Below are 108,332 nucleotides of genomic sequence, written 5' to 3' on the forward strand. Positions count from 1 at the left end.
AAATAAAGAAAAATGTCCCTATTTGAGCTTTATCTTAATCATAATAAATTCTGTGGTTGGCTGGACCGCAAAAGACAGCACTGTGACTGTAGCGGTGTCCCCGCTGGGGAGTGAGTGTGTGTATCATGGAGACTAAGGCCTAATGCTGGTTTCAAAAGCATCACTTCCCCAAATCCCCATAATCTGGTGCCTCTTTAATACAAACGCTCTGAGATTTACCCTTTAATACACTTTAGAGAGGGATACCTCGCGTTTACCATGGCTAAACCTGTCATGAAAATAGCAATGAAAAGCACAGCTTAGAACCACAATAGGCTTTCCCTTAAGTCTCTTCGAAAATGTATGGTGGAATGAGTGGGGTTTTCCCTGCAATACTGTAATTAATATAAAGGCATTAGGTGACAACAGGACTTAATGGATAAAGCTTTGGGATAAAGACAAAATTAGGGACATGACATTATCCCTCTCTTGTAGGATCAATCTCACTTTGTTGTTGACGGGTGTCATTTAAAATTACACATAGCTTTCATCTTCCTGCGTCAGATTAAAAACTGTGTGCTAAATGTGTCTGTAATGAATATTGAGATAAAGGGCATGACACCGGCCTGGTTGTTGAGGTGTGAAAAGCCTTGACCCTCGAGCCCTGAGTTATAAGGGACAGGTCCACGGGAGGTCCACAGGGGCCAGAGGAGGTTTACAGGAGCCAGATGGAGAGCTGTGTCCTGGTGCTGAATCCATGTCTTGAAAGGTCTAGCAGCAAAAACACTGGTTATGGTAAATATTGAATAAAATAAGTGTACAAGTAAACAAGAAAAACATACACTGTATCCTCCTTCACTGGTGCTGACTGTTTCCAGGCTGCTACTGGCTACAGTCTGGGAGGTAGCCATGTTGAGCATTTCGTCACCCACGGGGGAGTCACAATGTGTCGCGGCCGGCCGGAACCCTCCCAAAATACGAATCCATCCGTAATCTCCATGGTGACAGAAGACTATTTGTCAAAAAGAAATTATAATAAAAAATAAAAGTCTTACCCACATCCTCTGTGCATCTGGAAATCTGGGGTGGGCGTACAGGGAAGTAAGGGGCCCTGGTCAGAAGTAGTGCACTATACAGGGAAGTAAGGGGCCCTGGTCAGAAGTAGTGCACTATACAGGGAAGTAAGGGGCCCTGGTCAGAAGTAGTGCACTATACAGGGAAGTAAGGGGCCCTGGTCAGAAGTAGTGCACTATACAGGGAAGTAAGGGGCCCTGGTCAGAAGTAGGGCACTATACAGGGAAGTAAGGGGCCCTGGTCAGAAGTAGTGCACTATACAGGGAAGTAAGGGGCCCTGGTCAGAAGTAGTGCACTATACAGGGAAGTAAGGGGCCCTGGTCAGAAGTAGTGCACTGTACAGGGAAGTAAGGGGCCCTGGTCAGAAGTAGTGCACTGTACAGGGAAGTAAGGGGCCCTGGTCAGAAGTAGTGCACTATACAGGGAAGTAAGGGGCCCTGGTCAGAAGTAGTGCACTATACAGGGAATAGAGTGCCATTTGCAATACAACAAAAAGTGATAACAAAAGCACGTTTCTTCTTCCCTGCTGAACTTTCACCCTGGGAGTGTATGTATGCTCCCACTCCTAAAAACACCAACAAACAGTTAGCATGCCTCCACCTTCCACCCCCTGCCTCTGTGATTTGCATTCATTGACAAAGAGCAGTCTTAAAATGTTCTGAATGTTAATACCTGCGGACCTAATTAAAATGAAAGAAAATAATAACAACGACTAGCAGCAGCAGGGGCTGGAAACACAAATCCTTTCCAGATACTATGTGAGGAGGAGGCAGACCAGAGCCCAAGGGCTGCCACAGGATGGCACACAGGCATTCTTTACTAATTCCCCCACTGGCGCAGAGCGTGAAGGGACACATATGTACTTTGCCGTCAGGAAAATCACTCGATCTATAAATTGTTTTGGCTTAACGCATAATCCTTTCCATTGATAAAATTATGTTGAGTGCGCCTGGCTAGAAGTTCACAAATACAAGGATAGGCACAGATGCTTTTTGACTTTCTAGTTTTCCTTTAATTTGCAAATCTTGTAATCTAAGCCTAGAGCTGACTGAACCAACTTCAAAACCAGCGCTGCTCTCGCGGCCAAGACTCCAATCTGTTTTCCATTTAAGTGTCAAGCCGGCATCCTTTTTGCTGGTTGACAAAAGCTGTTATTTAAAATGATTATATGCTAAAAACTGTGTGAGGACCTTAGTAAGTTTACGAACGGCCCGAACGGAAAAACTGTGCTGCGGCCATAGGGGAGTTTCTCTCATCTTTTAATGTAGTGTTATTTACCAAACACTTCTGTCGGTCGGGGGTCAGGACGGCCCCAGTCTGGATGTGCCATTCAGCCAGATGTCAGGGTTTGGGCTTTTCAGCAGCAAGCATGTTTTCAGAATTAGTGCTGAGCGTCAGTCACTGGGCGAAGTAGCCAAACCCTCCCTGTTTGTATTCCTCTCTCCGTGTCAGCCAGGACACATTCAGAAGACTAAAAGAGGCAGTACAGAGGCCGAGGAGGGGCCAGGCAGAGCCAGAATCGGTGGCAGAGGCAGAAGGAGAGAGAGAGGCAGCAGAGGGGGAGAGAGGTAAAGGAAGCAGAGGAGCAGGCAGTGTTCCTTTAAAAACATGGGGAAGGTGGTCTCCATCAAAGCCCAGCCGAAGACAGACTTCCTTATTTCATTTCCTGGGGAGGAAATATCGAGTTATGTTTTCGCTGTTCTGGAAGAGGGGAAAGGGGGAGTTCACAGCAGCCTTTGCAGGGTATGGAGAGAAGAGCGCAGAGCAGTCGTCTGTGGTTCTCTCTTACCTTTACTCTTCTCCACCAGCCAGCCATTCCCCACTCCTCCGACTTCCCAAGGTGCCACATAACTTCTTAACCTCCTCTCTCCTTGCCTTCCTCCCTCTCTATGTATGTATTTGGGGGGGCTTGTGGTGCTGTTACTACCCAGCTTTCAAATGTACTTAAGATTTCTACCTCGTAACATCAATGTGAGGCAGTACAACCAAGGGCCCGAGCCGGTCTCCCCCTTCCTTTCCACACATTTTAAATGGGAAAACGTCATAAAGATTGACACCCTGGCGAAAGAGACAGGACATTCCATTAGCACATGGAAGTTTCAAATCTCTTCTCCTCCCCGCTCATCTCCTCTCTTCTTTTACCTGCTCCCTTCCCTTCCTCTCCTCTACCCTCCTCTACCCTACTCTACCCTCTTTCTAGCGAAAGATCAAAACAACTACTTGACCTGTTTCCTTGTTAAATCAGGCATTTGAGGAAGGATGGATGGGAAAGGGAACTCATGTTAAGGCTTCGTCTGAAATGAGAGTCAATCCCTATACAGGGCACTACTAAATTGGGTGTCATTGCAGACGTAGTCCGAGTATGCAAGTCACGTTGACATGTTGTGCAATCCGGTTCCACTGTGGGTCTGTCTGTGACCAATCAGTGAGAGGGAGGCCAGAGAAATACAACGACTAGACCAGACATGAGTCTATTATCATACATATACTAACTTCTTAGAAGCATCGAAAACAGGCGAGCCGTATAAAATAAAACTATGCCTTGTTGCCAACTGACGCACATCACACCTACCAGTGGTCATGGTTACCAGCAGCCATGGTTAGCACATGTGGAAACTGGAGAAAGGCTATTGATTTGGCTTGAGAGCTAATGGACTGTAACGCTATTTGATGTCATCAGGAACAGCAACTTTCTTTCAATATTGGAAGGCCCTGTGCTTGCACATAGAATTACATATAAACTCACATTATCGGATCTGTATGGGTTTGTAGTGTAAAAAGCCCCGCAGCGGTCTAAGGCACTGCATCGCAGCGCTAGAGGCGTCACAACAGACCCGGGTTCGAACACAGGCTGTATCACAAACGACCATCATCGGGAGTCCCATAGGGCGGCACACAATTGGCCCAGCGTCGTCCGGGTTAAGGGAGGGTTTGGCCGGGGGTGCATTACTTGGCTCACCGCGCTCTAGCGACTCCTTGTGGCAGGCTGGGTGCCTGCAGGCTGACGAGGTCATCAGTTGAACGATGTTTCCTCCGACACATTGGTGCAGCTGGCTTCCGGGTTAAGCGTGTGGGTGTTAAGAAGTTGGGCGTGTAAAATTATTCACCCCCTTTACTTTCAGTGCAGCAAACTCTCTTTTTTTTTCATCAGACGAGAGGACATTTCTCCAAAAAGTATGATCTTTGTCCCCATGTGCAGTTGCAAACCGAAGTATTTCTTTTTATGGCGGTTTTGGAGCAGTGGCTTCTTCCTTACTGAGCGGCCTTTCAGGTTATGTCGATATAGGACTCGTTTTACTGTGGATATACACACTTTTATACCGGTTTCCTCCAGCATCTTTACACGGTCCTTTGCTGTTGTTCTGGGATTGATTCGCATTTTTCGCACCAAAGTACGTTCATCTCTAGGAGTCAGAACGCGTCTCCTTCCTGAGCGGTATGATGGCTGCGTGGTCTCATGGTGTTTATACTTGTGTACTATTGTTTGTACAGATGAACATGGTACCTTCAGCCGTTTGGAACTTGCTCCCAAGGATTAACCAAACTTGTGGAGGTCTACAATTTTTTTTCTGAGGTCTTGGCTGATTTCTTTTGATTTTCCAATGATGTCAAGTAAAGAGGCACTGAGTTTGAAGGTAGGCCCTGAAATACATCCACAGGTACAACTCCAATTGACTCATTATGTCAATTAGCCAATCAGAAGCTTCTAAAGCCATGGCATCATTTTGGGGGATTTTCCAAGCTGTTTAGAGGCAGTCAACTTAGTGTATGTAAACTTCTGACCCACTGGAATTAGTGAATCAAAATTAATGATAAGTGAAATAATCTGTCTGTAATCAACTGTTGGAAAAGTTACTTGTCATGCACAAAGTAGATGTCCTCACCGACTTGCCAAAACTATAGTTTGTTAACAAGTAATTTGTGGAGTGGTTGAAAAATGAGTTTTAATGACTCCAACCTAAGTGTATGTAAACTTCTGACTTCAACTGTATATATACACATATATACCCACACACTTTTGTGGATTCAGTCAAGTCAGTCGCTGATATCAGACACCACCCTCCAAACTGCATCTCCCAGCATAACCCATCCCATATCCCAGGAAGCGATGTGATGAGGGATGTGTACTGTACTCACCCCAAGGACCCAGTGCTCTTGCACACCCCCAGGAGAGGCCTCTTGTCCGCAAAACCATCAATCATCAGCGGACCTAGGGGGAGAAGAGAGAAGGATGATGAGGGACTGACCGAGAGCAGTGAAACAACTGACCAACACAAAGAGGAACATTCATCATTAGCGGGCCATATGCATGCGAGACAGGCCTGTTGTGAAGTGGGCCCGGCCCAGCCTGCCAGAGCCACCCACTCCACTTAACCAACACTACCGCAGCAGGATGCGTGTTGATTACATTACAACAGCAGCTCTGTAATCAAGTTATACCCCCAAAAAACTCTGGAAGAGGAAATGGAGACAAAATATAAAATAAAACAAGAGACCCTCTCATTCCTGTCAACTTGGGAGGACTCATCCCCACCAACCACAAAATAATGCCCAGGTTCACATGAAGACCTATGGGGATCAAATATATTAACATACCAGCATGGAAGACATTAAGAGGAGAGAGACAGAGGACCAGAAATAGCACTCTGCGCAACATGTTGAACTCAAACCATCTTTCCCCTCGGTATGGAGGAGAGGAACAAGAGGGGGGAAAAGAAAGAGAACGCCTTCAAAGCTGAGGAGGGTTTTGTCTCCCTCTGTGTTTAATTCTTTTGGTTTTGGAGGGGAAATTACAGTATGGTAAAAGCCAAGTGGGCATATTTAGATTCAGTCAAAAATGGCACCCTATTCCCTATATAGAGCACTACTTTTGACCAGGTCCCATAGGGCTCTGGCCAAAGTGCCATTTGGGACACAAATTTAGGGCGGAGGAGAAAACATGTTGCATTAAGTCTACAGAGCCCATATTTCCCTTAATTGACACATTCTTAAAGATGGTGTTGGGAGGGAGGGAGTGGAGGGATGCGGTGTGTGTGTGTGTGTGCGTGTAGTGGGAGTCCAGATTGAAGAAGATGTTAGGCCTGTGGAGGGGAGTCATTTAGCCCTGACAGTAATCACTGTGAGTTCCTGTGGTGTGACCGTGCAGTGTGGGAGAGCCAACATGCCGTCCTCAAACCCCTAACACTCCCAAACACAGCCTTTCTTCTGCACTCATATTTCTGTCATCAAACATTACAACGGGGTCACCATACTGAGCTGTAGGCAAATATGATTACCCCGAAAGACCAAAGGGTTTCATTTGAACAATGCATTTAGGAAAATAAACAGTTTCTGTAAATACAGTCAGGAGAAAAAGATCTAAGATCTCATTACTAGTGTTGACTGCGCTTTGATTATGAATGGACTGTCATTTCAGAGTTATAGTTTAGCTCATTCGACATACAAATTCGACAATTGTATGTTTGAGCGTTGACTGTGTGCGCATCTACATTTGCCCATTCGACATTCGTATGTTTGAGTGTTGAGTGCGTGTTTATCTCATTTATAGAGAAAGGCAAGTCTAAAGTTAACATGTTTGCCGTTATAAATTATAGAATTTCCAGAGCTGTTTCAGTAATTAGGGCTTTAATATGGAGGCTGGACCTCTGGGTCATAGGAGTTCAGGTCCAGCACAGAAACAAAAACACAGCACAAAAACACAATACTATTACTGACATCCACTCTACTGTTCAAGAGATCAACAAAGGACTCATACATATTAGGATCACTTGTCATCAATGCTCATCTATTGTATTGTGAATCATTTTGGTAGGCGTATGTATGGTCTATACCAGAGGACGGAAGAAAAGAGCATAAGTTACAAACTCTGGGATGCTGGACTGATAAACGGAACGCTCTCTTCGGAAAACTGCAACTTCCGCCTCTATTCCGGGAAGGGGCCTTTTGCCTTTTTTGAACCGACACCTATTTTCAGGACTTTCCAAACCCGCCCACCCAGGATCCCGACTAAAACAATTGGTCTTTTAACAGCTCACCACAGAGCAACAGTGTTTGCGCCCGGCTGGGTATAACAGATTGCAATCAGTGTCTCTCTCTCCCCCGCTAGTACAATTCATTTTTATTTTAGCGGTCAGAGAATCACTCTTCTCATGTGTTGGGTATCTGCTGCTTCTTATTACTGTCTGTGGCTTTCATCCCCGTCCAGGGCCCTTTCAATGCTGTCATTGTGCATTGTTGAAATCTGCCAAAGGACCGGAACACAGAGCAAGAACAAAAAGCTGATTTTCTCACCAGAACGCCACATGCTAGAGTTTTGTGCTTTTCACTTCATTTCTGAATTATACCTGCAGTGACAGAAAATTCTAACTTCATGCCTGGAGAATAACTCATTGGCGGAACGAGGGAAATCAAATTGTGTACCGGCTTTAGAGGATGTGAATGCTTATGCTTCTATATTAGATAAAACTGTGTCTGTCTGTGAGAGCAGTCCATAGGCAACCTTGAGGTGATATTTCCCCTCTGCTTTCCTTTTGAAGTCTCTGGTTGAACATGATTAGATCAAAACCTTGGACATGTTTTTCCCTGGCCTGCTTCTCTTCCATACCTAACCTTTAGAAATGCTATTACCCCTGTAATACAATGCGGCCAATGAGTTACTTGTACGAGAAATGCTGGTGGGGGGGGGGGGCTCTGGCACTTCATTCTGAGCCAGCTGAGGCCAACAGTAATCATTCTTACAGGACTGCCTTTAATATTAGGATAGGAACAGGAAGAGAGGGGCTCCTGACTATTGACAAACCGGGGAGTCTTTAATTAATGCATGGTATATCACTGCAAACACAAACAGCATCAATTGTGACACACTTAACTTAGTTTCAAGAGCGGTCCTTGAGCGCTGGCGAGAACAGATTTGAGTTTAAGCGATTACATTTTTTACGGAGGAGTAGAGATTCATGGCCGTGTTGAAACCCACATCAGAGGAAAAACAAGACCAGTATCCTTCAAAACGCATCAATTCAACTGCAGAGCGTTTTTCTTCCACTTTGCAGATTGGGTGGACAAATATTGTCTAACGTGGATAGACAGAAGGTTCATGTGGCATGACAAGCTGAAAACAGCTCAGCTTTTCTACTGATTTCTAGAACGACAGCATCTTGGGGACTTGAGTCGCTGGGAACGACGTCGCTTACAATGTGCATCACATTCGAAGACAGTCCGATGTGAACCCGTAGAACGACATAAAAACGAAATGTTGGGGTACACCAAAAAGACGGCAGAGGTAAGCAATACTCACTGATATGGGGCGCCGGCAGGATGTGGGCAGCTCTCACAGGTCCGTGGCGCACAGAGAAAAGCTCCTGGGCCTCCCCACCCAGCTACAACAGAGAGGGGAAAAAAAGAATAGAGCAAGTTCAACAACAATATAACAAGTAAATGTAAGTGTAATGTAAGTGTAATGTAAGTCAAAAGCTTTGAGACTATTTTACAGTGGCTGGTCAGCTTTTTCTCCCGGCCTTCTGATATACATGCATACAATGAACGCTCAGTCTAAAACCATTCATTTACTCTGATTGCTTTTAAATAAAGGAAAGGAAATTTAACAAATGTATATATATTTTTTAAAGGCTTTAGTTGGTGTGCAAAAGACGACATTGTTATTTTACTGTGGTTGCGGTGTCGTTTCGTCAAAGACACTTGGACAAGCGAACACCAGCTGAACAGAGGGAATAGAGCTCGGCAGGGGGGAAGCCCGCCTATACAATGTTAGGGGAAACACTTGATAAGAAACGGTTAACAGTTGGCCATAGTCAGCAGGGCTGGAGTTGTTCTTTCTGATGATACTAAACTCCATGCGCTCGGTGGGGTGACCACTAGTTAAGAGAGATAGTATCTTTATTAAGAGGTCACTCCGATAATTCATACGGCCATACTTCCAATTAAGCCTCAGTGTCCTGAGGAGCCAAGTCAGCTCCATATACCTACAGTACTGATAGAATTATCAACGCCACACAACCACAAACTTACAGCTCCAGTTTGGATGGAGGCTAAAGGGTTAAGAAGTCGGCAGCAGGGCAAAGTCAAAAGACAATGTGGGGGCCCCTGACCGGAACAGAGAGAGATTTGTTCACACTGTAAGCAAAATAATCTATTCCAACTGCGTGGAAAGGGGCTTGTCGAGGAGGGGGGGCTGGTGGTTGAAGTGCCAGCCAAACCGCACATTAATAGCCACCAAGAAAGGTCCCCAAAGCATTGCGATGCAAACAAGCTGCCTACTCTTTCTGTGACCGAGCCAACAGAACAGAACGGGCTGCAGAGTCTGATAACCAGTCAGTCAGCTCAGCTGATGGCTTCCAAAAGAGCTATGATGACTGACATCTAAAATGCTTTAAACAGAACTGAGATCAAACATAGCCCAACATATAGTAACTCAAGAATAATAGGTTAGAAGATAGATACTGTTCTGGAAATAGTGTTGACACATTGACATTTTGAACATGTCCACCACATCTGCTGTGTAGGCCTATATCCCGTCGTTCTGGGACGCTACAGTATCTATAGCTGGAGGACACCAATATATTTTAGGTTATTGTAGGTTGCTTCCCATCTTTACTTATGTGTCAGATGCAAGGAGAACTGTTAATGGAAATACATCTGGTAGCTGTGTCCCTGCTCTATGCCATGGAGATGCAAGGTTATCCCCTGCATTAGGCCCCAGAGAGAGGCTTGTATAGTCAGGTCAGAACACTTGCGTGGTCTGAAGTGGCTCTGACGTGTGTAATGGTGCATTGTTTTAAGCACTAAACCCCATTTTTTTTTCTTTTTTTTTTTTGCAATAAATTAGTGAAATGTGCATTATCACAATACTGCTGCCCTAATCCGCGTGTCTTAAGTAGATAAGCACATCCGAGGATGAACGCTCTTTTCGCAATTAGTAGCCTCTTTTCGAAGTGGTGAATCAGGCCATTGTTTTTATTAAAAGTGCAGCTCGGCCCAGTGACAATCGACAGATTAGACTAGAGCACAGATAGAGGGAATAACTGGGACTACGGTGGGATTCCTATGGCAAATGGAGAATAATGGAATTTGCCGGATTGTGTGTTGTGGAGGGGGTTTGGATAATAATACGGCGGGCATTGAGCATTACCCCACAGCTCATCCTTGCCTTACACGGCTCTGTGTGACATGACAGCCAGGCATCAACATCTATCTCTGTTCTCCGCCATTACATTGGCCGCCTGCCTACACAGCAATATGCCAAATTGCTTTTTCGTGTTTACATTTTTTTTTCTTTCATTTTATTCATTTCATTTGTTGGTCTGGGTGGGATGTTTTCAAATGGAAACCAGTGTGTTGTACACTGTTCTAATCTGTAATACCCCTCAGTTGTGACTCACAATATCTGGGCCATATTCACAAGTGAACATAGACAGGACACAATGCATGACATATTGGTGGGGGATGAATATGATCAGTGAATAATGATGAATACTTTCAAACAAAAATTAAGTGGTTTTGGGATCCTAAAATAACTGCAATTGATTTAAATGTTAGTTTCCATCATGAGGGACACACGACAAGCAAAATGGGACACACACAAAGAGCAACGTCTGGTACTAAGGACACAAGCAGGGGCCGTTTTCACTGTTGAGCTACAAAGCAGACTGCAGACCAGCAGTGATAACTTTACACCCTTTTGGAAACCGATGAAGCTCATAGCCAGGCAGCCAGTGGAGACAGGGGAAAATATCAGTGTATCTGGGACTGTACTCAGGCTAGTTTTAATAATAACAGCACCCACACAGACACCTCTCTTCAAAGCTGGTCATTTCGCCCAACACCTACTCAGTCCAACAACTTGCCCACGCTAGTCTTGGACTTATCTGCCTGGGGCCTGGCAAGCGACACCTTTTCAGTCAAAGATCCCTGGCTATCTAACAGGACAGTAATACACAAACAAACTCCCTCTGTCAGCCCGTGTTTGTGTGTTGTGTGTTGTGTGTGTGTGTGTGTGTGTGTGTGTGTGTGTGTCTATGCAGTCAGTGCCATTACAGAGGGTGTTGGTTTAGCGACTGTCACAAACACTTCATAGCCACTCACGGTTAGAGACCGAGGAGCTTTCATCACTTAATATGAACCCAGTGAAAAAACTTGTCCCGGAAACATGCCAAAACCACAGAAAAAGAGGGGAAGATGAAGAGGAAAAACACCTTAACAGTGAATCGACCAGTTGGGGTCAATTCCAATCCTTGAGCAACTGGTTTTGAAAAGGAACTATACCCAACTCAAGATGGTAATACACTATAAACTCAACAAAAGAAACGTCCATTTTTCAGGACCCTGTCTGTCAAAGATCATTCGTAAAAATCCAAATAACTTCACAGATCTTCATTGTAAGGGTTTAAACACTGTTTCCCATGCTTATTCAATGAAAAACAAACAATTAACGAACATGCACCTGTGGAACGGTCGTTAAGACACTAACAGCTTACAGACAATAGACAATTAAGGTCACAGTTATGAAAACTTAGGACACTAAAGAGGCCTTTCTACTGACTCTGAAAAATACCAAAAGAAAGATGCCCAAGGTCCCTGCTCATCTGCGTGAACGTGCCTTAGGCATGCTGCAAGGAGGCATGAGGACTGCAGATGTGGCCAGGGCAATAAATTGCAATGTCCGTACTGTGAGATGTCGAAGACAGAGCTACAGGGAGACAGGACGGACAGCTGATCGTCCTCGCAGTGGCAGACCACGTGTAACAACACCTGCCCAGGATCGGTACATCCAAACATCACACCTGCGGGACAGGTACAGGATGGCAACAACAACTGCCCGAGTTACACAAGGAACTGAGACAGGCTGGACTGAGGGCTTGTAGGCCTGTTGTAAGGCAGGTCCTCACCAGAAATCACCGGCAACAACGTCGCCTATGGGCACAAACCCACAGTCGCTGGACCAGACAGGACTGGTAGCTAGCTGCCTATAGTCTCTCTCCTCAATTCTCGGAAGAGGTGCGTTAACAACACACACACAATGAACAACGTGTCTATGTCAGACAGCCTCCTGTGTTAGTGTGCGGAGGGAAAGAGTGTGTCATTTCCCTCGTGGCCTGTGGATGTTTAGAAAGGACTGATTAAGGAATTAGTCTGTTCAGAGCTCATAGGATGTACAGTTGAAGTCGGAGGTTTACATACACTTAGGTTGGAGTCATTAAAACTAGTTTTTCAACCACTCCACAAATTTCTTGTTAACAAACTATAGTTTTGGCAAGTCGGTTAGGACATCTACTTTGTGCATGACACAAGTCATTTTTTCCAACAGTTGTTTACAGACAGATTATTTCACTTATAATTCACTGTATCACAATTCCAGTGGGTCAGAAGTTTACATACACTAAGTTGACTGTGCCTTTAAACATCTGGAAAATTACAGAAAATTATGCTATGGCTTTACAAGCTTCAGATAGGCTAATTTACATAATTTGAGTCAATTGGAGGTGTACACGTGGACGTATTTCAAGTCATACCTTCAATCTCAGTGCCTCTTTGCTTGACATCGTGGGAAAAATCTAAAGAAATCAGCCAAGACCTCAAATGAACCAAACATGAACCAGGATGAACCAAACATCTGAAGGTACCACGTATATTGTGGATATATTGAAGCAACATCTCAAGACATCAGTCAGGAAGTTAAACCTTGGTGGGTCTTCCAAATGAACAATGACCCCAAGCATACTTCCAAAGTTGTGGCAAAATGGCTTAAGGACAACAAAGTCAAGGCTACCTAAAATGTTTGACCCAAGTTAAACAATTTAAAGGCAATGCTACCAAATACTAATTGAGTGTATGTAAACTTCTGACCCACTGGGAATGTGATGAAAGAAATAAAAGCTGAAATAAATCACTCTCCACTATTATTCTGATATTTCACATTCTTAAAATAAAGTGGTGATCCTAACTGACCTAAGACAGGGAATTTGTACTACTATTAAATGTCAGGAATTGTGAAAAGCTGAGTTTAAATGTATTTGGCTAAGGTATATGTAAACTTCTGACTTAAACTGTATGTTAAGTTTGCATGTTTCTGTGACAGCTTGTACCTGAAACTTGATAGTCCTAAATGGAGGCTGTTGCAGAGCTGCGGGTTATTAAGTTGAGCTGACAAATTCCTCTAATGATTTTCCAAGAGAATTTCTCAATATTCCTGGAAACAAATTTACTGTGGTTGAAAAAATGGTTGTTTCAAAACAGATCTTTCAAATAGCCAATACATTTCCTCCTTGTTGGGCTTTGATATTAACTCTAAAGAATAGAAAATCTGGGTGAAAAGAAATTGCAGGAAAAAGTTTAATGCCATTACCACTACTACGTTTCTCAGTAAGTGGTTTCTTACTTTACTTCAATCCATATTCATCCTCATAAATATTTGACCCTGGGGAAGAGACATGTCACATCAAAACAAACCACCTAAGAATATCAAATGTCCTCCATCTTGTTGGCTAAGTCTACCTCCTCAGTGACAGGTGAGGAGGAGAGGAGGAAATGAGTGGCCAGTATCTCGCCATGATTTTCCTCACCTTGTGGAGGCCTGTGCATGTCTCTACTGCGGAAGTCTGCTCCATGTGGGTTCAAAATAGTGATGTGGGGGGGGTGATAGTTACATATTGGGATATTATTTTTTACAATATATCGTTTTGACAATATCGCCATTTAACTTTTGTGCTAGTTGGCTGTACCTGCACCAAAACTCAAGTATTTAATTTCATAGCCTGTTCTCCATCTTCTTTTTAAAATAGGGAGCTACTTTTTCAACACTTTTATTTCCATGACGATCAAAACTTGTTTTCTCATGGCTCTCTCTTGTCCCTTTGCAGCAGACATATGGTGAGCAATACGTTTGGAACAACAAATTGCAATAAAAATCACAATACATATCATAGCGGCACCTAAGTATCGTGATAATTCTGTATCTTGAGGTCCCTGGCAATTCCCAGCCCTAGTGCACAAAAGGTGCTATGTGTCCTGTAATTGTGGGACCTGGAGAGAGTAGTGTCCTGTGGGAAGCACCCACCCTGCTCATCAAATGTAAACATCTCTACACTTGAAATATTTCATTTGAACACCCACAACACAAAGACCCGCATCTCATATTTCAACACCCACAACACAGATCCTAGAGAGACCATTTGTGCAGAAGTTGTCAGGACTTGGAATTGCCTGGAGCGTTTTAAGAAGAGAATAGCTGTAACATCCTGGTATATCCTGACATCTAGTGGGGGACAAGGAGTACTGGAAGTCAGATACGATAACGTCTCTATGGTCTGTTGTCGTTGTATGAACATCTTTCTATTGACTTCAACACCAACACCAGTTGGTTGTGTTACTGGTGGTCTTTATGTTACAGGTGGTCTTTATGTTGTAGGTGGTCTTTACTCACAGATATGCTCCAGATTTGCATCCCGTCGGCGTAACCAATCATGAGAAGGAGAGGAGGGTCACTGCTGCCACTGTGCATCTCCAGGAACTCTGGGGAGCGGGACGTATCTGATGGACACACAGCAAAACACACAGGGATGTTATACATTTATATACGGGGAAAAAACAAGAGCTGGCGCACACCCAGAAAAATGTGTTTGTGTGGAGGTGCTGACTAATGGCGAATAAACTATTAAAACGACCAAAATAAGATATTTTTATTATCACCTGTTCATGTGGAAAAGCCTACGTAGGACTAACGAAAAGACAAGTAAAACGCATAGCTGAACACCGCAGCTCAATCAGGTGTAAGAACACTGACTACCCAGTAGCAGCTCACTTTGTTGAAGCTAACCATTCCATCTCCTCCCTCAAATACACAGGCACTGAGCATGTTGCTCTACCAAGGAGAGGAGGTAACGTCGAGATCCGACTACTACAAAGGGAGGCTTACCTATCTAAAAACATTGACCCCTAGTGGTCTCAATACTGAGTTTGATCTCAGGCAATTCTTATGAACAAGTCTTATAATTGTATATATTCTTTCTACAGCTTATTAGCGTACACCTAATATGTTCCTCCTGTTGATGTTAATATTATGTACAATATTCAATTATGTTTCTATATGATTACAATAGCCTAATATATTTAATGTCATAAAAACAATAGTTGAACAGTTTCACAAATTAATTTGAATTAACTTAATCATTATGACACACCCCTCACTATTGTCTTTGGTAGCACTAATTGCACTATTTGTCTACATAACCTGGTACAAGTATTCATGACATTACCCTGAAGAAGGCACATGATGCCGAAACATTGGTAAAAACCCAATAAATTACTGGGAGTTTATATATGGACTGTGCGACTCTATTTTGATAGTTTATACATTTCTATTCAGTTAACTCTGTAGACTGATTAAAACTTATTTTGATTTGAATTGACTACTTCAAACCAGGGCATTTCTGTAGCAGGCTGCATCCCAGAGACCCAGACATCATAACTGTTGTATGTGCATGTTTCGTGTATGCATCTGTGTCGGTGTCTCTCCCCACAAACATACATTGAGATTACAAAACAGTAGGAACACCTTCCTAACATTGAGTTGCACAACCCCCCCAGCACCTACAACCATATCCCTTTCAAAAGGCAGACATCTTTCGTCTTGCCCATTCGCCCTCTGAATGGCACACACACAATCCATGTCTCAATTGTTCCAAGGTGTAAAAATCCTTATTTTAACCCATCTCCTCCCCTTCATATACACTGATTGAAGTGGATTTAACAAGTGACATCAATAAGGGAGCATAGCTTTCACCTGGATTCACCTGGTCAGTCTGTAATGGAAAGAGCAGGTGTTCTTAATGTTTTGTATATTATGTGTATAATCAGTTTATAAAATACATTTTACTGCTATGTTTGTTGCTGCTATCTAAAATGATGAATCCTGGTCCAAAGAAACATGACAATTTGTCTTTGTCAAGTTCAAAAATATTTTTGAATGAACTGTTTCACATTGTAGAACAATGTTTGGGTTTTAAGTGTTCCAGTGCATTCATTTAAATCATATTCAACCCTAGCTACTTTGAATGTGTGTCAACTCTAGCCGCTTTTAATGTATTTCAACTATTCCTTCCGTATGGAACCATTTGCTTTACATTGACCATGCAAAGCAGGAACAGTGGAGTTCTAATTGAGTCCTCTTCAAAGCGGTAGAATGTTTTATAAACACAGCCAATGATGCTGTGTCTAATCAACACATCTGCTGTCAGATTGAGGGAGAGATCTGGTGTGCGCGCACACAAACACACGTGCCGTTGAGATCCATCAGGCCTGTCACTCAAAGTCCTTACAAGAAATGAACCATCAAATGGTTGACAAACAACGCCTGCCAAAGGAACTATTCATGTGTCACATTTAAACTATTTTCTTCCCAGGCATTGTAAGAAGAGGCCACTTATCAGCATATTTCAGTCCACTACAAATATTCTAGAACTTGTTATTTATATATATATATATATATGGTTTAACCTAATCTGTAGATTTAAAATACCAGATAATAATGATGCAAGATATCACTTGTTATCAAAATGTGTGTCCACCTCAAGAGTGAACAAAAGACAGTCAAGGGGGAAGCTATGAAACTGTTCTTAGACTTACCATTGAGGTCAGCTTTCTCAAATCTGACCCAAACTATTTTCTCTTTTTCATCAGTTGGGGGTGCACCTGTGTATGCCTTGAATAGACAAAATTAAATCAGATGAAATTATTACTGAGTCTGTTCATGTTATAGAATTAAATCTAGGAACTTCAATAGGATCTCTGTGGATAATGTGTGATTTAGTTAATATTGTAGTTATTACGCCCTATAAAAATACCATTGACAGCCTGAGTAAACTAGTCAATCTGGTTAATGGTAACGTTTAAATGTAATATACATTGATGTTACTGGCGAAAAGACGACAATCAATTAAAACAGTCTTACCTGAGGGACCACATCTTGGAGGAAGGTCACAACACTCTCCATATACGACTGCTCACTGTAATAACATAAGAGTTTTACCTTGCTGAATGTGTACAGTACCAGTCAAAAGACTGGACACACTGACTGCACTTGAAGAAATGCTCAAAGTTCTTGAAACGTACCTCTGCATGGACTGACCTTCATGTCTTAAAGTCATGATGGACTGTCATTTCTCTTTGCTTATTTGAGCTGCTCTTGCCATAATTTAGACTTGGTCTTTCACCAAATAAAGATAGCTTCTGTATTAGAAGTCGACCGATTATGATTTTAACGCCGATACCGATTAATCGGCCAAATTTTTTGTTTTTGTTTTTGTAAGAATGACAATTACTAACAATACTGAATGAACACTTATTTTAACTTAATATAATACATCAATAGCCTCAAGTAAATAATGAAACATGTTCAATTTGGTTTAAATAATGCAAAAACAAAGTGTTGGAGAAGAAAGTAAAAGTGCAATATGTGCCATGTAAGAAAGCTTACGTTTCAGTTCCTGGCTCAGAACATGAGAACATATGAAAGCTGGTGGTTCCTTTTAACATGAGTCTTCAATATTCCCAGGTAAGAAGTTTTAGGTTGTAGTTATTATAGGAATTATAGGACTATTTCCCTCTATACCATTTGTATTTCATTAACCTTTGACTATTGGATGTTCTTATAGGCACTTTAGTATTGCCAGTGAAACAGTATAGCTTCCGTCCCTCTCCTCGCTCCATGTGGACTTCAGGAAACAGCAGAGGGAGCACCCCCCTATCCACATCGATGGGACAGTAGTGGAGAGGGTAGTAAGTTAAGTTCCTCGGCGTACACATCACAGACAAACTGAATTGGTCCACCCACACAGACAGCGTTGTGAAGAAGGCGCAGCAGCGCCTCTTCAACCTCAGGAGGCTGAAGAAATTTGGCTTGTCACCAAAAGCACTCACAAACTTCTACAGATGCACAATCGAGAGCATCCTGTCGGGCTGTATCACCGCCTGGTACGGCAACTGCTCCGCCCACAACCGTAAGGCTCTCCAGAGGGTAGTGAGGTCTGCACAACGCATCACCGGGGGCAAACTACCTGCCCTCCAGGACACCTACACCACCCGATGTCACAGGAAGGCCATAAAGATCATCAAGGACAACAACCACCCGAGCCACTGCCTGTTCACCCCGCTATCATCCAGAAGGTGAGGTCAGTACAGGTGCATCAAAGCAGGGACCGAGAGACTGAAAAACAGCTTCTATCTCAAGACCATCAGACTGTTAAACAGCCACCACTAACATTGAGTGGCTGCTGCCAACACACTGACTCAACTCCAGCCACTTTAATAATGGGAATTGATGGAAATTGATGTAAAATATATCACTAGCCACTTTAAACAATGCTACTTAATATAATGTTTACATACCCTACATTACACATCTCATATGTATATACTGTACTCGATACCATCTACTGCATCTTGCCTATGCCGTTCTGTACCATCACTCATTCATATATCTTTATGTACATATTCTTTATCCCTTTACACGTGTGTGTATAAGGTAGTAGTTTTGGAATTGTTAGGTTAGATTACTCGCTGGTTATTACTGCATTGTCGGAACTAGAAGCACAAGCATTTCGCTACACTCGCATTAACATCTGCTAACCATGTGTATGTGACAAATAAATTTGATTTGATTCCCTGGGCTCGAACCAGCAACACAATGACAACAGCCATCATCGAAGCAGCGTTACCCATGCAGAGCAAGGGGAACAACTACTCAAAGGCTCAGAGCGAGTGACGTTTGAAACGCTATTAGCGGCGCGCTAACTAGCTAGCCATTTCACTTCGGTTACACCAGCCTCATCTCGGGAGTTGATAGGCTTGAAGTCATAAACAGCGCAATGCTTGAGGCACAACGAAGAGTTGCTGTCAAAGCGCACTAAAGTGCTGTTTGAATTCATGTTTACGCGCCTGCTTCTGCCTACCACCGCTCAGTCAGATACTTAGATACTTGTATGCTCAGTCAGATTATATGCAACGCAGGACACACTAGATAATATCTAGTAATAACATCAACCATGTGTAGTTAACTAGTGATTATGATTGATTGTATTTTATAAGATAAGTTTAATGCTAGCTAGCAACTTAACTAGGCTTAATGCATTCGCGTAACAGGCAGTCTCCTTGTGGAGTGCAACGAGAGAGAGGCAGGTCGTTATTGCGTTGGACAAGTTAACTGTACGGTTGCAAGATTGGATCCCCCAAGCTGACAAGGTGAAAATCTGTCGTTCTGCCCCTGAACGAGGCAGTTAACCCACCGTTCCTAGGCCGTCATTGAAAATAAGAATGTGTTCTTAACTGACTTGCATAGTTAAATAAAGGTATAAAAAAATATAAAACTCAGCAAATCGGCGCCCAAAAATACAGATTTGCAATTGTGAAAACTTGAAATCGGGCCGAATGAATCGGCCATTCCGATTAATTGGTCGACCTCTATTCTGTATACCACCCCTACCTTGTCACAACACAACTGATATGCTCAAACACATTAAGTAAGAAAGAAATTCCACAAATTAACTTATAACAATTTAAAATTAAATGCATTCCATGTGACTACCTCATGAAGCTGGTTGAGAGAATGCCAAGAGTGTGCAAAGCTGTTATCAAGGCAAAGGGTGGCTACTTTGAAGAATCTTAAATACATTTACATTTGTTACCACATGCTTCCATGTGTTATTTCATAGTTTTGATGTCTTCACTATTATTTTGCAATGTAGAATATAATATAAATAAAGAAAACCCCTTGAATGAGTAGGTGTGTTCAAACTTTTGACTGGTACTGTATACATACCAATAAGTATAAGATTAAAATTATTGAAGGTAGTGTATGCATAGATATAAGTATTATCTTGGCACTTTATTCAGTCAAATTGGTTGCAGATAACACTCTGTAACGCCATCTCTACCTCAGAAAAGTGGTAAGGAAATATATTGAACCAGACCATATCAATCCATAGCACTGAAGCATGTCTGAAACCGATGGTTAATAACAACCATCATGTGATGTTAGGTAATATGTCTTTGCAAGGGGAAACTTGTATTAGTTGGCTGCCCAGACCCATCCGGTGGAATAGCTGAAAACCTATTATTGTGTGTGTGTGTTTATTGTGTGTGTGCGTGTCCTTACGTGGCAGCTTGTGCTCGTACCACAACCCCTCCAGCACAGCGGCTTGGTCTGCGCGGGGAGTCTGATGCCATTTCAGCTCCAAGTCTTTATCCTACAGAGGAAAGAACAAGACCATTAAACCCTGCTATTAGCTGATTGTAATTCATTGTAATCTCTATATAAAATGTAGGCCTGATCACCGATGACAATGAGACAGCCTATAAGGAGGAAGTCAGAGACCTGGAAGTGTGGTGCCAAGACAACAACCTCTCTCAACATAAGCATGAAAAAGGAGCTGATCGTGGACTACATTCACATCAACAAGGCTATATTGGAGCGAGTTGAGAGCTTCAAATTCCTGTGTCCACATCACTTATGATCTATCATGGTCCACACAACAACACAGTCATGAAGAGGTCTCGACAACGCCTCGACAACACCCCCTCCTGTGGATGAAAATATAAGGCATCACCTCACAGATCTTCAAAAAGGTATACAGCTGCACCATTGAGAGAATCTTGACTGGCTGCATCACTGCTTAGTACGGCAACTGCTTGGCATCTGACCAGAAGATGCTACAGAGGGTAGTGCGTACGGCACAGTAAATCCTTGGGGCAGAGCTCCCTGCCATCCAGGACCTCTATACCACGCGGTGTCAGAGGAAGGCCCTAAAAATTGTCCAGCTACCCAAGTCATAGACTGTTCTCTCTGCTACTGCACGGTAAGCGATACCAATGCACCAAATCTGGAACTTTGTTATGCGACTACAATGATCTCCCTTTTGTGTCTAATTTGAAACTTGTGTAGTGTTGTTAGCCAGCTGTCAGTCTGTGAAAGCACTTGTTAACCAGTAGGAGAGTGGGGTAAGTTGAATTTTTTACATTCAGCATCACTCCGTCAAGGGAAATATAGAATTGTTTCTAACAAAGATATCTAGGCTACATATATTTCAGGATGTTGTGTATCCCTGGAAATAATCTGAAATCAAGTAAACATTACAGTTTTGCCCAAAAAAGTGGTCTCCTGGCACAACTTACCTTGGGTATGGGATAAGTTGAGCTGCACGACAGTATACATTATGCCGCCTAAATATGTCTGTACTGAATTAAAGATTACCATAACCTTTTTAAAACCATGTTCATCTTTATTTCCCAAACACAATTCAACACACCCACTTTTTGTCTTAATTTGAACCCTGTTGTTACCTCATATCCCAGTGATAATGCCTTGCGTCATGCCTGGGAAGAAACACTTCAATTTGTTCAACTTGCCATTGGCAAGACTTACCCCATGCGTGCGTGCATATATATATATATATATATATGCACACACAGCTACAAGGATGCACTTTCATGCTAGGTTTAGGACTTTATATTGAAGCTTATAGGAGACCCCAATTGATGTATAGAAATTATCTACTTTGGTTTTGATAAAAGTATTATGAAACCTCTAACAATAAATTAATTTGACTTGGTGAAAATCTTTGTTTTTTACTTGCTGAGCACCATTCCATGTATTTTTTTCCTTCACAGACTCCATGAAATGATGACCTCGAAGCTAAATATTTGGTCAAATTACACATTTTGTGTATGGTTTCCTAGAAGAGTGGCTCAACGTACCTCTTTAGCTCAATTTACGCCACTCTCCCCTAGTAACGTTAGCTAACTTAGAGCCCTCTTGCGGTTTGGTTTTATGTTTGTAGCTAATAAGTTTCCCGACAAATGGTTATCGGAACTTGGGTTAAACTAACAAACTAATAATGAAGAGGTAACGTTACACGAACTACTGTTAGCCTTGCTATTTGCCAAGGATTGCAACATTTGCTAACTAACGTTATCTAGTTCAAGTTGGTTCCTCCAGCTAGATGGCCAGCCTCAAATCACCAACTGAAGACGACTTAGTTAGCTAACAAGCAAATACCTGCTGATATGAATAGTTTGAGGGGGAAAATGCCAACATTGTTTGATAAATGTAGCTATAGTAGCTTGCTAGCTGTGTCAAGAACAAGAGTCAGAGTCCTGTGTCTGAGTCTAGCTAACCACCACCACACAACATAAATTGTCAAACACCAGAAGCTACATCTATTTATTAAATATCATTCGCTTAACCAATTAATTTATATGGTATTCAATACGTACCTAGTCTAGTGTTGTTTTCTAGCTAACGTTAGCTTCGTTAGTTCAACGGAGCTCCTTAGCAAATGCCACAAAACAGTGGGAAAACCGTAGAGGTGTTGAGACCAATGGCAGCATTCCTGTGCATTCATCAAGCCAATCAGGGTACGACAAAGGCGGTGTTGTAGGTCCTCGACCAATCAGAGTGAACAATAATACCGTATATTGTGGTCTGTAAGCGTGGTCGCAATATTGGGGATAGTTTAGTGAGATCTGACCTGAGCCCACTCAAACACTCTTGACACCCATTCCAAACGGGACATACAAATATGGCGCATGCGCACAGTGCAACAGCACTACAAAAACATACGGGTCGAAAAGTCCCTGGGAGGGGGTATCAGCTCATGCAAGACAAAAGGGAGTAATCTATCTCATCACCTGTTCATGTGGGAAAGTCTACGTAGGAAAAACGAAAAAACAATTAAAATATCGCATAGCTGAACACCGCAGCTCAATCAGGTGTAAGAACATTGACTACCCAGTAGCAGCTCACTTTGTTGAAGCTAACCATTCCATCTCCTCCCTCAAATACACAGGCATTAAGCATGTTACTCTACCAAGGAGATGAGATAAGTGGAGATCCGCCTACCACAGAGGGAGGCATATTGGACATCCCATCTAAAACCATTGACCCCTAGTGCTCTGAATATTAACTTTGATATCAGGCTCTTATGACATTTTTTTCTTCTCGATTATTTTTTATGAACAAGTCTTATAAATTAACATATTCTTAAAGATATTGGAAATAATTACATATGTGAAATTAATTTAATAATGTATGTTGATGCTAATAGTATGTACAATATCTAATTGTGTTTCCATATAATAGACTAATACAGTTTAAGTCAGAAGTTCACATACACCTTAGCCAAATACATTTAAACTCAGTTTTTCACAATTCCTTTAAATCCTAGTAAAAAAATCCCTATCTTAGGTCAGTCAGAATCAACACTTTATTTTAAGAATGAATTGTCAGAATAATAGTAGAGAGAATGATTCATTTCAGCTTTTTCATCATTTCTTTCATCACATTCCCAGTGGGTCAGAAGTTTACATACACTCAATTAGTATTTAGTAGCATTGCCATTAAAAATTGTTTAACTTTGTTCAAACGTTTCGGGTAGCCTTCCACAAGCTTCCCACAATAAGTTGGGTGCATTTTGGCCCATTCCTCCTGACAGAGTTGGTGTAACTGAGTCAGGTTTGTAGGCCTCCTTGCTCAAACACGCTTTTTCAGTTCTGCCCACAAATGTTCTATAGGGTTGAGGTCAGGGCTTTGTGATGGCCACTCCAATACCTTGACTTTGTTGTCCTTAAGCCATTTTGACACAACTTTGGAAGTATGCTTAGGGTCATTGTCCATTTGGAAGACCCATTTGCAACCTCCTGGCTGATGTCTTGAGATGTTGCTTCAATATATCCACATATATCCACATAAGAAGTGCACCAGTCCCTCCTGCAGCAAAGGACCACCACAACATGATGCTGCCACCCTCGTGCTACACGGTTGGGATGGTGTTCTTCGGCTTGCAAGCCTCCCCCTTTTCCTCCAAAAATAACTATGGTCATTATGGCCAAACAGTTCTATTTTTGTTTCATCAGACATTTCTCCAAAAAGTAAAATTTTTGTCTCCATGTGCAGTTGCAAACTGTAGTATTGCTTTTTTATGACGGTTTTGGAGCAGTGGCTTCTTCCTTATTGAGCAGCCTTTCAGGTTATGTCGATTTTGGACTCATTTTACTGTGGATATAGATACTTTTGTACCTGTTTCCTCCAGAATCTTCAGAAGGTCCTTTGCTGTTGTTCTGGGATTGATTTTTCGCACCAAAGTGCGTTCATCTTTAGGAGACAGAACGCATCTCCTTCCTGAGCGGTATGACGGCTGTGTGGTCCCATGGTGTTTATACTTGCATACTATTGTTTGTACAGATGAACGTGGTAACTTCAGGCATTTGGAAATTGCTCCCAAGGATGAACCAGACTTGTGGAGGTCTACAATTATTTTTCTGAGGTCTTGGATGATTTCTGTTGATTTTCCCATGATGTCAAGCAAAGAGGCACTGCGCTTGAAGGTAGGCCTTGAAATACATCCACAGGTACACCTCCAATTGACTCAAATGTTGTCAATTAGCCTTTCAGAAGCTTCTAAAGCCATGACATAATTTTCTGGAATTCTCCAAGCTGTTTAAAGGCACAGTCAACTTAGTGTATGTAAACTTCTGACCCACTGGAATTGTGATACAGTGAATTATAAGTGAAATAATATGTCTGTAAACAATTTTTTGAAAAATTACTTGTGTCATGCACAAAGTAGATGCCCTTACCGACTTGCCAAAACTATAGTTTGTTAACAAGAAATTTGTGGAGTGTTTGAAAAACACGTTTGAATGACTCCGACATAAGTGTATGTAAACTTCTGATTGCAACTGTATATTCCATGTGCTGTAAACTATTGTCTTTTAACAGTTTCACTCAATTCATTCTAATCAACCTAATAATTATGACACACCCCTCACTATTGTCATTGGTTGATCTAATTGCACTGTTTGTCTATATAACCTGTTTCAAGTATGCATGACATTACCCTGAAGGCAGTGATGCCAAAACATGGGTGTTTTACCCAATAAATTACTGGAAGTTTATGTATATACATAGAGAGAGAGAGACAGCGTGCGACTCTCTTTATTTATTTATATAGCTTACTGTAATGTTCCATGGTATAGCCTACAATTAGTGTACAAGGGTTATTTTAGGGGATTTCTACACTGGCAATTGTAGAGGCTTAATCTGTGTCTGGGAAACCGGCCCTTAATGAGCAAGTACCCCAGACCCCAATCGTGGGGTCAATAGTAAGTGCATTTGACTGCTTGGCATATTGTTTACCCAGTAATTTATGTGAACTGATGTACATGTATTGTCTAATCATTTTATTGTTTACCCAATAACTTGTGAACTGATGTACATGTAGTCTAATCATTTTTGTTTACCCAGTAATTTATGTGAACATGTACATGTAGTATAATCATTTTCATATTGTTTACCCAGTAACTTGTGAACTGATGTGCATGCTTAATTTAATCATTTTCTGTACAGTGAGTGTTTTGTCCATTATGGGATTTAATCCAATTCTGTTCTTCACATTCTTACTGACAAAAGCAACATAAAGGTTGAATTAGGCAGCTTGGGTTGGTATCTTATGTCCTTATCAGGATATTACTTCCTTGGACCACGTTGATCATGTTCAGCTTCGTGTAGGAGAAGTGGTACTTCCATTGCATCCACTTCTTCATCAATAACAAAGGTGAATGCCATATCTGACATTGTTGCATTTCCAAGAAACAGCACAAGTTGTCTGACTTGCTGTCGGTGCATATGTACCCCCTTCCGTCTACAGTCGGCTCCTTTCACCTTACCACTCAAACACGCCAAGTGAATCAAGTCGTCTCCATTCTAACCAGATATTCAAATAAAATAAAATATTATTTGTCACATACACATGGTTAGCAGATGTTAATGCGAGTGTAGCGAAATGCTTGTGCTTCTAGTTCCGACAATGCAGTAATAACCAACAAGTAATCTAGCTAACAATTCCAAAACTACTACCTTATAGACACAAGTGTAAGGGGATAAATAATATGTACATAAAGATATATGAATGAGTGATGGTACAGAGCAGCATAGGCAAGATACAGTAGATGGTATTGAGTACAGTATATACATATGAGATGAGTATGTAAACAAAGTGGCATAGTTAAAGTGGCTAGTGATACATGTATTACATAAATATGCAGTAGATGATATAGAGTACAGTATATACGTATACATATTAGATGAATAATGTAGGGTATGTAAACATTATATTAGGTAGCATTGTTTAAAGTGGCTAGTGATATATTTTACATAATTTCCCATCAATTCCCATCATTAAAGTGGCTGGAGTTGAGTCAGTGTGTTGGCAGCAGCCACTCAATGTTAGTGGTGGCTGTTTAACAGTCTGATGGCCTTGAGATAGAAGCTGTTTTTCAGTCTCTCGGTCCCAGCTTTGATGCACCTGTACTGACCACGCCTTCTGGATGATAGCGGGGTGAACAGGCAGTGGCTCGGATGGTTGTTGTACTTGATGATCTTTATGGCCTTCCTGTGACATCGGGTGGTGTAGGTGTCCTGGAGGGCAGGTAGTTTGCCCCCGGTGATGCGTTGTGCAGACCTCACTACCCTCTGGAGAGCCTTACGGTTGTGGGCGGAGCAGTTGCCGTACCAGGCGGTGATACAGCCCGACAGGATGCTCTCGATTGTGCATCTGTAGAAGTTTGTGAGTGCTTTTGGTGACAAGCCGAATTTCTTCAGCCTCCTGAGGTTGAAGAGGCGCTGCTGCACCTTCTTCACGATGCTGTCTGTGTGGGTGGACCAATTCAGTTTGTCTGTGATGTGTACGCCGAGGAACTTAAAACTTACTACCCTCTCCACTACTGTTCCATCGATGTGGATAGGGGGGTGTTCCCTCTGCTGTTTCCTGAAGTCCACAATCATCTCCTTAGTTTTGTTGACGTTGAGTGTGAGGTTATTTTCCTTACACCACACTCCGAGGGCCCTCACCTCCTCCCTGTAGGCCGTCTCGTTGTTGTTGGTAATCAAGCCTACCACTGTTGTGTCGTCCGCAAACTTGATGATTGAGTTGGAGGCGTGCGTGGCCACACAGTCGTGGGTGGTTGAGGATCAGTGTTGAGGATCAGCGGGGTAGAGATGTTGTTGCCTACCCTCACCATCTGCAGTACATGCCTTCAAACTACCTTAAACCCTTAAATTATGCCCTTACCTAAGGAAATGTTTGAGGGACTCTATGCAACACAATTCCCTTAGGTAAGGTAAACCTTGAAGGGAAACACTTAAAGATGCACTATGCAGAAATCACCCCGCTAAAATTCTAATAGCTCGCCTAATAACTTAACAAGAAGCATAGAAACAGTGCACATAAAACAGATCTATCCCTTAGAGTTCCTTTCAATGAGAATGAGAGGAATATAATTTAGTGGGCTGCCCAAAAAGTTACATATTGCAGCTTTAAGATGTTTAATGCAACTGGACCATGCTGTGATAGTTGGTCGTCACTAGTTACCATAGCCACAAAGTCTTACCCTGCTAATTTATACAATTTATCTTCTTAAAATGTGATTTTAAACCTAACCACACTGCTAACCTTATGCCTAACCTTAAAACCACCAAAAAGCTAATTTTAGTTTCCATACATTTTTATGACAGCGACTCTAATCTCAGAATTTTTAAGAAATTCAGTGTGTCCCAGAGGGGCCTTACAGTGTTCTACAGGAGCACCATCGAGAGCATACTGTCGGGATGTATCACAGCCTGGTGCGGCAACTCCACCACCAAGGACCGCAAGGCGCTACGCTAGGGTGGTACGTTCAGCCGAACACACACTGCCTGCCCTCCAGGTCACCTACAACACCAGGTGTTGCAGGAAGGCCAAAACAAATCATCAGGGACCCCAGCCATGGCCTGTTCTCCAGTTTCCATCACTCGGACATGGGCAGTATAGGAGCATCATGGCAAAAACTGTAAGACTGGCCAATAACTTCTATCCCTAGACCATCAGGCTGCTGAATAGCCACTACTAATCAGCTACCCCTTTTCACTGCACCCTGTAATTACATCTGCAACCCTGTACATGTGACTATTAAACTCATCTAAAATCTAATTATGATTTTGTGGCTGTGGTAACTAGTCGAAACCCTGCTAGTCTGTCCGCATTCAAAACAACTGGGAACCTGGAAATCTCACGACTTCTGAGCGATCAAGACAACTGTGATCACCTGACGGTCATTCAAATCGGAATTCCAAGTCAGACACTCAGCATCTTTCTAGAACTCCAACATTCCGACCTGAAGCTCACTGGCGTCGTGATTTGACCTTTTTTCCACCTAAGTTTAAAGTTGTCTTGAAAGCACCCTGCGCTGTGAGTCACGTGGGTCACGTCTTGTTTAATTATTTCCTTCTCTACTCTTTTGTGTTTGTCAAGTGATCTGTGTGTATGGGCTGGTGGGACCTTCAGCCTGTGTATTTGTAGTTTGAGAATTTAACAATTACTGTATAAAAAAAAAATATTCTACATTGAATGATTGGGCCTTAGGCGTTCACGTCAGTGTCTAAGTTAGTATATACACTGCTCAAAAAAATAAAGGGAACACTAAAATAACACATCCTAGATCTGAATGAAGTAAATATTCTTATTAAATACTTTTTTTTTTTTACATAGTTGAATGTGCTGACAACAAAATCACACAAATTATCAATGGAAATCAAATTTATCAACCCATGGAGGTCTGGATTTGGAGTCAAAATTAAAAGTGGAAAACCACACTACAGGCTGTTCCAACTTTGATGTAATGTCCTTAAAACAAGTCAAAAGGAGGCTCAGTAGTGTGTGTGGCCTCCACGTGCCTGTATGACCTTCCTACAACGCCTGGGCATGCTCCTGATGAGGTGGTGGATGGTCTCCTGAGGGATCTCCTCCTAGACCTGGACTAAAGAGACATGATGTCCCAGATGTGCTCAATTGGATTCAGGTCTGGGGAACGGGCGGGCCAGTCCATAGCATCAATGCCTTCCTCTTGCAGGAACTGCTGACACACTCCGGCCACATGAGGTCTAGCATTGTCTTGCATTAGAAGGAACCCAGGGCCAACCTGGCCAGCACATGGAGGGCTGTGCGGCCCCCCAAAGAAATGCCACCCCACACCATGACTGACCCACCGCCAAACCGGTCATGCTGGAGGATGTTGCAGGCAGCAGAACGTTCTCCACGGCGTCTCCAGACTCGGTCACGTCTGTCACATGTGCTCAGTGTGAACCTGCTTTCATCTGTGAAGAGCACAGGGCGCCAGTAGCGAATTTGCCAATCTTGGTGTTCTCTGGCAAATGCCAAACGTCCTGCACGGTGTTGGGCTGTAAGCACAACCCCCACCTGTGGACGTCGGGCCCTTATACCACCCTCATGGAGTCTGTTTCTGACCGTTTGAGCAGACACATGCACATTTGTGGCCTGCTGGAGGTCATTTTGCAGGGCTCTGGCAGTGCTCCTCCTGGCACAAAGGCGGAGGTAGCGGTCCTGCTGCTGGGTTGTTGCCCTCCTACGGCCTCCTCCACGTCTCCTGTTGTACTGGCCTGTCTCCTGGTAGCGCCTCCATGCTCTGGACACTACGCTGACAGACACAGCAAACCTTCTTGCCACATCTCGCATTGATGTGCCATCCTGGATGAGCTGCACTACCTGAGCCACTTGTTTGGGTTGTAGACTCCGTCTCATGCTACCACTAGAGTGAAAGCACCACCAGCATTCAAAAGTGACCAAAACATCAGCCAGGAAGCATAGGAACTGAAAAGTGGTCGGTCTGTGGTCCCCACCTGCAGAATCACTCCTTTATTGGGGGTGTCTTGCTAAATGCCTATAATTTCCACCTGTCTATTCCATTTGCACAACAGCATGTGAAATGTATTGTCAATCAGTGTTGCTTCCTAAGTGGACAGTTTGATTTCACAGAAGTGTGATTGACTTGGAGTTACATTGTGTTGTTTAAGTGTTCCCTTTATTTTTTGAGCAGTGTAGGTTTGGGTCTCATGTATTATCCAGGTAATGCTCCAAATGTTACCTAATAAAATAACTATTGTCGTTGAATTCTGTGAGCTGGACATGGGAAGAAAAATGTTAATTCAAGGCACATTAGGCTTTTTAGTCTGAAAAGGAACATTACAACCGTTTCTATATAATTTGTGCTACATAGGTGCAGACAGCAAAACGGATGTATTTTCTGTCACATTGGGTGCATCCAAATAACCTCTCCATCAAGTGTACTTGTTCACTTCCCTTCACTGATATGAAATGAAATGTCTGGTATTATACAATGGTTGGGTCTAATCCTGAATGCTGATTGGTTAAAAGCGCATTTCAGCCGGTGTCTATTCCACAAGTTACCACTGGCTAAATCTATGACGTTAAAATGCCTATTTACTCTGTTCCATCTGACTGTGCAATCCACTGCCTCATCCGCCCAGGCAGGGAAGTTATAAACTTGATCTCCACTCTAAAAGGCATTTAGACATGATCTCACATACTTATTTTCCACCATAATTTGCAAATAAATTCATTAAAAATCCTACAATGTGATTTTCTGGATTTTTTTTTCTCATTTTGTCTGTCATAGTTGAAGTGTACCTATGATGAAAATTACAGGCCTCATCTTTTTAAGTGGGAGAACTTGCACAATTGGTGGCTGACTAAATACTTTTTTGCCCCACTGTATACAAAGGTAAAACAAAACGAACCTAGCTTGCAGTCTTTGCTGCTTCAGTTAGAAGTTATTGAGTTAGCTATGTTGTTGGCTAGCTCTTCTGATCAACAGTGTCCTAACGAGAGAGCACATTTTCGATGCCAGGCGAAATCATGCCTCATTAGCTCGTTGGGTCACGTCGATAGATACAGAACAAAAAGAACGAGCGACTTGGTTGCGTCTCTAGCAACCCTAGATTTGTGTACGGACTATATCTTGTGGAAGGATGAAATTGTACAAATAAATGTATAAAAATAACGTTATTAATGAAAATGTCGATCATTATTTGAATATGTTGGTAAGTGTACAAGTGATAATGCCCTCGAAGCTGGTGTTTGTTGGATATATTGGCATGGTTTGCCAGTCCTCGATTTGGTCTCGGGCCTAACAACACCGTGCCAACATATCCAACAAACACCGGCTTCTTGGGAATTATCACTATAAATATGGAAACTCCCAATATCCCAGTCAAACAACAATCCAATGCTTTTAGATTTGTGGGAAGTAGTGAATGAGTGCACACTTCAGCAGGAAGGCAAGATTATTGGGCCATACACCCTGGCCCTCTGAGGAGGTTCCATCATGGATATGATGTCATCCAGGTGTCGTTAAGTTAGGTCTCTCCACAGGCTACTGGGGCTTTGCCTGTCTTGGAGCATTGATTCACCGAGCAGCCCAGCAAGAAAGGGCTGAGGTGGCCATGCTGAAAAGGGAGAGCAGAGGACACGGTTCAGGATTCAGATGATCCTGAGTAAACGCCAGTTGAAGTATTTGCGGAGTAGCTTTATTTCCTATGATAATAAACAGTTCCTGATTGCTTTTGGGTACCATGTTACAATTGTAATTATATTGCTATTACAGAGCTATCACAGCAACAATGCTAAGGTGTTACCTTTGTAAAGTGGTACCTACCTTCTGGATGCAGAAGTCTGGGGAGAAGAGAGAGCACTGGAAGATAACAGATAACCCGTCGACCTGCAGCGTTTTTCTGCACAACACAAAGTAAACATCAAAGGGATTATACATTTAGCATATGAGACAACCCACACAATTTGTGCATTGACCTAATGTAGTGTGGAATCCATTTTTAGAAATGTCTGTAGCAATATGAATACACAAGTAAAACACTTGGGAACAAAATTACTTTGCTATATAAACAGAAACAACCAATGCTGCCTTCATGAAAAATGCTTTGGTGAGGGCAGTCCTATTATGACCTGTTCCTGAAGAGCTTCCCTCATGTAGGTTTTCACTCCAACCCCTGTTGTAACTAACCTAATTCAGTTTATCAACAAGCTAATTATTAGTATCAGGTGCGCTAGATTGGGGTTGGAGTGAAAACCTATGGACGGTAGCTCTCTGGGAACAGGGTTGGAGAGCCCTGCCGTGTTTGCACTAACATACCTTGAAGCAGTGGGAGGAGTCAAACTACAGCTGACAAGGGTAGTCAGACACAGTTCCCTTGTAGGTCACTATTGCGCTTGACATCAAGCTTTTTGGGCAATTTGAAAAGCCGGTAAGTGCCAGACGCATAGCTAATATCACCTGCAACACATTGGAAATGGAAGTGACTACCTAGGATTAGGGCTGTTATGGTGACCACATTACTGCCACACCGGCGTTCATGAGTCATGATTGCAGTCAAATTCCATGTGACCGTTTAGTCATGGTAATTAGGCTTCTCTAAGCTCTGATGCTGCTGATGGTCATTACTAGCCTACTAAACGTGCTAACTGCCTGGGACTCCACACTCTATTGTCCCTCTAATCACTCTGACATCACTGCAAATGTAATCGAAATTCTAATCAAAACACTTCATGAGAGCCCATGAGCTCATGTTCTGCAAAATGTATTTAGGCTATACAATTGCGTGAGAACTGAGGATCCAATCAGCTTTCGATAGGCTAGGCCAACTACATTTATTTCTCAACCTTCCAAATTTTAAGCATATTGCTTATCTTTGAAACAGGAGTTTTGCCTACCTGGCTGGCTTCAAAATGAAATATGGGAAAAACATCCTCCATTCGCAATTTAAGTGCAGACATGTATTTTATTCCCTCTGCCCCTGTTTTGAGACAGGAGCATGATAATGGTCCATTCTAAATCCAAACAAATTTCACACATACAGTACCAGTCAAAGGTTTAGACACACCTACTCATTCAAGGATTTTTCTTTCCTTTTACTATTTTCTACACTGTAGAATAATGGTGAAGACATCAAAACTATGAAATTACACATATGGAATCATGCACACTCAATGCATTCTCTCAACCAGCTTCACCTGGAATACTTTTCCAACAGTCTTGAAGGAGTTCCCACATATGCTGAGCACTTGTTGGCTGCTTTTCCTTCACTCTGCGGTCCAACTCATCCCAAACTATCTCAATTGGGTTGTCGGGTGATTGTGGAGGCCAGGTCATCTGATACAGCACTCCATCACTCTCCTTCTTGGTCAAATAGCCCTCCACAGCCTGGAGGTTGGTTGGGTCATTGTCCTGTTGAAAAACAAATGATAGTCGCACTAAGTGCAAACCAGATAGGATTGCATTTTGCTGCAGAATGCTTTGGTAGCCATGCTGGTAAGTGTGCCTTGAATTCTAAATAAATCACCTGTCACACCTCCTCCATAATTCACAGTGGGAACCACACATGGAGAGATCATCCAATCACCTACTCTGCATCTCACAAAGACACAGTGGTTGTAACCAAAAATCTCACATTTCTAATGTCCATTGCTTGTGTTTCTTGGCCCAAGCAAGTCTCTTCTTCTTATTGGTGTCCTTTAGTAGTGGCTTCTTTGCAGCAATTCGACCATGAAGGACTGATTCACACAGTCTCCTCTGAACAGTTGATGTTGAGGTGTGTGTTACTTGAACTCTGTGAGGCATTTATTTGGGCTGCAATATCTAAGGCTGGTAACTCTAATGAACTTATTCTCTGCAACAGAGGTAACAACTCTGGGTCTTCCTTTCCTACGGCGGTCCTCATGAGAGCCAGTTTCATCATAGTGCTTGATGTTTTTTCCGACTGCACTTGAAGAAACTTTCAAAGTTCTTGAAATGTTCCGTATTGACTGACCTTCATGTCTTAAAGTAATGATGGACTGTCGTTTCTCTTTGCTTATTTGAGCTGTTCTTGCCATAATATGGACTTGGTCTTTTACCAAATAGGGTTATCTTCTGTATACCACCCCTACCTTGTCACAACACAACTGATTGGCTCAAACGCAATAAGAAGGAAAGAAATTCCACAAATTAACTTTTAACATGACACACCTGTTAATTGAAATGCATTCCAGGTGACTACCTCATGAAGCTGGTTGAGAGAATGCCAAGAGTGTGCAAAGCTGTAATCAAGGCAAAGGGTGGCTACTTTGACGAATCTCAAATATAAAATGTATTTTGATTAGTTAAACCCTTTTTTGGTTACTACACGATTCCATAATGTGTTATTTCATAGTTTTGATGTCTTCCCTAGTATTCAACAATGTAGAAAACAGTAAAAAAAAAAAAAATTGAATGAGTAGGTGTCCAAACTTTTGACTGGTACTGTATATTATTTAGAATATGTTACGTTTAAATCAAAAATAGTCTGATGGGTGACAATATTAGCCTATCACTTGTGAATGATATATTACGGCTTGTGAATGATGGCCAGCTTAAGGAAAACAGCGCATGCTTTTTTTTTGAACTTTTTCTAATCAGTCACACACCTCATGTAGCCTAGCCCATAGGTCTATATGTTTTGATAAGGTTTGTATCACACCTCATGTAGCCTAGCCCATAGGTCTATATGTTTTGATAAGGTTTGTATCACACCTCATGTAGCCTAGCCCATAGGTCTATATGTTTTGATAAGGTTTGTATCACACCTCATGTAGCCTAGCCCATAGGTCTATATGTTTTGATAAGGTTTGTATCACAACTAAAGTGGCAAAATAACTTCTTAAAATTAATCCGATTTACAAATGGGTGTAGAGCCTGACATACATACGCAGCATGTGAGTTTCATGTTTGGGGAAGATATGAATGTTCCTTTATAATAAAATCATTACATGCATAATCTCATTTGTGGTTCCTTTTGAGAATGGCGTTTTCCTGGTAATATTGCTGTGTGCGCATTGCTGAACTTATAATGTGAAGAAATTGCCTAATAGTTTATCAACATTTTAAGCTAACCGTTCTCATCTGTTGCATCAGGCTCACAGCTTAAAACAGTTTTTTGAATGCTTGTGGTTGTATTAATTTGGGATAGTAGATTGACATAGGCTAGTGCTTTTGGTTTTCCTTAGGCCTACTCATCTTGTTGGCTGACAAAACGTAAATGTGGACAGTTCTTCCAAAATCTTCAATATGCACCTCGGAATTGAATAAGGATGCACGCAGTTGCCTCCCCGATGTGTCTGTCTTCACTTGTAGCCTGTAAGAAAGACCCGATCACGTGACTGAGAGCCATGTGAGTGAGAGGTGCTTCGGCACGCAGCGGGGAGAAGGGGATCATAATTATTATATTCAGCCCAAGGGCACAACGGCCACTAGCCGCAAAAGGGATGGATTTTTGCAGGGGGGATTATGCAGCCAGGTAATTTGCTTGTCAAATTGTGAATGAGAGACTGATGAAGTGTGTTCAGTCTGCACAAAAAAACTAAGCAGAGCTTATGCCTTTTATGTAACTTTTTTAAAATCATCATTAGAGTCGCATCATGCAGCCTTACAATGTATTAAAAATATAAACATATATAGCCCAACATTTGTATCACAACTAAAGATACATAAATAACTCTAACTTAAGCATATAGGAGTATCCATTTCTCTGTTAACCGATCAACACAGAATAGCTGCATGTGCGCCCTCCCTCAAATTGTTTGTAGAAAATATATTTCCTATTTAATTCAGCTAGTTTCAATTGTATTCTTCATACTATAAAATAATAGAAATGAATGCCATGTGAATCTAAGCAAATCTTGTTTGCTCAATGAACTAGTGTATATATTTTCCATTTTATTCAGCTATGTTCAATTGTATTCTTCACACTATAAAATAATATTAAATAATGCCACGGGAATCCAAGCAAATCTTGTCTGCTAAATTAACTAGTGTAGCCCACGGCCATATGGCATAGCCAGATCAGAGCCTAACATAAGGGCAAAGCAGAGTTTACTATTCTGTTCTTCTGAAATAACTACATTTTGAGACCTGTCTCGAATAAATCATGTATTTATTGTGATGGTGTAGGCTATATTACATGGATTTATTAGACTTTTTAAAATGTAGATGTTCCAAGGTCTGCATCAGTGGCCTGTAGGCTATGTGTGGAAGCCAGGAGATGCTAAATGTGTTTATGTTAATTAGCGGTCAATTACCGTGAGACCGGCAGTTATTTGCTTGACAATCACCGGCTGACAAAATGTTATGACCGCCACAACTAGGCTTACATTTTTTATACTAACTGTTTCTAGACGACATGAATAAATGTGTTATTAGTGAAGTTAGGTTAACGTAAGAACTGCATACTGTTTCCATCCTATAGTAAGCAGCCTTAAGACAGTCATGGAGATGCTTGTACCTGCTTTCTTTTGAGCTCGCAGTTGTGGACCTCGATGTGACTGGCTGAGATGAGGTGAGGAGTGCTGAAGCCCACCTCCTAGACCAATGAGATGAGGTATCACCAACAGAGGGAACCGCTCATTCCCACACCTATCACAAAACACAACAGTGTGAAGAGCATTTGTACAATTTGCATGGCACATTCTGGTCAAACAAAACCACTTCTGGGCAAATGAACTTTGAGACGTCACCAATGAGACTGCATCTGAAAAATATGGAAGATAAGAGCAGAATGTAGATTATCAAACATTCTTTGTATGCTAGGATGGGGAAACTTGATCCCTTACCCCACATAACTGGATCTTCTTTTAAGTGGAACAACATTGCTGGCATACATGTCACTGAAGTACAATTCATCACCCTCCTTTATCACATGGGAGAGAGATGGAAGAACAAAGGAATTAGTACTTTTCATGAGACACAGTCACTGCCATCTGTAGTTTCTTAAGCTCTGGGATACTGTTTTTAATAATCATGTTATGCAATGATAACAGGCAGTGTTGTGGACTACTCACCTTGAGGACCTTGTAGGCTTCCCGTACAACTGTTTTCTTGTCAGGGCATAAACAGATGACACAGTTTGACCTAAAAGAAAAATTAGATAAGAGGGGGATTTTTGTTCACCTTCCCAACAGAACCGTGAAACAGAATAAAATAAGATTACATTTGAGAAAGAAGGACTCATTGTTTGATAGTAAAGTAACATGATGGTTCCTGAACTTACACTATGATATCCATAGTCATTCTCAACAAAAAGCCAAACTTCTCCTGGTGGTAATGGATGTATTTACGGGACGCTAGACTCTGAGCACAAAAAAGGCCACTTTTACGCATACATTTTTGTATTGATGACCCCAGCGTAAATTGAATCCATGATCCTGGCATTGCAAGGACCATGATCTACCAACTGAGCCAGACAGGCCCACAGCACAAAGCAGAGTACCACACACCAATTTAATAGAATTATTGATAGATTACCGAAGATGTAAGGTGATTCAATGTAGGTCTAGGTGTGTGACATGTGACATGGCCAGTCTCACCAACCAGTATACCGAGGGCATAGCAGTCTCTGCCGGAACCGCTGCCCAGGTCCAATATTCTGCAGTCCTGAAGTTTCTCTGGAACCGGTAGAGCACAGCCAAAGAACCGAGAAACATAGCCTTTCATTAACTAACACTCGCACTTTCCCCCTTGCTAACTCTGACTTTGCTGATAGCTACTTACTATGACTGTGCTATGTGGCTGTCTCACTTAGCTATCTTAAGATGAAGTTGTTCTGGATAAGAGCATCTGCTAAATAACTCAAATGTAAATCTGGAACAAAGAGGAATGTGTGTCCTAACAGTTTCACATTTGCTGCAATAGTAGTCTTTATTCCTGTTGGGCTGTATCCCCGCCTGATACGGCAACTGCACCGCCCACAACCGCAGGGCTCTCCAGAGGGTGGTGCGATCTGCCCAACGCATCACCGGGGGCAAACTACCTGCCCTCCTTTAATAATGTTATTTAATAATACATATTTTGCATTACTCATCTGTATATACTGTATTCTATTCTACTGTATCTTAGTCTATGCCGCTCTGACATGGCTCATCCAAATATTTATATATTCTTAATTCCATGCCTTTACTTAGATTTGTCTGCATTAGGTATATGTTGTGAAATTGTTAGGTATTACTTGTTAGATATTACTGCACTATTGGAGCTAGAAACAAGCATTTCGCTACACCTGCAATAACAACTGATAAAACAAGTGACCAATACAATTTGATTTGAAAATTACTAAGGTAATAAAAAAATTGTGCTATTTTGGACGGAGTATTTGCAGTACACTACATTCTAACTACAGTTATACTACAGCGTTCTTCAGTTATACTGCACACTGACGGCACTTATTTTTAGTAAGGGTAAACTTACCTTGACATTGTCATGCACTTGTTTTGTTACAATCTGGACACAGAAATGCGGACTGACTGTAGTGAAGGGGTAATGTCCGGGAAAAGTACTTAAGCTGTCCTCTCATCTGTTAGTGCTAAATACGTAATATTTTGAAACCTTTTGGTTTCTTTTCAAATTGTGTAGAACAATTACTGCAAGAGAGTGGCGACAGCATACTATGTAGAAAAATCGATACGAGAACTTGGTGCGCCACTTTTTGCTCATGCCTGGGCTTCTTCTTCGGTGAGGTTTATCTTCGGTTCACAATTCAGCGTCATGATGCATTACCGCCACCTACTGTACTGGAGTGTGGGCCAGAGACAGGGAGAAACTAAATCCTGCCAGCCCCGTTCATCTTAAAAAATATATAAAATATTTGAGACTATAACTAATGAAGTTCTACTCAATATACTTTTAAAACTACTTTCCTGTATCTCCTTCTCCCTCATACTAGCTCTCATCCTCTCTTTTTCCTTCTGATACTGCCACACTGTAGCAATGCATGCTCCACGGTCTGTTTCCTGGCAATAATCACACTTTCCTGTTGGATGTTTTCCTATCCCTTTTAAAGTCTTATTCAACCGGTTGTGTCCCACCCTTAACCTTGTAAAAATAGCCTTCTCTCTTCTGCCCCTTCATGCTGTCCTGCCGTCCCAGACTTTCCTATGTACTTGAAATAAATCCCTGTCCTTAGTATCTCTATTCCACTGCTCCTGCCATCGTGGCACCATCACTGTCAATATCAGGCTTTTTGCTTCTGCCTTGCTCATTGAAACTATAAGATCCCAACTACTAAGTGCTTGTTTAGCCAATACATCAACTGCCTCATTCCCCTACACCCCCACATGGACTGGGACCCAAGTGAATCTGATATGTATACCCATCTGTCTAATCATGCCATGAGTTTGTAGTACCTCATAAAGCAGGTATTGTCTGCTACATGAGCTAAAGGACTGCTGACTCATCAACACCTCACATCAATCACAGCAAATAACTACTCTGTCTGGCTTGACTTCCGCCACCCACTGCAAGGCCAACAGTATGGCCATCAGCTCAGCCGTATATACAGCCAGATGATCTGTAATACGTTCCTGCACTACAAATGCTGACCCAGTATGTCCTGTTCTTGGATCTTTGAAACCATCTGTGTAAATGGCCACAAAATCCTGATACACAGTATCCAGATGGATTAACACCCTCCCTATCTTTCTGTAGTCTCTCCAACACTAGTAGATCAACTACTGGAGGTGGGAGTAGCCATGGTGGATTTACAGGATGCCTGGTCTGTGTCGGTATCATGGTTGGTACTTAAAGATATAAAACGTCTTACTTTAGCTCCGTTTAACAATGAGTGTAGCTACATACATGGTTGTAATCTGATAACAAACCTACATTGACATTGTCATGCACTTGTGTTGACGTCTTGACAAATTTATGTTTTTTTAGAGGCAGACACAGGATGAACTTTGAAACCCAAACATCCTGTCCAACTGACGAAACTTCCGTTTCTTCATCCGGGGACTTTGAATTAGTGCGCTTGTCTTCTACGTTTGTGCATATTCTTGCGTAGCCCCCTTTGTTTGTGTTGTTCGAAAGCCATCAAACAGCGTACTGTACGTTCGTGAATTCAAGGGAAGTGCGCGCAACGTGCGGTGTCGTTTACACTGCGTGCTTTGGGCAGGAGGAAGGCTAATCAACACAATCGTGAAAGCAGGAAAAAGTTAATAATTCTTTACCGAGAGATGTTGTTATAATCGTGTGCAAATCGAGGCTATTTTCAATACAAAGCAGTTGCCCTGGACGTGGAGGAGGTACGTTTTGCAATTGATCCGGTTAGCATTAGCAGACTAACGTTAGCACTTTCATTCTGGGCCTTCACAAAAAAAAGTTGTTGCCCAACTAATAAAGACTAGCCAACTAACGTTAGTTAGCTAAATCAACTCACGTATGATTGGTTAGAATTTTATTAATCGATTGGTCAATTAATTTGCCCACCTGTGCTTTTCCCCATTGTGTGTGCTAACGACACACTTGAATTTGTACGCGTGCTACAGCTAACGTTATAAAACATCCGCTAATTAAGTTAGCTAGCCAGCGACCAAGCTAGCTTTCCAGATTTTGCACTGATCAAGATTTCACCTGCTAGCTAACATTATGAAATATTGACACAATTACTCTCATAGTTGATTTAGTTTATTTATATTTACCAGAAAACATCAGCCATTGTAAACGTGTTGGTAAATCGAAACATTTCATGATGAATTGAGCACAGTATCTGATGCATTACTTGTTATTGACACTCATGAACTATGTTCGTTGCTGAAGTACTACCTAACTAATAATACATGATTATTGTTTGACCCTTTTTTATTATTATTTTAAATTATAAATATTTCTAGTTGTGAGCCGCAATGGCAGCTGCATTCCCTTATCGAGGGGTACCTGGTGGAATGCCCCCAGGTATCCACCCCCCAGCCCAGGTTCCAGATTACATGTCTGAGGAAAAACTGCAAGAGAAAGGTGGGTTCAGCTCAAGGGGAACGTTTGATCAATGTGTTTTATCTAATGTACAGCTACTGGACTGGCCTCATGTGTCTGTCACTTACCAAAAACCATAACATTTCATTGCCTCTTTGCCAATGATTTCCATGGGGTGGTTATTCAATTCATGAAATAGAAAATTCCATTGCATGAAACTATAATTCAACCATTATTGTTATTTTCACAATACAACAGCCAGAAAATGGCAGCAGTTGCAGGCGAAGCGCTACTCTGAGAAGAGGAAGTTTGGGTTTGTTGACGCCCAGAAGGAGGACATGCCACCTGAGCACGTCCGTAAGATCATCAGGGACCACGGTGACATGACCAACAGGAAGTTCCGTCACGACAAGAGGGTCTACCTGGGGTATGAAGCAACTTCTCAGTGTCTCTATGGAACTCTGGGGATTTTGAGGAGAATTTGGAAAATGTTGTGTATGATATCCAGGGGTGGTGGTACGGTGTGCCTGCAAAATAAATAGTGGTGGTATGCCGTACCGGTAAATCATGAACCTATCACAATAATTAAAACAATTGTAGTTTGCTAACCATGCCCCCCTCCCTTTCCTCTTTTCATCCATCTCCCAACACTCACACACCTCTTCCTCACTTCCCTTCCCTCTTTGTGCGGTCTTCTCCACAGAGCCCTGAAGTACATGCCCCATGCGGTGCTGAAGCTACTGGAGAACATGCCCATGCCTTGGGAGCAGATCAGAGACGTGCCTGTTCTATACCACATCACCGGAGCCATTTCCTTTGTCAACGAGATCCCCTGGGTCATAGAGCCTGTCTACATCGCCCAGTGGGGGTGAGACGGGCTAATATTCTGTTCAAGCAATTTTTATTGCTTTTTTTGTATATTTTTTAAAGTGAAGTAACAATTGAGGTCTGTTTTTGGATTTAAGCATGCCTAGTTTCCATAAAGTCCTCTCTACGAATTGTTAGAAACTAGAGTTAGCCATAGATGCCTCGAACCACCTAGATGATCCGTGTTCTCTCTTCTCTCCATAGTGCCATGTGGATCATGATGCGCCGTGAGAAGAGGGACCGTCGTCACTTCAAGCGTATGCGTTTCCCTCCCTTTGATGATGAGGAACCTCCGCTGGACTACGCTGATAACATCCTGGATGTGGAGCCGCTGGAGGCCATCCAGATGGAGCTGGATGCAGAAGAGGACTCCTCTGTGGCGGAGTGGCTCTACGAGCACCAGCCCCTTAAGGACACCAACAAGTGAGAGTTTTGTTTTCTCTCTGGACGGTCCTGATGCAGAAAGGACACCTAAACACAGAGTTTTGCTCTATTTTCAAATAAGCATGGTTTATACTATTGCCTGGTGGTCATCAGAACATTATCACAGCGTACCAAAGACCTGAAACCTATTAACGTAGGCCACAATATTTAAACACAAGTCTTGGTTGGTTTAGCACAAGTTCTGGGTAAGTTGAAATCAGTCAAGTATTCTTCAAGACAAAACATGACTGAAATGGGTGTCAATTTTCTTCTAGTCCTTGTATGAACCTGCCTTTCTCTTCTTCCCTCCAACTCCAGGTATGTGAACGGGACCACGTACAGGCGTTGGCAGTTCACCCTGCCCATGATGTCCACGCTGTACCGTCTGGCCAACCAGCTGCTGACTGACCTTGTGGACTACAACTATTTCTACCTGTTTGACCTGAAGGCCTTCTTCACCTCCAAGGCCCTCAACATGGCCATCCCTGGGGGACCCAAGTTTGAACCCCTAGTTAGGGACATCAACCTCCAGTAAGATTATGGGTCTTTAGACTGTTACCCCTTAGTGGTAGTAGCCTAGTATTGTCTACCATGTGGTGGCTTTTGGGCATTACACTGTTGACGTATCTGTTCCTGAACTCTCTTCTCCCATCTCAGAGATGAAGACTGGAACGAGTTCAACGACATCAACAAGATTATAATCAGACAGCCAATCAGGACGGAGTACAAGATTGCCTTCCCATACCTGTACAACAACCTTCCCCACCACGTTCACCTCACCTGGTGAGAAAGATGCCCTCTACTGACAATCTCATACAGGCCCCAGAACAACCTCCCAGACTCCTTGAAATGGAAACCTATTGATATGCACACATTTGGGTGATACGCCACCAATGCTAACTAGTGTTTCTGTAGGTACCACACTCCCAACGTGGTTTTCATCAAGACTGAGGATCCTGATTTGCCAGCGTTCTACTTTGACCCCCTGATCAACCCCATCTCCCACAGACACTCAGTCAAGGTATGTGTTGTTTTTAGTGTACTGTACGTAATGCAATGCATCCAAATTGTCCTTCGGGGACAAAGTTCTCTTGAATTGTAATGAACCCTGCCCCAGCAGCGCCTTTAACTCTGTCTAGGGAACAAAAGTGTTTTCTAAAATTATATCTACCTGGCTACTAGCCCTCCTACAAAGGCAAGCAAACCAATGCAAGTGAGTAGCGACCGAAGGATAATTGAATGGTGGATTACTGGTTGAGCTGAACCTGTGCTGCAGTTAGTCCATCCGCATTCAAATGCTTATTTTGAGAATGGGAGAGTCAACTAATAGTGGATATCTCTATTGCAGTGTGTGTGCTCCTGTTGCTGTCCCCTCACTCGCTCTTTCCCCCCCAACTTCTTTCACACATACTCACACAGAGTCAGGAGCCTCTGCCAGATGATGACGAGGAGTTTGAGCTTCCAGAGTACGTGGAGCCCTTCCTGAAGGAGACGCCCCTCTACACAGACAACACAGCCAATGGAATCGCTCTGCTCTGGGCGCCACGCCCCTTCAATCTGCGATCTGGGAGGACCAGGCGGGCCATCGACATCCCACTCATCAAGAACTGGTGAGGATACACTCAAAGAACATTATTTGGTCATGTTGATGTAGTATGGGAATTGTTGTTGCTGTATAAAAGTATTTATTGCCTTTTTTAATTAGGTAAGTTATTGGAAACATTTCTCTAATACAATAAAACTAAGTAACTTGTCCTACATAGATCTGTATTGACTGAAGATGACTGCTATATCTGTGAACTCTTGTCTCTGCTGATATTGTAAACCTAATAAAGATGGCATATTAATACTGAATTAAATCTAATTAGTGAGTGTCTGCCTGACTGCCTCCCCTATCAGGTATCGTGAGCATTGCCCGGCCGGCCAGCCAGTGAAGGTGCGTGTGTCTTACCAGAAACTGCTCAAGTACTACGTACTCAACGCTCTCAAACACAGACCACCCAAGGCCCAGAAGAAGAGGTAAGCATCAATGATGATTCTCAAGTTCTTCTCAAATTACCATACGAACCATGAATTTCGGCAATGTTTGTTCGTTGGTGTTTCATACGGAAAAATAACTGAAATGTAGTGTTATTTGCAGCACCATTTTGGGGGAAAAAATGTACAACAGAACCTGACCAGCCTCCTCTGTCCTCCCCTACAGGTACTTGTTCCGTTCCTTCAAAGCCACCAAGTTCTTCCAGTCGACTAAGCTGGACTGGGTGGAGGTGGGCCTGCAGGTGTGCAGACAGGGATACAACATGCTGAACCTGCTCATCCACCGCAAGAACCTCAACTACCTGCACCTGGATTACAACTTCAACCTCAAGCCGGTCAAGACCCTCACCACAAAGGTAACCAGTCAAACTAGTTGCCAGCTGATGTAAAAAGGTGCAAGACCGAGCAAAGTAGACCCAAGTCTGGTCCAAAAACAACACCTTGCCTCAGCTTCCTGTGGCCCTTCTTACTTAGTTGTCTAAGTTAAATAACTAAATCCTAATCTGTAGTAGCTCAATATCAAGGGGTGCTTGTGTCATGCTGCATTGCAAGCATGTTTTATCTGACCTGTACTGCGTTAACAGTTTAGGGGTTTTCGGGGCCACGTTCAGTAGGCAAACTTCGTGGAACGTTGCAGATAGAAATATGATATATAGAACGAACATGCCTCTTTGACAAGTAGAATCATGGCAGTTCTATCTAAACGAGTTCCACAACGTTGTACCATGCTGAATGCGCCCGTGGTGTCTCTCCCTTCAGGAACGTAAGAAGTCCAGGTTCGGGAATGCCTTCCATCTGTGCAGAGAGGTGCTGCGTCTCAGCAAGCTGGTGGTGGACAGCCACGTACAGTACAGACTGGGCAACGTGGATGCTTTCCAGGTCAGTAACACACATTTGAATCACATGACTGCCTTGCCTGGTTCACCAACTACTTTGCAGACAGAGTTCAGTGTGTCAAGTCGGAGGGCATGCTGTCCGGTCCTCTGGCAGTCTCTATGGGGGTGCCACAGGGTTCAATTCTCGGGCAGACTCTTTTCTCTGTATATATCAAGGATGTTGCTCTTGCTGCGGGCGATTCCCTGATCCACCTCTACGCAGACAACACCATTCTGTATACTTCTGGCCCTTCCTTGGACACTGTGCTGTCTAACCTCCAAACGAGCTTCAATGCCATACAACACTCCTTCCGTGGCCTCCAACTGCTCTTAAACGCTAGTAAAACCAAATGCATGCTTTTCAACCGTTCGCTGCCTGCACCCGCACGCCTGACCAGCATCACCACCTTGGATGGTTCCGACCTAGAATATGTGGACATCTATAAGTACCTAGGTGTCTGGCTAGACTGTAAACTCTCCTTCCAGACTCATATCAAACATCTCCAATCCAAAATCAAATCTAGAGTCGGCTTTCTATTCCGCAACAAAGCCTCCTTCACTCACGCTGCCAAACTTACCCTAGTAAAACGGACTATCCTACCGATCCTCGACTTCGGCGATGTCATCTACAAAATAGCTTCCAATACTCTACTCAGCAAACTGGATGCAGTTTATTCACAGTGCCATCCGTTTTGTTACTAAAGCACCTTATACCACCCACCACTGTGACCTGTATGCTCTAGTCGGCTGGCCCTCGCTACATATTCATCGCCAGACCCACTGGCTCCAGGTCATCTACAAGTCCATGCTAGGTAAAGCTCCGCCTTAACTCAGTTCACTGGTCACGATGGCAACACCCACCCGTAGCACGCGCTCCAGCAGGTGTATCTCAGTGATCATCCCTAAAGCCAACACCTCATTTGGCCGCCTTTCGTTCCAGTTCTCTGCTGCCTGTGACTGGAACGAATTGCAAAAATCGCTGAAGTTGGAGACTTATCTCCCTCACCAACTTTAAACATTGCTATCTGAGCAGCTAACCGATCGCTGCAGCTGTACACAGTCCATCGGTAAATAGCCCACCCAATTTTACCTACCTCATCCCCATACTGTTTATATTTATTTACTTTTCTGCTCTTTTGCACACCAATATCTCTACCTGTACATGACCATCTGATCATTTATCACTCCAGTGTTAATCTGCAAAATTGTAATTATTCGCCTACCTCCTCATGCCTTTTGCACACAATGTATATAGACTCTCTTTTTTTTCTACTGTGTTATTGACTTGTTAATTGTTTACTCCATGTGTAACTCTGTGTTGTCTGCTCATACTGCTATGCTTTATCTTGGCCAGGTCGCAGTTGTAAATGAGAACTTGTTCTCAACTAGCCTACCTGGTTAAATAAATGTGAAATAAAAATAAAATAAACATTTAAAGCTCCAATAAAAATATTTTATGTGTGGCATTTAAATAGCATGATTTGATTTTGGCTCACAATTGGAAGTGTTAATGTCTTGTTTTAAGTATCCCTATATTTCTGTTATTACGGGGCTATCACCCTGTTATTAGTGCACCTGTGCAGCAGTCTCGTTGTTGATGAACCTGGCCTGAGTGCAATGGCAACCATGTAGTGTGCTAATACAGTTTTGTAAACGTTGTTAAACTGGAACCTTGTCCTTGTGTCATTTCGAGTTACCAGGAAGTACCTGTTTTTATCAAATGAGTCAAACCTATTTAAATGTAAAGTCTTTGTTAATATTTATTGTTTCTCCCTACTTCCTCCTTGGTCTGTAGTTGGCAGACGGGCTGCAGTACATCTTTGCCCACGTGGGCCAGCTGACTGGCATGTACCGCTACAAGTACAAGCTGATGAGACAGATCCGCATGTGCAAGGACCTCAAGCACCTCATCTACTACCGCTTCAACACTGTGAGTACTGAGTATACACACAGAGACAGATCTATGTAAATGCACACAAACATGACCTTTATTGCAGATTTAGTAAAGTAATTATGTCTGAAGACACCACTAAGTAACACATCTGCTCTAATATTGGTGGTTATTTTGGGACAGAACTAAAGCCTGAGTTTGTTGTTGAAGGTGTGCGTTTTCCTGTGTGTTCTCAGGGTCCGGTGGGTAAGGGTCCAGGCTGTGGGTTCTGGGCCCCAGGATGGAGGGTATGGCTGTTCTTCATGAGGGGCATCACCCCCCTGCTAGAGAGATGGCTCGGCAACCTGCTGGCCAGGCAGTTTGAAGGTAAGGCCTTTTAACTTCCCCTTTGTCACAGGTCATGTTAGAATTGTTTGTGTGAAATGTATCATTATCAACTGATGCGGTATGGCCCATCAATGAACTACTCGTTTGCCAAGTTTCTTTTGTGTCCTTGAGCAATTGTAAATATTTAGATGTGTCTGTGTGAAGGGTTATGAAAAGGGAGGACTGTGATGATAAGAAAACCGTGATGAATTAACTATGGATCATTGATTTACTCACATGAGAAGCTCTTGTACCTATTGTGTTCTCAATCAGTCTATCAATCAATCATGAATGTCCCCTTCAACAGGTCGTCACTCCAAGGGTGTGGCGAAGACTGTGACGAAGCAGCGCGTGGAGTCCCACTTTGACCTAGAGCTGCGTGCGGCCGTGATGCACGACATCCTGGATATGATGCCTGAGGGCATCAAGCAGAACAAGGCCAGAACCATCCTGCAGCACCTCTCTGAGTCGTGGCGCTGCTGGAAGGCCAACATTCCCTGGAAGGTATGATGACATAGAGGGGATGTATAGGGATGAGGAGGCAGCATATAGAGGGAAAGGAATGTTGGGGCTTCATTCCAGGGGTGTGTGTGCTTGGTTTGACTGCCGAAAAGGTAGGGGCAGTTCAGGGAATGCAGAGTACATGATTGCTTTAAGAATATTTATTGGTGAAATGTTATAGAAATATAATCTTTCATCAAACGCAGTTGTCATCAGCAATAACAATATTGTATGCAATAAACGCAGTTTGATTCCCTGGAAGGTACTTCCTTTACACCTATCCAGTACTGACAGCTTTTGACCTGTCTCATCCGTGTCCTCCCTCCAGGTCCCAGGCCTGCCCACCCCCATCGAGAACATGATCCTACGGTATGTGAAGGCCAAAGCTGATTGGTGGACCAACACGGCCCACTATAACCGCGAGCGAATCAGGCGTGGCGCCACCGTGGACAAAACGGTGTGCAAGAAGAACCTGGGCAGACTGACCCGTCTGTACCTGAAGGCTGAGCAGGAGAGGCAGCACAACTACCTGAAGGTAATACAGCGCACACTGTGGTCCTCATTTATGGGAAAGAATGCACTAGGTAACTGCATAGCTGATGCAACCATGGAAGTAAAACATTGTTTTATTTCTATGGTGCAACTACCTACTCTGCTGTGAGAAGTGTAGACAATTCAGATATGCAACAGCAAACCAGCAGAGTTAACAGGGCCACCAGTCTCTCAAGAACAGGCTGAGTCGGTAGTATAATACTCTGACACTTGTTTGTGTCTTTTTCTATCATTTAAAGGTGTAGTTATTATTTGTTTAAAAACTGGTAACTTGGTTCCTATGACTTCATATTTCCATATCCATTTAGAGCAGTGTGTATAGTATGTAATCTGTCTCCCCCAGGATGGTCCATACATCACAGCAGAGGAGGCTGTGGCCATCTACACCACCACAGTCCACTGGCTGGAGAGCAGACGCTTCTCCCCCATCCCCTTCCCCCCGCTGTCCTACAAACACGACACCAAGCTGCTCATCCTGGCCCTGGAGAGGCTCAAAGAGGCCTACAGGTAACACACACCAACTCCCTGTAGCCTCCTGTTAGGGAACATGTACTGTAATGCTAAATGCTACCTTGGATAGCTTATTGGATAATGAGATGCCTGTAGATTCTTTCTGCTGAGGTATGTTATTTATTTGATCTTGCAATGACTTGATCGTGTGGTTGTTTTCTCTTCCCAGTGTGAAGTCCAGGCTGAACCAGTCCCAGAGAGAGGAGTTGGGGCTGATAGAACAGGCATATGACAACCCTCACGAGGCCCTGTCCAGAATCAAACGTCACCTGCTCACACAGAGAGCCTTCAAGGAGGTTAGTCCCAGGACCAACTCTATATACACACTGAGATTTTTGCCTCATGATCGGTTTATTAGCAACTTAAGTTACTCTGAAAACACAAGTTAACCTCTAGGTTCCCCCCATTTTTGCCTAACGAGATGGAGATTATTTGAACTTTCAGTTGACAAGGACAACTGTATCAATACCCAACTCTATCTCTGTTCTATGAACTTAACAATCACCTATTCCTCTCTTCCCTCCTCTCTAGGTGGGCATAGAGTTCATGGACCTGTACAGCCACCTGGTGCCAGTGTATGACGTAGAGCCCCTGGAGAAGATCACAGATGCCTACCTGGACCAATACCTGTGGTATGAGGCTGACAAACGACGTCTCTTCCCCCCCTGGATCAAACCAGCTGACACAGAGCCTCCTCCACTCCTTGTCTACAAGTGGTGCCAAGGTGAGGACTATGTTGGGTAGACAACATTGCTTTCAAAAGTCCCAAAATGTTGAGTGTTGCTTATAGCAGTTGTATATGTGTATTCACAAAGCCAATGCAGCCAATGCATATTGTATAATAGGAAAACGTATCTACAACCACTTCAATTGTTTCTGTTAGACGCTTTCATTATATATCAATTAATGCTGGCCAAAAACACTGTTTGTACCCTATGTTTTGTTGCCAGGCATCAACAATCTGCAGGATGTGTGGGAGACGATGGAGGGAGAGTGTAACGTGATGCTGGAGTCTCGCTATGAGAAGATGTATGAGAAAATAGATCTGACGCTGCTCAACAGACTGCTGCGTCTCATCGTGGACCACAACATCGCTGACTACATGACCGCCAAGAACAACGTGGTCATCAACTACAAGGTGAGAACACCTTGCCATCTTGAAGATGGGTTTGTTGTGCAGGGTTTAGATCAATTACATTTCAGTCAAATCATGAAGTAAACTGGGATTCCAATTTTCCTCATTCAAAAGCAATGAGGAAGATATTGCATTGTGAATATCTTTTTGTTGTTGAACGATGGCATTGTTCGATTTCATACCTTGTACTTCACTCTTCTCTACTAACTGTTTAGTTGCGTATATATAGACCCAACGTCATATCCTTCCTCTCTCCCATCCCAGGACATGAACCACACCAACTCGTACGGTATCATCCGTGGTCTGCAGTTTGCCTCGTTCATCGTGCAGTACTACGGCCTCGTCATGGACCTGTTGGTGCTGGGCCTCCACCGGGCCAGTGAGATGGCCGGACCCCCTCAGATGCCCAACGACTTCCTGTCCTTCCAAGATACAGCCACAGAGAGCGCCCACCCCATCCGCCTCTACTGCAGATACATCGACCGCATACACATCTTTTTCAGGTACACAAATTAGACCACACCTTAGATAGGAGGTAGTACTCCTTAACTGACTCTACATCAAATACCTGAATAGGAGCAGAAGACACGCACACAAAGTTTTACTTGGTTCAGACTAACCGTTTAGACCATGTAGGTATCTGTAGAAGCTCAGTGGTTGACATGTCCTCCTTCTTTCTCCTTCCAGGTTCTCAGCTGATGAGGCCAGGGACCTGATCCAGAGGTACCTGACGGAGCACCCTGACCCCAACAATGAGAACATTGTGGGCTACAACAACAAGAAGTGCTGGCCCAGAGACGCCAGGATGAGACTGATGAAGCACGACGTCAACCTGTGAGTCGTCCCCCCGTTGCTAGTTCTTTAAGATGGAGTTGATATGGAACCGTAGTGGAGTAGCTGAGAAAATAATGCAGTCCTTGTGTGAGATGTACTGACGTGAGACCTGCACATGTTATTTTCCCTGCGATGCTTGTGAAATAATAGTGGTTCCTCCCTGTCTAACCGTCCAGGGGTCGTGCTGTGTTCTGGGACATTAAGAACCGCCTGCCTCGCTCTGTGACCACGGTCCAATGGGAGAACAGCTTTGTGTCCGTCTACAGCAAAGACAACCCTAACCTGCTCTTCAACATGTGTGGCTTCGAGTGCCGCATCCTGCCCAAGTGTCGCACCAGCTACGAGGAGTTCACCCACAAGGACGGCGTCTGGAACCTGCAGAACGAGGTGAGAGGGGACTGAGGAGGGGTGATGTTACTTGGTTTGTACGCACACCAGTTGACTCTGTCCTGCGTCTCCATGGCGATACAGGGGAACAGTGGCATGCTAAACAATCATGACAGCCTCCACCAGATACGGTCAGACCGTCATCACCGTGGCTGACTGGAACTGATACACTGCTACACTTTTGTCCCTTGTACTAAAGTTTTATGAATCGCTTGAACACAATTTTTGAGGAGACTATCCCTTCAACTGTAGGATAAATGTGGTGAGATGGCTGTGCTTACTGTGTCCATCTGTGTCTCCGTCTGTATGTAGGTGACCAAAGAGCGTACGGCCCAGTGTTTCCTGCGTGTGGATGATGAGTCCATGCAGCGGTTCCACAACAGAGTCCGACAGATACTCATGGCCTCAGGATCCACCACCTTCACCAAGGTAACTCTTTTACAAAACCACTATTCCTTTCTTCACCGAGGTAACTCTTTTACAAAACCACTATTCCCTTCTTCACCAAGGTAACTCTTTTACTAAACCACTATTCCTTTCTTCACCAAGGTAACTCTTTTACAAAACCACTATTCCTTTCTTCACCAAGGTAACTCTTTTACAAAACCACTATTCCTTTCTTCACCAAGGTAACTCTTTTACAAAACCACTATTCCTTTCTTCACCAAGGTAACTCTTACAAAACCACTATTCCTTTCTTCACCGAGGTAACTCTTTTACAAAACCACTATTCCTTTCTTCACCAAGGTAACTCTTTTACAAAACCACTATTCCTTTCTTCACCGAGGTAACTCTTTTACAAAACCACTATTCCTTTCTTCACCAAGGTAACTCTTTTACAAAACCACTATTCCTTTCTTCACCAAGGTAACTCTTTTACAAAACCACTATTCCCTTCTTCACCAAGGTAACTCTTTTACAAAACCACTATTCCTTTCTTCACCGAGGTTGTTTTTCTCACATTTAAATATAATTGTGTATAGAAGTATACCAACTAAATAAATATATTACATTTAATTTAATCATTAGTTGGGTTCATAAATGTAGTTAGAGTTATGAGAACTGTACTAATGTTGAAATAATATAATATCCCGTCAGATTGTGAACAAGTGGAACACGGCTCTGATCGGTCTGATGACGTACTTCCGCGAGGCGGTGGTCAACACCCAGGAGCTGCTGGACCTGCTGGTGAAGTGTGAGAACAAGATCCAGACCCGTATCAAGATTGGCCTCAACTCCAAGATGCCCAGTCGCTTCCCCCCTGTCGTTTTCTACACCCCCAAGGAGCTGGGAGGGCTGGGCATGCTGTCCATGGGACACGTCCTCATCCCACAGTCGGATCTGAGGTAAACGCAGAATATGTAGAAGCTAAGATTTGTCTAGACCGGGGCATAGAAGTTCCTGTATGAGGTTAACAAAGTCAACTTGCTGCAAGCTTTGAATTGAATTGAACCTTGAATTGATAGAAATGTAAGCCTCTGAGCTGGATAACGATAACGTTTGTAGTTAACTAATGAAGATAGACCTGGCTACATTACTGCCTCCTTGAAATGTCACCATTACCGATTGATACGTGTTTTAAATTACAAGTTAGATGCAAGATTTTCTTCCTGCCACTAACCCTTCTTGTCCTGCCCCCCCTCCCTCAGGTGGTCGAAGCAGACTGACGTTGGCATCACCCATTTCCGGTCCGGTATGAGCCACGAGGAGGACCAGCTGATTCCTAACCTGTACCGTTACATCCAGCCCTGGGAGAGTGAGTTCATCGACTCCCAGAGAGTCTGGGCAGAGTACGCCCTGAAGAGACAGGAGGCTATCGCACAGAACAGGTACTGAACACCTACACAGGAAGACAGTTGCTCTATCTCAAATCTAACCCCTTGTCCCCATGTAGGCTGGATTTAAGCTCCACTCTGCGTACTTAATCACACTTTGCACGGGTGGCTCCACATGAATATTTTGGTACATGCCAGAATGTGTAACTCAACATTTGAGGTTTTTCTAAGGAGAACACTTGGTGGGGTGTAAACCCAGATTTAGCTGCATAGTCTCTAACCAGATGGTCAAATGGTTCAGAGGCTTAGGACTATGAGAGTTGATGATGTGTTGTCCCTGTCAGGCGTCTGACCCTGGAGGACTTGGAGGACTCTTGGGACAGAGGTATCCCCCGTATCAACACCCTGTTCCAGAAGGACAGACACACGCTGGCCTACGACAAGGGCTGGAGGGTCCGCACTGACTTCAAACAGTACCAGGTAAGACACGGAGATACTGCAGATTTAAAAAAATATGTGCTCTAACGAAAGATTGACTTGGACATTTACAAATAAATTACAAATACATTTCAATTCTGGTAAATGTCTTAAGCATTTGTCCAAACATTAATGCAATGCTCTTTTTTATAGTCTCCTAGGTTGTGAAGCAGAACATTAACTCTAGTCTGTCTGATTGTCCCGTAGGTTCTGAAGCAGAACCCGTTCTGGTGGACCCACCAGCGGCATGACGGGAAGTTGTGGAACCTCAACAACTACAGGACAGACATGATCCAGGCTCTGGGAGGGGTGGAGGGCATCCTGGAACACACGCTCTTCAAAGGGACCTACTTCCCCACCTGGGAGGGTCTCTTCTGGTCAGTACCACACACCCATTCACTATATGACTTAATTGTTATTGTTGCGTGTGTGCGCATACATATACTACCGGTCAAAAGTTTAGACACACCTACTCATTCCAGGGTTTTTCTTTATTTTTACTATTTTCTACCTTGTAGAATAACAGTGAAGACATCAAAACTATGAAATAACACATATGAAATCATGTAGTAACCCCCAAAAATTGAAACAAATCAAAATGTTTCATATTTGAGTTTCTTCAAAGTAGCCACTGCTTTGCACACTTTTTTTTCAAAAGTATTTGTGGTATGCATGCTCCAAGACACAGTATAACATCAGTAATGTAGATGTGAGGTATGGGTTTTTTACCTCGCTAACCTCCAGCCTGATCTCCACTTCACCACAGGGAGAAGGCCAGTGGCTTTGAGGAGTCCATGAAATGGAAGAAGCTGACCAACGCCCAGAGATCTGGTCTGAACCAGATCCCCAACCGTCGCTTCACCCTCTGGTGGTCTCCCACCATCAACAGGGCCAACGTGAGTACCCGACTACACGCACACGGATGCATTTCCCAGATGTTGTTTTGCTACTCTTGACACTCGCAATTCCGCTCCGTACTCTGTCCTCTCTAGGTGTACGTGGGTTTCCAGGTGCAGCTGGATCTGACCGGGATCTTCATGCACGGAAAGATCCCCACCCTGAAGATCTCCCTCATCCAGATCTTCAGGGCTCACTTGTGGCAGAAGATCCACGAGAGCGTCGTCATGGATCTCTGTCAGGCACGTTACTAGGAGCTTATATCTCAGCTTGATGTATTTGATTCAATCAGGGATCCCAGGACGTCGGATGACTCTGAGACATAAGTGTAGACTCCAATGATACGTTTTGTGTACCTTTGCCTTCACTGCCTTTCCGGGCAGCAAAAACCAAATGTCACTGCATTTCTTTAAAGGACATTCTCTACCAACATCACAAAACAACGTGGTTGAAAAGTCCATTTTGATTGTATAAAAACTCTTCCAGAAAATAATGAATTCCCTCTGTCTATGTAGGTGTTTGACCAGGAGCTGGATGCCCTGGAGATTGAGACAGTGCAGAAGGAAACCATTCACCCCAGGAAGTCCTACAAGATGAACTCCTCCTGTGCCGACATACTACTCTTCGCCTCCTACAAGTGGAACGTCTCACGCCCCTCGCTGCTCGCCGACTCAAAGTACGACACTACAGTCTTTTAAACTTTGTATCAGGTTAACGCTGAAGCCTTTTCTTAGTTGGATATGAACGATGTTTCGCAGACATCCATTTTTAATATGCCCTCAAAATGGAAGCGGCTTCCAAACTTGTCAAACAAGAAAGTTTGACAAGAAGCTAAGTTCTTCTTGCAATTTATAAAGACATTATTTCTTTCTTAGTACTAATTAATCCTTGACCTCACTCTCTTCAGGGACGTGATGGACAGCACCACCACCCAGAAGTACTGGATCGACATACAGCTTCGCTGGGGAGACTACGACTCTCACGACATCGAGCGCTACGCCAGAGCCAAGTTCCTGGACTACACCACAGACAACATGAGCATCTACCCCTCCCCCACCGGGGTGCTCATCGCCATCGACCTGGCCTACAACCTCCACAGGTTAGCATAGCTACGCTAGCATTTCTGCTAATGTCTGCATGATAAGTAATGGAGATATGTTCTAGCCTGTTGACATGAGTTCTAGCATTTCCTCTGTCCACATAAGTGATTAACTTTTGTTAGCGTAGCTAGTAGTCTTGTTTGTCAACCGTTTCCCTCAACTTAAAGGGGGTTATTGAACACGTGTTTGTTTACGTCTGTTACATAACATATGAACTCATCATCCACCCTCTTTTCTCTCTCCTCCCTCCAGTGGGTATGGTAACTGGTTCCCGGGAGGCAAGCCTCTTATCCAGCAGGCCATGGCTAAGATCATGAAGGCCAACCCTGCTCTCTATGTCCTGAGGGAGCGCATCCGTAAGGGTCTGCAGCTCTACTCCTCAGAGCCCACTGAGCCCTACCTGTCCTCCCAGAACTACGGAGAGCTCTTCTCCAATCAGATCATCTGGTTTGTGGACGACACTAACGTCTACCGTGTCACCATCCACAAGGTGAGTGAGGAGTCAGACATTCTGAGATTGGTGTCAATGTTCTAGGGATTCTAATTATATGGGTTGGATTCTGTCTGGCACAACAGTACCTCTAGAATGGCTTTTTATGCAGAGTAACATTTTCAGACAATTAAACATTTGTGAAAAGATCTACTGTTAGATAGCCTCGGTGTTCAGCATCCTCTGTCTTCAGTCATGTAAATACTCCCGCTCTGTCCTTGCAGACGTTTGAGGGTAACTTGACCACCAAGCCCATCAATGGAGCCATCTTCATCTTCAACCCCAGGACAGGTCAGCTCTTCCTCAAGATCATCCATACCTCTGTGTGGGCCGGACAGAAACGTCTGGGACAGGTACGTCTTCAAATGAAAAAGACCTGTCACTCTCTTTAGCAATGCACAAGGCAATAAAACTCTGGAATGGAGCAAAACAAATATGCATGGAAGACTAGTTATGCTCATTGGGGTCTAAGGCAATACATCTCAGTGCTAGAGGCGTTATTACAGACCCTGGTTCAATTCCAGGCTGTATCACAACCGGCTGTGACTGGGAGTCCCATAGGGTGGCACACAATTGGCCCAGCGTTGTTAGGGTTTGGCCGGGGTAGGCCGTCATTCTAAATAAGAATTTGTTCTTAACTGACTTGCCTAGTTAAATAAACAATCTAATAAATGAACTGTCCTCTCCTTGTTCCCTTCCCTCTTTCTGTCCTTCCTCTGTTCCCTCTCCCTTTATAGCTGGCTAAGTGGAAGACAGCTGAGGAGGTGGCTGCTCTTATTCGTTCCCTACCTGTGGAGGAGCAGCCCAAACAGATCATTGTCACCAGGAAGGGCATGCTGGATCCCCTTGAGGTGAGACCCCATAACTCACAATCACATCGATTGCTTGATTGCGGTTCACACTCCTCATTGATATAGACATAGCATTAATCTGCCCAATTTCCACATCAGTAGAGATGAAGGAAAGGACTCAGTTGAACTTGACTGAGATTATAAATATTAACTATTGTGATGTTAAGTGATCTGTTTTGATACGATTTGACATTATTAATATTGAAAGACTTGAGATGACCAATGTGGAACATTTTTTATCCCTTCCTCCTCCTAGGTGCACTTGCTGGACTTCCCCAACATTGTGATCAAGGGCTCTGAGCTGCAGCTGCCCTTCCAGGCCTGTCTGAAGGTGGAGAAGTTTGGAGACCTAATCCTGAAGGCCACCGAGCCTCAGATGGTCCTCTTCAACCTGTACGACGACTGGCTCAAGACAATCTCCTCCTACACCGTGAGTCTACTTTCTACTTTTTTTGTTTTAAACTCAGCAAAAAAAGAAACGTCCCTTTTTCAGGACCCTGTCTATCAAAGAGAATTCGTAAAAATCCAAATAACTTCAGATTTGAATTGTAAAGGTTTAAACACCGTTTCCCATGCTTGTTCAATGAACCACAAACAATGAATGAACATGCACCTGTGGAACGGTCATTAAGACACTAACAGCTTACAGACGGTAGGCAATTAAGGTCACAGTTATGAAAACTTAGGACATTAAAGAGGCCTTTCTACTGACTGAAAAACACCAAAAGAACGATGCCCAGGGTCCCTGCTCATCTGCGTGAACGTGCCTTAGGCATGCTGCAAGGAGGCATGAGGACTGCAGATGTGGCCAGGGCAATAAATTGCAATGTCCGTACTGTGAGACAGGACGGACAGCTGATCGTCCTCGCAGTGGCAGACCACGTGTAATAACACCTGCCCAGGATCGGTACATCCGAACATCACACCTGCGGGACAGGTACAGGATGGCAACAACAACTGCCCGAGTTACACAAGGAACGCACAATCCATCCATCAGTGCTCAGACTGTCCGCAATAGGCTGAGAGAGGCTGGACTGAGGGCTTGTAGGCCTGTTGTAGGCAGGTCCTCACCTGACATCACTGGCAACAACATCACCTATGGGCATGAACCCACCGTCGCTGGACAAGGCAGGACTGGCAAAAAGTGCTCTTCACTGACGAGTAGCGGTTTTGTCTCACCAGGGGTGATGGTTGAATTCGCATTTATCGTAGAAGGAATGAGCGTTACACCGAGGCCTGTACTCTGGAGTGGGATCGATTTGGAGGTGGAAGGTCCGTCATGTTCTGGGGCGGTGTGTCACACCATCACCGGACTGAGCTTGTTGTCATTGCAGACAATCTCAACGCTGTGCGTTACAGGGAAGACATCCTCCTCCTTCATGTGGTACCCTTCCTGCAGGCTCATCCTGACATGACCCTCCAGCATGACAATGCCACCAGCCATACTGCTCATTCTATGTGTGATTTCCTGCCATGGCCAGCGAAGAGCCTGGATCTCAATCCTATTGAGCACGTCTGGGACCTGTTGGATTGGAGGGTGAGGGCTAGGGCCATTCCCCCCCAAAAATGTCCGGGAACTTGCAGGTGCCTTGGTGAAAGAGTGGGGTAACATCTCACAGCAAGAACTTGCAAATCTGGTGCAGTCCATGAGGAGGAGATGCACTGCAGTACTTGCAGCTGGTGGCCACACCAGATACTGACTTTTGATTTTGACACCCCTCCCCCCCTTTGTTCAGCGACACATTATTCAATTTCTGTTAGTCACATGTCTGTAGAACTTGTTCAGTTGGTCTCGTACAAATACACACGTTAGGTTTTCTGAAAGTAAACGCAGTTGACAGTGAGAGGACATTTACATTTTTTTGCTGAGTTTAGAATGAGACTTAAGCAAGATGGTGGTAGTATTGGTAGAATGACTGGCTCTAGGCACTCTCCTCCCAGACTGAGTGGCAGCTCACTTCCTGTGACCGATAATACTAGAATGAGACTAAAAACAATTTAACAGAGATTTCTACCAATTATAGCCGATAAGGTCAATGTAAAAAAAAATATTAAAAAATAATAACAATTAAAGTATACATAGGAGCCAGCTTCTTGAAGAATGTGAATATTTATGGCATAATTGTCACGTCCTGTTTCTCATTCTAGAAGCTCTTCTCATTCTAGAAGCTCTCTTTAATTGGGGGGGCTGTTTCTGTCATTCCCCTGTTTAACCAGTGTCTATACGGCTCTGTTTCCTGTCTCTAGGCATTCTCACGTCTTATCCTGATCCTAAGAGCGCTCCATGTGAACAACGACCGTGCCAAGGTGATCCTGAAGCCTGATAAGACCACCATCACAGAGCCTCACCACATCTGGCCCACACTGACCGACGAGGAGTGGATCAAGGTGGAGGTGCAGCTTAAAGACCTCATCCTGGCCGACTATGGAAAGAAGAACAAGTGAGTGGCTGTGGTGGCCTTCGAAAAGCTGTCATGAAGCTTCATAACACCTCTCAAAGAAAAATCTCTAACAATCTCAATAAGCTAATGCAAAAATGCGTCTGACTATTTTTTGGAATCAAGTAGTATCTGGGATTCCCACTGCAAGCGAGCATGCATTTCATTCCCAAACTTCCCTCAGCCATTTCTGACTTCAACTTTGTCCTCTCCAGCGTCAACGTGGCGTCTCTGACCCAGTCTGAGATCCGTGACATCATCCTGGGCATGGAGATCTCTGCTCCGTCCCAGCAGCGCCAGCAGATCGCTGAGATCGAGAAGCAGACCAAGGAGCAGTCCCAGCTCACCGCCACGCAGACACGCACAGTCAACAAACATGGAGACGAGATCATCACCTCAACAACCTCCAACTACGAGACACAGACCTTCTCCTCCAAGACAGAATGGAGAGTCAGGTGTGTAGGGGGAGACTATTTGGATTTTAAATGTTGTAGATTTCCCTATATTTTTACAATAATATTAGTGATCTCATAGAATATGATTGTGACATTTGAACTAGGTTTATATATCCTTCCACTCACACATGGTGCTGATAAAGGAATGTAATATAAACTTTCATGGAGCTTTATGATTGGTATATTATAGTTCTCAAAGCGGGAGTTGCAAAATCAAGGCCATAGCTTCAGACGTCAGAGCGTCTATATTGGCTCTTTGATAACTTTACCTTTTTTTAAGAATTATTTTCGGTTTCTATTGTCTTGTCTGAAAGTCCTAACATGGTTCTTCCTCGTCCTCCTGCAGGGCCATCTCTGCTGCCAACCTGCACCTGAGGACCAACCACATCTACGTGTCGTCTGATGACATCAAGGAGACAGGTTACACCTACATCCTGCCCAAGAACGTCCTCAAGAAGTTCATCTGCATCTCAGACCTGCGAGCCCAGGTCAGTAGCCTACGGTCTATCCTGTTTGTATCACAGGATATTTCTCCTAGTTGTCTCTGCTTGTGACCCTTGAGATAAAATGCCTACCATGATGCTAAAACAGTCAAATCACTCTACCTTCATATCTATCAACATCCTATTATTATTGTAATCCTCTTATATGAATGAAGTGCTCCTGGAACAGAACTATTTGGTCTTAGAATACCTTCAGTCATGTCTTGTATAGTATTATATATCTGTAAATCTGAATGTGTGTGTTGCTGACGTGTGCATCTCCTCTGTCTTCAGATTGCAGGTTACCTGTACGGCACCAGTCCCCCTGACAACCCCCAGGTGAAGGAGATCAGGTGTATCGTCATGGTACCCCAGTGGGGAACTCATCAGACAGTCCACCTACCCAATCAGCTGCCTGGTCACGAGTACCTCAAGGTACAGACTTGGGGGATAATGTACACACACTCGGACACACATGCATATAACACGATTTGATGCCATGTAATGCATGCGGTTTACTGGATCACGTCTCAGTATTTGGAAGTGATTAACCATGGACCATGATTCATTTTCCTTGTGTTTTTATGTATGCCGTAGCCTTTGAAATTGGAAGTGTTCAGTTCCTGATGAGGGCAGAACACACACAGCCCTCTCTACTTCCCGTGTCTCACCTCTTCTCTAACCTGTCTCCCCCCTACAGGAGATGGAGCCCCTGGGTTGGATCCACACCCAGCCCAACGAGTCTCCCCAGCTCTCCCCCCAGGACGTCACCAGCCACGCCAAGATCATGGCTGACAACCCCGCCTGGGACGGAGAGAAGACCATCATCATCACCTGCAGGTAGGCCAGATTCTTGTACTTGCTTTTTTCTTTACACTTACCAGCAGTGAGTTTGCATATATAGTTGAAGTCAGAAGTTTACATACACTTAGGTTGGAGTCATTAAAACTTGTTTTTCAACCACTCCACAAATTTCTTGTTAACAAACTATAGTTTTGGCAAGTCGGTTAGGACATCTACTTTGTGCATGACACAAGTAATTTTTCCAACAATTGTTTACAGACAGATTATTTCACTTATCATTCACTATGATTCACTAATTCCAGTGGGTCAGAAGTGTACATGCACTAAGTTGACTGCCTTTAAACAGCTTGGAAAATCCCAGAAAATGATGTTATGGCTTTATAAGCTTCTGATAGGCTAATTGACATAATTTGAGTCAATTGGAGGTGTACCTGTGGATGTATTTCAGGGCCTACCTTCATACTCAGTGCCTCTTTTCTTGACATCATTGGAAAATCAAAAGAAATCAGCCAAGACCTCAGAAACAAAATTGTAGACCTCCACAAGTCTGGTTCATCCTTGGGAGCAATTTCCAAACGTCTGAAGGTACCACGTTCATCTGTACAAACAATAGTACACAAGTATAAACACCATGTGATCACGCAGCCATCATACTGCTCAGGAAGGAGACTTTGGTGCGAAAAGTGCAAATCAATCCCAGAACAACAGCAAAGAACCGTGTGAAGATGCTGGAGGAAACGGGTACAAAAGTATCTATATCCACAGTATAACGAGTCCAATATCGACATAACCTGAAAGGCCACTCGGCAAGGAAGAAGCCACTGCTCCAAAACCACCATAAAAAAGCCAGACTACGGTTTGCAACTGCACATGGGGACAAAGATCATACTTTTTGGCGAAATGTTCTCTGGTCTGATGAAACAAAAATAGAACTGTTTGGCCATAATGACCATCATTATGTTTGGAGGAAAACGGGGGAGGTTTGCAAGCCGAAGAACACCATCCCAACCGTGAAGCTTGGCGGTGGCAGCATCATATTGTGGGGGTGCTTTGCTGCAGGAGGGACTGGTGCACTTCACAAAATAGATGGCCACATGAGGGAGGAAAATTATGTGGATATATTGAAGCAACATCTCAAGACATCAGTTGACATCATGGTGTGAAGCTTGGTCACCAATGGGTCTTCCAAATGGTCAATGACCCCAAGCATACTTCCAAAGTTGTGGCAAAATGGCTTGAGGATAACACAGTCAAGGTTTTGGAGTGGCCATCACAAAGCCCTGACCTCACTCCTATAGAAAATTTGTGGGCAGAACTGAAAAAGCGTGTGCGAGCAAGGAGGCCTATAAACCTGACTCAGTTACACCAGCTCTGTCAGGAGGAATAGGCCAAAATTCACCCCAGTTAAACAATTTAAAGGCAACGCTACCAAATACTAATTGAGTGTATGTAAACTTCTGACCCACTGGGAATGTGATGAAAGAAATAAAGGCTGAAATAAATTATTCTCTACCATTATTCTGGCATTTCACATTCTTAAAATAGTGGTGACTGACCTAACTGACCTAAGACAGGGAATTTGTATTAGGATCAAATGTCAGGAATTGTGAAACTGAGTTCCAATGTATTTGGCTAAGGTGTATGTAAAAGCTCCGACTTCAACTGTTGCAGCTAATTTGAATAAGGTTTTACTTCATGATAGAGGGCATTGTATGTTGGTTGGTGTGACCGTCTGGGTTTGAATCCAGGCAGTCTACTCGTCACTAGACTGGGTTAGCCTGTTGAGCTAAGGCCTTCAGGACTTGTGCAAGGTTATTCATCACACAAGTCTAGTTCACCATCCCAACCACATTTGTAAACATTGATAAAGTCCACCTATACATGCATCTCTTCTTCTTAACATTCTAGTTGCATCATGTATATTTATTCATTTCCAGTTTCACTCCTGGCTCATGCACTCTGACGGCCTACAAGCTGACTCCCAGTGGGTACGAGTGGGGCAGACAGAACACAGACAAGGGCAACAACCCCAAGGGCTACCTGCCCTCCCACTATGAGAGGGTTCAGATGCTTCTTTCTGACCGCTTCCTGGGCTTCTTCATGGTGCCTGGACAGGTTTCCTGGAACTACAACTTCATGGGTGAGTAGTGCATAGAACACGGGATTCTCTGCTAAGCCCACACTGCTTTGAGGGTGGATTTCAGACACATTAAAACCTATTCCCAGACTAAAACTTGTGCTAAATAGAGAATCTTGTTTAATGGCTAACCTCTTATCAGTGTCTTCAAATATTAGTGTATTTGAAACCATTAAATTCAACAACAGTGAATTAGCATATTAGGAAAAATAAGCATTTTTACAACCACGTGCTTGCAGTGTGTTTGTCAACATACACTACATGGCCAAAAGTATGTGGACACCTGCTCATCTTACATCTTATTCCAAAATCATGGGCATTAATATGGAGTTGGTCCCCCCTTTGCTGCCATAACAACCTCCACTCTTCTGGGAAGGCTTTCCACTAGATGTTGGAACATTACTGCGGGGACTTGCTTCAATTCAGCCACAAGCATTAGCGAGGTCGGGCACTGATGTTGGGCGATTAGGCCTGGTTCGCAGTCGGGGTACTGTATGGACCTCGCTTGGTGCACGGGGGCATTGTCATGCTGAAACAAGGGCCTACCACAAAGTTGGAAGCACAGAATCATCTAAAATGTTATTATGCTGTAGCGTTAAGATTCCCCTTCAGTGGAGCTAAGGGGCCTAGCGCGAACCATGATGATTCTTGGCATTGCGCATGGTGATCTTAGGCTTGTGTGTGGCTGATCGGCCAAGGAAACCAATTTCATGAAGCTCCCGGCGAATAGTTATTGTGCTGATGTTGCTTCCAGAGGCAGTTTGGAATTCGGTAGTGGACAGATGATTTTTATGTGCTTCAGCACTTAGCGGTCCCGTTCCGTGAGTTTGACTTCGCTGCTGAGCCGTTGTCGCTATTAGATGTTTCCTCTTCACAATAACAGCACTTGCAGGTGACCAGGGCAACTCAAGCAGGGCAAAAATTTGACGAACTGGCATCCTATGACGGTGTCACGTTGAAAGTCACTGAGCTCTTCAGTACAGGACATTCTATTTGCTAGATTTTTATGCACCTGTCAGCAACTGCTGTGGCTGAAAAATAGCTAAATCCACTAATTTGAAGGGTTGTCCATACTTTTGGTAATGTAGTGTATCAATTATACATCCTCCTCTTTCAGGTGTCCGCCACGACCCCAACATGAAGTATGACCTGCAGCTGTCCAACCCCAAGGAGTTCTACCATGAGGTCCATCGCCCCTCTCACTTCCTCAACTTCGCCTCCCTGCAGGAGGGAGAGATCTACAACGCAGACAGAGAGGACATGTACGGTTGAGACTGGCGCTCTGCTCAGAGATGAGAGGATTACCTCTCTATTGTAGATATTCTATGACATGGACATCCTTATGCGGCCCTGTCTAGTACAGTCAGACAATTTGGCCCAGCCAGTCGTGAAGTTATGAATTTAACTACTGCTCCCTGAAGGAGGGGAATCGAGGTACAACTATAGCGATCTCCATAACTGTGATGGACCAAGTGTACCAACTGATAGGGATGGCCTGAAGATGTTGGAATTTGTATGTATGTAAGCCTAGGACCAACTTTTTTTTTGGACACAATGTCAATTTTGAGGGGTTTTCTGCTAAATTGTTTGCTTGAATTGGTTGCCCTCCCATCAGATCTCTCCAATAAGGCTTCAGAATGTGAATTATACTGCATTTCATTTATGGCATTCCTTTTGACACATTGCTGCTAATGTGTACCAGTATTTGTGTCTCATCAGTCTAGTAGTTGATATAGCTGTAAAATGCATTTATGGCATTCCTTTAAATTGATGGTTAATCATTAAAACTCTTTTCTCCCATTGGAACTGTAATGGAATTGATATGTCCTGTGTTTTTACGCTAGCATTCTGTTACCCATTTGCTATGTTGTGCATTCATTGTGGACACTGTCGTTTGGGTTTAAATAAAGATTGACATTTTATAAGTATTTACCCTTGTTTGGTTGTCTCAGTTTTTGTGTGTGAGTGCAGTGATCATGTATTTTGTGAATAGCACTGTCTTATAGCAAGGACACACCTGAGATACTGACTTCCATTGTAATTAGGATCATGTCTGCAGTCAAACTTATTGGTGATGGACAGTGGTGGCTCAGCTGGAAGAGATTGGTGTCATGGGACTGTGGGAGACATGCAAGCTGTGGCCAAAGACGGATATACGTATTTTGCCTCAATGATGATGACTAAGAAAGCACTCTTACCCTGCTTTGCAAACTGATTGTCATGTCAATGAAGCAAATGTGGGTAGATTGTGTCCTTCGATTGCATTTGATCTAATCCGTTTGTTACATACAGTACCAGTCAAAGTTTGGACACACCTACTCATTCAAGGGTTTTTGTTTTTACTATATTCTACATTGTAGAATAATAGTGAAGACAAACTATGAAATAACACATCATGTAACCTAAAAATTGTTAAAATCAATATATATTTGAGATTCTTCAAATTAACCAAACTTTGCACACTTGGCATTCTCTCAACCAGCTTCATGGGGTAGTCACTTGGAATTAAATTAACAGATGTGCCTTGTTAATTTGTTGAATGTATTTCCTTAATGTGTTTGAGTCAATCATTTGTGTTGTGACAAGGTAGGGGTGATATACAGAATATAGCCCTATTTGGTATAAGACCAAGTGCATATTATAGCCAAGAACAGCTGAAATAAGCGAAGAGAAATGACAGTACATTACTTTAAGACTGGTGGGGAACCTTTTTGCCATCAAGGGGCATTTGGATATTTCTAAATTAATTTGGGGTCGTATTAAAAGTTGCTATTTTCTGCTTTCATGTTTTAATGTCACTTTAATCACTGACATTGGTTTTATAGTTTAAATATAACTTATGTTTCTTGCTAGTCCTATTTAAATAAATATCAGTATTGTAAATAATATTATGATTACTTGTTCAAACTCACCTCTAATGCGATGGCTTAAAGTTTATATTTGACGAGGCGTTTGATGTCAGCTGGCAGTGAAGATGACGCTACTCGCAGCTGGTTTTCCAGGTTTGTGTCAGTCAAACTGGCTTTGAGCTCAATGACTTCGTGTTGTAGGCCGTCTGGCACATCCGCTAGTTCGACGTTAAACGGGGTTGCAAATATGTTCAACTCCAGTTGTATACTTTTCACATTCTTAAACCGCTCACAGAATGCCTTCGCGAGATTTCCACACTCACCGGCATATTCCCATGTAATCTCAGGCTCTTGTCCTTGCAGAGTAGGAAAATAATCATTTTACTGATGCTTGATGTCAAAATTATTCTGTAATGCTGGGTTTAAAAACTTTAGGCGGATGAGGTGGGAAAGTGCATATGACTTTTTAAATAATTGTATTGTTACCCCTTTCTAGTTGGACTTGTCACCGCGAACGATTTCACGTTTGACAGCAGATCGCTGAGAAACTGGTTTGGCCCTTGGAGCTTGACGTTCAAATCAGACAGATACTTGGTTATGTCCACCACGAAGGCCAAATCACACATCCACTTGTCATCACTCAGTTCCGCGACAGGTGTCCCCTTCATGAGTTGTTTTACGTCATCCTTCAGTCCGTAAAACCGCGCGAGCATGTTTCAACGGCTCAACCATCGTACCTCACAATGGTAAACCAGATCACCATACTCCGATTCAAGATCACTCAACGGCTCTTTAAATTGGCGGTTGTTCAGCCCTTTGCTTTTGATATAATTGATGGTCGACACTACCGTTGCCATTACGTTGTTCGCCTTCATCAGACTTTCTTGATGTATGATGCAGTTGCCTCCAATTAAATCACTTGGATCAATGAGACAATTCATGTTATCACCAATGCGGATGGATGGATTTTTTAAAATGTTATAATTATGGGAAAACGACGTCTAGAGCTTTTTAAAATTCAAATAAATGTATTTATGAATAGTCTCGGGGCCGTATACGGCCCGGAGACCGGATGTCCCCCACCCCTGCTTTAAGACATGAAGGTCAGTCAATGAAACATATTTCAAAAACGTTGAAAGTTTCTTCAAGTGCTGTCGCAAAAACCATCAAGTGCTATGATGAAACTGGCTCTCACGAGGAACGCCACAGAAAATGAAGACCCAGGGTTACTTCTGCTGTTACCAGCCTCAGAAATTGCAGCCCAAATAAATGCTTCGGAGAGTTCAAGTAACAGACACATCTCAACATCAACTGTTCAGAGGAAACTGCGTGGATCAGGCCTTCATGGTTGAATTTCTGCAAAGAAGCCACTACTAAAGGACACCAATAATAAGAGACTTGCTTGGGACAATAAACAACAGCAATGGACATTAGATTGGTGAAAATCTGTCCTTTAGTCCAGTGGCGGTTCTAGACCATTTGTGTTATTTTATAGTTTTGATGTCTTCAATATTATTCTACAATGTAGAAAATAGTAAAAATAAAGAAAAACCCTGGAATGAGTAGGTGTGTCAACTTTTGACTGGTACTGTATGCCGACTGTTAAACAACAGTACACAGCATCCTCGATCGCTTCCCATGCCTTCAGATGAAATCCAATTGGTATGCTTGGACTGTTTTACTGTACGTTCGACCTAGCATACCAGTTCAACAGTACGCTATGCTATGTGGGTCTAAGAGAAGCTCACCCCTATTACGCTGGTCAGGAAAGTAGGAGAGTTCTTGAATGGTAAACAAGCCGAGCAATGAGAGGGGGCTGAAATGTGGGCGTCCAGTTGACAGTACACTGCTCTGTCTTTTCAAGACTACTCGATGAGGAACTCTGTTCTTTAATTTGAATCGGGCCTCAAGTTAATGTTCTCGACTATGGGCAAGCGAAATGTGTGACGTATGCTCGAATGAGGTTCAAATTAGAACGGGTTTATTACTGTCTGGATGACCAAGCATGCAACTAAAGAAAGAGTCAACTTCGAGCATAGGGTGACGAATAATGCATACATTTTAGATGCAGCAGCATATCGCGATATAGATAAGACACCTGTTTATTGTGAGAACACTCGCTTTAGTTGTGTTTCGACTCTATCGCTGGGGAACTGTCTTGTCACGCCGAGAACGACATTTTTATTTTATTTCTGGGTTTCGATATTAACGTGCATGCACACTGGTGCAAACATGGAGAATGATTGCGATATTAACGATCAAAAGCAAGACGTCAAGAAGACAGGGTGTTGTTTTGAAAGGACATGTTCAGCATTAACTGTGGATGATGTATACGAAATGGCTAAATTGATTGGCTCGGAAGTGGAAAAACTTATTGACAGCTACGGTAAAGAGAGCGCCACAGTACTGCTGCCTAAAATAGTCAAAGTTCTAGAGCTTTTGGAGAGCTTCGCCTCGCGGAACAATGCACACAAGTCAAAAGAAGAAGAATTACTCAAAGCATTTGAAACGCTACATGTACAGAAACAGAAGAAGACGAGATCTGTGAAAGAATACGACGAAAGTAGAAAGATTGAAATACAGCGGGTGAGTCGATGGTAATAACAACATGGTACCGTTAGTAACATGGGTAGGCTATATAGCCCAGGCTATATCGCAATAGAATTTGGGAAATCACTTATCTTGTCTGTGATCTCAACGATTATAGATTTGATTTAGGAAGAAACAGTATGTTTGTACTTGCTCTTGGCCCATTTATCTCCTACAGCTTTCACTACACCGCGTCTCTATGCACCACACACATTCTTTCACACACCAACATTGCTTCTGTCTCACACCTGACTACATTGTGTGTTATTGGTCTTGTTGGTATCTTGTTGTTATATTGGTAGTCACCATAACACTGAAATTGAAGTTATAAACACAGGCGTCATAGGCACGCTTGTTTTTCTCTTTCACTTGGAACATTCTTCAGCTTGCACTCAGTAGTTATCAATATCTTTGATTTAATTAGGAGGCTATTCTTCCCCACCACCAAGTACCTGTAGACTCCACTGGGGGCATAGAATGTCATTATATTTCTATGGTGGGTATGCTGTGTGTCTCCTCCTAACCCAGAGTCAGTGACAGCTTCTCCTCGTCCCCCAACAGGAGGTGCAGCAGCAGGAGGAGGCAGAGAAGCAGAGGAGCAGGTGCGAGGAGCTGCAGGCCCAGGTGTTACATCTACAGACTGAGATTCAGGAGTTACAGAGCTGCCTGAGGGGCAACCATGCCCAGGAAGGTTGGTTTAAACATCTGCTTTAGGGTCAACCATGCCCAGGAAGGTTGGTTTAAAACACACAAACACACATTATTGGTTTAAGCAGCTGCCTTAAGGGCAACGATACCTATAGAGGTTGGTTGTTATAGAACAGCCATAGGGACACAGCTGGCAGAGGGTCAACCATACTCAGGAAGGTTAGTTTAAACATCTGCTCTAGGGTCAACCATGCTCAGGAAGGTTAGTTTAAACATCTGCTTTAGGGTCAACCATGCTCAGGAAGGTTAGTTTAAACATCTGCTTTAGGGTCAACCATGCTCAGGAAGGTTAGTTTAAACATCTGCTTTAGGGTCAACCATGCTCAGGAAGGTTAGTTTAAACATCTGCTCTAGGGTCAACCATGCTCAGGAAGGTTAGTTTAAACATCTGCTTTAGGGTCAACCATGCTCAGGAAGGTTAGTTTAAACATCTGCTTTAGGGTCAACCATGCTCAGGAAGGTTAGTTTAAACATCTGCTTTAGGGTCAACCATGCTCAGGAAGGTTAGTTTAAACATCTGCTTTAGGGTCAACCATGCTCAGGAAGGTTAGTTTAAACATCTGCTTTAGGGTCAACCATGCTCAGGAAGGTTAGTTTAAACATCTGCTCTAGGGTCAACCATGCTCAGGAAGGTTAGTTTAAACATCTGCTTTAGGGTCAACCATGCTCAGGAAGGTTAGTTTAAACATCTGCTTTAGGGTCAACCATGCTCAGGAAGGTTAGTTTAAACATCTGCTCTAGGGTCAACCATGCTCAGGAAGGTTAGTTTAAACATCTGCTTTAGGGTCAACCATGCTCAGGAAGGTTAGTTTAAACATCTGCTTTAGGGTCAACCATGCTCAGGAAGGTTAGTTTAAACATCTGCTTTAGGGTCAACCATGCTCAGGAAGGTTAGTTTAAACATCTGCTCTAGGGTCAACCATGCTCAGGAAGGTTAGTTTAAACATCTGCTTTAGGGTCAACCATGCTCAGGAAGGTTAGTTTAAACATCTGCTTTAGGGTCAACCATGCTCAGGAAGGTTAGTTTAAACATCTGCTTTAGGGTCAACCATGCTCAGGAAGGTTAGTTTAAACATCTGCTTTAGGGTCAACCATGCTCAGGAAGGTTAGTTTAAACATCTGCTCTAGGGTCAACCATGCTCAGGAAGGTTAGTTTAAACATCTGCTTTAGGGTCAACCATGCTCAGGAAGGTTAGTTTAAACATCTGCTTTAGGGTCAACCATGCTCAGGAAGGTTAGTTTAAACATCTGCTTTAGGGTCAACCATGCTCAGGAAGGTTAGTTTAAACATCTGCTTTAGGGTCAACCATGCTCAGGAAGGTTAGTTTAAACATCTGCTTTAGGGTCAACCATGCTCAGGAAGGTTAGTTTAAACATCTGCTCTAGGGTCAACCATGCTCAGGATGGTCGGGGCATGGTACTTACCCTTTCTGTTGCACATAATATATTGCACAATATAACAACAAGATACCAACAAGACCACATAATATATCACACAATATAACAACAAGATACCAACAAGACCACATAATATAACACGCCTCTTAGAAACAATCCCCTTCTCACACGCGTGTATGCAAACATACTATACACCACAACAGGTAAAGTACCCCAAAGTAATCTTGCTATGAGAATGGAGTTACTGTGTTGCTCATGCAGAGTATTTACTTCTGGTGGTAGTCACAGGGGAACACATTGCTGACTGAGGAATTCCAGTGTTTGTTTATTTGGGAAGTGAATGTGGGACTGTAAATGTGACATTTGTTATGTAAAGACTGAAAGAAGAACAAAGCAGAATAGATACATATAAACTAATATTATATGATAGACGCATATCATTTGTACTATTACACTAACTTATTAAGCATTCTGAAGTATTTGTAAGATATTCATTATTCATCTCGTCTCTGCCTAGTACTCTATACTCACACTGCTATAGAAGCTTCTAAGAGCACCAACCCTAAGATCATTCAACAAATTAGATGCTCTTATCCTTGATTTACTCATTGCATATGAGCAATTTTCAAGGGCAGTTGAAAGTTTAGTTAAGTCTGTCTACTGATAATGTCCACTATGGCTTGCATACTGTACCTCTTTACTTCAACTGTTAATGCAATGTATGCAAGTCTTGAGGTATTTTTTCACTAGTTTTCACGGAAGTGTCTGTTCAGCCGCGGGGGGCCTAAATCAGATACATTTTTCCCTGGAGGAGAAGGCCATATTTGTGTCAAGAAACATCACAATAATTGGATCTACTCCAGCCACTAAAATGTACATTTAACTTTCTTCATTTTCTCAGGACTAGAAGAATAATCTAATTGTGCTCATAATTACATTTAACTCAATTAGATTATATGATACCATACTACAGGGGTTTCAAACTTTTTTTGCCCAGGGACCCCCGCCCAGGCAAACTGGCGACCCAGGGACCCCCATCATATATTAGCATATGTTATTTTTACAAATAATTATACTTCAATATATTTTCTGCATGCTATTTGGTTTTGGTCGTTTTTTTTAAGTTGACACTTTTCCACCAAAAAAATTAACACTTAGATGGCCCACTTAAGACTTTTCTATACAGAAAAACCCTTTAATTAGCTCCAATGACTGTAATTTCCACCATATTAAATGGATAGTTCGAGATTTTGGCAAGCCATTTATCTACTTCCCCAGAGTTGAATAAACAGGAACAGCTAGCATGCTAACCGTTGCTGTAGACTTCCAGTCATTGCGCTAACGCTAGTTAGCATCTTTAAATTCCTTCATACTGGATGCTGAGACATAGAAATGGTATCCACGATGATATTCTGTTGTAGTGATATTTATAAAATAAGAATTTATCACATAAAACAATTCCCCAAAAATATTTTTCAATTTTTTTTTAAATAAAAAATGACATCGTGGACCCCCTGCAGTACCTCCACGGACCCCAGTTTGAAAACCCCGGTCATGCCTCCCGGGTGGCGCAGTGGTTAAGGGTGCTGTACTGCAACGCCAGCTGTGCCATCAGAGTCCCTGGGTTCGCGCCCAGGCTCTGTCGTAACCGGCCGCGACCGGGAGGTCCGTGGGGCGACGCACAATTGACCTAGCGTCGTCCGGGTTAGGGAGGGATTGGTCGGTAGGGATCTCCTTGTCTCATCGCGCACCAGCGACTCCTGGTGCAGTGCGCGCTAGCCAAGGTTGCCAGGTGCACGGTGTATCCTCCGACACATTGGTGCGGCTGGCTTCCGGGTTGGATGAGCGCTGTGTTAAGAAGCAGTATGGCTGGTTGGGTTGTGTATCGGAGGACGCATGACATTCAACCTTCGTCTCTCTCTCTCCCGTACGGGAGTTGTAGCGATGAGACAAGATAGTAGCTACTACAACAATTGGACACCACGAAATTGGGGAGAAAAAGGGCTAAAACAAAGAAGAAAACCCCGGTCATACTACACACTGAAAGCAGTTCTCCAGCAAGGAGGTCCATGTTAGCTGCTTGCTGTTACGTTTTATTTCACCAGTTTAGCCTAGGAACATTAGTGTCTCCAATAACCATGCCATAGCTCCACCATAACTTATGTATCAGTTATTATACGTCCAGAGTCGTCTGTCTGAATCAACAGGTAAACCAGAATGCTTAAAGATGACCGTGATCCTTAAGTGTCTTTACTGTTTAACGTCAGACCTTAAGATACACTCCACTGAGCAGATTTGGCTGGGGACGTAGCCTCGGTCGACTGTTGGTGGTTGATGAGCTACTGGGTCATATTCGTTAGGCACCAAACGGAAGAAAACAGACTGAAACAAGGAGGGACTTCCCAGACTCCATTGACATTATTTATATTTTAAAAAATGTGTGCCCTAATGATGTTCTCTCTGATTTGTCTGTTGACCATTGAATACCCACAGTGATGATATTGCATGTGGTCCTGTGTTCCAGACCGTGTACAACGGCAGGAGCGGGAGGTGATGCTTAAACTGAAGGAAGTGGTTGACAAGCAGAGAGATGAGCTGAGGGCCAAAGTACAGCAGATAGCCAGCATGTCTAAAGAGGTGGAGGCGGTAAGGACAAAAAGACTACATGTACAGTCCATCTGAATGCAAGTGTAGCCATACACACTTCAGTTTACACACGCACACACACACACGCCTGGGCACAGTGATTGTATCAATACTCTGAAGGTCAGCCAATAGCCAGTCATGAGTGGGGAGGTGTCATAAACAGCCGATAGGAAGTCTGTCTCTCAGCAGTGACCCAGACACTTTTCAGCTTACACACACACACACACACACACACACACACACACACACACACACACACACACATATATATATACACTGAGTGTACAAAACATTAGGAACACCTTCCTGATATTGAGTTGCACCCCCTTTTGCCCTCAGAATAGCCTCGATTTGTCAAGCATGGACTCTACAAGGTCAAAACCGCTCCACAGGGATGCTGGCTCATGTTGACTCCAATGCTTCCCACAGTTGTGTCAAGTTGGCTGGATGTCCTTTGGGTGGTGGACCATTCTTGATACACACGGGAAACTGTTCTGCATGAAAAACCCAGCAGCGTTGCAGTTCTTGACACACTCAAACTGGTGCCCCTGGCACCTACTACCATACCCTGTTCAAAGACACTTCAATCTTTTGTCTTGCCCATTCACCCTCTGAATGGCACACATACACAATCCATATCTCAATTGTCTAAAGGCTTAAAAGTACTTCGATAACCTTTCTCCTCCCCTTCATCTACACTGATTGAACTGGATTTAAGTGACATCAATAAGGGATCATAGCTTTCACCTGGATTCACCTGGTTAGTCTATGTCATGGAAAGAGCAGGTGTTATTCATGTTTTGTACACTCAGTGTACATTCTTGTTACACACACATCACAACTGCTACTACCAGGCTCCTATTATGATTGCTAAATACTGCACAATTTAAACACTTGCCCCCCAATACCCCTTCCCCAAAACACGTGCAAATATTGGACTATAAATTGTATTATACTTAAGCTAAAATGTTTATTCTATTCTACTGAGCCATTTACTTTATGTTCATAGTCTTATCTTATGTTATTTCTTATTGTTGAGAATGAATCGGCAAGTAAGTATTTCATGTGGTGGGGCATACCATGTGGCGGGGTATACCATGTGGCGGGGTATACCATGTGGCGGGGTATACCATGTGACGGCGTATACCATGTGACTGGGTATGCCATGTGGCGGGGTATACCATGTGACGGGGTATACCATGTGACGGGGTATACCATGTGACGGGGTATACCATGTGGCGGGGTATACCATGTGACGGGTATACCATGTGACTGGGTATACCATGTGGCGGGGTATACCATGTGATGGGGTATACCATGTGACGGGGTATACCATGTGACGGGGTATACCATCCCGTACATGCGACTAATAAAACTTGAAATTGAAACAATACTGGCGTAATAGTCATGGTTATTGTTTTGTGATGAGCATCACCTACACCTTGGAGACAAGTCTGGGCAATAACTCCACCTCCCTATTCACAGCAGCTCCCTCTGTCACACAGTAATGGTTTTAAACTCCAGCTCGAGTTTGTTGATGTTTCTAGGCCTTTTCATCTGACCTAAAGCTGTGGGGCCTCCTAAATTAAGTTTGCTCAAAATTATGCTTGAACATGTTTTTTGTGTTCATGGGAGTAACCAGTATTGTCCCCCTGTGTTTGTGTAATATGGTCACCCTTACTCCCAATGAGTCCCTGCACCCCTACCAAGGCCCACTATGATATCTAGCATATCATCGTCCTGAGTGTGTATGTAAGTAATGTTAATGTTGTTTCATGTGTGTGTGTGTGTGTGTGTGTGTACAGCTGCAGGAGCAGTTGGAGCGCTTCATGAAGATGAATGGGGAGCTGAGACACAAGCAGAGCATCGTCACGGCCCAGGTGAAGAATGCTGTGGAGAGGAAGGCTGACATGGAGGCAGACCTCAGAGAGAAACAGAAAGAGATAGAATGCCTCACCACCCAGCTGGAAAAGGCCAACGCTGCTGTGGGCACGGTAAGAAGTGTGTATTTTAGGTCTATTTTAGGTGTATTTAGAGGTCTGTAATTTTTATCATAGGTACCCTTCAACTGTGAGAGATGGAATCTAAAACAAAAATCCAGAAAATCACATTGTATGATTTTTAAGTAATTAATTTGCATTTTATTGCATGACATAAGTATTTGATCACCTACCAACCAATAAGAATTCCGGCTCTCACAGACCTGTTAGTTTTTCTTTAAGAAGCCCTCCTGTTCTCCACTCATTACCTGTATTAACTGCACCTGTTTGAACTCGTTACCTGTATAAAAGACACCTGTCCACACACTCAACCTCTCCACAATGGCCAAGACCAGAGAGGGTGTAAGGACATCAGGGATAAAATTGTAGACCTGCACAAGGCTGGGATGGGCTACAGGACAATAGGCAAGCAGATTGGTGAGAAGGCAACATCTGTTGGCGCAATTCTTAGAAAATGGATGAAGTTCAAGATGACGGTCAATCACCCTCGGTCTGGGGCTCCATGCAAGATCTCACCTCGTGGGGCATCAATGATCATGAGGAAGATGAGGGATCAGCCCAACACGGCAGGACCTGGTCAATGACCTGAAGAGAGCTGGGACCACAGTCTCAAAGAAAACCATTAGTAACACACTACGCCGTCATGGATTAAAATCCTGCAGCGCACGCAAGGTCCCCCTGCTCAAGCCAGCGCATGTCCAGGCCCATCTGAAGTTTGCCAATGACCATCTGGATGATCCAGAGGAGGAATGGGAAAAGGTCAGGTGGTCTGATGAGACAAAAATAGAGCTTTTTGGTCTAAACTCCACTCGCCGTGTTTGGAGGAAGAAGAAGGATGAGTACAACCCCAAGAACACCATCCCAACCGCGAAGCATGGAGGTGGAAACATCATTCTTTGGGGATGCTTTTCTGCAAAGGGGACAGGACGACTGCACCCTATTGAGGGGAGGATGGATGGGGCCATGTATCGCGAGATCTTGGCCAACAACCTCCTTCCCTCAGTAAGAGCATTGAAGATGGGTCGTGGCTGGGTCTTCCAGCATGACAACGACCCGAAACACACAGCCAGGGCAACTAAGGAGTGGCTCCGTAAGAATAATCTCAAGGTCTTGGAGTGGCCTAGCCAGTCTCCAGACCTGAACCCAATAGAAAATCTTTGGGGGGAGCTGAAAGTCCGTATTGCCCAGGGATGGCCCCGAAACCTGACGGATCTGGAGAAGGTCTGTATGGAGGAGTGGGCCAAAATCCCTGCTGCAGTGTGTGCAAACCTGGTCAAGAACTATAGGAAACGTATGATCTCTGTAATTGCAAACAAAGGTTTCTGTACCAAATATTAAGTTCTGCTTTTCTGATGTATCAAATACTTATGTCATGCAATAAAATGCAAATTAATTACTTAAAAATCATACAATGTGATTTTCTGGATTTTTGTTTTAGATTCTGTCTCTCACAGTTGAAGTGTACCTATGATAAAAAATTACAGACCTCTACATGTTTTGTAAGTAGGAAAATCTGCCAAATCGGCAGTGTATCAAATACTTGTTCTCCCCACTGTACTTCAAACCCCTAAGGTGCCTTATTGCTATTATAAAGTGGTTACCACAATAAATAGAACAGTAAACATGTATTTTTGAGTCATACCCGTGGTCTGATATACTGTACACACAGCTGAAATGCTGTTTCTGTCAAATCGTATCCAGGACCCAAAGTACCCAGTAATACTACATAAGCGTTAGTCATTCAGAGTGGTGTATTCTGACTCTCTTTACTGACTTGTTTGTTACACCTTGCTTGTCATTTCTCTAGAGAACTTTGTGTCTTGCCCTCTCCCTCAGTTTATTTTGGAGCTGAACTGTAATCTTTAAACATTTGTCACTGTCCTCTCTCTGCCAAGTCTTACACTTGGCCTTTGTTTCTTTAAACTCTTCTCTCTGTAAAATAAACTGTAGCCATTTTGAAATATTTGTTATGACTAAGATAAGAGAAACTAAGGTCATATCTGTGACTTCTCTCTCTGACAAAGGAGTTAACTCTGTTGTGAGAGAAACAGATACACCTGTGGCACAAGATGTACATGTATGTATTGTCCATGTATTGTCCAATGTGACTAAGAAATCTCACTACAAGAAATGTCTTTTTACTTTGTAATAGTCACACACAGCCAAATCTCGTCATTTTGATTGGTATTTAGCTTTTGCTATTGCTTTTAGACAATTTCATAGACTGAAGTTCACAACATTTCTTATACCAGGTGAACAACAACATTTTGTTTCCCTTTAAACACAACTGTCATTACATTAACACAATTGTGATAGTCCAGCTGTGTTTTCTCCACCCCAACAGGCCAGTCCATGTAGGACAGAGTGGGACCTGACAGGCAAGCTGGTGATAGACCTTAAGGACCCCAACAGACCCTGTTTCACCAAGCAGGAGGTCAGAGAGATGCTGACAGAGAGGAACGAGCTCAAAGCCAACCTGTTCCTGGTGCAGGAGGAACTCTCCTACTACCAGAGGTAGGTACTATAGGGGGTGTGTTTGTTTGTGTGTGTGTCGGGGAGGGGTTATGAGTGTGTGTATGTGTTTACATGTTTGTGTTTGTTTAGTTTTATACCTGTGTGTTTATTAGAGGTCGACCGATTATGATTTTTTTCAACGCCGATACCGATTATTGGAGGACCAAAAAAGCCGATACCGATTATTGGAGGACCAAAAAAGCCGATACCGATTAACCGGTCAATTTAAAAAATAACAGAAAATGTATTTGTAATAATGACAATTCCAACAATACTGAATGAACACTTATTTTAACTTAATATAATACATCAATAAAATCAATTTAGCCTCAAGTAAATAATGAAACTTGTTCAATTTGGTTTAAATAATGCAAAAACAAAGTGTTGGAGAGGAAAGTGAAAGTGCAATATGTGTTATGTAAGAAAGCTAACGTTTCAGTTCCTTGCTCAGAACATGAGAACATATGAAAGCTGGTGGTTCCTTTTAACATGAGTCTTCAATATTCCCAGGTAAGAAGTTTTAGGTTGTAGTTATTATAGGAATTATAGGACTATTTCTCTATACCATTTGTATTTCATTAACCTTTAACTATTGGATGTTCTTATAGGCACTTTAGTATTGCCAGTTTAACAGTATAGCTTCCGTCCCTCTCCTCGCTCCTCCCTGGGCTCGAACCAGCAACACAACAACAATTAGCGTGCGCTAACTAGCTGGCCATTTCACTTCGGTTACACGAGCCTCATCTCGGGAGTTGATAGGCTTGAAGTCATAAAAAGCGCAATGCTTGACGCACAATGAAGAGCTGCTGGCAAAACGCACTAAAGTGCTGTTTGAATTCATGTTTATGCACCTGCTACTGCCTACCACCGCTCAGTCAGATACTTAGATACTTGTATGCTCAGTCAGATTATATGCAACGCAGGACACACTAGATAATATCTAGTAATATCATCAACCATGTGTAGTTAACTAGTGATTATGATTGATTGTTTTTTATAAGATAAGTTTAATGCTAGCTAGCAACTTACCTTGGCTTACTGCATTCGCGTAACAGACAGTCTCCTTGTGGAGTGCAACGAGAGGCAGGTCGTTATTGTGTTGGACTCGTTAACTGTAAGGTTGCAAGATTGGATCCCCCGAGCTGACAAGGTGAAAATCTGTCGTTCTGCCCCTGAACAAGGCAGTTAACCCACTGTTCCTAGGCCGTCATTGAAAATAAGAATGCGTTCTTAACTGACTTGCCTAGTTAAATAAAGATTAAATAAAGGTGTAAAAAAAACTGCAATTCGGCGCCCAAAAATACCGATTCCGATTGTTATGAAAACTTGAAATCGGCCCTAATTAATCGGCCATTCCGATTAATCGGTCGACCTCTAGTGTGTATGTACTGACGTGTGTGTCATCCACACAGGGAGATCCTGAATGATGAGCGGTGTCCAGGATTCTTGCTGGAGGCAGTACGTTCTGCCATAAAGAAACAGAAAACTGTCATCAAGGCCAAGATGCTGGGCATGCCAGAAGACGAATGCAGCAGGTGACACTGACTCACACACACGGGTACACACACACACACACACACACAGTGCTAACTTTGTGGATGTGATTTCCTTGAACAGTGATGAGGAGAAAGGCCCCCTGTTTGAGAGGAGAGCAGAGACAGACAGCAAACACAGCAAACCACATGAGTCTCGCATCAGGAACCTGTAAGTACTACTGACCTGTTTTTACTCATTTAAACAACACATCTATTAATAGACAGTGGCAAAAAAAAAGTATATGAACCTTTTGGAATTACCTGGATTTCTGCATACATTTGACATAGGTGAAGATCAGATCAAATTCTAAGTCACAACAGACACAGTGTTCTTAAACTAATAACACAAATGATTGTATTTTTCTTGTCTATATTGAATACATCATTTAAACATTCACAGTGTAGGTTGGATAAAGTATGTGAACCCCTAGGCTATTGACTTCTCCAAAAGCTAATTGGAGTCAGGAATCAACTAACCTGGAGTCCAATCAATGAGATGAGATTGGAGATGTTGGTTAGAGCTGCCTAGCCCTATGAAAAGCACTCACAAAATTTGAGTTTGCTATTCACAAGAAGCATTGCCTGAGAATAACTATGCCTCGGAACAAAAGAGATCTCATAAGACCTAAGATAAAGAATTGTTGCCTTGCATAAAGCTGGAAAGGGTTACAAAAGTATCTATAAAAGTCATTCCACGGTAAGACAAATTGTCTATAAATTGAGAAATTTCAGCACTGTTGCTACTCTCCCTAGGAGTGGCCATCCTGCAAAGATGATTACAAGAGCACAGTGCAGAATGCTCAATGAGGTTAAGAAGAATCCCAGAGTGTCAGCTAAAGACTTAATGAAATCCCTGGAAGATGCTAACATCTCTGTTGACGAGTCTACAATACGTAAAACACTAAACAAGATTGGTGTTCATGGGACAACACCACAGAAGAAGCCACTGCTGTCCAAAAAAAACCATTGCTGCACATCTCAAGTTAACAGAAGAGCAGCTGGATGTTCCACAGCGCTACTGGCAAAATATTCTGTGGACAGATGAAACTAAAGTTGAGTTGTTTGGAAGGAACACACAACACCGTGTGTGGAGAAACAAAGGCACAGCACACCAACATAAAAACCTCATCCCAACTGTAAAGTATGGTGGAGGGAGCATCATGGTTTGGGCTGCTTTGCTACCTCAGGCCCTGGACAGCTTGCTATCAGACGGAAAACTTGAATTCATTTTATCAAGACATTTTGCAGGATAATGTAACGCTATCTGTCCGCCAATTGAAGCTCAACAGAAGTTAAGTAATGCAACAGGACAACAACCAAAAGCACAGAAGTAAATCAACAACAGAATGGCTTGAACAGAAGAAAATATGCCATCTGGAGTGGCCCAGTCAGTCCTGAGCTCAACCCGATTGAGATGCTGTGGCATGACCACAAGAGAGCAGTTCACAACAGACATCCCTGTCACGTTCGTCGTAACGATGAGACCAAGGCGCAGCGTGATATGAATATGTTCCTCTTTTAATGAAGAAATAACACAGAACAAACTAACAAAACGACCACGAAGCTATCTAACACAAGTGCTGACAGGCAACTACACATAGACAATAACCCACAAAACCAAAATGGCAACCTAAATAGGATCCTCAATCAGAGACAACGATAAACAGCTGTCTCTGATTGGGAACCAATTCAGGCCACCATAGACCTACATATACAGTGCCTTGCGAAAGTATTCGGCCCCCTTGAACTTTGCGACATTTTGCCACATTTCAGGCTTCAAACATAAAGATATAAAACTGTATTTTTTTGTGAAGAATCAACAACAAGTGGGACACAATCATGAAGTGGAACGACATTTATTGGATATTTCAAACTTTTTTAACAAATCAAAAACTGAAAAATTGGGCATGCAAAATTATTCAGCCCCTTTACTTTCAGTGCAGCAAACTCTCTCCAGAAGTTCAGTGAGGATCTCTGAATGATCCAATGTTGACCTAAATGACTAATGATGATAAATGCAATCCACCTGTGTGTAATCAAGTCTCCGTATAAATGCACCTGCACTGTGACAGTCTCAGAGGTCCGTTAAAAGCGCAGAGAGCATCATGAAGAACAAGGAACACACCAGGCAGGTCCGAGATACTGTTGTGAAGAAGTTTAAAGCCGGATTTGGATACAAAAAGATTTCCCAAGCTTTAAACATCCCAAGGAGCACTGTGCAAGCTATAATATTGAAATGGAAGGAGTATCAGACCACTGCAAATCTACCAAGACCTGGCCATCCCTCTAAACTTTCAGCTCATACAAGGAGAAGACTGATCAGAGATGCAGCCAAGAGGCCCATGATCACTCTGGATGAACTGTAGAGATCTACAGCTGAGGTGGGAGACTCTTGTCCATAGGACAACAATCAGTCGTATATTGCACAAATCTGGCCTTTATGGAAGAGTGGCAAGAAGAAAGCCATTTCTTAAAGATATCCATAAAAGTGTCATTTAAAGTTTGCCACAAGCCACCTGGGAGACACACCAAACATGTGGAAGAAGGTGCTCTGGTCAGATGAAACCAAAATTGAACTTTTTGGCAACAATGCAAAACGTTATGTTTGGCGTAAAAGCAACACCCTGAACACACCATCCCCACTGTCAAACATGGTGGTGGCAGCATCATGGTTTGGGCCTGCTTTTCTTCAGCAGGGACAGGGAAGATGGTTAAAATTGATGGGAAGATGGATGGAGCCAAATACAGGACCATTCTGGAAGAAAACCTGATGGAGTCTGCAAAAGACCTGAGACTGGGACGGAGATTTGTCTTCCAACAAGACAATGATCCAAAACATAAAGCAAAATCTACAATGGAATGGTTCAAAAATAAACATATCCAGGTGTTAGAATGGCCAAGTCAAAGTCCAGACCTGAATCCAATCGAGAATCTGTGGAAAGAACTGAAAACTGCTGTTCACAAATGCTCTCCATCCAACCTCACTGAGCTCGAGCTGTTTTGCAAGGAGGAATGGGAAAAAAATTCAGTCTCTCGATGTGCAAAACTGATAGAGACATACCCCAAGCGACTTACAGCTGTAATCGCAGCAAAAGGTGGCGCTACAAAGTATTAACTTAAGGGGGCTGAATAATTTTGCACGCCCAATTTTTCAGTTTTTGATTTGTTAAAAAGGTTTGAAATATCCAATAAATGTCGTTCCACCTCATGATTGTGTCCCACTTGTTGTTGATTCTTCACAAAAAAAATACAGTTTTATATCTTTATGTTTGAAGCCTGAAATGTGGCAAAAGGTCGCAAAGTTCAAGGGGGCCGAATACTTTCGCAAGGCACTGTACCTAGACATACCAAAACCCCATAGAATTACAAAAAACCCTAGACAAGACAAAAACACAAATACCACCCTCATCACACCCTGACCTAACCAAAATAATAAAGGAAACAAATATAACTAAGGTCAGGGCGTGACAATCCCAAGAATATTGTGGAACTGAAACGGTTTTATAAAGAGAAATGGTCCAAAATTCCTCCTGACCGTTGTACAGGTCTGATCCGCAACTACAGAAAATGTTTGGTTGAGGTTATTGCTGCCAAAGGAGGGTCAACCAGTTATTAAATCAAGGGTTCACATACTTTTCCCACCCTGCACTGTGAATGTTTACACGGTGTGTTCAATAAACACATGAAAAATTCTAATTGTTTGTGTGTAATTAGTTTAAGCAGTCTGTGTTTGTCTATTGTTGTGACTTAGATGAAGATCATAACATCTTATGACAAATTTATGCAGAAATCCAGGTAATTCTAAAGGGTTCACATACTTTTTCTTCTACTGTAGCTATTTACATCCATAAATGTAAATATGTTTAAAGCATATTTACAACGTTCATAGAAACCCAATCAGAAGATAGTTCTAGAAATTTGGTATGAATAGTTGCTTGTTACAATGTTGTTACTTTGGTAAACTGACACAGGACCGTTATGTTGGAGAATTCCTGCAATAGCCTAATTTGCAATGACAATGAGCCTCAGTTAAATATGCAGTGCCCTACCATAACCCTTACTCGAAGGCCACTGATTGTCTAGGCAAAGTTGAGGAAGGTCTGTGTTTGGTTAGACCGGTTTGGCTTCTTTCATAGCCCTCCAGCATGCGTGAATCATTCCATCAACTTGTTGCTATGTCCTGAATCCTGATTATATTGTCTGTCTGTTAAACTACCTCTGGTCTCCTCAAATCAAATTTTATTGGTCACATACACATGGTTAGCAGATGTTAGAGTGTAGCGAAATGCTTATGCTTCTAGATCTGACAGTGCAGCAGTATCTAACAGGTAATATCTAACAAATTCCACAACAAAACCTAATACACACAATCTAGTAAAGGAATGGGAGGAGAATATATAAGTATAAAATGTATGGATGAGCAGTGAAAGAGCGGCTAAGATGCAGTAGATAGTGAAGGATACAGTATATACATGATGAGTAATGTGCATTATTAAAGTGACTAGTGTTCCATTTATTAAAGTGGCCAATGATATCATGTCTGTAGGTAGGCAGCCGCCTCTCTGTGCTAGTGGTGGCTGTTTTAACAATCTGATGACCTTGAGATATAAGCTGTTTTTCAATCTCTCGGTCCCAGCTTTGATGCACCGTACTGACCTCGCCTTCTGGATGATAGCGGGGTGAACAGGTAGTGGCTCGGGTGGTTATTGTCCTTGATGATCTTTTGTGCCTTCCTGTGACATCGGGTGCTGTAGGTGTCCTGGAGGGCACGTAGTTTGCCCCCTATAAAGCTGTTGCGCCTTCTTCACCACACTGTCTGTGTGCGTGGACCATTTCAGTTTGTCTGTGAAATGTACACAGAGGAACTTAAAACCTTCTACCTTCTCCACTGCGGTCCCATTGATGTGGATGTGGATGCGGATTGGGGGGGGGGGGTACTGCATGTAATCTCAGAAACCCTGACCAGAACCACGTTTCACATACACGCTTACCGTTTAATGGTCACGGTTGGTCACAAGAGACTATGCGGTATATAACCTCAGACACTGTAGTAGAGGTCGACCGATTAATCGGAATGGCCGATTAATTAGGGCCGATTTCAAGTTTTCATAACAATCGGAAATCTGTATTTTTGGGCGCTGATTTTGCCAGTTTTTTTTTTTACACCTTTATTCAATCTTTATTTAACTAGGCAAGTCAGTTAAGAACACATTCTTATTTTCATTGACAGCCTAGGAACGAGGCAGAACGACAGATTTTTACCTTGTCAGCTCGGGGGAAACAATCTTGCAACCTTACAGTTAACTAGTCCAACACAATAACGACCTGCCACATGAGGAGCCCACCTGTTACGCGAATGCAGTAAGCCAAGGTAAGTTGCTAGCTAGCATTAAACTTATCTTATAAAAAACAATCAACGACTGTCGTGGCACCACTGTGTACTTAACCATAAACATCAATGCATTTCTTAAAATCAATGCACAAGTATATATTTTTAAACCTGCATATTTAACTCAAATAAATCTAGGTTAGCAGGCAATATTAACCAGGTGAAATTGTGTCACTTCTCTTGAGTTCATTGCACGCAGAGTCAGGGTATATGCAACAGTTTGGGCCACCTGGTTCTTTGCGAACTAATTTGCCAGAATTTTATGTAATTATGACATAACATTGAAGGTTGTGCAATGTAACAGCAATATTTAGACTTAGGGATGCCACCCGTTAGATAAAATACGGAACGGAATACATTTTTTGTTTTCGAGGTGATAGTTTCCGGATTTGACCTAAGGCTCGTATTTCTGTGTGTTTATTATAGTTAATATTGTAGTTTTTATTTGATAGAGCAGTCTGACTGAGGGGTGGTAGGCAGCAGCAGGCTCATAATAGTCAAAGGTATATGGTTTAGAGAGAAATAGCAGATGTGTTATAATTCCTGTAATAACTTGCGGCTGAACTGGAAAAGGGTTCCTTCGTTATTTTACCGTTCATGTCTTCCATAGAGAATGTCTTGATTTACTTCAAATAAGGTCTGTGTTTCGTGCAGGCTTAAACCGACTGTTCATGTTTTCCATAGAGAATGTCTTGATCTACTTCAAATACAGACCGTGTTTCGTGCAGGTTAAGGTTCAGGCTTAAACCGCCTCGGCGTTTTGATATCCATGTAAACCTCACTAGGATAAGGTAACGTTTGGCAACATATTTTCATAAGTCCACTCTACAAAAAATAAGATCTTCGCATATATTTAGCCAATATTGATCAGAGTTACCTTGTCCTATGAATCTCTACAGTTATAAAATTGGCAAGGTGGTGTAAGCCTACAAGAAACACAGACCTTATTTTAAGTGAATCTAAAAAATATCCTATGGAATAAATGAATGAAGGAACCGCTTTTCAGATTTGGTAGAAGGTGTCATGGGAATTATGACTCGCACTTTGGTAGTCAATTCTTACCATGTCCATTATTAAAATAGGATTTCCTGCATATAGAAATTACAGTTTTTGTTTTCAACATTCATCACAGGTAACTTAAACTCTATTTTTTAAACTCTAAATAAAAAAATACCACCAACCTGTGGAATCACCTTAAGAACACCCATCCAAAAGCCCATATGTATTATGTTAAGTTAAAATACAAGTGTTCATTGTCCATTCAGTATTGTTGCAATTGTCATTATTACAAAAATGTGTGTTTATATACAGTGGGGCAAAAAAGTATTTAGTCAGCCACCAATTGTGCAAGTTCTCCCACTTAAAAAGATGAGAGAGGACTGTAATTTTCATCATAGGTACACTTCAACCATGACAGACAAAATGCCATTAATACAGGTAACGAGTGGAGGACAGAGGAGCCTCTTAAAGAAGAAGTTACAGGTCTGTGAAAGCCAGAAATCTTGCTTGTTTGTAGGTGACCAAATACTTATTTTCCACCATAATTTGCAAATAAATTCATAAAAAATCCTACAATGTGATTTTCTGGATTTTTTTCTTCTCCTTTTGTCTGTCATAGTTGAAGTGTACCTATGATGACAATTACAGGCCTCTCTCATCTTTTTAAGTGGGAGAACTTGCACAATTGGTGGCTGATTAAATACTTTTTGCCCCACTGTATATACATTTAAAAAATCGTCCGATTAATCAGTATCGGCTTTTTTTGTCTTCAATACTCGGTATCTGCGTGTTGAAAAATCATAATCGGTCAACATCTACACTGTAGTAGTGTGTAGGACCTATTAGGAAGCGGAACAACTCAGTCTTTCAAGACAATATCTCTGACCTGTGAACTGTGTTGTGGTGTCTCCTCTCCTGTGTGTAGCTTTAGTTTCTTCTGGTCGTGAGTTAGTATATCTGATCCTAGACCTGTGTTGTCTCCTAGCTTTGGCTTCCTGACTCGCTCCGGCAGCAACCACAGCAGCCGTAGTCCCAGTGAAAACAAGGCTGCTTCTTCCTGGGAAATCATCGATGACACCAAGACCACCACAGAGACAGAAACCAGATGATCACCATGACAACCCTCAACACCTGTCCAACTACACTTGTCCTCCATTCTGTTCAGTTTTCACTGAATGTTTTATACTGGTTAGGTCTCCATAGCAGCCCTAAGAAAGGAAGAGCATTCTCTCATGCCTTCCCTCTTTCTTTTTTACTACCTCTTCATCCTTGCTCTATATACCTTTCTCTTTCTTTCTCTGTCTCTCCCTCTGTTTCTCTCAGGAAAAGGTTCAGAATGGTGAAATGGCCAACTGTACACTTTGCATTGACAATAACCATGCAGGACATTATTAACAGGAAAATCTCTGTTGAATCTCTGAAGAAAATTTGTATTGCGATATTTTAATAAAGATTTTAAGATGTATTTTGACCACAGAAATCATTAGTAATCGCAGGAACATATTTGTGCCACAAGAGGGCATCCTAACTATTAACAACCAATGGTGGGTGGACTTCCATGTGTTTAACATTTTACCTAGTGTGTTTTTGTGTTGCCATGCCTTGTGGTTGCTGTAATTCTAATTCTCTGTCATGGACATGGTGTGAGTTATAGGGAACGTTTTGCAGTAAAGTACACTGTGTGTTGATTCTGACCCTGAATGTATTGCCTCATAGTAACAGTCATTTATTGATTAGACTTTATATTCTTAACCATCAGCTCATCTCACATATTTGATAGAGTCTTATTATGAGTTCAATCATGTCTTCCCCAGGACCATGAATTGGGTATTGGGGTTGATTGTTATGTATGTGTCTGCCAAGTGTGTGTGTGTGGTGTGTGTGCCTGTCTGTCCTGTGCGTGTGCCTGCCTGTCTGTCTGTGTGTGTTCACTGGGGCACCAGCACCTGTACGTTGGTTACTGTACATACAGAGGAAGTGTGTGTTTCCTTGAAAGGAAATGGTGTGTGTGCTCTCACGCTCCTTCCATCTCACCATGTCGTTAAACACACACACACACACAACAATGGCTGCCGCTGCCCCCTACCATATCTTATCGGTACTCGGACCTCTCAGACTCTGATGTAGTTTTCTGACATTCTAAATGAATGCTGCTGGTGATAGTGTGGAATGACGTATTTTCCTGCAACACTGTATGTACATTTCATTTCCCGACTGTTTTTAAATGGAGAAGCTTTTGTGCTACAAAAACTAAATAAATATCTGACATTCAATCTGAAGTGTGTATTGTGGGAGAATGATAGTTGGACTGTCAACATACATCAATTTGCCAAGAGAACATCCCACCTCTGATCTTTTTTACAAGTTTTTTGTGTGTGTATGTGTATGTTTGTGAGCTATAGGAAGTTATTGTGTGGAAGACAGAAGTACAGTACACAAATAAACTTGCAAAACACACTGCTCACCTCTTCCCAGAATCTCTCAGTATGTGGTGATGTCTTTAAAAAGCCTTACTGAGGCAGATTGAATGGGAGGAAGTGGTTCTAACTTCCCCAGGAAAGAGGGAGAGGAAACATGTGGGTTTGGACAGCTCAGTCAGGCATTACTGGGCCTACAACTACAAGACTAATGATTGACGAGAGCTAGGCTGGGCAGAAAGACAGATAGAGGGAGAGGAAAAAAAGAGAAAGACTGACTTCCAAGACCACAGAGCTGGGCTGGGGAAAAAGAAAGGTAAAGAGAGAGAGTGACTTCCAAGACCACAGAGCTGGGCTGGGGAAAAAGAAAGGTAAAGAGAGAGACCGACTTCCAGGACCACAGAGCTGGGCTGGGGAAAAAGAAAGGTAAAGAGAGAGTGACTTCCAAGACCACAGAGCTGGGCTGGGGAAAAAGAAAGGTAAAGAGAGAGACCGACTTCCAGGACCACAGAGCTGGGCTGGGGAAAAAGAAAGGTAAAGAGAGAGACTGACTTCCAGGAACACAGAGCTGGGCTGGGGAAAAAGAAAGGTAAAGAGAGAGAGAGTGACTTCCAAGACCACAGAGCTGGGCTGGGGAAAAAGAAAGGTAAAGAGAGAGACCGACTTCCAGGACCACAGAGGTGGGCTGGGGAAAAAGAAAGGTAAAGAGAGAGACCGACTTCCAGGACCACAGAGCTGGGCTGGGGCAAAAGAAAGGTAAAGAGAGAGACCGACTTCCAGGACCACAGAGCTGGGCTGGGGAAAAAGAAAGGTAAAGAGAGAGACTGACTTCCAGGAACACAGAGCTGGGCTGGGGAAAAAGAAAGGTAAAGAGAGAGAGTGACTTGGGAGAAAGACATAGGGAGAGAGAGAGAAAGAATCGAGAAAGAGAGTGCTTTCAATTTCCATTGTCCTCTTTTGGGAAGAGAATAGTGAGAGAAAGAGGAGAAAAGAAGAAAGTGATTTTTCCGGGATTGGATTCTGGGACAGGCGTGATTTGGACGGTCTGAGAACTTTTGTGGGCTGGTACGGACTTGGTTGTGGGGTGGACATGGGCCTGTTTCTGACGGGTCTAGGATTACTGCTCTGCTGTTCCCTCTCCTCCCCTCAGAGACTGGCTCCCTCAGGGAGAAATGTCTGCCAGGACCTCAGGTGATGACTACATTCCACTCTCACACCTTATTTTTCTCTCTTGCTTTCATTTTCTGCCTTTTCCATCAAGCAGTATATTCTTGTTTTATGAAACATTCTCAGAAACTTAATCATTGTAATCTTCCATTATTTCATGAAAAAACAGTCAAAAGAAATGTAACCCATAAGGAAACTTCCTACTATGCTTTATGGTATGTATTTTGTTTACCCTTCTCAAACAGGGATCCCTCCAATCTTGTCTGTTGTACTGGATGGAGGCAACAGGGAGAGGAGTGTACTATACGTGAGTACCAGTAGACAGTAAATTGTGTAAAACCATCCAGGGCACACAAGAACAGGTTTTTCATCTTGTTTAGGTACTATTGTATAATTCAGCACTGTGTCTGTTGTTTATGACTCCAGCTGTGTGTGATGATGAGCAGGCCTGCCAGCAGGATGAGGTGTGTGTATACCCGGGCGTCTGTCGCTGTCGGCCTGGCTACTATGGAGCCCACTGCAAGACACGTAAGTCAAACCAACTCTGACGTTTAAGTTACATAGGCTATGTCACTAAGAAATATATTTTTAACAGAACAAGAGTTAATATAGTAACTTTGGTAGCACTTTACATTGCAGGAATAAAAGGGCAAGAACATTGTAATTAAGTGCAAACTACTGAAGTATTACAGCCTGTCTCCCTCTTCGGGCTGCCCTCCAGAGTACTACTGAAGTATTACAGCCTGTCTCCCTCTTCGGGCTGCCCTCCAGAGTACTACTGAAGTATTACAACCTGTCTCCCTCTTCGGGCTGCCCTCCAGAGTACTACTGAAGTATTACAGCCTGTCTCCCTCTTCGGGCTGCCCTCCAGAGTACTACTGAAGTATTACAGCTTGTCTCCCTCTTCGGGCTGCCCTCCAGAGTACTACTGAAGTATTACAGCCTGTCTCCCTCTTCGGGCTGCCCTCCAGAGTACTACTGAAGTATTACAGCCTGTCTCCCTCTTCGGGCTGCCCTCCAGAGTACTACTGAAGTATTACAGCCTGTCTCCCTCTTCGGGCTGCCCTCCAGAGTACTACTGAAGTATTACAGCCTGTCTCCCTCTTCGGGCTGCCCTCCAGAGTACTACTGAAGTATTACAGCCTGTCTCCCTCTTCGGGCTGCCCTCCAGAGTTCTACTGAAGTATTACAGCCTGTCTCCCTCTTCGGGCTGCCCTCCAGAGTACTACTGAAGTATTACAACCTGTCTCCCTCTTCAGGCTGCCCTCCAGAGTTCTGGGCACCGGACTGCCGTGAGATGTGCAAGTGCCACCCTCACGGGCGATGTGACCCGATCACGGGCGAGTGCACATGCCTCCCCAACCGCTGGGGGCCACTCTGCCAGAACGCCTGCAGATGTGGCCGCCACGGGCACTGTCACCCTGTGCACGGCAACTGCACCTGCGACGAGGGCTGGTGGACGCCCACCTGTACCAAGCAGTGCCAGTGCTACCCAGGCACCTCCACCTGCGACCCACTGACCGGCAGGTGAGAGAGAATGAGTTTATTTACAGTGGGAGGCATTAGTTAGCTTAGAGATGAACTTCTTGATGCAAATTAGCCTGCAATTCACAAATTAAAAGGGTGGTGTCACACACCATATTGCTAAAACACAATAGAAATATATGTTTTTTAAAAAACGTTGGTTGGCAGGTGTCAGTGTGCCTCAGGGTACTGGGGTCAGAAGTGCAGCCTTCGCTGTAGCTGCTACATGTCGTCATGCCAACAGAAGACGGGGGCGTGCGAGTGCCAGAACAGGTGGTGGGGTCCGTCGTGTGATCGCCACTGTAACTGTGACCTGGAGCACAGCGAGTGTAATGCCGTCAGCGGGGAGTGTGTATGTCAGCCTGGGTACAAGGGAGCCGTCTGTAATGCGCCATGTGGACCTGGGGAGTATGGCAGTGGGTGTACACTGAGGTAAGCCAGTGTATATGGATATTGCAGTGGTGCTTTGGATTACATGATTGGGATGGTACTGCCTTGTCATTGTGCTGTTGATCAATATGGATGAATGATGGTTCGGGAGACTTCTGAGCACTTTATGTAGGTTTGTACCTGTGGCTATCCTGAAATGGCTACAGTATGTATTCAGTTGGACTGTTCCATGGTTGTCTCTCTCTCCTGTGTAGCTGTGGCCACTGTAAACGAGGCCAGTCGTGCTCTGTGGTTGACGGTGTCTGTACGGCCTGTGAGCCTGGGTGGAATGGCACACGCTGTGACCGGCCGTGCAAGCGGGGTTACCATGGAAATGACTGCCATGAGGCCTGCCCACGCTGCAGGAACGGTGAACCATGCAACCCCAGGACGGGGGCGTGTTCACGATGTGATCCAGGATGGACCGGACCCAGGTGTGTGTGTGTTTGATGACTAACTACCAGTGAAATGTATCTGAGACCTTTTACAGTAATTCCCAGACATGACAGTGTCAATGATACCGAAGAGGTTCAGCGTTTTCTTCAATTGCTGACAGTTTTGTTGTCCGTCTGTTACCTGGGCCACTCTGTTTGTCTGCAGATGTGACAAGCCATGCTTTAACGGAACATTCGGGGACGCCTGCCGCTTCCTGTGCAGCCCTTGTTTCCATGGCCACTGTGATCACGTGACAGGAAGTTGTGTCTGTGGGCCCGGGTTCCAGGGACAGAGGTGAGAGTATGGAGAAAGCAGACAGGTTCTGTTCGAATACTCTTAAAATGCATCTTTCCTTTCTCCCTTCCTTGAAGTAATCTGATGTGAACAATGGTTCAAATAAATATGTTTCTCCAATCCAATACTGTCTGATTTAGACATCTTGCTGTTTGTGTATCTCAATGTCACGTTAGGTGATTGTGTATCTGGCTGTCACTAACAGGTTTCTCTCTGTTGTGTCCCCAGTTGTAACATCACCTGTCCAGACCAGCTGTATGGCTTTAACTGTTCCTCTGTCTGTGACTGTGGAGAGGGCACCGCCTGTCACCCAGAAACGGGGGCGTGTCCATACAGTATGCACTCCTCCTATTGGATACAGCTCTAGTTGGTTATTAATGTGTAGTTACTGATAAGTAAAAGTAGATGGGTCTATGGATTCAAATATTTTTTCCCCTCAAGAAGGAATATGTGAGTTTGAATCACATTTGTTTATGTGTGGGTGTGTGTGTGGTGTCAGGTGGTCACAGGGCTCTGATCGCTGGTCTACTGGTGCCTCTGATCTTGGTGCTGCTGGGTCTGGTCTGCTGCTGCTGCTGCTGTGGAGGACCTACTGACGGCAAAGACAGGTGTGTGTGTGTGTGTGTATGATTCTGATGGCAAAGGCATGTGTGTGTGTGTGTGTGTGTTCCTCTGACCTTGCTCTGGTCCTACAGGGTAGCAGTGGGTGACGGTGGTACCTCTGTCCGTATGAAGCATCATGTGTATAACGTCCTGGCCAACGTGAGCTCTGCTGTACCCTGTATCTCTGTCTGGTCCTCTGGGCTACCCAGAGTCACAGGTCAGTCCAATATCACACTAGATATCATATATGTCTGTATGTACGGTACCATTCAAAGTTTGGACACACCTACTCATTCAAGGGTGTTTCTTCATTTGTACTATTTTCTACATTGTAGACAAAGACATCAAAACTATGAAATAACATATGGAATCATGTACTAACCAAAAAAGTGTTATACATTTTATATTTTAAATTCTTAAAAGTAGCCACCCTTTGCCTTGATGACAGCTTTGCACATTCTTGGCATTCTCTCAACCAGCTTCATGAGGTAATCACCTGGAATGCATTTCAATTAACAGGTGTGCCTTGTTAAAAGTTAATTTTATTTTCTTCTTAATGCGTTTGAGGCAAGTTTGGGATGAGTTGGACCGCACATTGAAGGAAAAGCAGCCAACAAGTGCTCAGCATATGTGGGAAAGCCTTCGAGACTGTTGGAAAAGCATTCCAGGTGAAGCTGGTTGAGAGAATGCCAAGAGTGTGCAAAGCTGTCATCAAGGCAAAGGGTGGCTACTGTGAACGGATCAGCTTGTCCAAAACACCCTAACACAGGCGGGAGGTAAAACATGAACAGACCAGAGGCAGTGGTTGTGATTCCTTTTCTTGTGATTGTTTACTAAACAGGTTCTTTCGCTCAACAAAATAATTTCAGTACAGGGTAACGTCCAACGCTGTCACCAGCGTAACAAAACAAATAAACAGAAACTAAACAATTGACCAAAAGGCCGTGGCCAAAAGGGGAATGCAAAACAACAAACGGCTACTCCTGTCTTTAGACTATCGTCTACACAGCATAGTTACCGGAAGAACGCTTCTCTCTACCTAAAGCCTGCCTTGGTTAACAGAGAGACAAGGTGCCCCAGTAAACAAAGCTTTCTCTTCTACACAGCATAGTTACCGGAAGAACGCTTCTCTCTACCTAAAGCCTGCCTTGGTTAACAGAGAGACAAGGTGCCCCAGTTAACAAAGCTTTCTCTGAGGTAGGAAAATCTGACGTCCCCACAGGTTTCTCCTCCCAATCCTCCCCCAGCTCCTCTCCTGGCACACCTATATAGAGGAAGACACAAAGTAATTAGTGGGCCCAGGTGTGTACTAATTGGCTTTACACTGAGTACCTATCCCCTGTGGAGGGTGCTGTCGTGTCGTCTTCCTCCGGTTGGTCACTGAACTCTCACACTACTCTGAAGAATCTAAAATATAGTTGTTTAACACTGTTTTTGGTTACTACATGATTCCATATGTGTTATTTCATAGTTGAATGTCTTCACTATTATTCTACAATTTAGAAAATAGTAAAAATAAAGAAAAGCCCTTAAATGAGTAGGTGTGTCCAAACTTTTGACTGGTACCGTATGTAAGGAAGAAACTCCAGTACTTGTTGGATGCTCTCAAGGTTTTTCTCCATGCACTTGGAAACATGAGAGGTGTGCATGCTATACTTATTACAATATTATGACAATAATAATAAGAAGCACTTCTCTGTCCAGTGTCCCACCACGACCCTGAGCTGACATTCAACCACAGTTTCATAGAGCCTCCCTCCTCAGGCTGGGTGACGGACGGATCCTCCTTCGACAGTGATGAGGAGACCGGAGAGGCTCTCTACTGTGTCCCCCCCAGAGAAGGTAATCAGTGTGTGTGTGTGTGTCTGTGTGTGTGTTCAACCCTTTGTGCTTTGTTGACTCCCTATTTTCTCCCTCTCCCTGTCCCTCCCTTTACCCAACTCTTCCTCGCTCAGACATCCCTGCAGTGGCGGGCGGTGAGTTCCAGGAGTTCCAGCATGAGATGAGTTCTAAGTGTAACATGTTCCCCGACCCCTCTGCCTTCAGCGTTAGTGCAGAAGACATGTCCCTCCCCTTTGGCATCCCCCGCACCTCCAGCAACGCCAAGTCCAAACGCCCCTCCGTCTCCTTCGCCGAAGGCACCAGGTAACACCAGGTCGCAGTCATCATGATGAGGACATTGGACGCTACACACACCACGCGACACTACGCGGCACTTCAATTCCATTTTTAACTTGTCTCTGCAAAGTTATAGTTATCGCAATTGTCTTGTGATTGTTTTTAATGTTGAGAGTTTGTCAAATTAATTTCTTCTTGGGGATTAATAAAGTTCAATCTCACCTCATCTCAGGTTCAGCCCCAAGGAGCGCCGAGGCTCTGCCCAGGACCTGACTCCCGGGGCCCCCCGCACCAAACCTAAGTCCCCCTGGGGGGTCCTGATGCTGTCAGCCCTCCAGGCCCATGGAGGGAAGGCCTCAGAGGGGGAAGAGACGGAGACAGGTGAGAGGGGTGTGGATGGATGTGGAGGTGGGACTGGACCATTGGAAGAACCAGGATCCAGTGGTGAAGCAGGGGACCCTGATGTGGACAGGTACACGGCCACCCCGTCCCAAGCCATGTCTACCCTGCAGGTGCCTGGAGCAGTGGTAGGAAGAAGACGCACCATATCCAACGCTGCTGTTAACAGAAAGGGTGGGCAAACACCAGGGTCCACATCCGATGGCCAGAAGGCAGAGATCGATAAAGGGATGGACAAGGTGACCACAGTGTACGTGACAGTGGGTAAGGCGGGGGTGGGGAGGCCCCTGTCTAAACTAGAGCTCCCCAGCTCGGAGGGCCCGGTACAGGCCATGCTACGCAGGCTAGGCAGCCTCCAGAGACATAAAGACCAGGAGGGGGGAACTAGGTCCAAGGGTAAGATCCTGGGAGCGGAGGGAATCACCAAGCCACCCAGGAGGAAGCTAGGGGCCAGGGCCAGTGTGTGGGAGCAGGGGGGTCACTCACCCTTGGGGGTGGAGGGTCCTGTAGGGGAAGGCGTACCTATGAGGAAACCCAGTAGGAGGAAACAGCACGCCCACCACAGCTCGCCTGCTGTCATGGGAAACACTGACGATGGCACTAACACTCACCCCCCACCAGAGGGCGCCAATGCCACCATTACGCCTACGAGGCCCCTGTCCTCTATTTTGAAAAGTGTGCCAGAGGTCGCTGGGTTAGAAGTCATGGGTGAAAGGTCAGCGGTGAGGGGAGAGAATGGTGACCCTGGGATGCATACTGAGACTGACAGTGGATATCTAACAGTCGGGCCAGCTGGAGTTGTAACCAACGCTGTTAGTCTGAGTGAAGTCATCGCCAATGACGGAGTAGTGGCCAGTGTGGACGATGGAGCTATCCTATATGAGAATGTGATGATTATGCATTCCTAACTTCAGATGCGAATGACTGTGCTGCTCTATCTCCTCTCACAATCGAGGATGTAGTTTGACTACTAATGAATGAGGAATTTGGAAACTAGCTTAATGTACTGAAGTTAACAGTTGAGTCTGACATTAACTAACTTTACAATATTGAGTATACCATTTTATGAATTACAATATGTACATGATGGTTCTGTACAATATGTACTGTATGTATATCATACAACAATAGGATAATGTTGAAATCGCCTTACCAAATAGTAATCGACACTGTAACTGCCATGTGTGAAACAACTATACAAATTAAAACAAAAAATGCATGCTCCGATCTGTGCACGTTGGCTTGTCTGTCATCACTAGGCTAAGCTGCTAACGTTCAAGCTAGCCATCAAGCTAGAAAAGTTTGTCCCAGATGAGTTTTGCAATGGAGCCCCCTGTTTGTCTGGAGAAATAAATGAATGGTTCCAGCACTGTAGGAGCTGTATCTACTACCCTTTGTTTCAGGACAAACTGGATCACTCGGAGTTCCAATGCCACAATTGTTTGCTTGTCGAGGATTATAGGCTTGAGGTGGCTTCCTTGATCACGCAGGTCGCCAGCCTACGTAAGAAACGGGTGGAAATGCAGAGTGGAATGTTTACCATTTATACGCCGGTGCTGCACTGCGTTCGTCCATGTTGGATGCATCTCTGTGTTGTCATTTGTCGTTATCCGACTGGCCGGAGTCGAAGGAGCACAGGAGCATGGCAATCAACGATGGTCGCATGTCATGAGCTGTGGAAGCCGAAGACAGCGGCCTCCCGCAATGCAATCTACACTCCCTATGAGAGGCCCGGAGCAGATACAAACAACAAATTGTTTTGCCGCCCTAGAGCCTGATCTTCCTGCATATGCGGCCGCTGTTCCTCCTCCTACTCCTTCCCCTACGATTTCAAAGTCGACTTTCGGCAACCTTCCATCCCTGCTCTGGATCAAGCGGGACCTCTTCATCTGTCAGAGGCGTGCATGCCTGTGAAGCGTGGGAGTGGGCGTATTTCCTCGTCCTTCTCATCAGCCATGATTTGGGCAGCTCCATGGTAAGAACTGTTCCTGGTGCAAAAACAATGTCCTATTCCAGAGCTCGAGTAAATGACATTACTAAGCTGCTCCCTAATGTACTACATCAGGACATGGAAATCGACTCTATCGTAGGTAATGGGGGTGTTAATGACGTTATGAAGGGCAGCTCTGATCAGTTGAAACTGGATTTTAAAGCGCTGATTGACTCTCTGCTAGACACAAATAAAAGACCCATCATATCTGGCCCAGTGCCCTCTCTGAATCGTGGCATTGAACGCTTTAGCAGGATTCTTTCTCTTCACAACCGGTTACGTGATTATTGCAAGCCAATGGGTGTAACTTTTGTTGACAATTTCGATACCTTTTGGAAACAAAAGGAGGATGGGATCCACCCAAATTATTTGGGTTCCTGGATCCTTTCACAGAATTATAAGGCTGCGTCTCAAGCCCAGCTCAGTTAATCCCTACCATTGTGTCACTGAGTCATCATAATGGTTTAGCAAATGTACATTATACCAGTGGCATTGGAAGACACAATGTAAGTAACTTAATTTATGTCCCTCTATGTGCCCTGAATGCCTCTGCTGATCCTACAGCTATTCTATGCAGCAATTGTGTGCTTATGAACCATATTTATGCTGTTAGCACTGAGGCGGTGTGCCGTAGCAGGAAGTCCACTGTGTGCAGTAGCAGGAAGTCCACTGTGTGCAGCTCACTCTGCACTAACATAAGTAACATGAGAATATCGACTTTTGCTAAGCTTCCCAGTAAAGCAATGAAAACAAGCAAGCATCCCAGAAAACTGCTCAAAATAGCACATGTCAACATATGTAGCTTAAGAAACAAGGTTCATTAAATGAATAACTTGCTAGTAACAGATGACATATATTTTGACAATCTCTGAAACTCACTTAAACAATACCTTTGATGATACAATGGTAGCAATACAAGGTTATAACATATACAGAAATGCCAGTGGTGGAGGTGTTGCTGTTTATATTCAGAACCACATTCCTGTAAAGATTAGAAAGGATCTCATGTTAAATACTGTTGAAGTAATATGGCTACAGGTTCATCTGCCTCACCTAAAGCCCATTATTGTGGGAAGCTGTTGTAGACCACCAAGTGCTAACAGTCAGTATCTGGATAATGTGTGAAATTCTTGATAGTGTATGTGAAATCAACAGAAAGGTATATTTTCTGGGTGATTTAAATATTGACTGGCTTTCATCAAGCTGCCCACTCAAGAGAAAGCTTTAAACTGTAACCAGTGCCTGCAACCTGGCTCAGGTTATCAGTCAACCTACCAGGGTAGTTACAAACAGCACAGGAATGAACTCATCAACATGTATCGATCACATCTCTACTAATGCTGCAGAAATGTGTTTAAAAGCAGTATCCAAATCCATCGGGTGTAGTGATCACAGTATAGTAGCCATATCTAGGAGTGTAATAGAGGTCATACTATAAGTTTTGTAGTGATTCCTATGTTGTTGATGTAAAGAATATTTGTTGGTCCGTGGTGCACAATGAGACGTTGCACTTGACACATTTATGAAATTGCTTATCCAAATTACTACTAAGCATGGATTTAACAAACCAGTCGTGTGGTCAGGTGCCCCCAAGAGGGACTTAGGAAAATTGCAATTGGCTCAGAACAGGGCAGCACGGCTGGCCCTCAGAACAGGGCAGCACGTCTTGCCCTTGGATGTACATGGAGAGCAAACGTTGATAATACGTATGTCAATCTCTCCTGACTCAAAGTGGAGGAGAGGTTGACTTCATCACTACTTGTATTTGTGAGAGGTATTTGTTGACAGCACCGAGCTGTCTGTTTAGACGACTAGCACACAGCTCAGACACCCATGCATACCTCACAAGACATGCCATCAGAAGTCTCTTCACAGTCCCCAAGTCCAGAACAGACTATGGGAGGAGCACAGTATTACATAGAGCCATGAATACGTGGAACTCTATTCCACTTCAGGTAACTGATGCAAGCAGTAGAATCAATGTTTAAAAACAGATAAAAACACACCTTATGGAACAGCGAGGACTGTGAAGCAACACAAACATAGGCGCAGACACATGCATACACACATGATAACACACGCACTATACACACACGTACACATGGATTTTGTGTTGTAGATATGTGGTAGTGGAGTAGGGGCCTGAGGGCACACACTTAGTGTGTTGTGAAATATGTTATGAATGTATTGTAATGTTTTTAAAATTGTATAACTGCCTTAATTTTGCCTGACCCCAGGAAGAGTAGCTGCTGTCTTGGCAGAAAATAATGGGGATCCATAATAAATACAAATACAAACATTGCTCTGAGCGAACAGAGCGAACATTGCTCTGTTGAGCCAGCTTGAACCATTAAAACGGCTTGGCACTGGCAGCACCAACCCTTTCCAAACCATCATCTGTCTGTGATACAGTGCCTTGCGAAAGTATTCGGCCCCCTTGAACTTTGCGACCTTTTGCCACATTTCAGGCTTCAAACATAAAGATATAAAACTGTATTTTTTTGTGAAGAATCAACAACAAGTGGGACACAATCATGAAGTGGAACGACATTTATTGGATATTTCAAACTTTTTTAACAAATCAAAAACTGAAAAATTGGGCGTGCAAAATTATTCAGCCCCTTTACTTTCAGTGCAGCAAACTCTCTCCAGAAGTTCAGTGAGGATCTCTGAATGATCCAATGTTGACCTAAATGACTAATGATGATAAATACAATCCACCTGTGTGTAATCAAGTCTCCGTATAAATGCACCTGCACTGTGATAGTCTGAGGTCCGTCAAAAGCGCAGAGAGCATCATGAAGAACAAGGAACACACCAGGCAGGTCCGAGATACTGTTGTGAAGAAGTTTAAAGCCGGATTTGGATACAAAAAGATTTCCCAAGCTTTAAACATCCCAAGGAGCACTGTGCAAGCGATAATATTGAAATGGAAGGAGTATCAGACCACTGCAAATCTACCAAGACCTGGCCGTCCCTCTAAACTTTCAGCTCATACATGGAGAAGACTGATCAGATATGCAGCCAAGAGGCCCATGATCATTCTGGATGAACTGCCGAGATCTACAGCTGAGGTGGGAGACTCTGTCCATAGGACAACAATCAGTCGTATATTGCACAAATCTGGCCTTTATGGAAGAGTGGCAAGAAGAAAGCCATTTCTTAAAGATATCCATAAAAAGTGTTGTTTAAAGTTTGCCACAAGCCACCTGGGAGACACACCAAACATGTGGAAGAAGGTGCTCTGGTCAGATGAAACCAAAATTGAACTTTTTGGCAACAATGCAAAACGTTATGTTTGGCGTAAAAGCAACACAGCTGAACACACCATCCCCACTGTCAAACATGGTGGTGGCAGCATCATGGTTTGGGCCTGCTTTTCTTCAGCAGGGACAGCGAAGATGGTTAAAATTGATGGGAAGATGGATGGAGCCAAATACAGGACCATTCTGGAAGAAAACCTGATAGAGACATACCCCAAGTGACTTACAGCTGTAATCGCAGCAAAAGGTGGCGCTACAAAGTATTAACTTAAGGGGGCTGAATAATTTTGCACGCCCAATTTTTCCGTTTTTGATTTGTTAAAAAAGTTTGAAATATCCAATAAATGTCGTTCCACTTCATGATTGTGTCGCACTTGTTGTTGATTCTTCACAAAAAAATACAGTTTTATATCTTTATGTTTGAAGCCTGAAATGTGGCAAAAGGTCGCAAAGTTCAAGGGGGCCGAATACTTTCGCAAGGCACTGTATATATTATTCACTGGAACACTGAGGCTGTGCCACAAATGGCACCCTATTACTTTAATTCTGGCCCTGATCAAAAGTAGTGCACTATAAAGGAAATAGGGTGCCATTGGGGATGTAGCATGAGTGAAACAAAACAAGTGATGAAGCTGATGACATCAAATGGATTATGAAGGTGCTACTGCATGCCTGGTTGAATACTTGCCATGTATATGATGTATGTATATTATGATGTCTGTCAGCTGCCATTCACAACATGGTAGAATTGAGAGCATTTTGGTTATGTGTGGGCATTTACAAAGAAAGGAAATTAGCCATCATAGACATAACTGTAGATACAATATTGATCTCTATGGTGACCACTCCCCCTCTGCTTGTACAGGATATAGGGAGGGGTTGACAGACAGGGTAAGAATGGATGATTGATTACTTGATCTTCTTTAATCTAATGTCTGAATTTTTTTTTTTTAAATCAGCAGTGAATCAACAAGTCTGGACCGTGTTCACTGTCAAATTCAAGTGGAATTGAGTTGTCATGTAAAGGAATACAGAACAGTGTCTCATTGTAACAGATGCTTCCTGGCATAATCTATTTACTATCTGTAGGTTTTGCTAAGCCTCTGTCCTCTTGATCACTGTTAAGCTTGTCTCCCACATAACATGTCCTTCTACGCAGCCGAAAACAGCTCATATCATACTCCACTGAAAGCGCTGCAGTCAGGAAATGACGACCTGGTAGTCCACAGTTGTGTTTGTTGATGTCTTTCTAGCCTGTCATTCACTAGGTGGTAGTAGGGTTTCTGTTTCACACTGTCAATCCAACCTTTAAAGGCTCGTCTTGTGGACTGGGTCAGATAATAGAGAGGAGAGATTGCTACATTTTACTATAGAATTCTTTAATTGACTGCTGGCAGTGCTTTCACTCTAGTGGTAGCATGAGACGGAGTCTCCAACCCACACAAGTGGCTCAGGTAGTGCAGCTCATCCAGGATGGCACATCAATGCGAGCTGTGGCAAGAAGGTTTGCTGTGTCTGTCAGCGTAGTGTCCAGAGCATGGAGGCGCTACCAGGAGACAGGCCAGTACATCAGGAGACGTGGAGGAGGCCTTAGGAGGGCAACAACCCAGCAGCAGGACCGCTACCTCTGCCTTTGTGCAAGGAGGAGCAGGAGGAGCACTGCCAGAGCCCTGCAAAATGACCTCCTGCAGGCCACAAATGTGCATGTGTCTGCTCAAACGGTCAGAAACAGACTCCATGAGGGTGGTATGAGGGCCCGACGTCCACAGGTGGGGGTTGTGCTTACAGCCCAACACCGTGCAGGACGTTTGGCATTTGCCAGAGAACACCAAGATTGGCAAATTTGCCACTGGCGCCCTGTGCTCTTCACAGATGAAAGGTTCACACTGAGCACGTGACAGAGTCTGGAGACGCCGTGGAGAACGTTCTGCTGCCTGCAACATCCTCCAGCACGACCGGTTTGGCGGTGGGTCAGTCATGGTGTGGGGTGGCATTTCTTTGGGGGGCCGCACAGCCCTCCATGTGCTCGCCAGAGGTAACCTGACTGCCATTAGGTACCGAGATGAGATCCTCAGACCCCTTGTGAGACCATATGCTGGTGCGGTTGTCCCTGGGTTCCTCCTAATGCAAGACAATGCTAGACCTCATGTGGCTGGAGTGTGTCAGCAGTTCCTGCAAGAGGAAGGCATTGATGCTATGGACTGACCCACCCGTTCCCCAGACCTGAATCCAATTGAGCACATCTGGGACATCATGTCTCGCTCAATCCACCAATGCCACGTTGCACCACAGACTGTCCAGGAGTTGGCGGATGCTTTAGTCCAGGTCTGGGAGGAGATCCCTCAGGAGACCATCCATCAGGAGCATGCCCAGGCGTTGTAGGGAGGTCATACAGGCACGTGGAGGCCACACACACTACTGAGCCTCCTTTTGACTTGTTATAAGGACATTACATCAAAGTTGGATCAGCCTGTAGTGTGGTTTTCCACTTTAATTTTGAGTGTGACTCCAAATCCAGACCTCCATGGGGTTGATAAATTTGATTTCCATTGATAATTTTTGTGTGATTCTGTTGTCAGCACATTCAACTATGTAAAGAAAAAAGTATTTAATAAGAATATTTAATTCATTCAGATCTAGGATGTGTTATTTTAGTGTTCCCTTTATTTTTTGAGCAGTGTATATATATTTTTTATGGTATACTTACCCTCTGCAGCAAACACAGTAGCTAGCCCGGCTAACAGGAGTATCAGCCCGAGCCTCATGCTGTCGGTCTCTCTGGGTCTCTCTGGGTGTGTGACTGAGAGGACCCAGGGGATTGAGAATCGTGCGCTGCCAATCAATGACCAATGCAATGCAGTGGCTACCAGTGTCATTCACCTCTACAGCGTGTTTAGTTAAACCTTGTTTCAACCTTGTTTTTGTTTAAAAAATCAGTAAATAAAGAGTTTAATTTTAAAAAAATGATATTATTAATTTGTTTAAATGTTGGTAAGTTAGCTTTTACCCTTTAAAGAACTTATGAAACAGATTCAACCACAAAGACCAGGGAGGTTTTCCAATGCCTTGCAAAGAAGGGGACCTATTGGTAGATGGGTAAAAAAAAAAAAACAGACATTTGAATATCCCTTTGAGTGTGGTGAAATTATTAATTACACTTTGGATTGTGTATCAATACACCCAGTCACTACAAAGATACAGGCATCCTTCCTAACTCAGTTGCCGGAAAGGAAGGAAACCTCTTAGGGATTTCACCATGAAGCTAATGTTCACTTTAAAACAGTTACAAAGTTTAATGGCTGTGATAGGAGAAAACAGATGATGGATCAACAACATTGTAGTTACTCCACAATACTAACCTAATTAGGAAAAGAGAGAAGCCTGTACAGTATAAAAATATTCAAAAACATGCATCCTGTTTGCAACAAAGCATTAATACTGCAAAAAATGTGGTAAAGCAATTCACTTTTTATCCTGAATACAAAGTGTTATGTTTGGGGCAAATCCAATACAACACATTACTGAGTAGCACTCTACATACTTTCAAGCATAGTGGTGGCTGCATCATGTTACGGGTATGCTTATAATCGTTTAGGACTGCAGAGTTTTTCAGGACTAAAAAGAAACGGAATGGAGATAAGCGCAGGCAAAATCCTCGAGGAAAACCTGGTTCCATCTGCTTTCCACCAGACACTGGGAGATTAATTCATCTTTCAGCAGGACAATAACCTAAAACACTATGCCAAATCTATGCTGGACTTACTTACCAAGAAGACAGTGAATGTTCCTGAGTTGCCGAGTTACAGTTTTGACTTAAATATGCTTGAAAAATTTGACAGAGCTTGAAGAATTTTGAAAAGAAAAATGGGCAAATGTTGCACATTCCAGGTGTGGAAAGCTCTTAGGGACAGTGTAGAATTACCCAGAAAAACTCACAGCTGTTATCGCTGCCAAAGGTAATTCTACAAAGAATTAACTCAGTGGTGTGAATACTGTTTCAATTAGATATTTCTGTATTTAATTTTCAATAAATTTGATAAAATTGCTAATAACATGTTTTCACTTTGTCATTATGGGGGTATTGTGTGTAGATGGGTGATGGAACATTTTTAATTGAATTCATTTTGAATTCAGCCTGTAACACATCAAAATGTGGAATAAGTTAATAGGTATGAATACTTAGCCTATATCATTAATTAAACAGTCCTAAAATGGATGTAGAAATTGCAGATTGCCCCTTTAAACAACAGTAAAAGGCTTAATGACTATATTGAACAAAATATTGTTATTTGTTTCTGCTGATATTTGTTCATCAAGAGCTTCATGAAATGGGTTTCCTTGGCCGAGCAGCCGCACACAAGCCTAAGATCACCACGCGTTCTCTGGAGTGATGAATCACGCTTCACCATCTGGCAGTCCGACGGACAAATCTGGGTTTGGCGGATGCCAGGAGAACGCTACCCGCCCGAATGCATAGTGCCAACTGTAAAGTTTGGTGGATGAGGAATAATGGTTTAGGGCTGTTTTTCATGGTTATGGCTAGGCCCCCTAGTTCCAGTGAAGGGCAATCTTAACCCTACAGCATACAATGTCTGTGCTTCCAACTTTGTGGCAACAGTTTGGGGAAGGCCCTTTCCTGATTCAGCATGACAATGCCCCTGTGCACAAAGCGAGGTCCATACAGAAATGGTTTGTCGAGATCGGTGAGGAAGAACTTGACTGGCCTTCACAGAGCCCTGACCTCAACGTCATTGAACACCTTTGGGATGAATTGGAACGCAGACTGCGGGCCAGGTCTAATCGCCCAAGGGAGGTCCATACAGAGACAAAGTAGAGTCGCAATTCAATGGCTCAAACACGAGACGTATGTGGCAGGGTCTTCAGTCAATAACGGACTACAAAAAGAAAACCAGCCCAGCCCTGTTGCGGACATTGACGTCTTGCTCCCAGACAAATTAAACAACTTCTTTGCTCGCTTTGAGGACAATACAGTGCCACTGACACGGCCCGCTACCAAAGCTTGTGGGCTCTCCTTCTCCGTGGCCAACGTGAGTAAAACATTTAAACGTGTTAACCTCGCAAGGCTGTTGGCCCAGACAGCATCCCTAGCCGCGTCCTCAGAGCATGCGAAGACCAGCTGGCTTGTGTGTTTACAGACATATTAAATCAATCCCTATCCCAGTCTGCTGTCCTTATACGCTTTGATTGGCCACCATTGTTCCTGTTACCAAGAAAGCTAAGGTAACTGAACTAAATGACTATCGCTCCATTGCACTCACTTCTGTCATCATGAAGTGCTTTGAGAGACTAGTCAAGGATCATATCACCTCCACCCTACCTGATACACTAGACCCACTCCAATTTGACCCTGGGTCTCGACCCCACCCTGTGCAACTTTGTCCTGGACTTTCTGACGGGCTGCCCCTAGGTGGTGAAGATAGGAAACAACATCTCCACCCCGCTGATCCTCAACATTGGGGCCCCACAAGGGTGCGTTCTCAGCCCTCTTCTGTACTCCCTGTTCCCCATGACTGCGTGGCCATGCAAGCTTCCAACTCAATCATCACGTTTGCAGACGACACTACAGTGGTAGACTTGATTACCAACAACAATGAGACGGCCTACAGGGAGGAGGTGAGGGCACTCGGAGTGTGGTGTCAGGAAAATAACCTCTCACTCAATATCAACAAAACAAAGGAGATGATCAGAGACTTCAGGAAACAGCAGAGGGAGCTCCCCCTGTCCACATTGACGGGACAGCAGTGGAGAAGGTGGAAAGTTTTAAGTTCCACTGCATACACATCACGGACAAACTAAAATGGTCCACCCACACAGACAGCGTGGTGAAGAAGGCACAACAGTGCCTCTTCAACCTCAGGAGGCTGAAGAAATTTGGCTTGTCACCTAAAACACTCACAAACTTTTACAGATGCACAATCGAGTATCCTGTCTGGCTATATCACCGCCTGGTACGGCAACTGCACCGCTCTCCAGAGGGTAGTGAGGTCTGCACAACGCATCACTGGGGGCAAACTACCTGCCCTCCAGGACACCTATAGCACCTGATGTCTCAGGATGGCCAAAAAGATCATCAAGGACAACAACCACCCAAGCCACTGCCTGTTCACCCCGCTTTCCTCCAGAAGGCGAGGTCAGTACATGTGCATCAAAGCTGGGACCGAGAGACTGAAAAACAGCTTCTATCTCAAGGCCATCAGACTGTTAACCAGCCATCACTAACATAGAGAGGCTGCAGCCAACATACAGACTCAAATCTCTGGCCACTTTAATAAATGGATTTAATAAAGGTATCACTAGTCACTTCAAATAACACCACTTTAATAGTGTTTACATATCCTACATTACTCATCTCAGATGTACAGTGCCTTGCGAAAGTATTCGGCCCCCTTGAACTTTGCGACCTTTTGCCACATTTCAGGCTTCAAACATAAAGATATAAAACTGTATTTCTTTGTGAAGAATCAACAACAAGTGGGACACAATCATGAAGTGGAACGACATTTATTGGATATTTCAAACTTTTTTAACAAATCAAAAACGGAAAAATTGGGCGTGCAAAATTATTCAGCCCCTTTACTTTCAGTGCAGCAAACTCTCTACAGAAGTTCAGTGAGGATCTCTGAATGATCCAATGTTGACCTAAATGACTAATGATGATAAATACAATCCACTTGTGTGTAATCAAGTCTCGGTATAAATGCACCTGCACTGTGATAGTCTCAGAGGTCCGTTAAAAGCGCAGAGAGCATCATGAAGAACAAGGAACACACCAGGCAGGTCCGAGATACTGTTGTGAAGAAGTTTAAAGCCGGATTTGGATACAAAAAGATTTCCCAAGCTTTAAACATCCCAAGGAGCACTGTGCAAGCGATAATATTGAAATGGAAGGAGTATCAGACCACTGCAAATCTACCAAGACCTGGCCGTCCCTCTAAACTTTCAGCTCATACATGGAGAAGACTGATCAGAGATGCAGCCAAGAGGCCCATGAACACTCTGGATGAACTGCAGAGATCTACAGCTGAGGTGGGAGACTCTGTCCATAGGACAACAATCAGTCGTATATTGCACAAATCTGGCCTTTATGGAAGAGTGGCAAGAAGAAAGCCATTTCTTAAAGATATCCATAAAAAGTGTTGTTTAAAGTTTGCCACAAGCCACCTGGGAGACACACCAAACATGTGGAAGAAGGTGCTCTGGTCAGATGAAACCAAAATTGAACTTTTTGGCAACAATGCAAAACGTTATGTTTGGCGTAAAAGCAACACAGCTGAACACACCATCCCCACTGTCAAACATGGTGGTGGCAGCATCATGGTTTGGGCCTGCTTTTCTTCAGCAGGGACAGGGAAGATGGTTAAAATTGATGGGAAGATGGATGGAGCCAAATACAGGACCATTCTGGAAGAAAACCTGATGGAGTCTGCAAAAGACCTGAGACTGGGACGGAGATTTGTCTTCCAACAAGACAATGATCCAAAACATAAAGCAAAATCTACAATGGAATGGTTCAAAAATAAACATATCCAGGTGTTAGAATGGCCAAGTCAAAGTCCAGACCTGAATCCAATCGAGAATATGTGGAAAGAACTGAAAACTGCTGTTCACAAATGCTCTCCATCCAACCTCACTGAGCTCGAGCTGTTTTGCAAGGAGGAATGGGAAAACATTTCAGTCTCTCGATGTGCAAAACTGATAGAGACATACCCCAAGCGACTTACAGCTGTAATCGCAGCAAAAGGTGGCGCTACAAAGTATTAACTTAAGGGGGCTGAATAATTTTGCACGCCCAATTTTTCAGTTTTTGATTTGTTAAAAAAGTTTGAAATATCCAATAAATGTCGTTCCACTTCATGATTGTGTCCCACTTGTTGTTGATTCTTCACAAAAAAAATACAGTTTTATATCTTTATGTTTGAAGCCTGAAATGTGGCAAAAGGTCGCAAAGTTCAAGGGGGCCGAATACTTTCGCAAGGCACTGTATATACTGTACTCTATACCATCTACTGCATCTTGCCTATGCTGCA

The 108,332-nt window shown here is 43.4% G+C and overlaps 5 protein-coding genes across 18 annotated transcripts in view; 3 read left to right on the forward strand and 2 right to left on the reverse strand.

Annotated features, from left to right (window-relative positions):
* The window catches only part of LOC110503843 (BCAS3 microtubule associated cell migration factor), a 340,843-nt gene extending 318,188 nt beyond the window's left edge, over nucleotides 1–22,655 (reverse strand). For all 14 annotated transcript variants that reach the window (XM_090218455.1, XM_090218451.1, XM_090218453.1 and 11 more), the window contains exons 1-7: nucleotides 22,333–22,655; nucleotides 20,216–20,306; nucleotides 17,015–17,069; nucleotides 16,690–16,765; nucleotides 14,489–14,595; nucleotides 8,348–8,429; nucleotides 5,191–5,263 (exon numbers count right to left, since the gene is read on the reverse strand). In XM_090218455.1, the coding sequence (XP_090074581.1) occupies nucleotides 5,191–5,263; nucleotides 8,348–8,429; nucleotides 14,489–14,595; nucleotides 16,690–16,765; nucleotides 17,015–17,069; nucleotides 20,216–20,286 (464 nt within the window). In that variant the 5' untranslated portion in view covers nucleotides 20,287–20,306; nucleotides 22,333–22,655. The remainder of the gene's footprint in view (nucleotides 1–5,190; nucleotides 5,264–8,347; nucleotides 8,430–14,488; nucleotides 14,596–16,689; nucleotides 16,766–17,014; nucleotides 17,070–20,215; nucleotides 20,307–22,332) is intronic.
* A 7,292-nt stretch (nucleotides 22,656–29,947) lies between these two features.
* On the reverse strand, nucleotides 29,948–37,485 carry LOC110503846 (arsenite methyltransferase). Its single transcript, XM_090218070.1, has 8 exons — nucleotides 37,363–37,485; nucleotides 37,043–37,122; nucleotides 36,834–36,903; nucleotides 36,606–36,682; nucleotides 36,278–36,408; nucleotides 32,116–32,256; nucleotides 31,624–31,699; nucleotides 29,948–31,414 (listed from the first exon to the last, which is right to left on the reverse strand). The coding sequence occupies exons 1-6, from the start codon at nucleotides 37,483–37,485 to the stop codon at nucleotides 32,159–32,161; spliced, it is 579 nt and encodes a 192-aa protein (XP_090074196.1). The 3' UTR covers nucleotides 29,948–31,414; nucleotides 31,624–31,699; nucleotides 32,116–32,158.
* A 2,026-nt stretch (nucleotides 37,486–39,511) lies between these two features.
* prpf8 (pre-mRNA processing factor 8) lies at nucleotides 39,512–64,946 on the forward strand. The gene is made up of 43 exons (XM_090218461.1): nucleotides 39,512–40,067; nucleotides 40,656–40,776; nucleotides 40,993–41,161; nucleotides 41,438–41,602; nucleotides 41,806–42,024; nucleotides 42,343–42,555; nucleotides 42,682–42,807; nucleotides 42,940–43,045; nucleotides 43,444–43,634; nucleotides 43,924–44,043; nucleotides 44,228–44,417; nucleotides 44,821–44,940; nucleotides 46,732–46,866; nucleotides 47,064–47,193; nucleotides 47,501–47,697; nucleotides 48,023–48,229; nucleotides 48,590–48,753; nucleotides 48,926–49,052; nucleotides 49,288–49,480; nucleotides 49,707–49,894; nucleotides 50,156–50,394; nucleotides 50,579–50,725; nucleotides 50,902–51,112; nucleotides 51,425–51,541; nucleotides 52,211–52,458; nucleotides 52,762–52,941; nucleotides 53,232–53,367; nucleotides 53,572–53,741; nucleotides 54,131–54,260; nucleotides 54,357–54,503; nucleotides 54,777–54,937; nucleotides 55,169–55,360; nucleotides 55,614–55,851; nucleotides 56,076–56,204; nucleotides 56,589–56,702; nucleotides 56,959–57,132; nucleotides 58,950–59,143; nucleotides 59,356–59,595; nucleotides 59,942–60,083; nucleotides 60,372–60,512; nucleotides 60,778–60,917; nucleotides 62,819–63,021; nucleotides 64,136–64,946. The coding sequence occupies exons 2-43, from the start codon at nucleotides 40,668–40,670 to the stop codon at nucleotides 64,288–64,290; spliced, it is 7,017 nt and encodes a 2,338-aa protein (XP_090074587.1). The 5' UTR covers nucleotides 39,512–40,067; nucleotides 40,656–40,667; the 3' UTR covers nucleotides 64,291–64,946.
* Nucleotides 64,947–66,578: 1,632 nt separating this feature from the next.
* On the forward strand, nucleotides 66,579–87,918 carry LOC110503847 (RILP-like protein 1). The gene is made up of 8 exons (XM_021582407.3): nucleotides 66,579–68,453; nucleotides 69,018–69,147; nucleotides 73,087–73,208; nucleotides 75,014–75,202; nucleotides 77,553–77,722; nucleotides 79,135–79,257; nucleotides 79,340–79,426; nucleotides 86,631–87,918. The coding sequence occupies exons 1-8, from the start codon at nucleotides 67,863–67,865 to the stop codon at nucleotides 86,752–86,754; spliced, it is 1,536 nt and encodes a 511-aa protein (XP_021438082.3). The 5' UTR covers nucleotides 66,579–67,862; the 3' UTR covers nucleotides 86,755–87,918.
* A 293-nt stretch (nucleotides 87,919–88,211) lies between these two features.
* Nucleotides 88,212–96,258, forward strand: LOC110503848 (scavenger receptor class F member 1). Its single transcript, XM_036961545.2, has 13 exons — nucleotides 88,212–89,253; nucleotides 89,475–89,536; nucleotides 89,656–89,757; nucleotides 90,489–90,756; nucleotides 90,922–91,185; nucleotides 91,398–91,616; nucleotides 91,783–91,911; nucleotides 92,140–92,246; nucleotides 92,411–92,519; nucleotides 92,607–92,731; nucleotides 94,219–94,356; nucleotides 94,470–94,659; nucleotides 94,865–96,258. The coding sequence occupies exons 1-13, from the start codon at nucleotides 89,153–89,155 to the stop codon at nucleotides 95,937–95,939; spliced, it is 2,889 nt and encodes a 962-aa protein (XP_036817440.2). The 5' UTR covers nucleotides 88,212–89,152; the 3' UTR covers nucleotides 95,940–96,258.
* The last annotated feature ends 12,074 nt before the right edge of the window (nucleotides 96,259–108,332 follow it).

This window comes from Oncorhynchus mykiss, chromosome 24 (genome assembly GCF_057628025.1).
Source record: "Oncorhynchus mykiss isolate SJ-2025 chromosome 24, ASM5762802v1, whole genome shotgun sequence".
Lineage (NCBI taxonomy): Eukaryota > Metazoa > Chordata > Actinopteri > Salmoniformes > Salmonidae > Oncorhynchus > Oncorhynchus mykiss.

Excerpts from the sequence above, each read along its gene's own strand:
- LOC110503846 (XM_090218070.1), bottom strand. The coding sequence starts at position 37,485 with ATGAAAGGCTATGTTTCTCGGTTCTTTGGCTGTGCTCTACCGGTTCCA. Across the intron at positions 37,123-37,362 it reads GCTATGCCCTCGGTATACTG|AGTCTAGCGTCCCGTAAATA; the intron begins GTTGGTGAGACT and ends TTTTGTGCTCAG. Across the intron at positions 36,904-37,042 it reads ATGACTATGGATATCATAGT|GTCAAACTGTGTCATCTGTT; the intron begins GTAAGTTCAGGA and ends TTTTTCTTTTAG.
- prpf8 (XM_090218461.1), top strand. The coding sequence starts at position 40,668 with ATGGCAGCTGCATTCCCTTATCGAGGGGTACCTGGTGGAATGCCCCCA. Across the intron at positions 47,194-47,500 it reads GCTGGCCAGGCAGTTTGAAG|GTCGTCACTCCAAGGGTGTG; the intron begins GTAAGGCCTTTT and ends CCCCTTCAACAG. Across the intron at positions 54,261-54,356 it reads CCACCATCAACAGGGCCAAC|GTGTACGTGGGTTTCCAGGT; the intron begins GTGAGTACCCGA and ends TGTCCTCTCTAG.
- LOC110503847 (XM_021582407.3), top strand. The coding sequence starts at position 67,863 with ATGACCAAGCATGCAACTAAAGAAAGAGTCAACTTCGAGCATAGGGTG. Across the intron at positions 68,454-69,017 it reads GAAAGATTGAAATACAGCGG|GAGGTGCAGCAGCAGGAGGA; the intron begins GTGAGTCGATGG and ends GTCCCCCAACAG. Across the intron at positions 69,148-73,086 it reads GGGCAACCATGCCCAGGAAG|ACCGTGTACAACGGCAGGAG; the intron begins GTTGGTTTAAAC and ends CCTGTGTTCCAG.
- LOC110503848 (XM_036961545.2), top strand. The coding sequence starts at position 89,153 with ATGGGCCTGTTTCTGACGGGTCTAGGATTACTGCTCTGCTGTTCCCTC. Across the intron at positions 92,520-92,606 it reads CCTACTGACGGCAAAGACAG|GGTAGCAGTGGGTGACGGTG; the intron begins GTGTGTGTGTGT and ends CTGGTCCTACAG. Across the intron at positions 94,660-94,864 it reads TCCTTCGCCGAAGGCACCAG|GTTCAGCCCCAAGGAGCGCC; the intron begins GTAACACCAGGT and ends ACCTCATCTCAG.